Here is a 105004-nt window from a genome sequence, read left to right as displayed (position 1 = left end):
AAAATCAGCATACTACAGTGATGCAGCCACATCAATGTTTATAGCAGTTCAATTCACAATAGCCAAACTGTGGAATCAACCTATGTGCCCTTCAAGAGATTAATGAATAATGAAAATGTGGTATATATACAAAATGGAATATTAAATCATAAAGAAAAATGAAATTATAGCATTTGCTGGTAAATGGATGAAACTGGAGAATATCATGCTAAGTGAAATAAGCAAATCCCAAAAAAACAAAGTCCAAATGTTCTCTCTGATATGTGGATGCTAACCCATAACAATGAAAGGTAAGAAGGAGAAGTATAGAAGTTCATTAGATTAGACAAAGGGGAATAAAGGGAAAGGAGGGAAGATGGGAATAGGAAAGACAGTGAATAAATTGGACAAAACTTTCCTCTGCTCATATATGAATACATGACCAGTGTAACTCCACATCGTGTACAAACATAAGAATAAGATCAACATTGGTATGGGTTGCACTCCATGTAGGTATAATATGTCAAAATACATCCTATGTATACGTAAAACAACAAATAAAAAAAGAAAGAAGGGTTTCTAGAATTACTACTTAATCAGCAAATCAATAGCATGTACCATACTTGAGTTTAATATTGATATAATTTCTATTTTAGTCATCTTCATCACTGCTGTGACCAAAAGACCTAAAAAGAATGATTTTAGAGGAGGAAAAGTTTACTTGGGGCTCATAGTTTCAGAGGTCTCAATGCATAGATGGCTGACTCCTTTGCTCTGGGTCAGAGATGAGGCAGAACATCATGGCAGAAGGGTGTGGAGGAGGACAGCAGCTCAGTACATGGCAACAAAAAAAACAAAAATTAAGGTCTACTCATTAAACAAAGTACAAATCCTAAGGGCATGACCCAAAGACAGGCCTCCTCCAGCCACACCCTACCTGCCTACAGTTACCACCCAATTAATTTATCCAAATGGATTAACGCACTGATTAAATTAAGGCTGTCATAATCCAATCATTTTACCACTAAACTTTCTTGCATTGACTCACACAAGAGCTTTCAGAGGACACCTCATATCAAACTGTAACAAATTCCTTACAGTAACAAACTCAAATACCCAGTTTACTTTAGGTATTTAATTTTGAATTACAAATCTTATCATTCTGCTTATAAATCTTATCAAATAACACCAATCACCTTTAATTTTTATTTTAAGTGTTTAACTAAAGTTGAACAAACTGAACTCCCTGTTACAATCAGTCACATTCAACACTGTTAGTTAAATAACTGAACTACTTCGAAAAGCATCTTACATATATTGACTCATTTTATTTTAAATGCTTGCTTTGAAACTCCAGAAAATCTAACAAAACATAGTTAAATATAGTATATGTCAAGTTCTCTTAAATATTCCAGTGCTGCTTATAAATGTAGTCAAATTCTCTTATATGTCTGTCATAAGTTCAAATTCAATTACCTGTTTTTAATTGAAATTAGTAGGTTAATCTGATAAATTTCCGTATTTTATTGGTGCATAATACTGGGATTCATTGTTGCATATTCACATGTGCACATGATATAACAATATAATTTGATCAATATTATTCCCCTTTCCATTCCCTCCTCTCTTCCCCTGCTCCCTCTCCTCAATTCTACTGGTCTCCCTTCACTTTTCATGAGATCCCCACCACTGCCTCTCTATTCCTTTATCCACATGAAAGAAAACATGCAACCCACCACCTTCTAAGTGTGGCTGATTTCACTTGACATAATACTCTCTAGTATTTTGTTATGTCCATCCATTTTTGTGCAGATAACAAAATTTTATTCTTCATTATGTCTGAATAAAACTGCATTGTGTGTATGTGCGTGTATATATATATATATATATATATATATATATATATATATATATCATATTTTCTTTTTTTAATTTTTTATTTGCTTTAATTAGTTATACATGACAGTAGAATGCATTTATGCACTTGGATATATCACACATAGATGGGATATAATTTCTCATTTTTCTGAGTGTACATGTTGCAGAATCGTACTGGTCATGCAGTCACATATATACATGCAGTATACATATATTCATACAGTCTGTTTCATTCTACTATCTTTCCTATCCCCACATCTCCTCCCCTCTCCTCCCATCACTTCCCTCTACCTAATCTAAGGTAATGCTATTCTTCTCTAGTGCCTGCTGCCTTATTGTGAATTAACATTCACATATTAGAGAAAACATTTATTCATTTATTGCCAACTATCCTAGCTGGTGCCTTGCAGTTGCTGAACCTGGCTTTGAATTCAAGATCCTCCTGCCTCAGCCTCTGAGCTGCTGGGATTACAGGAATGCACCACCCAACTAATTCTTTAGGATAAATACCAAGGAGTGATAAATACTAGATAAATACCATACCTAGTCTTTTGAGGAACCTCCAAACCAATTTCCATGAGTTCACAAAATCTAACTATTCCAATAACTTAAGAAAACGACAAAGAAAGCACGCAAACTCACAGAATTACCTTTTCAAAATCCGTGACAGCTCTCTGACCTTAAGGGTCCTTGGAAAGGGAGAGAGCCGCTGGAATTCTCTATAGAGGGGACACACAAGAGAAGTTTCCATGTAACAGTCTATCCCAAAAAAGAGCAAAGGGGTAGGATTCCAAAGGAAAAGGTGAGTGTAACTCAACCCCAGCATGTGACTCCTGCTCCTGGCACCATATGTTATTAATGCCCACGTTACTGCGACCTGGCACTACCATGCCAGACTGAAGGCAATAATTATTCAGAACCTGGTGCATCAGGACAGCTGCATCCTGGCAGCTGCCAACATTTATTCAACCATCGATGGACATCTAGGCTGGTGCCATAGTTTGGCTATTGTGAATTGTGCTGCTATAAGCATGAGTATGCATGAATCTCTGTCGTATGATGACTCTAATTCTTATTTTGGTGGGGGGGCGGGGAGAGATCACCAGGGCTTGAACTCAGGAGCATTCACCCACTGAGCCACATCTTCAGCCATGTTTTGTATTTCATTTAGAGACAGGGTCTTACTGAGTTGCTTAGCGCCTTGCAGTTGCTGAAGCTGGCTTTGAATTCAAGATCCTCCTGCCTCAGCCTCCTGAGCTGCTGGGATTACAGGCATGTGCCACCAAGCCCAGCTAATTCTTTAGGATAAATACCAAGGAGTGCTATAGGTGGGTCACATGTACCTAGTCTTTTGATGAACTTCCAAACCAATTTCCATACTGGTTGCACTAATTTATAATTCCCCCAACAATGTAAAAGTGTTCTTTTAACCCATATCCTCTCCAAATTTTATTATTGTTTGTATTCCTGATGGATACCTTTCTAACTGGAATGAGATAAAATTACAATGTACTTTTGATTTGTATTTCCCAAGTTCCTAAAGATGTTGAACATTTTTTATATATATACTTGTTGGTCAATTGTTTTTCTTCTCTTGGGAAGTGTCTGTTTGGTTCATTGGTCCCTTTATTAAGTTGGGTTATTGGTTTTTTGGTGTTAAGTTTTTTGAGTTCTTTATGTATTTTGTGTATTTATCCTCTGTCAGTAGCTATCAAAGATTTTCTCCCATTCTGTAGGTACTATATTCATATTGTTTCCTTTGCTGTGCAAAAGCTTTTTAATTTGATGCCACCCCTGTTATTAATGCTAGGTATTATTTCCTGAGCTTTAGGATTCCTATTGAGAAAGTCATTTCCTGTGCCTGTATGCTAGAATGTTGATCTATGTTTTCTTATAGAAGATGCAAAGTTTCTCGTCTTATTCCTACGTCTTTTGTCCAGAGAGACAGGAATCTAGTCTCATTTTTCTGCATATGGGTGACCAGTTGTCCCAGCACCATTTGTTTAAAATGCTGTCTTTTCTCCAATGTATATTTTTGACACCTTTATCAAGTATCAGATGACTGTATCTGAATGTATTGAATGTATTTGTCTCTGTGTCTTCTATTCTTTGGTCTACATGTCTGTTTTTATGCTGTATCATGCAGTTTTTGTTCCAATAGCTCTGTAGTATAACTTGAAATTAGTACTGTTATGCCTCCAGCATTGCTTTTTTGGCTGCAAATTGACTTGGCTATTCTGGGTGTTTTGTTCTTCCAAATGAATTTTAGAACTGTTTTTTTTTTTCTAGTTATGTGAGAAAATGTTCTTGGATTTTAATAAGGAACTGTATTAAAGTTGTATATCAATTAGTAACATGGTCATTATAACAATATTAATTCTGTTCATAAACTTTGGAGGTCTTTGCATCTTTTTCTTCTTTTTTTGTTTTTGTTTTTGTTTTTGTTTTGTCCTGTTTTGTTTTGTTCCTTCAGTATCCTGAAGTTTTCATTGTAGAGATCTTTCACCTTCTTGGTTAGATTCTTTTCCTAACTTTGTTTTTATTTGTTGAGGTTATTGTGAATGGTATTGCTTTGCTAATTTCTTTCTCAGTAGTTTCATTATTGGCATTATAGGTGAATAGAAAGCCTATTGATTTGTTTATATATTGATTTTCTAACCTGCTACTTTGCTGAATTTATTAGCTCTAGCTCTCTTCTGGCAAGTTTTTTGGATCTTCTAGTTATAGGATCATATCATCTGCACATAGTGATAATTTGACTTCTTCTTTTCCTGTTTTTATCCCTATATTTCCTTTCTCTTGCTTAATTGCTCTGACCAGAATTTCTAGGACTGTATTGAATGGGAGTGGTGAAAGTATCATCTCATCTTATTCTGGATCTTAAAGGAAATGCTTTCAGTTTTTCCCTATTAACTATTTATTATGTTGACGTCGGTTTTGTCATATATGGCCTTAATTATGTTGAGATAGGTTCCTTGTATCCCTAGTTTCTTTAGTGCTTTCATTATGAATGGGTGTTGAAATTTGCCAAAGGATTTCTCTGTATCCATTAAATGTAGTTAATTACATAATTTGTTAATTACATAATTTATTATTTGCTTATTATAATAAACTATCCTTGCATCCCTGGAAATTAAACTAACTTGGTTATGTTGAACAACCTTCTTAGTATGTTGTTTAATACAATTTGATGATGTTTTATTAAAGATCATTGCATCTAATTTCACCAGGGATATTGTTCTTTAGTTTTTTCCAGTTATGTCCTTATCTGGTTCGGTATGAGAGTGACACTGGCTTCACAGAATGGATTTGGAAGTGTCCCATCCCTTTTTGTTTCATAAAGTAATTTGAGGAGCACTGACATTAGTTCTTCTTTAAAGGTCTGGTAGAATCCAGCTGAGAATTTATCTAGTCCTGGGCTTTTTCTTTGTTGAAAGTGTTTTTATTGCTGCTTCTATTTTATTGCTTGATATTAGGTTGTTTGGGTTTTCTAGATCTTTTTTTTTTAATTCTATTAGTTCTTCTCAGTTATACCTGAAAGTATAATTCATTTTAATAAAATTTGGCAGGTCATATGTATCTTGAAATGTAACTATTTCTCCTAGGTTTTCCAATTTATTGGAGTACAAGTTTTCACAACATCCCCTAATGATCCCCTAGATTTCTGTGATGTCTGTGGAGATTTCTCCTTTTTCTCTTTTTTTCTTTTGATTGGTTTGGCTAAGGGTTTAACCTGCCTTGTTTATCTTTTCAAAAATCCAACCCTTTTAGTTTCATTGATCCTTTGCATTGTTTTTTAATTATTATTTTCTATTTTATTAATTTTGACTCTTCTAATGTTTTTTGTAATTGTTATTTTTATTCTTCTTCAGTGGTCTTGAATTGCATCATTAGTTTGTTTATTGGGATTGTTCTGATTTTTTTATGTAAACACTCAAAGCCACAATTTTTCCTGTTAGTGCCACATTCATAGTGTCCCAAAGGTTCTGGGGTGTTATATCACAATTGTTATTTGATTCTAAGAATTTTTTTTAATTTCTTCTTGGAGATCCAGCAATTGTGTTGTATATAAAAGGGTATACAAGGTATACCCTTTATCACTTAACAACCTAACAACTTAACACTTAACAACTTAACAACTCGGTATATTCTAAAGGGGTATAGGAGCAGTCTAGATTGAGACCCTCTCACAGGAGTGGTATCCATAGTTTTTGGCTAATTTTCTCTGGTTTTTGGTGTAGGACTGGATGTCCATAAATGGGAACTGATGTTCCTCCCTAGCTGTTTCTACTTGGGGCCTGGTTGTTGGTTTTGGGGTTTTCTCCCCTTTTCTTTAAAGTATCATTGTAGTTTGAGCATGGTTAATTTGTGCATGAAGCATGCTGTGCCAACTCTAAGCTGGGTTTTGGATATAGCTGAGAAGCAGAATGAACTCATAGTATCCCAGTAGATTCCCGGAGTCTCACTGAGAAGCAGTACTCCTGCTGCTTGAACCCAGAGCCACAGAGCAACTGGAGATGCAGCCTTCCTCTAATCTGCCATCTTGAATCTCTAATCTGATGTTTTAAATTGCCTAGTTTTATTAAATGTTAAAAGTACTCTAAATTCTCAATAAGCAGATTATTCCTACATTAAGATACAGTGCCAATGTTACAGATTTGATTAATTTTATCATCTCTATATCTAATTCTAAAATTTGTCATAGTTGCAAATACACATATCCATTAATGGGAGAATTTTACCACCAGATCAGCAGGGATTTCATCTCAAACAAGCCAGGGTTATTTTTAGCCAACAACTCTATTATCAGAACATAGTTTCTCAAGTTTCTTAGACCTGCAATGATTCTTCCCTAAGCTTCAACAATAAGGAAGTGCATACTCTTTGATGTCAATAGGTCTTAAAGCCCACATCCCCTGTATTCAAGTTAGAACTTTGTTGCTGTCAGGTTCGATGCGCCTGCAAATTAAATAAAAGGCTGATAAAACAACAGGAAAAAGAATCATATTCAGAAGCTAAGAAAAAAAGTTGCTAGCTCACTAAAGGATTAATGTTAGAGGCTAATACAGCTAACTTAATAGGGGAAATGGAACAGGGAAAGTTCCTATGGGAAAAAAGAAAAAAGTAGATTTCTTTAGAAAAGGCAAAGAGGATTTTAGGAGAATGCATAGAAGATAATAAAGTTTGTGATGTTTGTGTATGAAGGTATGGGTGCTCTATCCTTCCTTTGAGACTATGAATCTTCCTAAGGAAGGGATTTATGGTACGTTTACTCTTGGTCTCTCTCCTAGGAGTAAACTCCCCCAAAAGAGGGAGTATGTCAGATTTATTTCCCAAAAGTTTCTGCTTTTAGTCAGATAAGGAAAGCTCTGAGAAGGTTTATTTCTCTATCTGTTGATTCTCAAATGTTTTCACCTTATAATCTCAATTTGGGATTCCAAGTGAGTTCCCACATCTTTTTAAGAATAATTTTAAAATAATTAGGAGAAGGCAGAGAAAGAGGAGATAAAGCCATGATTCACATGAATAATGAGGAAACCAGTAAGGTGCTACAAATAATTCAAAGGAAAAATCAAAGCACACACATAAAGCACCAACATGAAGGCTGAAAGAAGCTTGCTTTATACCCACCAAAATGAACCCACTATCCATGGGACAAAATTCAATGTATCCACAATCTGCATTTCAATCACAAAATCTGCATTTTCATGGATAGTCATTATCTACATTATTATAAGTTTGCTGCAACCAACAGAGTTGCAAAATATCTCAAAGAAGATGTGAGTTAGAGATAATCTAGTACAGGAATCTTCTCTTTTGTTCCACTTCAAACTTTCATATTTTTTCCTGTGATATCATTGACCCAGGACAAAAACAGCACCCAGAGGCAATGAGTGGCCAGGTTACACAACCACGCCATGTTTACTAGTCCCTCTGTCAACAACTCTAGGAACAACTTCATTACTTTTTTAACTCCAAGGACACAATATCACTTTTTCTATTTATTAGTGCTATTATAGGGTGGCTTATTGCTGTCTTAAAGATATGGTTCCATAGTAAAAGGAAACATTTTTTCTACTCTTTTATATTTTGCTTTTGATTTCTCCAAAATTTTCCCACTAAGATCAGTTATTGGCCCTGTGCCTTTCTACTTCTTGTCCTGAACAATTGAGTCCTAAAGCCATTTGGTGGATCAGAGGAAGGTATTCTGTGCTGGGAGTGAAAGAGGAGTTGCAGTGGCCCAGATGGGAATTTCAGAGATTCACTGGGGGAAGAGGGTGTCCATAGTGGCCCCTAGTGCCTGGTATCAAACAGGGTGAGGAGCATGTTCATGGGAGAATGCTGCCCATTGCAGGGAGTGAGGGGAAGAGAGCATCCACACAGGAAAGGGGACTTACCAAGACAATAAATATGTTAAAGAAAACAGAAAGCAGGTGCTTTACTGTCAGAAAAGGGAGAAATAGAAATGCAAGAGGAGAAACCTAGACTGGACCTTTTTCTTTTCTTTTCTTTCTGTGGTGCTGGGGATTGAACCCAGGGCCTTATGAGTGTGAGGCAAGTACTCTACCAACTGAGCTATATCTCCAGCCCTTTATAGTGTGGGATAGGAATTGGAGACTAACTCACAGTTTGCAGTATCTAAGATACATCAAGAAGTATTTACATAAATGTGTATGGTTATTAATAACTATATATATATACCTTAGTCTGTTTGTTGAGGGTCTTATTAGTGATAATGCCCCATGTTTTGGTTTAGATCTGAGGTTTCCACCAAAAACTCAAGGGACAATTTTTGCTTCTTATATATGTATCTCTAATTTTTATTTTCAACAAATAATTTTCAGCATCCCTAACCAGGACCACAAACAAATAATGGCAAGGACGTCATCTACAATGTATTTTTCTTTCTGGCAGCGGGGAGATGAAATTAAAGAAATGGAAATAATTTGAGAACCTATGTGTGATGATACTTAATGAATTGCCTTTTGGAATAGATTGGAGGTCTGGTAGGGAGAGACTCTTATAGACTGCTTTTTGTAATTTCAAAGTTCTTACAGTCCTATTTATTCTATTTATTCTATTTATAACATTCTAATACAACTATCTTATTCTGACTTTGAAGGTTTAACAGTGCCGTTTTTTTAAAGCAGACTTCTTTGGGGTAGGGGGTGCCAGGGATTGAACTCAGGGACACTCAACCACTGAGCCATATACCAGCTCTATTTTATATTTTATTTAGAGACATGATTTCACTGAGTTGCTTAGAACCTTGCTTTTTGCTGAGGCTGGCTTTGAACTCTTGATCCTCCTGCCTCAGCCTCCCAAGCCTCTGGATTACGGGTATGGGCCACTGTGCCCAGCTAAAGCAGACTTTTTTTAAGAGTCATTTTAGGTCCACAACAAAATAGAGTGCAAGGCATAGAGACTTTTCAGGTACTCTGACATGCATGGCCTCTCCACCTTCCATATCCCCCACTACAGTGACGCATTTGTTATAAACAGTGACCCTACAATGACACATTATGGTCATCTGCAGTCTGCATTAGTGCTCATCCTTGGCATTGCACCTTCTGTGGGTTTTAAATGAATGTGTACTTACAGGTATTAACAATTACTGTATTGTTGGGGCTCAGAAAATGATACCCCCAAGTGAAGATCTCAGAAGCAAAGCTTCTCTTTAACCTTCTCCTGCCCTCTTGGGGCATTCCTCTCCTGCTGGTTATAGAAACCTTTTTCCCCAAAGCCAGCCAAAAAACTCTTTATAACCACTTCAACCACCAGCACTTCCCAGCCCCATAGGTGATTTCATTTTCTTCCTTCCAAACTCAGTTTAAATGGCACGATTTCACAGAGAACCCCTGCTAAGCCCCAGTACAGAGTTTCCATTCTAGAGCCTGTTATTATTCTTTTTGCTCCTCTCACAGTGTGTAATTATTTGTTGAATTGCTCAGTGTGTCTTCCCAATAGACAGCAACCTCCACAAGGGCAGGAACCCTCTTTCACTCAGTGCTATATGCCCAAAATCTTGCATGGGGCCTCATGCTTAGGAACATCATGACCCTATGGCATGTGCTTTCCTATTGTCCTCTATGTCTTCTTCCTCTGCCATCAGAACAGCCCTTATTCTGAGCCCATAAGAATATAGTAAATTCATGCTTTTTAGAATTATTGGAGAGAGGACTTCCCAAGTGAGAAACAGCATGAACAGAGACACAAAGGAGCAAATTCTAGAATCTTCTAGAGACATGGAAAAGAGCATCATACTGAAGTTTAGGTCCTTGGGAAAATAGTGGGCACTGGAATAGAAAGGTAAAGCTGCCACGTGGAAGATTGTACAAGCCGGGATGAGAAAACCATATGTTTAGAAAATACCAGCGGGATGCATGTTTTGCAATGCCGTTGTGATAACCTCTCCAAATGTTATGTCTTCTCTTCATCACAGTCACTCATGGGAGTGGACAAGAAGTCCAGTGCTCCCTTGGCCATTTTCCCTGTGGGAACATCACAAAGTGCTTGCCTCAGTTTCTCCACTGCAATGGCGTGGACGACTGTGGGAATCAGGCCGACGAGGACGACTGTGGTGAGTGAAGCCCCCAGAGTCATAGCAAGAAAAGAGGCTCAAAGAACTGACAGTGACATTGCTGAGACTGCTCTCAACAGAAAAAGAAGTAGAAAAGGAAACATTCCATTGAAATACTAAACATAGGTTGCTGGAGGGATCTTATATTTATTTCCTTAGTTTTAAATATCCTTTCTTTTATGCATCACAGTATCGTGGTCAATATTTCAGGAAAGCATTGTTTGTGCAGAGTGTTGTAACCATGAACACGCCTGGTTCATGTCTTAGAGTCGTCACGGTGTAGAAATTAAGACTGTTCTCTGGAACCAGGCTGCCCAGAACCTGGGTACCTCAAGAATCAATCACATAAATACAGGAACAATTCTTAACCTCTCTGTGCATTAGTTTTCTTGTTTTATAAAATAGATCAATGATTGTACCACACTCTGATAATTTGGGGAGATTAAGTGTAAAGGATTAGAGAATGCCAGACACGTGGTAGATGCTTTGTAAGTGTTAGGTACTGTTCCTCTTTCTTACCGTTAGCAGTAGTGTTAGGGAGAAAAGTGACACCTCCTAATAAAGAAGAAGAAAATATGTAAATGCAAGTTGCCTATTACCAAGAATGACCTTACTTATGACTTTTTTATAAGGCCAGTAAGTAGGGCTTACAGACAATAGAATACCTGAGAAAATAGCTTTTAGTTAGGATTTTGTTCACATACCCACAATATTAGAAACACAAATTTTAAAAAGAACTTGAATTTCCTGGAGATGGCACACTAGAGGGAAAAAAATAAGCTTTTGGTCAATAATGTAAAATAATAAGATTTCTATTCATGGAGAAATATGGTACTATCTTTGGAGGACAAAAACGTGCATAACAATGTTAATATTTGAAATGCTGCACAAATAATATTCCTGAAGAATTCTTGCTATTAACACCCCCATCCCCCCAACACACACACACACACACACACACACACACACACACACAAGTGTAGCAGGCAGGCTTTTATAGGCATACCTCAGAGGAATTACATTTTGGTTAAAACAAAATAGGATGGAGACCAGGCTTGAAATTCCCCAACCACAGGTCACCTAAGCAAAATTTAACTCCTATAAATAACACTTGTAACTAAAGCAAATTTAGTTATTTCTTGTGAATGCTTCTGATAAGCACAAAGGAAACATAAATTATCTCCCTAAATTCTTTCATAAAGAATTCACTTTTAACCAATCCCCTGCCATATGGAATCCCCACTGTAGTACTCCATAATTGTAAAGGCTTGACAACTTTATCTTTGTTTGATAAGCCACTCTATATGCCTCTGAGCTTGGGTCTAAGTCCCCCCATAGTAAATTATACTTTCTCTTATTGTATGACAATAAACCTTGACTTGTTTTGCTATTGTTATTTGTAAAGCTGGGGATGCATCCAGAGCCTTGAGTGTGACAGGCAAGTGCTCAACCATCGAGCTACATTCCTGATCCCAAACTTTTACATTTTTCTAACTCAATTAATTGTATTTTCAGCATTCTCCTTTTGGTACACTGTCTCGAGGTGGTGGTGGTAACTCTATAGTAATTACCGTCTCTAAACTGGTGAGCTAAAGTTACAATTACCTTTGATTTGGAAGGTTATAAAATTACTTTTAAAATAAAACAGCATATTGCTAAAATAACTGAAGAGTACATCTTTAAAAGAAACTAGGTTCAAACAGCATTTTGTACACTGCCTTCCACTTCCCTCTCAACCTGCTGGTGATTGAGACAATGTCCTAGACAGAACCACAGTGAGTTTTGCATCAGTTTAAATGGCCACAGGTAGCTGGAAAAGGAGTTTGGTAGCTGCTCTAAGTTCACCACCCAAAGTAGGTTCTCTATTGGGAAAAAAAAAAAAGTTGGGGAACTCTGGCTTCAATGTGAAGTTTAAAGGAACCAAGTAACAAGAGTAGCAATCCCTACCTTAATAATCATTCAAGTCATAAAAGTTTCTCCGGAGTCCCCAATCAGGGATTCAGAGGGAGGGGATAGGGCATTTGGGTTCAAAGAACGGGCTCAGGGGTTGGAGATCTGGACTTAACATTCTGGCTATGAAGGAAAATAAAAATGATTCTTTTCTTTTCTCTGTTAAGAGAATATTAAGACTATCTGGGTTGCTAGGAGGACTCAATGAGATATTCTATTTAAGATGTTTACCAGGATGCAGGTGTTATGGACTGAATGCTTATATCCCCCCAAAATTAGTATGTTGAAATCCTATACCCTAATGTGTAGTGGCAGCCATCTGGAAATAGAAAGCAATTTTACTCTGCTCGAAACCTCAAAGATGGCCAGTTGGCATGTTGCTTCTATCTGTGCTGAGAAAGCTGGAACTTTTCAGGGAGGGTGGCAGACTTCATCACCATCTTTAGAGTCCAGGTGATAAAAATTATGAGGTGGAGTTATTTTTGTTTGCCTCTCATTGATTCAATTTCCTGTGCCAGCTGTGTAGTTTGTGGTTGGGTTTTTTTTAATTTTTTTATTTTATAGTATCTGGATGAATTGTGTTCCCAAGGCTGTTCATTTTAAGTCAGCCTTATTTAAATTCTGTTTAATGCTATTTATTTTTTTATTAATGAGTATTTTTTATTTGTTCTAATTAGTAACACATGACAGCAGAATGCATTTTGATTCATTGTACACAAAGGGAGTACAACTTTTCATTTTTCTGGTTGTTCACAATGTAGAGTCACATCATTTGTGCAATCATACATATACCTAGAGCAATGATATCCTTCTCATTCCACCATCTTTCCTACCCGAATACCCCCCTCCCATTTGCCCAATCCAAAGTTCCTCCATTCTTCCCATGTCCCCTCCCCCCCATTATGGATCAGCTGTTTAATGTTATTTAAATTAAGTCAGAAAACTGGTTCTTGCAGAATATGTAAACTTCATGCATATTAGAATAAGCAGTATTAGATACACTTACAAACATGTAAAATACAATATTTTAACACTTATAAAAAAACACAGTTAAAAATCACTTTCAAAATGATTTAGAACTAAACAGTATATTATCAAATAAAATGTCTATTTTTAATAGAAAGAGAAACTTTCCTTAATCAGACCTCTTGAGGTAAATCAACTCCAAAAACTTCTCCCTTACTATGTAAACCTTATCACCAACAATGATCATTAAAATGGAAAAATAGGTCAAAAAAAAAAACACCACCTGATTGCCCATATACTGACTATGGATGAACTACTTAGTTCGGAAAGAGCTGTTGCTTTTGAACTATCACAGGCATATTAAACAAGTACAATTATTTAAGTTTAAAGTCCCGGTTTCCTCAGAAAACCCATAAGTAGTTTCTCCATAACTGTAACTTTAATAAGCTTTAAAAATAAAATCTCAGTGTAAAAACCATTAAGACATTAAAACACTGAATACTTTTCCTGGACACAATGCAAGCAAAAGCAATAGATTTTAATTTTTTCAGTTGATTTCATAGAAATCCTTTCTTTCTAAAATGTTTGGCAATATAGAATTTATATACATATATAGATATACTTGTGTCAAAATTGACTGTACTCTTTTTATAACTTTGATTCTTATAGATAAATTTCAACCTACAAAAGTACAATGAGTTTTACTATTTAATACAAGTCTCATATAATTTCTGCATGTTTTTTGCTACATGTCACTGACCCATCTTTATTCAGAACTTTCACAGATGCAATCAGAGTAGAGGCCAAAACAAATTTTTAAGTCATCAGAACTATGTTCAGTATGACTATAACAAACTAAAAAAATTGAGATCTTTCATTTTTTCAGCTAGAACTCTCAGATACTTGGGAGAATATGTCTGGGAAAATACCTAGGGAACCTGATTACAAATATATGAGGGTTTTCATTTAGGAATTATCCATGTTCATTTCAAACTGAATGGTAACTCAGTAGGAAAAATGCAATATTAAATAGCATCAAATTTTGAGATGCAGGCTGGAGATGTAGTTCCGTGGTAGAGCAGTTGCCCATTCTCAGATGATATTGAATTAATTCACTACATATAGATTTTTATTTAAAAGGAGCCCTTTACATTTCCAGATTAGAACCTGCCAGACTTCCGTCCTCTGTGTTATAAATAGATGACTGAGCCAAGCTCCCCCTCGCAGTTGCAATAACCCAACTTCATCCCGGAGACAGCTTGACTTACTCCATGTGGAGACCCAAAATCGGATTCCTCTTCTCTGTAGACTTGTTCTTGGAACATCCCGCACCTCCTCTGCACTCTAGCAGCCTCATCAGTAGGAAAAGGATGAAGATATTTTTAGTCTTCATTAGCATTTCTATAAGCCATAGGGAAAATGGAAAACATATTCAAATACATTTTGGGTGGGGTAAGGTAGTGGGGCAGTATCTACCAAAAATCCATGCCCTACCTGGAATCTCAGAATGTGACCCTATTTGGAAGCAACATCTTTGCAGATTTATTGAAGGCAAGGATTGAGATCATTCCCAGCTCAGTGTGGGCCCTAAAGCCAATGAGAGTATCCTTGCAAGAGACAGAAGGGAAGGCAACCATGTGAAAGCAGAGGCAAAAGTTCGAGTTATGCTGTTACACCTGAGCAATGCCAGGAGCCACCAGAAGCTAAAAGAGGCAAGCAAAGATCCTCCTCTAGAGCTGAGAGAGAGTGTGACCCTGCCCATGCCTCAGTTTCAGACTTCAACCTCCAGAATTGTGAGGGAATAAATTTCTGTTATCTTAAACCACCAAGTTTGGGGTGATTTCCTATAATAGCCCAAGAAAACTGATATAGGTAGAACAGGAAATAGAGAAAGGTCAACACAAATCCTGGGCCAGATTAGAACAGTCTTGACAGTCTGGTTTTAGTCAGATACCACTTCTGATGAGCCATTCTTATGCATAATTGCATGTGGCATAAACTCCCTGGAGATGAGTTCTCTCTGCTGTTCACATATGGCTGTCCTAACAGTTCTCTCTGCTGTTCATATATAGCTGTCCTAAGCTTTTCAGCAGGTATTCTGTATTCTTCTATATAATAGCCAAATAAACATAGCCAAAAGGGAGATGTAGGAGGGGCTCAGAGGAACAAGTTTATCATACTCATAGATCCCAGAGATAAGAGGCAGGGTGTACCACAAAGGATACATGGGAAAGAAGACAGGAAGAGTCTCTATTGCAGTTTCCATGGGAAAGGCAAGGCAAAGTGAACAGGTTACAACTCAATAATTTTGGATGGCTCTAAACTATAGTCCTTTCTTGCCTGGTACCTGGCCCTGGGATGATAAAGGCAGAGGAATATGGCCTCCTGGGTGTACAGGTCAGATAAGGTCTGGCTCTGGACTAGTTAGTTTGCATATGAAAGGCATACTCCTAGCCAGGTTCTTTGTTCTCAGTAAGAATTGGCTGGCCCCTGGAGGGGGCCATCTCTCCCTAGCCAAAAGATGAAGATGTCAAAACATGATAATGCACAGAAAAGAATTTTAAATATATAATACACAAAGGCTTTCTCAAGTTCAACTTAATTAGCACTTACCTTATAAAGATGCCTCACTCCTCACAAATACATACAAAGTTGAAAGAACAAACATTACTAAGTACAAAGTCAACTTGGCTATCAAAGCAAAGACAACCCTTGGCTTACCAAACTTCTTTGGGAGGAATGAACATGATTATGCAAAAAGTTTTCTCTCCCAGCTCTGTGTTAGCTTTCTGTCACACCAATAAATGCCTGAGAAAATCAACTTATGAAGAGAAAAGGGTTATTTGGGTCCACCGTTTGGAAGGTTCCAGTCCTTGATTAGTGGGCCTGTGATCAAGGATTGTGGGAATGCGTGGTGGAGCAAAACCACTCACTGCATGACCAGAAAGCAAAAAAGAAGAAGAAAGAGAGAAAAGGGAACCAGTTTTCACAATCCCCTTCAAACCTTCAAAGGCATGTTCCCAAAGACTTAAAACCTTCCACTAGGCCCTATCTCAGAAAGGTTCCTCTCCCTCCCAATAGTACCACCCCAGGGGATCCAAGCCTTCAACACATGGATGTTTAAAAGACACTGGAGAGCCAAACTATATCCTTGTGTTTCTCCTTTACTAGCAAAAAATAAAGATTCTTTTTCCTTTTTCACACACACACACAAAAAAAGATCCAAACTATAGCAAGCTCCTTCCAAATTTTATCTGAAATGCTTTGCCTTTCCCCACTCCATTAGATGTCTATTATTAATACTGTATTTATTTGGCGATGCTGCTAAGCACAGGATAATTTACATTAGAAAAACCATCTTATGCTCTACCTTAGTCCAAACATGACTACTGTGACACCTCCGTGTGTGTGTGTGTGTGTGTGTGTGTGTGTGTATGTGTGTGTGTGTGTGTTGCTAAGGATTGAACCCAGGGCCTTTTACATGCAAGGCAAGCACTCTACCAACTGAGCTATATCCACAGCCCTGTGATATCTCCTTTTAACCTTCCTAGGAATATTTTTTTTGTTTAATAAGACTTCTAATAATAAAATTAATGGCATTTTTTTATTGTTTGTTGTGTTCCAGAGACAGTATTAATCCTTTAAATACATTCTTACATTTTATTCTCAATGTAAATTGGATGTTAAATTATATCCACTCTACAAATAGAAAAAAATGGAAGTACAGAGAGCTTACATAAATGTTCTGAAATCATGGCTTGGTCAGACTATATACCCAATTGTTCAGCTTATGTGTTAGTGTTCCATCACTATAAGAAATGCCTAGGATAATCAAGTATAAAAAGAAAAAGACTTTTTTTTTTGGCTCACAGTTAAGTTTCCAGTCTATGATCAGTTGATGCTGTTGCTCTTAGGCCTGGGGTGAGGAGCGTGGCAGGAGCATGAGGAGAAGCAAAACTGAGCACATCATGGTTGGAGAGCAATGAAAAAGAGAAAGAGATGGGGTCCCACAATCTCCTTCAAGGGTATGCCCCCACTGACCTAAAGACTTCCCAAGTAGTGCCATGGGCTGGGAATGAAACCTTTAATACATGGACCTTTGGGGACACTTACCCAAACCATAGCAGCTGTTTTTGTTTTGTTCTTTTGTGGTGAGGAAAGACAAGGGCCATGCTAATAATCATTATTATTTGGTACCGTCTTCAAATAAATCTCCTATTGATAAAATTTTAGTTCTATGGGGCCTCCCTCATAATTAAGCATCTATTTTCTTTTTAGAAAATAGTATTTGAGAAATTAGATGAACTTCCTAATTTAAAATAACAATTTTATTCTTATAGCACTTATTATATATAAGGTACTATTCTGGCTGCTTTGTATATTTTACATCATTCAATCCTCATGACAACCCATAAGAAAAGTATTATTTGGGGGAAAGTTGAAGCTCTGCACCACACATGACAGATATGACAGTCAGTTCACATTCTCATGTGAATAAAAATCTTTATTCATATGATCTTTATTTTTTTCTATGGCCAAAATTTACTTCTATTACAAACTTCAAGAGCCTGGGAGTGTAGCTCAGTGGAGAGCCCCTGTCTATTGCAAGTGTTCATCCTTCCAAGTGGTAAAAAATGTGAACCAAGTCAGTTAAAGGTCTTATTTATCTCCCTTCTCCTGGGATTGCTGCTGAGCACAGGACGTTGGGTGGGGCCAGCAGGGCAGAGAGTCTAGCTGACTGCCATCATGCAGTGTCACAGCATCCCCTGGGATGTGCATAAATCAATCTGGTCTGCTGCCATAAGTCATTGCTCTGTCATCTCCTGCCTACTGTAGACGTTATCACATCCCGCGCCTCTCCCGCCTACATCATTGGCATTCCAGGGCTCCTGGGAAGCATTCCGCTACTCCTGAGCCAGACTGAGCCCCTGGAGAACTTTCACAGTCACGTTCACTTCATCTGCCTCGGCCCTTATGGCCATTCGTACTCTGTTCCTCCTTTGTCAAGCCAGGCTGCGCAATGCCACACACGTGCACTACACCTCAGTTCCCAGAAACAGAAACCAGTGCAGGGAATGTGTAGTTTCCCCCAGATTCAACTCAGGTCGGGGAAGAAGGGGAAAAAGACTCTCCACTCTCCCTTTCTGGTCCAAGTATTTTGTCCAGTCTGTGAACAGCAAAGTTCAGCTCTTTCAATTTTACAAATTTATTATAGATCAAACTTTAGCATATGAAAGTCAAATATCAAAGAATTTGATTCCTTTGTTATCTGCAAATTTCTGTGTCATTGATTTCAGGCAAGGAAAATGGAAAATTCTAGCTGCTTAAGATAGGGAAAAGGGCAGAGAGTACAAGGAATGCAAGGGAAGAAAAACTTTGTTAATGCCTCAGTGTATTTCTCTGGCACCTAGCTTGGCATTTACTAATCTGTGAGAACTGGATAAGCAGTACTTATTTATGGGTGTGATGGCAATGATATCTATATTTTTTAAAATAGGATTAGAAGACTGTTTGAAGTATATTCAAGGACACTTTCAGTTTTTAATTGGTCCTGCATTTAAAATTCTGGAGCACTAAATATTCTATCATTTCCTAAATAAGCTTCTTATATAGCAATCAGAATGATAGCAGTTTGATATAGAAGTCATTTGTTCTCATTTCAAAAAAAATCCATTAAATTTGGTGGTTTGTCATTTAAAGCTAAAAAGTGACATGGGTCATAAATCTCTGCATTTTAAAAATTACTGGTTTTCTATTTACTATTCTCAAAGTAATGTAAGTAACTGAATCCTTGAATTCTTCCAAAATGGCAGGCCTGGTTTTAACTTCAAATATGTTTATCTAATAAAGCTTAGAGCTGGACATTTTGGTGGACACCTCTAGTCCCAGCTTTGAGAGGCTGAGGTGGGAGGATTGCTTAAGTCCAGGAATTTGAGGCCAGCCTGAGCAACATAGCAAGAATACAATTTTTAAAAAAGAGAGAGAGAGAGAGAGAGAGAGAAAACAACAATGCTTAATCATGTTTATGATGCTGATGTTACCTCCATGTAGATATATTTATATTACTTCCACACAGATTTTCCTATCAGAATATGTCCTACTAAATAGGACACAAAAGACAATTTTGAGCAGCCTCAATGTGCCTTAAAAGATGCCCAGGATAGTGTCACAGCCCTTAATTTCTTCAAAACATTGCCTCTAATGGTTGTAAGACCCCAGAAAGAGACAAATGTATTTTGTCCAGCAAACCACCATTGTTATTAAAATCCATGGAGAACCCCCATAACTCGTTTGGTGAATTGCTCCCCAACCCCCCACAACCAAGCTTCCTGCACCTTGCTCAAATTCATCTCTAATCTTGGGGATCATTAGTTTATGAGAAAAAGATATTCCACTGTGTTCCAGGAATGAGTGCTGAAAGTTGAGCAAATAAGGAATAAGGAATGATCCACTTTGCATAGATCCAAACTTTATATATTGGCTCACATTCATGAGCCCATAGTATGTATGCTTTGTAGTCTAGCAGATGTTTTCCCTCATTTTAATGAAAGAACAGACCGTTTAGCACACAATATCTCACACTCTCCTTTGTTCTGGCACCCCATCTAATGAAGAGGTAAGTCTCTCAATTTTCGATTATTCGAAATCCAGACCTGGGGGTGTAGCTCAGTGCTACACTGCTTGCCTAGTGTACACAACATCCTGGGTTTGATCCCCAGAACCTCTAAAGTTAAAAAAAAAAAAAAAACTGAAACATCATGAAATCTGGCATGACCCCGGAAGTATGCAGAGGACCACCTGCAGCTGTGCCACCTGGGGGACTTGGAAAAGACCGAGTCCTAAGCCCCACTCCCAGATATGCTGACCTAAGGAAAAGAAGTAAAGCCCAGAAATCTTCCCTTTTCTAAACAAATATCCAAGGTGAATATCATCAAGTTGTGAAATGATTCACTTCCTCAAAATATGTTTAAGGAAAAAGCTCCAATCATTCATTGATTGATTTTTTTAGTACCCTTTATTCAGTAAATATTAAGCTGAGGCAGCATGTAAAAACAGACTTTTCTTGATCTATTTTCCGACTTTTATTTACAGAATCATAATATCATTTTAAGTGAAAATTCTTTTTTTAATAGAAAGTGCTCTTTACATTATCCTGGCTTGCCTCAAGAAAAATCAGAGAATCAATTTTTAGCAAGACACTTACTAATGTATGAAAAAATCATTTTACTCATTGTCCCATGCATCCTTAAAATATCAAGGATATAGGATTTAAAATTTAGAAACACATATACCAAAAGCTGTTTTCTTAAAAATGCTAACTTTTCAACTTTGTGATTTTGGCAATGTTTCTCATGTTCTATATTCCTGCCTTCTGGTGGGAGGAAGTAAAGGGTAAGGAGAAGAAAATGCCTTGGGAAGGCAGAAGGAAGGTTCAAACAAATTACTAAAGTTTATTTGTTTGATTACATTGCTATTTTAAAAAAAATAAATCTCTCAATTACTTCTTTAAAAAGAAATTCTCCACAAAATATGTGCTCTGACCTGGGAAAGTATAAGCAGGTTTGTCCTGTTTCTTTCTGCTGATCAAAAATTCCCCAGTTCCATCCTGACATTTTCTCTCTCCCTCTCTCTGTCTCCCTAGGATTTCTTCCCCTATTCCCGTGTATGTGTGTGTGTGTGTGTGTGTGTGTGTGTGTGTGTAGGTACAATGAAATAGAAAAGGAAGAAAGGGAATAGGAACAAGAAAGACAAAGAAGAAAACAGAAACACTACACCATTTTGATTTGTTGGACTAAAACGTTGCAGCTAAGGCCACATACACTGTAGTCCTTTAAATAAGAAAAGAAAAATGGTGAGGAACAAAGGACCAGGAAAGGGCACCAAGCCTATGGTTTAAAGTTACTGCACTATAAGTGGTAAAAATGCAACAACTTGAAAAAGCTCATTTATAAAAACTAAGCTAAATATAGAACCTGCTAAAAAAGCAGAGTGGAAAAACTCAGCATCTTCTGGCAGCCATCAGTTTTATATGAGCAGTGACACACTGCCCACAATACAGCCCCACGATCTAGAATGCTGTCACCCCACCTGTTTCCCTCACTGTTTCTGAAGCATAGATGGGAGTGTCCGGAATATGAACATAAACATGAACACAAACAGGGTGACCTGCTCCTTTCAGAGTTACATGAACCCCTGGCAGCCTGTGAGGTCAAATCCTTCAGACCCATGCATGCCCACTTCTCAACTGATCCTCTGTAGGTACACAGGAACTTGGCTGTAGGAATCATCAATGCCTAGACACAGCCAGGGCGAAATGATTCATCTACTTACATATTTCATTTATAACATTTATAAATGTATAACAATTCATAATACTATGAAAATTTATTTCTTTGATACATTTTTTCCAGTAATACCTCAATGGTTTGCAATACTCTCACTGACTCTAGAAATAAAAATGATGATAAACTTTAATTCCAGTTAATAATTCCTTCTGGTTGTTAATTAAATGAATTTTTGTATCATTCACACAATTCTGATATAAGGGGCAGAGAGGGGGTATCCTGGCCAATACCCCTATAACTAAAGATAGGCTTCTGGGCAAGGTGGCACACAACTGTAACCCTAGCAACCTGGGAGGCTGAGGCAGAAGGATCACAAGTTCCAGGCTTGCCTCTGCATCTTAATGAAAGCCTCAGGAACTTAGCAAGATCCTTTCTCAAAATAAAAAGTGGTAAAGTACCCCTGGGATCAATCTCCAAACCCCCACTGAAAAAAAGGCTAACAAGAGAAGAGTATAACGAGTTATTTGATCAAAGTTTTATGTGGCATGGGAGACTTCAGAAATAAAAACCCAAAACCTGGGGAGACCTATCTGGTTTTATGCTTAGAGTCAATGAAGAACCGTCATATAGAATTGTGATTGGACAAAGTCTATGTCCTAATGCTACTAGACTGACAGAGATAATTCAACAAGACTGTCTGCTCAGATTCTTCTTGGTTACTCTGTGTAGCATTCCTTCCTCCCAGGAATGTGGCAGGACCCTTCTGGAATGAGAATCTTATAATCTATTATCAGATAAGGCAAGTCAAAGAATTCCTTTATGACCAGCTCCTATGCAGAACAGCAAGGAAAGGTTAGAGTGATAGTTCTAGGTCTTACGCCACTCTTTGAAGAAAGGTTTCTAGTTTCAAAGATTTTTCTTGGAGAAGAGAAACTCTGGTTTCTACTACTTTAGGAGAGGAAGAAGAATGGGAGAGCTGAGGGCAGAAGACGTTCAGAATGAAAATTTGCCTCTAAAGCAGCATCTGAGGTCATCCAATCTATTTAGTCAAAAGCACTCAGCACACCAAAGTGCTGTTGGGGTTCATCTTCCGAGCCCCAACAAGTTTCAATAACAGAAATGAAACAAAGAGCTGGGCTTGGTGGTGCACACCAATAATCCCAGCAGCTCGGGAGGCTAAGGTAGAGGGATCACGAGTTCAAAGCCAGCCTCAGCAATGGGGAGGCACTAAGCAACTCAGTGAGACCCTGTCTCTAGATAAAAATACAAAATAGGGCTGGGGATGTGGCTCAGTTGTAGGGTGCCCCTGAGTTCAATCCCCAGTACCTCCCCCTTCAAAAAAAAAAAAACAGAAAAAGAAACAAATAACAGAAAAATGTACAACAAATAGTAATAGCTAACTATTTAAAGCTGATATAACATGAAAGTTGAACTTCTATAAGTGAGCTATAAACTGATTAAATAATTTATTGGGCCTGGAAAAGAAAATACAAACTTAGTTTATTATTTTAATGCTTTAGTTCTTTTTCAATAATTCTGCTCCTAATACAAATCACTAAACTTCTCAGAATTGTTTTTCTCATCTGTAAATGCAGATTATAAATATGACCAAAGTTATTATAAGGATAAAATTAAGTACCTAGTACAGAATAGTAGATATACACTAAATACCAGTTCTCTCAGTGCTAAATATTATATTTAACTTCTCTGTTAAAATGAAAAAATTAAAATCTTTCACAGAATTCTGCTTTCTTATAATAAAGATATGAAACAAGTAGTAATCATTTGCCAAGAGGTCAACAAATTGCCATGCCAGGAAAGGGGGAAAATCCAACACCACAAGCTTCAAAACCTGACACCCAAGAAACAATCGATGATTTGGAGCCCAGCAGAGCAGGGTGTTTTATTAGGCTCCCAGCACTATCTCCAGAACCCATAGGGAAAATGCTAAAAAGCATCATCACCGTTGCTGTCTTGGGACCATGAAACTGAACCACACAGAAACTCATGGGTTCAGAAAAAAATGCACTACTTTTAGAGATCCCACCTCAGCTCCCAAAATTACTAAATGTCCATATTTAAACCAAATTTTAATGCAGGAATTCAATTAGTCCCTATTTCTGTCAGGGTTTAATGCAAGCAATAGAATCCACTTGGGGTATCTTAAACAGGAATTACATACTTATTATGTATGTAATAAGTAAAAGGGCTGTATGTAAAATAAGTAAAAAGGGTGGGGAGCAGAAGTCAACAAGACCCCTCCATCAGTGACTAAACCACAAATATGATCGGTCAAGAAGCTGAGATGCTGTTGCCACCACCCCTGCCTGTCCCAACACAAATGCCTCTGGACTCCTCTGCAGGGGTAGTACCTGCAGGGTCCTGCTGTTGCCACAGTTGCTTCTGGAAGCATCCCAGTTTGAGACACAGCAGCAGGAAAATGACCTTGTACTCCCCAAGGTCTTCTACCAAACAAAGTATATGTCAATGTTTCTCAAATCCTGGCCATGTAGAAAGTGTGAAATGCTGTGTTTACCTGCTCTGTCCTATTGTCCCAGATATGGGACACCTATAAAAAAGTAATATGATGTACAACAATTACATATGTAATTACAGTACAGTAATCATAACAATAATATACAAGCCCTAGATTATGACTTCCAACCTATTTTAATGCATCTGTGTCAGTTTCATTAAAATATTTGCAGAATTGAAAACTTGGGATTTAATGGTTAAGCCTTTCAGTCTCTGCTCCACAGACACACATTCATGGCGGGGAGTCAAACAGAGGCCAGGTGAGTTGATCTGTAGTATATTTCTCCAGACGCCCGTGGTAGGTGTACAATTCAACGGCCATGTCCTGTATAATCTACCCACTCAGTTCCTCAGTATGCACATGCATTTGCCTCTGACTTCATTTGTTCCAAGCCAACTGTGTTAGTCAGCATCCCATAATGAACTTACGAAAAGAAAATCGTTATTATTTAGGCTCACAGTTTGGGAGCTTTCGGCACATGATTAGTTGGCCCTGTTGCTTTGGGGCCTATGACAAAGCAGAACATGATAGCAGGGAGTCCATGGCAGTGTGAAATCACTCACTCCATGGTTGGGAAGTGAGCGAGAGGGGAAGGGGCCAGGGTCCCACCATCTCTTCCAATGGCACACCTCCAACTCCCCAACTTCCTCCCACTAAGTCCCACCTCTCCAACGTCCCACCACCTCCCAATATTGTCAAGCTACAGATCAAGCCTTTGTGGGATATTTAAGGCCAAACTACAGCACCAACATTGGGTTCAGATTTCAGTCCCCAATCCAGAAAATCAGTCTTGAGCCATCACACTGAATCCAGAAACTCTGTGACATGTGAATTGGTTGTGCCTGATCTAGGGTTATAGTCCTGCCACCTGGTCTAGCACGCCAGTAAACCAGTCCCTCACAAATTCCTTGGGTTTCTGCATATATATAGTAGAAAAATCAAGTACAACTTGTTGTTATCTTCTGGGGTGTGCTGGGATCTGAGTCTGCTTATAATTGATTAAGAAGCAAAGAAACATGGTAATAATGAAAGGACCTGAGGAAAGTTGGTGAGTTATTACTTCAAATAAAGGAATTAGGTTGTTTTCAAACAAACCCCATCTAAACTCATCAGACAGCAAAAGAGAGCTGCTTCTGCTGACAAGAGAGGCTATCAGGAACCAGGATTTAGAGTTCTCAAATCCAACTGAATACACAATCCACCAATAATAAGATTCACAGGGTTTCTTCTAAATCAATCCTCTAATGCTCACTTTTAAAATATGGCAAAATGTGAACTCAACTTATAGTGTAACTGAGTGACTCCTTGGATCAGATTCTATGTGATTTGTGGCTGCATGAGTCCTGACCTAAGGCCACAGGAGATAAAAGATAATCTTAGAGTTATCATGAAAGTTCCCTGGTTCTCTGAACTTTTTGAAGCTGATAATGTAAAAACCTGAGCTTATCATTTTTCTTTAATCTCTCCAGAGCTATCTCCTTAGCCATCCCATCTTACAACCCTTCCAGTTTCTTATTTTTATTCTAATGATTTGTCACAGCAACCACTTTGCCAAAATCGAAAACTCACATCTTTCCAGGAAGCTATAAGTGATCATTTAAATCACTTAAATGGCTGTTTTTGTCACTGTGTGCCATTTCCTTTTTTTTTTTTTTTTTTTTCAGGGTCAGGAATAGAAATTGTATTAAAATCTAAGAACTTTAAAATCCTGGAGGTGCATGAATGGGCAGGAGAGAGCAACACACCTCTATTGCCACCTCTAGAAGCCTAACTGGGACTGTCACTGCACAAAGGGCACACAGAATGGACAGCACTGCAGGGATCTGGGGAAGAAGCTCTGGCTCCAGAAAGGAGATGGGGCACGCGGGCTGGGGCCACCTGGCCCATGAACAAGGACAGTTTCTCTGGAAACACTTGACCTTTAGCCTGGTGCAAGGAGGTGAAGAGGATATTGCGCAGGGTCCTTTTCCCCAGAAAGTCCCATTTTCTAATGGTAACAGGATTGCCATTGTCTTCAAAACCAGTCAGGTTAGATAACCCACCCAATGTTTCCTGAAAGTCTGTTATCTGAAACCCCTTCCAAAGGGAACAAAAAAGAAAACACCCTAGATTGGAAGACAGATTAAGAAAAAAAAAAAAAGGATTTCAACCAGGGAATGACATATAAAGTCTGCAGAAGCAGAAGTCTGAGATGAGGATCACCCACTGTGGTTGCAAGTTCAACATCAAGTTGAAATCTGTACCAGAGTGTGCTTATAAATTGTGTGATTTCCCTCTTTTTGCAGATTGTATCCACCATTTTCTTGTTAAATCTGTGCACTACGGAGCTTAGGCCCTGAGACTGGGCAGGAGGCAGTAACTACCCCCACTGCCACTAGGTACTGGGGGAAGCTGGCGCTTACAAACTTCAAGTCCTCATGTGACTGCTGCCAATTGGTAGAGGTTTATCAATAACAAGAACCCTACTTGCTTGGGATCTGGAAAATACAGATCTAACTTACCAATTTCCAAAGAAGGAAGCATGGTTAACTGAAGGTAGCAGGGAGGAAGAACTAACCCAGAAAATCCACCATAGTCTCAAGAAGTTAGTCTCTATTTAACTAGCTATGCTCAGTCTTTCAAATATCCTCTTCCCTCTTCCTGATTCTCAGCCTCTGATATCATCCACTTATGTTAGGAGTCAGATAGGCACCTGGAACTGGTTCCTGGGTGCTCGATGGCTGGTATTTGCTCTTTTCTTGGTTGTTGTCCTTTATTCACCTCATTACTGGTGGCCTGCAGGAGACCCACGCTGAAGTCTATGGTTGGTGAACTTGAGGTTCATTTCCCACTGAATTGAGATATCATAGTACTTTGCTGCTTTTGTTCAACTTGAGATCTTCTGTAGTAAAGAAGTTTTGAAACCCATGAGGAATGCAAAAGAAAGGGGAATGTTATAATTGCACTATTTAAATAATCTATCTTCTAATTTTTCACTTTTAGTAGGGCTGCTAACAAGACATTTGATTTTACAAGTGTAGATAGCATTTATGTTAAGATTCCTTCACTTTCCCAAAGGAAATTTTCATGGAGGTCTGTGAATGAGCAGCTGAAAAATAGGAAAATAATCTGCAAAAAAGAGGGAAATCATGCACTTTATAAGCAAACTCTGGTAAATTTAACCTTTTTCATTTGTGCGGTTTGATAGATTGTGGGGACTATTCACAAATCCAGATAATTTATGGAGTAACAAGTTTATATGGGAAAAGATAATGAGTTCCATTCTGAAGTGTTAGGTTTGAGGTACCTGAGGTAAACTGTGTATGTGTGTTATAAAGGAGAAAAAAGTGTGGACTAGAGACATAACCTGAAAATCTGCTGATCAGAGTAGAAACCATGGGAACCAGGAAGTCAATTTTATCAAATCCATGCAACTAAATAGGTTTGTAATATCTGAATTCAAGTCTCAGGTATAAATTATACAAAAAATGATTCAAAGCAGACTCCTGTAAGCTAGTTACCAACTTGTCTGAGTCCAAGAAGATACAATATCAATACACGTTACATGGGGCAAATTCCCTATATAGAAATAGGTAGCAAGGGACAAAAGATGCCTGAGGTTCATAGTGAGCTGGGAAAGCTGCCCACAGTATGAATTGCTGACTACACCTGCCCTACATGTACCAGGGCTGAGGGACCCTGGGAGGCACCTGCTCTAGTTATGTATCTCAGGGGCAGCCTGACTCCCTGGGAAAAGCTTTGAAGGACATCCCATTTCTAGGGAAGGGAGGAACAAAGCCGTGACTGTCCAGGAAGTTACTGCCTAACTCAAGGTGTCAACACTCCCTACAAGGAACAGGAAAAAGGACTGGGCTGTTTCAGGCAATTCATTCCTACCTCAGGATACTGCATTTCCAGAATGTTCTATACTTTTCCTTGAAAACTGCAGCAAAAAAAAAAAAAAAGAGGAGAAAACTGGATGGGTACAAGGCCAATAACTCTACTGTACTGTATATAAGAGAAATAATTTCTAAAAGCAGTGCCAGATTTAATAATTACAGAAATAGGACAAATTTGTAGAATCAATACCTCTATCTGTCAATCTCTGTCTATCTGTCTGTCTGTCTGTCTTTACATGTTTGGGCATTCTTAAAGAGTCATAGCAAGCCACACACTGTGTTACACACCTGTAATCACAGCAGCTCAGCATCTTGGAAGGCCAAGGCAGGAGGATGGCAAGTTCAAAGCCAGTTTTAGCAACTTAGGGAGGCTTAGTGAGAGCCTGTTTCAAAATCTGTTTAAAAAAGGAAGGGGGATGGTGCTGGGGATGTGGTTTTATATTTAAGTTTCAATCCCCAATACCAAAAAAAAAAAAAAAAAAAAAAAAGTCATGGCATTTGGAAAAAAAATTTAAAGCTCTACAGAGGATCACATTCAAATCCCCACCAGGAAGATAAAGGTTTGTTCCATACAGAAAGAGCTCCATAGCAGCTGCTCCTACATCTCCATCTCATCACATGATTAGTTTCATTGTCCCTTATGTTTAAAAACAATTAAAAGATCATAAAATTCTTTAAAAAATTATCTTCTTTCCCTCGCCTTGTAGCTTCCTGTTAGTTAGCTTTCAGTTATTATAACAAATACCTGAGATAAATCAACTTAAAAAGAGAAAACATACATTTTAGCTCATAGCTTCAGAGGTTTCAGTCCATGACTAGTTGGCCCCATTCCTTTGGGCAGTTGCTTTCTTTGATTTTTAAATGTGATCATCATGGCCACCCATCCATGTTTATTTATCTCCAATGTCAGTTTCAATGATTGAAGAAGATTTAGAGAAACAATTAAAATGCTAAGAGCAGTGTGCCATATTCTGGTATGCCTAAAATTCTGCTTGTTCAAGTATGGCCCAAGTATTACTGGTGGCAGAATCACTACAGAGCTTGTTAGAAACAGACACCAGGAGCCCATCCCAGCACCCCATAGGGGATCCAGAAATCCACTTTGGTAGGTTTCTAGATGATGCTTATCTCATTAAGTTTGAGACTCGCTAGCTTATTTTAAAGGACCTATCTTTCCCCAGCACACCAGAATACATCTGTCTTGTTCTATTCTTAATTTCCTGCTCTTTCCTCCCCACCTGCCCCCAGGAGACAACAATGGATGGTCTCTGCAATTCGACAAATATTTTGGCAACCACAATGAAATGACCTCCTCATATTCCTTTGAGACAAAAACATCTGAATGCTGTAAGTAATCAGAGTAATTGAGCCTCCTTTTCCATAAATTCTTTATAAGACACGAAACTTTTAAAAGTTGGATTCTATGTATAATTTTATGAAAAGGTTATTTGTAATTTTCCAGTTTCAAACTTTATTAGGGATGTATCCTAAATTTGGAAATTCTGTTTTAAAATAAACTCATGGAATCTTAAGGATGAAAGTCATCAATCATGTCAGGTATTGTGAGTAAAATTAATGTCAGTCAGGGTTACTATTTTATGTAATTTCCCTTTCATAATCACTATAAAACCTGATGCAAAGGAAACAGAAAATAGAAAAGCAAAGAAGCTGTTTGATTTTAATGGCTGCAAATGAAAAATCTTCTGGCGTCTAAGCTGTATTTCAGAGCTATGAAAACCTATTAATTATAACCTCTGTCTAGTCAATATTTCAAAAACTCACAAAAATACCAGAGAGAATGCAGAAGGCTATAAACTTGAGGATTGATTCTATAATGCTTTATATCATGAAAATAATTCCTTTTAAATAAATTTTTTCTATTTTAATAAATTATGCAAATGAAGGTCTGTGCCTTAAGTCTGCAATTTTTTTTTTAAAGAGAGAGAGAGAGAGAATTTTTTGATATTTATTTTTTAGTTATCAGCGGACACAACATCTTTGTTTGTATGTGGTGCTGAGAATCGAACCCGGGCCGCACACATGCCAGGCAAGCGCGCCACCACTTGAGCCACATCCCCAGCCCAAGTCTGCAATTTTGACCTCAGCTTTTCAAACTCTTGATGAAGAAGGAGGGTTGAACCAGGTGGCAGATTTCCTTAATCCTAGCTACTCGGGAGGCTGAAGCAGGAGAAGTTCGAAACCAGCTTCAGCAACTTGGCCAGACTCAAAATGAAATAAAAATAAAAAGGGCTAGGGTGTTGCTTGATAATAGAGCATCCCCGGGTTCAATCCCCAGCATTGGGAGAAGACAACCAGCATTAGGAGAGGAATCCCTTATGGTCTACCACAAATTATAAAGCCTATATTTTCAAATTTTCAATATTTTTTTGTCTTCACTACCCAAATGAGATAAACTACTAACAGTCCCCAATTAAAGGAGATAACCTTCCCCTGGGAATCTCCTGTGTTACTCATCAATCTACCTTAACATCCCTGAACCTGCCTCCAAGAGGATGGAGACCAAATAATTTCATCATTAAAAAGCTAAAAGTGCAGGGCAGGGTGGTGCACACCTGTAATCCCAGCAGCTTGGGAGGCTGAGACAGGAGGATCTGGAGTTTAAAACCAGCCTCAGCAAAATCGAGGGGCTAAGCAACTCAGTGAGACTCTGTCTCTAAATAAAATACAAAATAGGGCTGAGGATGAATGTAAGCAAAAATAACCAACACGGTTTCAGCACCATTATAAAGGCACAAATAACCGGGACAGAAGCAGACTTCAACTGGATCAAGAAGCTTTCCTTTATTGGCAGCGGAATCAATCAATCAGATGTTCTCATTTTCTGGGTAGAAAAATAGCCCCCGGGTTACAGAAGGAGTCTGAGTTTTATAGTCTACAATGAGGGTGAATTAGTCATTGGAAACTGTGAACGTACACGTGCAGATGGGACAGTCAGGGAACTCGTTGCGCAGGTTAAAACTTTAACTCAGAAGGCAGTTGTCAAAAGTTTGAAACTCACTGTCAGTGGAAGGAGACAGGAGCTCAGATCCCACCCACTGCTTTTCTTCTTCCTCTGGGATTCATTGTTTCCCAGAGTTTACTGTGCCTTCCTTCAAGACTTATTGGCAATCGGGAAAGGTCAAAGTTTAGGGCCCAGCCTTACAGTATCCTCCTCCTCCCTGCAGAACCCACTGTAGTTTGGAAGAGGTGAATGTTTGCTTTTTCCTATTGTTATTGGGAAAGGATTTACTGGGAGAGGTGTAATGTTTGGCTAATTTCCCTCCATCCTCCTAAGACACACTGTCTTTCTGTTTTTTCCCTGGGGGCTATCTTGGAGGAATATTATTTTCCATAACCCTTCAATGTGGCTCAGTTGTCCAGTGCACCTGGGTTCAATCCCCAGTACCCACCACCTCCCCCACAAAAAAAAGCTATAAGCTTTTGTGTGTGTGTGTTTTGTTCTGGAGATTGAACCCAGGGATGATTTTACCACTAAGCAACACCACAAGCCCTTTGAGAGAAGATCTTGCTAAATTATTTAGAGCCTCACAAAATTGCTGCAGTAGCCTTCAAACTTGCCATCTTGCAGCTTCAGCCCCCCAATTGCTGGGAATGTGCCACTAACCCAGCTAAGAGAAGAGATTTTAGCAAAGAAAAGAGTTAACAGGTATAATTTAACAACTAATATTATGCCAAAAAGTAATAATGACAAATTAAGCTGTGTTATCTTAAAAAGCATTTTTCCCTTTATTATTTTGTTTTCATTTCTTAAATTTTAATTGAATCTTTTTATATCTCATGTTATTCCCAAGAAAATTTTCAGCAACTTACAATTAAAGTATGGCTAAATCCTCACTGAGAAAGCTCAGCAACCACACACAAAGCTTAGATCTGAATATTGTAGTCATTAAGTCAAAGAGGAAAAATAACGGGTTATATAATTCGCATAGTCTCTTTTGTAAAGGAAAAACAAATGGGGAAAAAACAGACCAAGTCAGCAAGAGAAATAAGTTTTTACCTGATCTTGCACTCTGGAAGAAAATTTGTCACAAGTACAATTACAGAAGAATCCTAAACTCCTGTACACAATAAATATAATATAAACACATAATTTTTCATTAGAGTCCTCTTGAGACAATTTGGGGAATTGCCATTAATAATTAAATATCTTTTTCAGATTCAAACATGGTAAATAAAATGAAATGAAAAGTGAGAATAATATCTGGGGGTGAAACTTAAATTAAGGTTCCTAATTGTGCCACTTTCTTTAAATCAGATTATTATAGGGACTTACTGGAAATTAAACTGAAGATGGCTTATAATCGTTTTGGCTAGATGAAAGAATGTGAGGAATCCACATTTTAAAAATCACTCCTCAAGATCAATATCATGGAAAATAATAATATCTATGATTAACCAGTACACTGTATAATGTTTAAATTTGAAAGATTTGGAAAACATTTTTTACCAATCATCATTTTTATCACTGAGAGGCTATTATCGTCATTTGCTGGTACATCACTTGTCTTTTCTTTTTTTTTTTCACTTTGTTGAAATAAAATTTCAAATAATTTCCTGTACCAATCAGTTTTATCATATTTTCAATTAGCATTTTAGCATAATTAGCTATTCATGTTATTATAAGCTCTTGGGAAATAATATATGTAATGTTATCTTTTAAGTGACAATTTACTTATTCTTTTGTCATTGAATATTTGTATGTTTTTTTTTCATTTTTCCCTATTACAGATAACCTTGTACTTAAGATATGTATTGTCTTAATTCAATCTATATATATAGAAAAAAACACTGCAATGAATGCTAGTTTCATTGCCTACTTTTCCTGATCTTCTGTTCACTTCTTCTCAGGGCTTACATCTTCCTCCCCAACCTTCACCATCCCACCCTCACAACATAAACATGCACTCACATGGTAGATAGGATTTAACAGACAGCCATCCATGGCCAAAATGGGTAATCCAACTATAAAGCTGTTTAATAAGAGTTTTCAGCAGATACATAATCAGTGAAACCAGGTTATGATCCTAAACGCCTGTAACTCTGGAAAGGAGTCTCTGCAGTTACTCGGGAGGAGATGAAAAACACCTGTCATCACACGTACCTGAGCAAACAGGCACTTTCTAAGTTCAAAGCCTGTAGCCAGCCATGCTTGCTAATCCTTCACAGGAGCCTCTGCTTCATATTTGAAACATTTGCCTATTCTCTGGAAGCTTTACTGCAAAGATCAGAAACTGGAAATTTGCAAGCAGAAAATTTCTCATAGAAAGTTTTGTTTTTCCTAGGATGTTTTAAATTAACTATTATCATTTTTAAATGGGTAATTATATATAAAACATTGTATTTCTGGCTTCTTTGCAAATGTTGGTAGATTTGGCTGCACTCATTCCTATTGTAAGTTGGCAACAGGAGAAATCAACCCATTTGGACATCCAGACACTACTTTGCCTGATCATGATAGATATTTGAGTCTATAGCATCTGCTAAAAAGCTTAAGGCTCTAGAAGTAAATGTATTTGGGAAGTAGTCCTCATTGCTCTCAGTCATTGTCCATTCCCATCACGGCAGGAATCAGACTATATTTATTACACTGAACAATAATCCTATCATGCTATATAAAAACATCGTTATGAGGCTCTAATAGACTTCAGATTCATTGAATCACAACCTTAAGCCTCAAGCCCCACAGATGGCCAAAGGGGTGTATCCCATTCTTTCTTATTCCAACACCCAAAAGAGTAGAAATTGGATGACTGTGCAGAAAAAAAAAAATGTCCACTCACATAAATGAAGATTTAGAGATCCATCATCTCTACATAGGCCAAAGAAGCATTCTTTTATAAAAATCTATTGAAAAGGGAGGGGCTGGGGTTGTGGCTCAGCGGTAGAGTGCTCGCCAGCACATGCAAGGTGCTGGGTTCAGTCCTCAGCACCATATAAAATAAATACATAAAAATAAAGGTATTGTGTCCAACTACAACTAAAAAATATATTTTAAAAATTTCATTGTTTAAAACAAAAATCTATTGAAGAACTCCTGAATTTTCCAGAAAAAGAAAATCTAACCACACTAATCATTTAGTGTTTAATTCTCCTCTTCCTTGTTGGTTAAAAGTGACTTAGTCCTATAAAAGTTTTGATGATGCTATAAATAAGTACTTCCTTCTTAAATAGAATCTTACACGAACATCAAACCCCATCACAATTTATCACATTTTCCTTGGGTGACATAGGAACATGATTTCATTCATTTTGCAATAAATGGAAAAGAACATTATTCTACTTTTTAAAAATGGATGGGTTGGTAAGTGTGTATGTTTCCAAATGCTAATGTTCTAGCATCCTTTTAAAGATAAATTAAAAGTCAACTTTGGAACCTTAATTTAAAGCATTGCTCAGGTAAGGCAATGACATACTCTTATACTAAGTAATTCTTTTCATTGCCCTCCTCCTCCTGGTCCCCCACCTTCATCACCCCTTACCACTTCCTCTTTGTTCAGTGCTTGGTTCTGTGCCTGGGCATTGTTTTTGCGGAGGTCTACAGCTTGACTGTGATGAAGCCAATTTACGAGCTGTTCCATCAGTTTCTTCAAATGTGACTATAATGTAAGTAGAAAAGAATGGCTCATCCTTACAGCCAGAACAGTAGCTGTAAAACTGTATCATAATTAAGACGTGTCATTATTAAAATTATTCAAAGATGATGTCATTGTTTCCTAGGTCAGTTATGATTGCTCATATTTATTTCACATTTATTAAATGCTAGATCCCACCTTAATTTATCCCAACTTGGTCTGGGGTTGTGGCTCAGTGATAGAGCACTTGCCTAGCACGTGTGAGGCACTTGGTTCAATTCTTAGCACCACATAAATAAATAAGTAAAGGTATTGTGTCCATCTACAACTAAAAATATTTTTTAAATTATCCCAACTTATTTAATCCCATGAAATATTTAAACTCACCATATTTTATCTAAATGAAAGATGTCATCTACTGCATGTGCTATTAAAGGGGAAAAAAAGCACTTATTTATTATACCATTATATGGGGCTTTCTTTTACTTTGTTTGTTTGTTTATTTGTTTTGAGACAGGATCTCAATAAGTTGCTTAGAGCCTTACTAAATTGCTGAGGCTGGCCTGGAACTTGCAATCCTCCTGCCTCAGCCTCCCAAGCTGCTGGGATTACAGACATGTGCCACCACATCTGGCTTTTACATAGAATTTTTACTTGAAACTTATTCAAATAGCTCTTTTAGAATTTCTTAGACATAAGTTTTAATATACTCTCAGATACAAATAAAAACAAGCAAAATAAGTTTGATACATATTTCCAGAATTTTATATCTAAATTAACACTTCCAAATCACATTTTGAATCAGAGATATTGACATTGATTTTTCCTAACTATTCAAACTTATATGTGTATAAAAGATCACTCTCATAATAAATGGTTTGTTGATTTCTAGTACTTGTGGCTCTAAGTTTCTAGTGGTACTAATTTGAATTCAACCAGACCTTAGCAACAAAAACACATGCATTTGGCTGAGATTTTTAAAAAGAAATCAATGGAAGATGGATATTTTAAATCACTATTTTTACTGAATTTTTTCATACAGATGTTTTGATGCCTTCTGTCTCTGACTTTTGGGTGAAAGGGGACAAAATGTGAGTTTACAAAGTTGGCAAGTCTTGCCTTTCTCAAACCAAACTGTTTATTCAACTCAAATGATTGACATATAAGGAATGGAAGAGCCACAGTGCAGAGGTCTTATAAATGGTGTTATCAATCATAAAAACTGGGGATTTGGCCAGAAAGTGGGGAGATAGCAACCTGAGAACATGAACTGAAAACACCAGGAGGTTAAACCACAAAAACTTGTTTTCCAAAGAAACCAACATTCTCACTGAACTAAGGAAAGAGAAAAGCTCTCCAACATTCTGTTCTCTCCTTGCCTCTGCACCACTCCTTTTCATAGGAATTAGTCCTACTTTACAAAAAAAAAAAAAAAAATGACTTCCCCAAAGAAACTGAGGTCCCTTGGAGAGTTTCTGTGATTCAAATCTTAATTGGAAATGCAGGGTATAAGAATTTACAATTTCATCCTATTTTCAGAGAAAAAAAAATCATTGTCACCCTCACTGCTTAATATCAAATTATTAGAAAATCCAAATCAAAGAATATTCCAATGCTGCCAATATTGGTTTTTATTTTCCTCCAAGAAAGATTTGAATCCATTCTTCAACAATTCAACTAATGTTTGTAAAAGAAACAGAAGAAGAAAACTGAGAAATGGAGTGGGGTGAGGAAACTTCCTAGAAAGAGCATGCCCACCCAAAGGGTGCATAATTCAGTTGAATTCATTCTGGTTCAATTTTTTTAAAAACTGTTCTGGCCCAATACATAACACACATACATAAAGAGATGTGTGTCAGTCTTTGACCTGCCAGTTTTCAACCCCAGTATTAAATACATTAGAACCAGATCTTTGTGAATGCTTATCTACCAGAAGGCAAGGAAGAAGGCAGGATCAACACTTATTTCAAGTTTCCCTGCCAAATAATTGAGAATGGGAAGGCATAGTTGCCATAAATGGGAATAATTAGGACTCTAATGTCATATTTATTTTTTAATTTGAGATGAACATTGGAAATTCTGGGAAGATACAGGAATAATGCTCAGGAGCATGTATCTACAGCATTCTTATGCTGTGGTATAACTTGGCGGTACAGCACTTGCCTACCTGCACAGTGCTCTGAGTGCAATCCACAGCGCTGGGAGTGGGGGGAAATATAGTACTTTGTACTTTGGGTTGAACCACTTGAATCCAGTTGTCCATTTATACTTTTCTCTGCAGAACACTGGCTCAGCTTCATACCTTGCCCAGTCTACTAGTTCAATTCCATAAGGAAAAAGAACTCTAGGCTTTACAGCAAATACATTTAAAAACTAAATATTAAATTTCATTACTGAGTTAGTTCCAGATTTTAAGTTGGAACTCTTGGAGGAAAATGTCAAAAGGAACTAAATCATATATAAGTAAAGTATCAAAAAAGCCTATAATCCAAGGAGCATTTACTGAAGTTGGGACTTATTGAAAGTGTTTCACATAAATGCTAAAGAATGAAACAAACAGATAGAAATGAATATTTATACATTGTTCTAGCTTTCTAAACATTAACTTTTTGTTTGAGAATTGACTTTAAGATCCTAGAATTTGGGCTGAGGCTGTAGCTCAGTGGCAGTGTGCTTTCCTAGCATGTGTAAGGGACAGGGATGGATCCTTAGCACCACATAAAAATAAACAAAGGCATTCTGTCCACCTATAATTACAAAAAAATTTAAAAGATCCTAAAATTTAATCACTAAACTACATCTACAATCCTAAGAGCTGTCTTTATAAAAACCAAAGCTAGCTTTGATAATGACAAAACTAGTCAGTTTCTCTGTCATACACAATATATATACATATATGCACGTGTGTATATATATACATATATGAATACGTGTGCATGAATATGTACATATACATACTCATATATATGCCTTTGTGAAAAGTCAAATTTATAATATCAATTTTTTAGTATAATGATCTATTATATTTTAAAAGTACTTTATTTTATTGTATTTTATTTTATCTTATTTTTGGTGCTGGGGATTGAACCTAGGGACTCACACATGCCAGTCAAGCACTTTACCACTGAACCACAACCCCAACACTTAAAAGTATTTTGGTTTTTGTTCTCATCAAAGAAAATAGAATCTACTTGTTTCCATTTCAATAGGATATTATGAAAATATAAATAATACTATCTGTTAGAATATTTGGTATTTAGAAAGGCATAACCTATAAATTGTAGGTATTCTTGATTAATATGGTGACACACTTTCTAAGAAATATTACTTAGGAGTTCTCAAATGAATTTCCCTTTCCTCTTCAGAAGCCCTCCCTAGCTCTCTGTGTAGGTACAATTAGCCTCTTCCTCTTGAATCCTCTCATAAAAGTTCATTTGCATCTCTTTTTTATTTTTTTAATTGCTTTAATTAGTTACACATGACAGTAGAATGCATTTATGCACTTTGATATATCATACATAGATGGGATAGAATTTCTCATTTTTCTGAGTGTACATATTGCAGAATCATATTGGTCATGTAGTAACATAAATACATACAGTAATAATGTCTGTTTCATTCTACTATCTTTCCTATTCCCACATCCCCTTCCCTCCCCTCCCATCACTTCCCTCTACCTAATCTAAGTAATGCTATTCTTCCCTAGTGCCCCCTGCCTTATTGTGAATTAGTATCCACATATTAGAGAAAATATTTGGCCTTTGCTTTTGTGGGATTGGCTTATTTCACTATAATGATATTCTCCAACTCCAACTATTTACTGGCAAATGCCATAATTTTACTCTTCTTTAAAGCTGAGTAGTATTCCATTAAGTATATGTACCACATTTTCTTCATCCATTCATCTGTTGAAGGACACCTATTGTGAATTGAGGCTGCTATAAACATTGATGTGGCTGTGTCAGTATAGTATGCTGCCGGGGTCCAGCCCCAGCGGGGTCCAGGGAGTCCTGAAGGAGGAGTGGCGTCGGCGAAGTGATGAGACAGGAGTCGTTCCGTTTGAGCAATCTCCAGAGAGAGAGCTAAAGCAGCTTTCTCTGGGTCCCCTTTTTATTATAATTTTTCTCATCATTATAGATTCACAATACGTCATTGATTATATAATTTAAAACTTTGCCAAGACATGACATTTCCTTAACCATGATTGAGAGCACACCGATCTACATTCTTCCAGGATATGACCCCCAGCCATACAATCATCAAAGTACAGAATCATCAATAAAACATGTCACCAATTTACATCCTTCAGATTTTCCCAAGATTTACTATTTTTCCCAAGATATGTTATTTCCTTATTAACTAATGCCAAACTACGTAACCAGACTCTAAGTCTCCTAGCCAATCATTAACCTAAAGTACACTTGTACTTTATTTCTAATTCAAAATTCCCATCTAAAAAAGTCCCTTTAAATCTTATATTTAAAATATCCTAAAGTTTATGAATCATCCTTAAAACATATCAGAAACCTATACAACTAAAGACTTAAGAATTTCTAAACTTAAGAATCTAAATAAAATAATATTTCTAACATTATTTTAAAACTGTGTCTTATAAACCTATTTTAATTGATTCCTAAATTTATTCTCATAAAACTGGTTGAGATGCTTTCTCGAAGAGTTTCTTTGTTTCTCAGTCAAGGTACACTAGTTCTCAAAGAATTTGTTTCTCAGTCAAGGTGCACTAGTTCTCAAAGAATTTGTTTTTCAGAGGATGATTGTTGTCCATTATTAGGTTTGTCCACAATGTACTAAGATAGAAGAATAGCCTTTTACTTTGTCCTTAATATGCTGAGGGGTGGGTAGAACGGCCTCCAAGGCATGAACTACCTGTTCTGTTCTAGCCATCTGAAATTTAATTTGTTTGGCATTTAACATACTCATGCCTCCTGTGAGAAACATAAGCATGAAAATGCAAAGTCCCAATTACATAAAAAAGGGTCTCATGGTTTCGGTTACCCACCAACCAGCGTGGCTTTGCCAGCATTCATCCTCACTGTGACCCTGTCAAGACAGTGGGAGAGCGGCTTTGCCAACACTTTTTCTCACTGTGACCCTGTCAAGACAGTGAGTGGGGGATCGCCTCCACCAGTATGCTGATTTTAAGTCCTTTGAGTATAAACCAAGGAGTAGGATAGCTGGGTCAAATGGTAGTTTCATTTCTAGTTTTCTGAGGAGTCTCCATACTGCTTTCCATAGTGGTTGCACCAATTTGCAGTCCCACCAGCAATGTATGATTGTACCTTTTTCACCACATCCTCATCATTCTAACAGGAGTGAGATGAAATCTTAGAGTAGTTTAGATTTGCATTTCTTTAATTGCTAGATGTTGAACACTTTTTCATATATCTATTGATCAATTGTATTTTTTCTTCTATGAAGTGTCTGTTCAGTTCCTTAGCCCATTTATTGATTGGGTTATTTGGTTTTTTGGGGTTAAGTTTTTTGAGGTCTTTATATGTCCTAGAGATTAATGCTTTATCAGAAGTGCATGTGACTGAGGTCTCTTGCACCAGATACGGGGGCATGGCTACCAGAAGGTAAGCAAATTTGCTGGGGGTTCTCAGCCCCAAGCTCTACAAACTTAGGGCCTGAGGGAGGCAAACAAGGAGAGTGTGCCCAGGCACTAATGAAACAGCTGCTCCACGCGTGTGCAAGGTAGGCGGAACCGTGACCACCGACAAAACAGGCCCAGTGGCCCGCCAGATACATCGCCCCGGTCGGGGGAGGGGCAGAGCCGCCACCAGCGCCTTTTAGGTAGACAGATCTGCAACCGACAGACAGAACAGGCCTAGTGGCCAGCGGAGGGGCAAAGCCGCTGCTCACGCCTGCAAGGTAGGCGGACCTGTGACCACCGAAAGAACAGGCCCATCGAAAGTACAGGTACAGCGGCCTCCTGGCGTGGAAGGCACATTGCCTCAATTGGAGGAGGGGCAGAGCCACCGCCAAAGCCTGCGAGGGAGACTTTGCAGCTATACAAGAGCAATATAAATATATAGGGGGAAAAATCAATAACACAACAGTTTCACCAAGCAGAAAGAAACGCGATCAGTATGAAAAGACAAGGAAAGAAAGGACCACAAGCAATGCAGGTCAACTCAACTTTAGAAGAGGTAATATCTGCAGCAGATGGAATGTCAGATAAAGAATTCAGGATATACATGCTTCAGATGATCTGGAGTCTCAAGGAAGACATTAGACAGCAAAATCAGACAATGAAAGACCACTTCGACCACTTCGACAATAAATTACATAAACAAATCCAAGTAGCAAAAGATCAATTATACAGGGAGATAGAGGTTATAAAAAACAAACAAACAGAAATCCTGGAAATGCAGGAAACAATAAACCAACTTAAAAACTCAATTGAGAATACTACCAGCAGAGTAGAACACTTAGAAGATAGAACATCAGACAATGAAGACAAAGTATTTCAACTGGAGAAGAACATAGACAGCTCAGCAAAGCTGTTAAGAAACCATGAGCAGAACATTCAAGAAATATGGGATAACATAAAGAGACCCAACTTAAGGGTCATGGGGATACAGGAAGGTATTGAGGTCCAAACCAAAGGAATGAGCAATCTATTCAACGAAATAATACGAGAAAACTTCCCAGACTTGAAGAATGAGACAGAATCCCAAATCCTAGAAGCCTACAGGACGCCGAATGTGCAAAATCATAAGAGATCCACACCTAGACACATTATAATGAAGATGCCCAACATACAGAATAAGGAGAGAATTTTAAAAGCTACAAGAGAAAGGAAGCAGATTACATTTAGGGGTAAACCAATCAGGATAACAGCTGATCTTTCAACACAGACTCTGAAAGCTAGAAGATCCTGGAATAACATATTTCAAACACTGAAAGAAAAGGGGTTCCAACCAAGAATTGTGTATCCCGCGAAATTAAGCTTCAGGATGGAAGATGAAATTAAAACCTTCCATGATAAACAAAAGTTAAAAGAATTTGCAGCTAGAAAACCAGCTCTTCAAAACATCCTCGGCAAAATATTACAGGAAGAGGAAATGGAAAATATCAATGAAAACCAACAGCGGGAGGTAGTACAGTAAAGGTGGGGGGGAATAATCAAAGAGGAAAACAAACCATGTTTAGTAACATAAATAAACAAATATGGCTGGAAGAACAACCCATATCTCAATAATAACTCTAAATGTTAATGGCTTAAACTCACCAATTAAGAGACACAGGCTAGCAGAATGGATCACTAAACAAGACCCAACAATATGCTGCCTTCAGGAGACGCATTTGATAGGAAAAGACATACATAGACTGAAGGTGAAAGGTTGGGAAAAATCATATCACTCATATGGACTTCGGAAACAAGCAGGAGTGTCCATACTCATTTCAAATAAAATAGATTTCAAGCCAAAGCTAATCAAAAGGGATGAAGAGGGACACTACATACTTCTCAAGGGAACCATACACCAACAAGACATAACAATCATAAATATATATGCCCCAAACAATGGTGCAGCTATGTTCATCAAACAAACTCTTCTCAAGTTCAAGAGTCTAATAGACCACCATACAATAATCATGGGAGACTTCAACACACCTCTCTCACCACTGGACAGATCTTCCAAACAAAAGTTGAATAAGGAAACTATAGAGCTCAATAACACAATTAATAACCTAGACTTAATTGACATATATAGAATATACCACCCAACATCAAGCAGTTACACTTTTTTCTCAGCAGCACATGGATCCTTCTCAAAAATAGATCATATATTATGTCACAGGGCAACTCTTAGACAATATAAAGGAGTGGAGATAATACCATGCATCTTATCTGATCATAATGGAATGAAACTGAAAATCAACGATAAAAGAAGGAAGGAAAAAACATGCATCACTTGGAGAATGAACAATTGGTTACTAAATGATCAATGGGTTATAGAAGACATCAAGGAGGAAATTAAAAAATTCTTAGAGATAAATGAAAGCACAGACACAACATATCGGAATCTATGGGACACATTAAAAGCAGTTCTAAGAGGAAAATTCATTGCTTGGAGTTCATTCCTTAAAAAAAGAAAAAACCAACAAATAAATGATCTCATACTCCATCTCAAAATCCTAGAAAAAGAAGAGCAAAACAACAGCAAAAGAAGTAGAAGGCAAGAAATTATTAAAATCAGAGCTGAAATTAATGAAATCGAAACAAAAGAAACAATTGAAAAGATTGACAAAACTAAAAGTTGGTTCTTTGAAAAAATAAATAAAATCGACAGACCCTTAGCCATGCTAACGAAGAGAAGAAGAGAGAGAAATCAAATTACTAGCATACGGGATGAAAAAGGCAATATCACAACAGACACTTCAGAAATACAGAAGATAATCAGAAACTATTTTGAATCCTTATACTCCAATAAAATAGAAGATAGTGAAGGCATCGATAAATTTCTTAAGTCATATGATCTGCCCAGATTAAGGCAGGAGGATATAGACAACCTAAACAGACCAATATCAATTGAGGAAATAGAAGAAACCATCAAAAGACTACCAACTAAGAAAAGCCCAGGACCGGATGGGTATACAGCAGAGTTTTACAAAACCTTTAAAGAGGAACTAACACCAATACTTTTCAAGCTATTTCAGGAAATAGAAAAAGAGGGAGAACTTCCAAATTCTTTCTACGAGGCCAACATCACCCTGATTCCTAAACCAGACAAAGACACTTCAAAGAAAGAAAACTACAGACCAATATCTCTAATGAACCTAGATGCAAAAATCCTCAATAAAATTTTGGCAAATCGGATTCAAAAACATATCAAAAAAATTGTGCACCATGATCAAGTAGGATTCATCCCTGGGATGCAAGGCTGGTTCAATATACGGAAATCAATTAATGTTATTCACCACATCAATAGACTTAAAAATAAGAACCATATGATCATCTCGATAGATGCAGAAAAAGCATTCGACAAAGTACAGCATCCCTTTATGTTCAAAACGCTAGAAAAACTAGGGATAACAGGAACTTACCTCAACATTGTAAAAGCAATCTATGCTAAACCTCAGGCTAGCATCATTCTGAATGGAGAAAAATTGAAGGCATTCCCTCTAAAATCTGGAACAAGACAGGGATGCCCTCTCTCACCACTTCTGTTCAACATAGTTATCGAATCACTGGCCAGAGCAATTAGACAGACGAAAGAAATTAAAGGCATAAAAATAGGAAAAGAAGAACTTAAATTATCACTATTTGCAGATGACATGATTCTATACCTAGCAGACCCAAAAGGGTCTACAAAGAAACTATTAGAGCTAATAAATGAATTCAGTAAAGTGGCAGGATATAAAATCAACACACATAAATCAAAGGCATTCCTGTATATCAGCGACAAATCCTCTGAAATGGAAATGAGGACAACCACTCCATTCACAATATCCCCCCAAAAAATAAAATACTTAGGAATCAACCTAACAAAAGAGGTGAAAGACTTATACAATGAAAACTACAGAACCCTAAAGAGAGAAATAGAAGAGGATCTTAGAAGATGGAAAAATATACCCTGTTCATGGATAGGCAGAACTAACATCATCAAAATGACAATATTACCAAAAGTTCTCTATAGGTTTAATGCAATACCAATCAAAATCCCAATGGCATTTCTTATAGAAATAGAGAAAGTAATCATGAAATTCATATGGAAAAATAAAAGACCCAGAATAGCAAAAACAATGCTAAGCAGGAAGGGTGAATCAGGCGGTATAGCGATACCAGACTTCAAACTATACTACAGAGCAATAGTAACAAAAACAGCATGGTACTGGTACCAAAACAGGCGGGTGGACCAATGGTACAGAATAGAGGACACAGAAACCAACCCACAAAACTACAACTATCTTATATTTGATAAAGGGACTAAAAGCATGCAATGGAGGAAGGATAGCATCTTCAACAAATGGTGCTGGGAAAACTGGAAATCCATATGCAACAAAATGAAACTGAATCCCTTTCTCTCGCCATGCACTAAAGTTAACTCAAAATGGATCAAGGAGCTTGATATCAAATCAGAGACACGGCGTCTGATAGAAGAAAAAGTCGGCTAGGATCTACATACTGTGGGGTCGGGCTCCAAATTCCTCAATAGGACACCCATAGCACAACAGTTAATAACTAGAATCAACAAATGGGACTTACTCAAACTAAAAAGTTTTTTCTCAGCAAAAGAAACAACAAGAGAGGTAAATAGGGAGCCTACATCCTGGGAACAAATCTTTACTCCTCACACTTCAGATAGAGCCCTAATATCCAGAGTATACAAAGAACTCAAAAAATTAGACAACAAGATAACAAATAACCCAATCAACAAATGGGCCAAAGACATGAACAGACACTTCTCAGAGGAGGACATACAATCAATCAACAAGTACATGAAAAAATGCTCACCATCCCTAGCAGTCAGAGAAATGCAAATCAAAACCACCCTAAGATACCATCTCACTCCAGTAAGATTGGCAGCCATTAGGAAGTCAAACAACAACAAGTGCTGGCGAGGATGTGGGGAAAAGGGTACACTTGTTCATTGTTGGTGGGACTGCAAATTGGTGCAGCCAATCTGGAAAGCAGTATGGAGATTTCTTGGAAAGTTGGGAATGGAACCACCATTTGACCCAGCTATTCCCCTTCTTGGTCTATTCCCTAAAGACCTAAATAGAGCATGCTACAGGGACACTGCTACATCGATGTTCATAGCAGCACAATTCACAATAGCAAGACTGTGGAACCAACCTAGATGCCCTTCAATAGACGAATGGATAAAAAAAATGTGGCATTTATACACAATGGAATATTACTCTGCATTAAGAAATGACAAAATCATAGAATTTGGAGGGAAATGGATGGCATTAGAGCAGATTATGCTGAGTGAAGCCAGCCAATCCCTAAAAAACAAATGCCAAATGTCTTCTTTGATATAAGGAGAGTAACTAAGAACAGAGTAGGGACGAAGAGCATGAGAAGAAGATTAACATTAAACAGGGACGAGAGGTGGGAGGGAAAGGGAGGGAGAAGGGAAATTGCATGGAAATGGAAGGAGACCCTCAGGGTTATACAAAATTACATACAAGAGGTAACGAGGGGAAAGGGAAAAATAATACAAGGGGGAGATATGAACTGCAGTAGAGTGGGTAGAGAGAGAAGAGGGGAGGGGAGGGGAGGGGAGGGGGGTAGTAACGGATAGGAAAGGCAGCAGAATACAACAGACCCTAGTATGGCAATATATAAATCAATGGAAGTGTAACTGATGTGATTCTGCAATTTGTAAACGGAGTAAAAATGGGAGTTCATAACCCACTTGAATCAAAGTGTGAAATATGATATATCAAGAACTATGTAATGTTTTGAACAACCAACAATAAAAAAATATATAAAAAAAAAAAAAAAAAGTTTAGGCAAACTTAACCTTGTTGGCAATATTCTGTGTGTATTGCCACACATTGTTGCCAAGAAGAATGAACACCACTTAATAATTCCATTTCGAGAAGAAAATTGGAAGCTTCACACTTGGAACTCTCCTGAACTTTGCCCTGTGTATCTCCTCCCTTAGCTGATTTTAGTCTGTATTCTTTCATTGTAATAAACTATAACTATGAGGAAAATAAAATTTTTTTTGTAAATCATAAAAAAAAAAGAAACAATTGAAAAAATTGACAAAACTAAAAGTTGGTTCTTTGAAAAAATAAATAAAATCGACAGACCCTTAGCCACGCTAACAAAGAGAAGAAGACAGAGAACTCAAATTACCAGCATACGGGATGAAAAAGGCAATATCACAACAGACACTTCAGAAATACAGAAGATTATCAGAAATTATTTTGAATCCTTATACTCCAATAAAATAGAAGATAGTGAAGGCATCGATAAATTTCTTAAGTCATATGATTTGCCCAGATTGAGTCAGGAGGTTATTGACAACCTAAACAGACCAATATCAATTGAGGAAATAGAAGATACCATCAAAAGACTACCAACTAAGAAAAGCCCAGGACCGGATGGGTATACAGCAGAGTTTTTCAAAACCTTTAAAGAGGAATTAACACCAATAATTTTCAAGCTATTTCAGGAAATAGAAAAAGAGGGAGAACTTCCAAATTCATTCTATGAGGCCAACATCACCCTGATTCCTAAACCAGACAAAGACACTTCAAAGAAAGAAAACTACAGACCAATATCTCTAATGAACCTAGATGCAAAAATCCTCAATAAACTTCTGGCGAACCGGATACAAAAACATATCAAAAAAATTGTGCACCATGATCAGGTAGGATTTATCCCTGGGATGCAAGGTTGGTTCAATATACGGAAATCAATAAATGTTATTCACCACATCAACAAGCTTAAAAATAAGAACCATATGGTCATCTCGATAGATGCGGAAAAAGCATTCGACAAAGTACAGCATCCCTTTATGTTCAAAACCCTAGAAAAACTAGGGATAACAGGAACATACCTCAACATTGTAAAAGCAATCTATGCTAAGCCTCAGGCTAGCATCATTCTGAATGGAGAAAAACTGAAGGCATTCCCTCTAAAATCTGGAACAAGACAGGGATGCCCTCTCTCACCACTTCTGTTCAACATAGTTATCGAATCACTGGCCAGAGCAATTAGACAGACGAAAGAAATTAAAGGCATAAAAATAGGAAAAGAAGAACTCAAATTATCACTATTTGCAGATGACATGATTCTATACCTAGCAGACCCAAAAGGGTCTACAAAGAAACTATTAGAGCTAATAAATGAATTCAGCAAAGTGGCAGGCTATAAAATCAACACGCATAAATCAAAGGCATTCCTGTATATCAGCAACAAATCCTCTGAAATGGAAATGAGGACAACCACCCCATTCACAATATCCTCAAAGAAAATAAAATACTTGGGAATCAACCTAACAAAAGAGGTGAAAGACTTATACAATGAAAACTACAGAACCCTAAAGAGAGAAATAGAAGAAGATCTTAGAAGATGGAAAAATATACCCTGTTCATGGATAGGTAGAAGTAACATCATCAAAATGGCGATATTACCAAAAGTTCTCTATAGGTTTACTGCAATGCCAATCAAAATCCCAACGGCATTTCTTGTAGAAATAGAGAAAGCAATCATGAAATTCATATGGAAAAATAAAAGACCCAGAATAGCAAAAACAATTCTAAGCAGGAAATGTGAATCAGGCGGTATAGCTATACCAGACTTCAAACTATACTACAGGGCAATAGTAACAAAAACAGCATGGTACTGGTACCAAAACAGGCAGGTGGACCAATGGTACAGAATAGAGGACACAGAAACCAATCCACAAAACTACAACTATCTTATATTTGATAAAGGGGCTAAAAGCATGAAATGGAAGAAGGATAGCATCTTCAACAAATGGTGTTGGGAAAACTGGAAATCTATATGCAACAAAATGAAACTGAATCCCTTTCTCTCGCCATGCACAAAAGTTAACTCAAAGTGGATCAAGGAACTTGATATCAAATCAGAGACATGGCGTCTGATAGAAGAAAAAGTTGGCTATGATCTACATACTGTGGGGTCGGGCTCCAAATTCCTCAATAGGACACCCATAGCACAACAGTTAATAACTAGAATCAACAAATGGGACTTACTCAAACTAAAAAGTTTTTTCTCAGCAAAAGAAACAATAAGAGAGGTAAATAGGGAGCCTACGTCCTGGGAACAAATCTTTACTCCTCACACTTCAGACAGAGCCCTAATATCCAGAATATACAAAGAACTAAAAAAATTAGACAATGAGATAACGAATAACCCAATCAACAAATGGGCCAAGAACCTGAACAGAAATTTCTCAGAGGAGGACATACAATCAATCAACAAGTATATGAAAAAATGCTCACCATCTCTAGCAGTCAGAGAAATGCAAATCAAAACCACCCTAAGATACCATCTCACTCCAGTAAGATTGGCAGCCATTCGGAAGTCAAACAGCAACAAGTGCTGGCGAGGATGTGGGGAAAAGGGTACTCTTGTACATTGCTGGTGGGACTGCAAATTGGTGCGGCCAATTTGGAAAGCAGTATGGAGATTTCTTGGAAAGCTCGGAATGGAACCACCATTTGATCCAGCTATTCCACTACTCGGTCTATTCCCTAAAGACCTAAAAAGAGCACGCTATAGGGACACTGCTACATCCATGTTCATAGCAGCACAATTCACAATAGCAAGACTGTGGAACCAACCTAGATGCCCTTCAATAGACGAATGGATAAAAAAAAATGTGGCATTTATACACAATGGAGTATTACTCTGCATTAAGAAATGACAAAATCATAGAATTTGGAGGGAAATGGATGGCATTAGAGCAGATTGTGCTGAGTGAAGCTAGCCAATCCCTTAAAAACAAATGCCAAATGTCTTCTTTGATATAAGGAGAGTAACTAAGAACAGAGTAGGGAAGAAGAGCATGAGAAGAAGATTAACATTAAACAGGGATGAGAGGTGGGAGGGAAAGGGAGAGAGAAGGGAAATTGCATGTAAATGGAAGGAGACCCTCAGGGGTATACAAAATTACATACAAGAGGAAGTGAGGGGAAAGGAGGGAAAATATAAGGGGGAGAAATGAATTACAGTAGAGGGGGTAGAGAGAGAAGAGGGGAGGGGAGGGGGGAGGGGGGATAGTAGAGGATAGGAAAGGCAGCAGAATACAACAGACTCCAGAATGGCAATATGTAAATCAATGGTTGTGCAACTGAAGTGATTCTGCAATCTGTATATGGGGTAAAAATGGGAGTTCATATCCCACTTGAATCAAAGTGTGAAATATGATATATCAAGAACTATGTAATGTTTTGAACAACCTACAATAAAAATTAATTTAAAAAAAAAAAAAAGAAGTGCATGTGATAAAGATTTTCTCCCAATCTGTAGGCTCTCTCCTCACATTATTAACTGTTTCCTTTGCTGAGAAGAAGTTTTTTAATTTGAATCCATCCCATTTATTGATTCTTGATTTTTACTTCATGTGCTTTAGGAGTCTTAAGGAAGTCAGATCCTAGGCCAACATGGTGAAGATTTGGGCCTATTTTTATTTCTATTAGGCACAGGGTCTTGCAGCTCTTTTAGTTATGTTAAACATGCTTCCTTAGTCTTGGGATTCTCTTTTTTCTTTTCTTTTCTTTAATTCTAATTTGTTATATGACAGAAAAATGCATTGAAAATCTTATTACACATAGAGCACAATTTTTCATATCTCTGATTGTATACAAAGTATATTCACATCATTTGTGTCTTCATACATGTACTTAGGGTAATGATGTCCATCTCATTCCACCATCTTTTTTACCACCATGCTCCCTCCCTTTCCTTCCCACCTCTTTGCCCTATTTAGAGTTCGTCTATTCCTCCCATGATCCCTCTCCCAACCACACTATGAATCAGTCTCCTATATTAGAGAAAAAAATCCAGCATTTGGTTTGTTAGGATTATCTAACTTCACTTAGCACCATATTCTCCAACTCCATTCATTTCATTTACCTACAAATGCCATGATTCTGTTATCTTTTATTGCAGAGGAATATTCCATTGTGTATATATATACCACATTTTCTTTACCCATTCATCTACTGAAGGGCATCTAGGTTGATTCCACAATTTAACTATTGTGAATTGTGGTACTATAAACATTGATGTGGCTGTGTCCTTGTAGTATACTGTTTTTTAAGTCCATTGGGTATAGGCCAAGTAGTGGGAGAGCTGGGTTCAATGGTAGTTCCATTTCCAGCTTTCCAAGGAATCTCCATACTACTTTCCAAATTGGATGCACCAATTTGCAGTCCCACCAGCAATACATGAGTGTACCATTTTCCCCTCATCCTCACCAACACTTATTGTTGTTTGTGTTCTTAATAGCTGCCATTCTAACTGGAATGAGATAAAATCTTAGAGCATCTCTAATCTCTAGAGATGTTGAACATTTTTTCATATATTTGTTGATTGATTGTATATCATCTTCTCAGAAGTGTCTGTTCAGTTCCTTGTCCCACTTATTGATTAGGCTATTTGTTTTTTTAGTGTTTAGCTTTTTGAGTTCATTATATACCCTACAGTTTAGTGCTCTATCTGATGTGTAAGTGGTAAAAATTTGCTCCCAAGATGTAGGCTCTCTCTTCACCTCATTGATTATTTCCTTTGCTGAGAAGAAGCTTTTTAGTTTGAATCCATCCTATTTATTGATTCTTGATTTTAATTCTTGTGCTATAAGAGTCTTGTTAAGGAAGTTGGGGCCTAATCTGACATGATGGAGATTTGGGCCTACTTTTTCTTCTATTAAGCGCAGAGTCTCTGGTTTAATTCCTAGGTCCTTGATCCACTTTGAGTTGAGTTTTATGCATGGAGAGAGATAGGGGTTTAATTTCATTTTGTTGCATATGGATTTCCAGTTTTCCCAGCACCATTTGTTGAAGAGGCTATTTTTTCTCTAATGTATACTTTGGGTGCCTTTGTCTACATAAGATAACTGTAATTATGTGGATTAGTCTCTGTGTCCTCTATTCTGGTAGACCATTGGGGGCCAATACCATGTTATTTTTGTTACTATTGCTTCATAGTATAGTTTAAGTTCTAGTATAGTGATGCCACTTGTTTCACTCTTCTTGCTAAGGATTGCTTTAGCTATTCTGGGTTTCTTATTTTTCCAGATTAATTTCATGACTGCTTTTTCTATTTCTGTGAGGAATGTCATTGGGATTTTGAGTGGAATTGCATTAAATCTGTGTAGTGCTTTTGGTAGTATGATCATTTTGACAATATTAATTCTGCCTGTCCAAGAACAAGGGAGATCTTTCCATCTTATAAGGTCTTCTTGAATTTCTTTTTTTTTTAGCATTCTGTAGTTTTCATCATAGAGGTCTTTCACCTCTTTGAATTAGGTTGGTTCCTAAGTATTTTATGCTTTTGGAGACTATTGTAAATGAGGGAGTTTCTCTCATTTCCCTTTCAGAGGATTTGTCACTGATGTACAGAAATGCCTTTGATTTATGGGTATTGATTTTATATCCTGGTACTTTGCTGAATTCACTTACTAGTTCTAGAAGTTTTCTGGTGGAATTTTTTGGATCTTCTAGGTATAGAATCATATCATCAACAAATAGTGCTAATTTGAGTTCTTCTTTTCCTATCCATATCCCTTTAATTTATTTCATCTAATTGCTCTGGCCAGTGTTTTAAGAACTATATTAAAAAGACGTGGTGAAAAGGGCATTCCTGTCTTGTTCCAGTTTTTAGAGGGAATGCTTTCAATTTTTCTCCACTTAGAATGATGTTGGCCTGGGGCTTAGCATAGATAGCTTTTATGATATTGAGATATGTTCCTGTTATCCCTAGTTTTTCTAGTGTTTTGAACATGAAGGTGCTGTATTTTGTTGAATGTTTTTTCTGCATCTATTGAGGTAATCATATGATTCTTATCTTTAAGTCTATTGATATGATGAATTACATTTATTGATTTCTGCATGTTAAACCAACATGGCATCCCTAGGATAAATCCCACTTGATCATGGTGCACTATCTTTTTTATATGTTTTTGGATTTGATTTGCCAGAATTTTATTGAGAATTTTTTCATCTATGTTCATTAGAGATATTGGTCTGAAGTTTTCTTTCTTTGATGTGTCTTTGCCTGGTTTTGAAATCAGGGTGATATTGGCCTCATAGAATGAGTTTGGAAGTGCTGCCTCTTTTTCTATTTCTTGATATTAATTAGAGAGTATTGGTATTAGTTCTTCTTTATAGGTCTGTAGAACTCAGCTGTGTAACCAACCGGTCCTGAGCTTTTCTTGGTTGGTAGACTTCTGATGGCATCTTCTATTTCATTGCTTGAAATTGACCTGTTTATCTTGTATATATCATCCTGATTCAATTTGAGCAAATCATATGACTCTAGAAATTTGTCGATGCCTTCAATATTTTCGATTTTATTGGAGTACAAGTTTTCAAAATAATTTCTAATTATCTTCCGTATTTCTGTAGTGTCTGTTGTGATATTTCCTTTTTCATCACAAATGTTAGTAATTTGAGTTTTCTCTCTCCTTCTCTTTGTTAGCATGGCTAAGGGTTTATAAATTTTATTTATTTTTTCAAAGAACTTACTCTTTGCTTTGTCAATTTGTTCAATTGTTTCTTTGTTTCAATTTCATTGATTTCAGCTCTGATTTTAATTATTTCCTGTCTTCTGCTGCTTTTGGTGTTGATTTGTTCTTCTTTTTCTAGGGCTTTTAGATGTAATGTTAAATCATTTATTTGTTGACTTTTTCTTCTTTTAAGGAATGAACTCCATAAAATGAACTTTCCTCTTAGAACTGCCTTCATAGTGTCCCAGAAATTTTGATATGTTGTATCTATGTTCTCATTCACCTCTAAAAACTTTTTAATCACCTCCTTGATGTCTTCTGCAACCCATTGTTCATTCAATAGCATATTATTTAATCTCCAGGTGTTGGAGTGGATTTTATTTCTTATTTTATCATTGATTTCTTCTTTCATTCCATTGTAATCTGAGAGAATGCAGGGTAATATCTCTATTTTTCTGTATTTGTTAAGAGTTGCTTTGTGACATAATATATGGTCTATTTTAGAGAAAGATCTATGTGCTGCTGAAAAGAACGTGTATTTACTCATTGATGGATGATATATTCTACATATGTCAGTTAAGTCTAAGTTATTGATTATATTATTGAGTTCTATAATTTCTTTGTTCAGTTTTTGTTTGGAAGATCTATCAGTGGTGAAAGAGGTGTGTTAAAGTCACTCAAAATCATTGTGTTGTGTTGTGGTCAATTTGACTCTTGAATTTGAAAGGAGTTTGTTTGATGAACATAGATGCTCCATTGTTTGGGGCATATATATTTATATTTGTTATATCTTGTGGGTGTGTGGTTCCCTTGAGCGGTATAAAATGTCCTTTATCCCTTTTGATTCACTGTAACTTACAGTCTACTTTATTTGATATGAGAATGGAAACCCCTGCTTGCTTCCACAGTCCATGTGAGTGGTATGATTTTTCCCAACCTTTCACCTTCAGTCTGTAGATGTCTTTTCCTATGAGATGAGTCTTTTGGAGGCAGCATATTGTTGGACCTTTTTTTTAAAATCTAATCAGCTAGCCTATGTCTTTTGATTGATAAGTTTAGGCCATTAACATTCAGGGTTATTATTGAGACATGATTTGTATTCCCAGCCATTTTTGTTTATTTTTGTTATTTAACTTGACTTTGTTTCTCCTTTGATTAGTTTTTCCTTTAGTGTAATACCTCCCTCTGCTGATTTTCATTGTTTTCATTTCCTCTTCATAGAATATTTTGCCAAGGATGTTCTGTAATGCAGGTTTTCTAGCTGTAAATTCTTTTAACTTTTGTTCATCATGGAAGGTTTTTATTTCATCATCCAATCTAAAGCTTAATTTTGCTGGATCCAAGATTCTTGGTTGGCATCCATTTTCTTTCAAAACTTGATATGTGTTGTTCCAGGATCTTCTTTTCAGGGTCTGGTTGAAAAATCTGTACATAACCTAATTGGTTCCCCCTATATGTAATCTGATTCATTTCTCTCATGGCTTTTAATATTCTCTCCTTATTCTGTATGTTAGGAACTTTTATTATAATATACCTTGATGTTGATTTGTTGTGATTTTGTATGTTTGGCACACTGTAAGCCTCTTGTATTTGGTTTTCCAATTCATTCTTCATGTTTGGAAATTTTTCTGATATTATTTCATTGAATAGATTGTTCATTCCTTTGACTTGGAATTCTATGCCTTCCTCTACCCCCAATAACTCTTAAATTTGGTACTTTCATGTTATCCCATAATTCTTAAATGTTCTGCTCATGGTTTCTTAAATGTTCTACTCATGGTTTCTTACTACTTTCACTGTGTGGTCCACATTCTTTTCAAGATTATACATTTTGTCTTCATTGTCTGAGGTCCTGTCTTCCAAGTGCTCTAATCTGCTGGTGATGCTTTTAATTGAACTTTTAATTTGGTTTATTGTTTCTTTCATTTCAAGGATTTCTGTTTGGTTTTTCCTTAGAACCTCTATCTCCTTATTGAAGTAATCTTTTCCTGTATTTGCCTGTGTAGCTCTTTGTCAAATGATTTTTTGCTGCCTGTATTTGCTCTCTTATATTATCCTTTAATCCACAGAACATTTTAATTATGTACATCACCAATTATTTCTCTGTCATTCCTTCTGCTGTGCTGGCCATGGATTCTAATACTGTGGTATGTTGATTTGTTTGAGCCACTTTCATCCCTTGTCTTTTCATGTTACTCATGTGTCTTCCCTTCTGGCACTGTGGATCTGAGGCATTACCGTTTTTACCCTATAGGCTTATAGTTCCTCTGTCGGGTTCCAATACCTCTCCTTTGAGGGGTAGGACAATGTTAGCAAGTCCCAATATAAACAATATACCACCTAAAAACAAAGAGTTGCTAATAGGCATTTAGGGTTTTGTCACAATATTCAGAAATGGTAAATTCAATTATTATCTATAATATAATCAGTAGGTTTGTAAAAGGGTTTACAGTTTCTGATGGTGAACAAAGATCCAGATGTAAGGTGTAGGAAGATATGCTGAGGAGGTAGGAGGTGAGGATATAGAGTTATTATATTATAGGAAGTGTGAAAGAGAAATCTAAAGAAGAAGATTAGTAGCAGGTGAGTAGAGAGAAAATTGGGGGTAGACAAGTAAGTGGAAATACAGCAGAGTACATAAAACAAACATATATATTAAGAAAAATAAAAATTTTAAAATAGTAAAAATTGGAGGAAAATAACAAAAGAATATACAACACAACTGTAATATACTATTCAGTCATCTCAGTCCTCAATATCCTATTTCATGCAAAGTACTTGGTTTCACATATGTTGGGGATGTGAGGGTGGAAGAAGAAAGAAAAAAAATATCTCAAAGGAAGAAACAAGGATTGTTTTGGTTGGAGATCAGTATCTTTCCTGCTTCCTTTCTCATCCAATAAATGGGGTCATCTCTTATTAGCTGGTATTTCCACCCTCAGGATGGTGAAGGTAACCAGGGAGAGTGGGTTATTCCTGGGTGGAGGGCACCTGGAAGTGGGGAGTGGCACTCGCTGGTCCCCCAAAAGGAGACTGCACCTCAAGGATCTCTTTTTGGAACTGCTCCTATGAAGCGAGCGTCTGGTCTTATCTCCTTATTTCACCTGAAGACTCCCAGTTCCTAGTCTCTGTTAGTCTCTAAACTGTATCACACTCACCCCCTCCATTACTGCTTCCTAATTAGGAAACTTTCTCTCTCCCGAGCTCCTGATTGTGCTGCTTTGGCACATGCTGTGCACCTGCCCCTCTGAGAGCTGGTTTTTTATTGGGCAGACACTGCACAGCAGTTGCTGGGAAGAGAAGGGAGTTAGAAACTGGGTACCCGGCCAGTAGAGTTCCAAACTGGGAGTTGCCCCCACTAAAGATGGTAATGAAGGTGACCCAAGATGGAGGCATTTGCTTTCAATGATGGGGTGTCAGGTCCGGTCAGAGGAGCCGGGCAATGGTGTTGGATTATGAGTTCAGAGACTGGGTCTGTGGCATGCAGCATGTGGCTGTGGCTGTCTTCAGAGCCTCTGTGAAGTTCCCTGGTACAGGTGGGCTACTGTAGGTAAGAGACTATCTCCATTGCTGCAGAGTCCCAAGATGGAGGCAACAGGGGGAACTCCATGTTGGTTGATGGGGGTCCACACAGGAGTGGTGGCTGGAGATCCTGCACGTGGGTAGCTGCCAGGTGTCCTTCATGGGAGCTGCATCTGGGGTTTCTGCTTTGGTGGGTGGCAGAAAGTCTTACGCAGGTGCTGATGACAATGATCCCGCTTGGACACCCGTAGTCCTGCTTGGGAGAGTAGTTAGGAGACCTACTCTGACCCTGAGGCCTGGAGCCTTGCATGGGCACCGCAGCCATGATTCCTGTGTGGAAGCAGGAATATCACTCACAGAGAAGCAGTATTCTCACTTCTTGAGTCCCAGGTCACAGAATGACACAGAATGCTGCCTCCCTCAGGCCCGCCATCTTGCAGCCTTGGGATTCTCAATGTCTCTCTCTGAAAAATGGAAATGCCATAATTTCTACACCAGGATTTTTCTTAGATGTCCTTCAAAATTTCTAACAGTTTAATGATCTCTAAATAAATGTTTTTGAAATGCATCTATAAGTAAATAAATATAATAAAAATATAATACGCTGATTACTTTTTAAGTCCTGACTGAAAAAAAAAAAAAGGCTCTTTTTGTAGATAAAGTATGTCCTTTGTCTTCCAAATAGAGTATAAGGTTCCTAAGGACAGAGTGCAAGTGGTGAGGATTGAACCCAGTGCCTCAAAAACACATGCTTTTTGAGAAAAGAATGGATGAAAGAATGAATGCATTTTTAAGAACACACTAAACTTTCACCTAGATCCTTAAATCAAACCCAAATATTTAACAATTTACCTTTACATAATACAAACATTTAAACAGGACATGAAGTATAATCTGGAATCTAAACCAAGTTAGAATCATTATTAGAGAGGATTCTCAGCTAGGGTGACAGCCAGCAGCTGAGGGTTGACTTCAGATAGTTAAGCAATCATTGATGCTCTATCACATGACCACTCTTCTGATCCAAATCTCTCCTTTCCCAGTTAGGGAAACTGACTTGGAAAAGTTATCAGTGGTTCATGCAAGAGACCCCAGCTTCTTTTGTCTTGGCTTTTTTGTTTTTGTTTTGTTGTTATTATTGTTGTTGTTGTTGTTTTTAACTTGGCTTGTTTTGTTTTTTGTACAGTACATTGCTTTTGTTTTTTTAAAAAAAAATTAAAATTTAGAATTTTTCCAGTAGAGCCACAATTATGGGGCACTGGTATACAACAAACAACTTCTTAAATTGTCATACAAGGGGAAATCTTTCCAAACAACTTATTGGGAGTGGAAATGACCACTTCTTAGATACTAATTAGCAGTTCCCTTAATAATTAATTTTAAGATGGTGAATGTAGGTAATGATATATTTAAAATCACAAAACTGAGCTTTTGAGTGTATTTTAAACAGAAAATACTGTTTTCTTTTTTTTTTTTTTCAGATGTTGATGGACTTTTATTTTGTTCATTTATTTGTATGTGGTGCTCAGAATTTAACCCAGTGCCTCACACATGCTAGACAAGCGCTCTACCACTAAGCCACAACCCTAGCCCCGAAAACATTGTTTTCATTGTCATTAAAATCAAATGCCTTCTGATATTTATTAAATAAAAATAAACAATATAGCACTGAGGTTGTAGCTCAGTGGTAGAGCGCTTGCCTGGCACAAGTGAGGCACTGGGTTCAATCCTCAGCACCACATAAAAATAAGTAAATAAAGATATTTTGGCCATTTACAACTAAAAAATATTAAAAAATAAAGAATATAAATTAAAATCAATTTTCTCCAAATTTTATTATTTTTTAAACTTTTGTCAGAATTATAATGTAATCTAAATTTAAGAAAATCTGAATATATTTAACAATACAAAATTGACAAACTTAATTCAAATGATATGAGAGTGACATAGTGAAGTAAAATGTTTCCTGAAATCTAGTACTAAAGTAAATACAGTTTATAGTTATTTATGTTGTAATTTAAAAGTAAGAAAGTGAGGGAAATCAAATTTAAAAAAAAAAAACTTTATGTACATTTACATTTATTTCAGGTCACTCCAGTGGAACATCTTAAGAAAGCTTCCTCCTGATGGCTTCAGGAAGTACCACTATCTTCAAAAGCTGTAAGAAAAATTAAATTCATGATATTAAAATTAATATTTTTGGGTGGTAGAACCCAACATTTATACCATCGCTTAAATCTAATTTCCCTTCAGGGAATTATTTAGCTGTTACCTGGAGATTTTTCTGAATAGTTCTAGAAGGCATTCCAGAAAAAACCTGAGATACCTATTCCCAAAGAGACGGGAGCATGTGTGCTGTGAATTCTCTATCACACTTCCCCAAAGTGGAAATATGTACACAGGTGCTTTTACTCTGTATGAGCCTAGTGTGGATCCCCTCAATGTCCAGCTTAGAGAACAATGCAATGCTCTTTTGCCAAATTTGCCATCAAGACTAAAGAGTGAAGAATTTTCTTCCATATGTTCACAAATCTGGTCTCTACATGACACAGCAAGTCATGGTTTGAAACCTCTGGGCATGTTCTGGGGGACTTGATTCCATTTCACATTGGCCTTGTACGTCATTTTATGTTGGCCTTAGGTGGTATCTGACATGATTTTTCCCCTTCACTTTAGAATTATGTATGTACTCTCAACATCCACAGTGACCCAGGTGATGTTTAACTGTGATTCAGGTTAACTTTGTGATTAAATCTTATTGTCATATACTTGAATTATTGTGTTAACTCTGTCACTAAATCACAGGTGCTAGAAAACATCTCAGAGTTCCTCAGATCATTTTTATAGATGTATTGGTTTTAGTTTTCTTTTTATACTAGAGAAACCTGGTGTAGTAATACATATCTGCACTTTTTAAAATTTTTTTTTAGTTGTTGGCAAACCTTTATTTTATTTATTTATTTATATGTGATGCTGAGAATTGAACCCACAGCCTCACACATCCTAGGCAAGCTCTCTACCACTGAGCCACAACCCTAGCCCCATATCTGCACTTTTTTAAAGAGAACAGGTAAAAATAGAATAGAATCAAAAATTTAAAAAAATCTACACATTCAGTTAAATGTTCTAAAACCTTATATAATCTGCAGGGAAAAAATTATTTTATACTTGAAAATTAAAATTTGAATGCAAATGACTTTTTAGAACTTCTTGCTGAACATTAATCAATATACAGAGAAGAGCTTTTCAAACTTAACCCTCTACTAGAGGCCCTGGCTTTGATCTGCAACACCAACAAAAATAATAACAACAATAAAAAATTAAATAAATTAAATTTTAAAATTAGACCTAATACAAAAACTTCAAGAAGTTACTTTCTTATTTTAGTTTCTAATTTCTGAAGTCTAAAGAATTTTTCTGATCTGTAGCACCACCTTATGTTCATATGTTTAAAAGGAGTTAGACTACAAGTTTTTCAAATGCAGGTTTACATAACACAGAAGTTGAGCATTTTTGCACAAAAATCATTGAATTAATTCTTAAACAGCCAATTTGTTTCAAGTAACAAAATGATCAAAATAATTTTATAACAAAAAGAAGAAAAAAGCTTCTACTTGATTATTGAAAGTATAGTTTGACTAAGTCATTACAATAGTTACAATAAACATATAAATATGTTATAGCTTTTCTTTGAATTAGTGAGAAAGATTGATTACCTGTTACATGATTAGGCCCACAGCATGTCATATGAAATTTTTAGATGCATAATAAATTTCATAAAACATTTTACAATCAAAGTTACATTTTTTTGCATGTTGGAGAATAGCAAATCTATTCTGGTCATTGATTTCCCCTCTATTGTTCCTAAAATTTATAATGAATTATATATAAATTTAGAACACCCTAAAGAACAAAGGCGACCCACATTCCAAACAAGAATGCAGGCTTGCTACCCTTATTTTGTCATTTCCCACAACCTAGGACAAATACACATAGAAATGCAAAGGTTTATGTGGGCTGATGCAATACAATAGACTATACTCTGATACCTCTTTCTTTTGACCTCCAGTTAACTAAAGGTCAAACTGCCAGCATTACTTGAGTTGCCTATATAAGCCTGCATTCTTGTTTTGACACTCACTCCAGTCTAATTTATATTCTTTCAGACTTGACTTTTTTAGTTATATTTTTTACTTTTGCCATTTATATTCCTTTTAAGTTGCCTCAAACACTTTTGGAACAAGGCTTAGGGTGTCAAACTAATAAAATTAAAGTTGATTGGCTTGGATGATTTGTGATTAACATGGAATATTCTGTGTGGTATTAAAGCTGTCATACACTTATAGTTTTGCCAGCACGGTGTTAATTTTAGTTATTATCTACCTCTTTTTTTTTACTTAATTTTATTATTTTTATTTTTTTATTATTAGTTGTTCAAAGCATTACATAGTTCTTGACATATCATATTTCATACATTTGATTCAAGTGGGTTATGAACTCCCATTTTTACCCCGCTCCCATTTTTACCCCGTATACAGGTTGCAGAATCATATCGGTTACACATCCACGTTTTTACATATTGCCATACTAATGTCTACATCTTTATAACCAGAATTTCTAAATAAATACTAGCCAAATTATATGTGAATTTAATAGCAAAACAAAAAGACATGGAGCTGGGGTTGTGGCTCAGAGATACTGTACTTGCCTAGCACATATGAGGTCCTGGGTTTGATCCTTAGCACCACATAAAAATAATAAAATAATAAAGGTATTGTGTCCATTTATAACTAAAAATTTTTTTTAAAAAAAAGACATGATATCCACTTTCTCTATGTTATTTTATTATGTTTAACTTTTTTCCAATTTTTAAATTTTGGTTCAATACAGATAACATAAAATTTACAATATTAACCATTTTGAAATGTATTTTCAGAGGCCTTAAGAACATGTGAATTATTATGCTACCATCAGCCCCATCCATCCTCAGAATGCCTTTCATCTTGCAAAACTGAAACTGTTTCATTGTTTTCCTTATTAATAATCATTTTTCAGGTATCTGCAACACAATAAGATTAGGTCTGTATCCATCTCTGCTTTCAGAGGACTGCACAGCCTTACTAAACTGTAAGTACCACTGCTAATTCATTTGCCCACATCACAGAGCTCTATCAGTCTGACCTATTCCAATCCAGCCCAGCCCACTGCTCAGGACAATGCCAAAAGACACATGGCATTGTGGCTGAGCATGAGATTCAGAGTCAGACAGATTTCATCACTCACTACAAGTGATCTTGAGCAAGTTATTTATTTGTTTGATTGTTTGTTTATTAAGCATCAGTTCCCTCTCCTGTAAAGTACAAATTATAATAGTACCTTCCTCGGGATCATGGTTGGAAACAAATGAGAAAATTCCTAGGCAGCATTAAGTACTCTGAGCCTAACACATAGTAAGCACTCTGTGTAAATTAGCCAAGGAGACATGATGGTTGAATGAACTTAGTCAAATTTAAAAAGCCTGATGGTATATTCATAAAGAATAAAAAATGCAAGGACTTCCCCAGTTACTCAGTTTTGTTTGTTTTATTTTTGCTTTTTGGTGCTAAAGATTGAACAAGGACTTTGTGCCTGCTAGCATGCCACTGAGTAATATACCCCGAGCACTTCAGTTATTCTTTTTTCACTAATCCTGCTTTTATAAATACATAAAGCACTATAAGTTTAAAAAAAAAAAAAAACAAAGATTTTGCCAGATGTGGTAGTGCACACCTGTAAGCAACTTAGTGAGATCCTGTCTCAAAATTAAAAATAAATAAATAAATAAAGGTTGGAGATATAACTCAGTGGTAAAGTGCCCCTAGGTTCAATCCCCAGTAAATAATAATAATAATAATAAAATATTTTTATTGTGGTAAAATATACATAATATAAAATTTATCATTTTCGTCATTTTAAATGTACAATTTAGTTATTAGAGACAACCACCTTGTTGTGCACCCATCACCACCATCTTCTTCCAGAACTTTTTCATCTTCTCCAGTAGAAACTCCATATCTGTTAAACTGTCCATTTCCCCTGCCTTTAGCCCCTGGCATCCACCTTTCTACTTTCTGTTTCTCTGAAGTGACTATTAAAGAACTTCATATAATTGGAATCATAAAATATGTGTGTTTTGTATCTGATTTATTTCACTTAATGTAATGTTTTTGATGTCCATCCCTGCTATAGCATGTGTCAGGATTTCCTCCTTTTTTAAGACAAAGAATATTCCACTATATGTATAGACACCTTGTCCTTATCCATTCACCTGTCTATGAACATTTGGGTTGTTCCACATTTCAGCTATTGTGAATAATGCTGCTATGAACATGGGAGTACAAATCTGTTTGGGTCCCTGCTTCCAATTCTTTTAGCTGTAAGCCCAGAAATGTGATTGATGGATCACAAGGTAGTTCTACATTTGATTTTTTTTAAGGAGTTTCCATACTGTTTTCCACAGCTGCTTGCACCATTTTCCTTTCTCACCAGCAATGCATAAGAGTTCCAAATTCTCCACATCTTCACCAACACTGGTTATTTTCTGGTTTTGTTTGCTTGGACAACAACTATCCTATTAGGTGTGAAATGGTACATCATTGTGCTTAAGAGCAAAGCTTTTGTAAATAGAATTTCTCAAAATTCGTGTATTTCATGTATTCATCCATTTCGTATCAAGCAGCCTCTTAGAAGAAGTAAATACAACCTGAATCACATAAATAACTCCCTGGAGTCCCATTTCTGTCCCTTTGGTTTTTATCCTACCCCATTCTCTATCCTAACCCAAGAAATTTGTTCCCATCATATTTCTAGTTCATAATGGCAGAGAGTGAAATTTGGCCAAGAATATCTAGCAAGGCCTAACAAAGCAGAGGGAAGCCACAGGAGATTCAAAGACTCACGGAGCCACTGTGGCTGAGTCATCTTGCCTTCTCCCTCACCCCTGCCCTTCTTATGAAAGTGCCCAAAGTCAGTATAGGACACAGTCTCATCAGGCTCCTAACTATCTTTCTCTCCATGAATCTGTGCAAAACTTTCTAAACAGAATCTCTTTGGTTGATATTCAGTGGATAAGGAGGAAGGTAACAAAAAAACTGGAGAACACATGTCAAAGTGTCCTCCACTTATTTCCATCTTTTTTTCCCTTGGCACTGGAATATTGCTTGAGGGTTAAAGTGCCACGTAACTATAGTTTTTCATAAATAATCATAAAATACCAACTCTTCCTTTATCTAAAAGTACTCATTAACCTCTACAGGGCGCAAGTTCTTCAGGTTGACACCGTGGGGGCCATAGGATTATGAATCAGACACACTGCCTCAAGGAGCTTCTACCTGAGTAGTTCAGGCAGAGTGCTGAGCTAAATTGGGGAGGTTCAGTCCTCTTGTTCTCTAGAAGCTTATGATCTAAGATGAGGAAACAACACTAACATGTGCACCATAACTAGAGGCTGATGAAGAAAACATTATTCCTAAACCTGTATTGTTCAGACCCAAACTGCTATTAGGGTTCACTGTAAAAAATGATGGTTTGGGGCTCAAAGCAAAGAAGGATGACTCTGAAAAATGAACAGGACTGGGCTACACAGATGAGCATGAAGTAAAACAGCAGATCAATTGCCTTTTACCTGAAGGGATGGTTGTTGGTTCCCAAACAACCCTCAGAAGTGTTCCGGGGAGGTACTAAAGCTATTTTTTTTTTTTTTTGGACTGGGGATTGAACTCAGGGGCACTCAGCCACTGAGCCCCATCCCCAGCCCTATTTTGTATTTTATTGAGAGACAGGATCTCACTGAGTTGCTTAGCATCTCACCATTGCTGAGGCTGCCTTTGAACTCGTGATCCTCCTGCCTCAGCCTCCCAAGCCACTGGGATTACAGGCATGTGCCACGGCACCTGGCTCCTAAAGCTATTTCTTACCCATGCCTAGGCCACTGGGCTCCAGTTCTACAAAGGAGGGAAGGAAGTGGCTTTAACCTGGGGTGTCAGCCAAGAAAAAGTCAAATCTGGCAACAAAGAACAGATTCCTGGCAAGATTTTATAGGATGTCAACTCTAATATGTAAGAGTACAGAAAAGTAATCTATAGGTTCCATAAATCCACAGGAGTGAAATTTGAACTAATAACTTGTATATTAACCACAAGCAAAGAGGAAAAAGAAAAAGAAAGAAATTGGAGTGGAAGACACAGAGACATTGTTGTAATACATAATACCTACAGAGTGCTATGGCACGCATTGCCCCAAGTGTCACAACAGCCCTATGAAGTAATGGTGATACTGTGCCCATTCTAGAGTTGAGGAAGCTGAAGCTTACAGGAATTGATTGCTTGGTCAAGGTCATGTTTAATAAACAGAAGAGAAAGGAATCAAACTGTCTCATAGCAGATAACTATGGATAATCACACTAGAGAGAATGAGATAGAAATGAACACAGCTAAAGGAAGAGATGAACACAATATACCAGAGAGTTCGTCCACTTGCCGAGGAGAAATCAAGTTGGATGGGTGAGGCGTCAAGCTCTTTCAGAAAACATGCAATGACCTTTCCCCACAACAGGCCCCCAGCTCTTCCAGGCCCATCTCCTGTCTATCTTCCTTCATGGTGAGGCCTCACTAAATTACCTGGTGATGCCTTAACTTGTTACTCTTTGTACTTCTTGTCTTTGCATAAGCTATTTCCTCTGTCTAAAATAACTCCTGCTTTGTGAATGCCAAGCCTTCGTTCAAGACCTTTCTCAGCTGTGCTTCCCTTAGTGAGACTTTCCTGTCTCCTCTCTGTGCTCTTTAGTTCTAATCACTAGTGCTTTCTGCTCTGCAATGTCAGAACAACCCTACGGATACATTTCCCTCTGTTTTCTGTATGTTGCATAATAGCCCATCCACATCCTGTCTCCTCTTCAGATTCAAAGCCTCACAAAGGATAGGATGACATACCTAGCACAGTATCATTGTGTTACTCAACTCTGTGTCACCATAATGAAATACCTGAGGCAATTAACTTACAAAGAGGAAAAGTTTATTTTGGCTCACAGTTTTAGAGATTGCAATCTATGATAGATTGGCCCCATTGCTTTAGGCCTACCTAAAGCCATCATGGTAGGTGCATGTGGCTAGGGAAAAAAAGAAGAGGAAAAAAAAAAAAAAGGAAGGAGCCATGGTCCCCCAATCCCCTTCAAAGTCACACCCCCAATGACCTAAGGACTTCTCTCTAGGCCCCATCTTCCATCCACAGCACCTTCCAAAAGCACAAAACCCTTAACATATGGACCATTGGGGAAAACTTATCCAAGCCATAGTAGCCATAGAGTAGGTACTAAAACAAGTTGATGAATAAATGAGATCAATGAAAAGAAATTGATTAATTAGTATGGGGGAAATTTAAAGCTGGAGATGATACAGTAATTAACAGGCACTCTTAAAGATTCAAAGGCAGGGAGATGGCAGGGTAAGAATGTTATATAAGAACATTTAAAATGAATGATAGCTATTTTACTTTCCTAATTATGAAGTGTCAAAAAGGTACAGATTTATTACAGTCATTTCTCCTTTTCTAGGTACCTCAGTCATAACAGAATAACCTTCCTGAAGCCAGGTGTTTTTGAAGACCTTCACAGACTAGAATGGCTGTATGTTTAATTTATGTAGCATTACGTAGTATTAGTTTTTATGTTCTAAAAATAGATAAGTGAATCAATTTTTTTCTTCTGCCTGGCAGGATAATTGAAGATAATCACCTCAGTCGAATTTCACCACTAACATTTTATGGACTAAATTCTCTTATTCTCTTGTAAGTACTAAATTAAAGAAAACATTTTAATTTAAGGGAAAGATATAAATAAAAATTAATGCTTTACAGTATGGAGATTGCTTGGAAAATTGGGAATGGAACCACCATTTGACCCAGCCATCCCTCTCCTTTGTCTATACCCAAATGACTTAAAAAAAAAAAAAAAAAAAAAAAAAACAGCATACTACAGGGACACAGCCACATTGATGTTAATAGCAGCACAATTCATAATAGCTAAACTGTGGAACCAATCTAGATGCCCTTCAATAGATGAATGGATAAAAAAAAAAATGTGGCATACATACACAATGGAATATTACTCAGCAATAAAAGGGAATAAAATCATAGCATTTGCAGGTAAATGGAAGGAGTTAGAGAAAATAATGCTAAGTGAAGTTAGCCAATCCAAAAAAAAAAAATGCCAAGTGTTTTCTCTGATCTAAGGAGGCTGATTCATAGTGGGGTAGGAAGTGGGAGCATGGGAGGAATAGATGAACTCTAGATAGGGGAGAGGAGTTGGAAGGGAAGGGAGGGGCATAGGGTTATAAATAATGGTGGAATGTGATGGACATTATTATCCAAAGTACATGTATAAATGAATTGGTGTGAATATACTTCCTATACAACCAGAGATATGAAAAAAAAGAATTTAATAATAAAGTAATCCAGACTGGGGGGGAAAAAAGCACTGTCATATATAAATTTAAAAATTAATAAAAAAATAATGCTTTAAACATAATACATTAAACTTGGAATTATTAAAACCCCAAAAAGGCTTTTCCAAGTAAAAGCTATCTCTTATTCTTATTCTCTAAGGCTATTTATAATTGTAACAATTTTTGTCTTCTAAGCTGGGCACAGTAATGCATGCCTGTAATCCTGGAAGCTCAGGAGGCTGAGACAGGAGGATCACGAGTTCAAAGTCAGTCTCAGCAAAAGCGAGGCACTAAGCAATTCAGTGAGACCCTATCTCTAAATAAAATACAAAATAGGGCTGGGGATATGGCTCAATAGCCAAGTGCCCTTGAGTTCAATCCCCGGTACCCCCAGAAAAAATAAAAAGAAACTTTTTTATTCTAGAATGTCAGTCTGTCAAAACTGACTATAGTCTATCACATTTTGTTGAACTATTCTTAAGCATACCATTACCACCACACATTGATCTCAGTAAAGAAAAGCAAATTCACTTAAAATCACCTTTTTTCAGTTACTAACTTTGTTGCTTCCTCCATATGATAACTGCTATTTGTAGAAATTTTATTAGTATCAAGCATTTAAATATAACAAGACTCACAGAGTAAATAGAGAAGACAACTAACTTCGTAGATTTGCATGGTTTTATAAAATAATGATAATACCATGTGTACCTTAAGAAAAGAACCAGAAAAAAAAATATGACATCTTTGGTTTCTTTTCTTTTTCAGGGTGCTGATGAATAATGTCCTGACACATTTGCCAGATAAACTTTGTCAGCACATGCCAAAGCTACATTGGCTGTAAGTGATGGTATCTCATTTGAAAGAAGTCGACTAAAATCTCTACATTGCCTAATTCATCTTGTATATTCATCTTGTATTGCTAGTATCACATCAAATTTTTTCAAATTACTTTGGCCTATTTTTGTATTTTAGATCCCCATTATCTAACTTCTCTAAACTCTCACCAAAATGAAATATCTCAAAACAACAACAACAACTTGAGAACCAGGAAAAAGAAAGGCAAAAGGGAAGTTATGGGATCTATATAATATTTCTCCCTTCCCCCACCAATCTTACCTATTAAGTTGTTACAAAAAGACCAGATCATTTTAGTTCCATTCATTTAAGAATTTAATCTGAATATTGAGAATATGATATGTAGTACTTATCTTTCAAGGCTAATAGAATAGGTTCCATGGAACTTTTTTTTTGGTGCTTGATTTTTTTTATTTTAATTTGTTATATATGACAGCAGAGTGTATTATAATCTATATTACACACATAGAGCACAATTTTCATGTCTCTGGTTGTATACAAAGATAGTCACACCATTCTTGTCTTCATACATGTACTTAGGGTAATAATGTCCATCGCATTCCATGGGACTTTTATACAATAGCTTTGCTTTTAATAATGAGTGTCACTCTGCTATCCAGAATTTAATTTTATTATCCAGTAAATTGGTCTACTTAAAAATATAGGTTTAAAAAAATAAAGAAATAACCCCCTCTTCTCTCTCTCTCTCTCTCTCTCTCTCTCTCTTTCTCTCTCTCTCTCTCCCTTCTCCCCTCCCTCACTCTCTCTTTCTTTCTCTTCTCTCCCTCTGTCTCATCTCTCTCTCTCTAAAACCATAAAATTTTAAAAATAACCAAAATAACTATTTAAAAGGCTAATCAACAAACTAATTTACATATATAAAAACTCCTTCTGCCTCTTGTTTTATAAGAAATTCCCAGAAGTGGTTGTTTGATCTCTATCTTCATAGCAGTTTAGAAGTACCCAATAAAAGGAAGGGTAAAAGTTAGAGTTAGAAACATTGATTGTAGTGAGAAGTATCAACTCTCAAGTTGATAATAGAGCACAAGTGAGACATGCATGAAAAGCAAAGATTTTTTTTTTCAAAATATACTAACTTGGCACCACTTTAGGAAAAAGAAACTTCACAAAAATAATTACTGGCCAATCATCATGGGCCTATCTACAGTGGGTTGTGAGAGGTGATTTTAACACAAATGATTTTTCCCTTTACTGAGAGTAATATATGGCAGTAATGGTGTACTTAAAAACATTTCCATAAAATGCAATAGTGAGACTATATCCAGTTTTGATGGGCTGACAGTACAGATAACAAAATGTTTTATAAAATTGTTAGAATTAGGAACTAGGATTGTGGCTCATTGGTAGAACACTCTTCTCGCATATGTGAGGCCCTGGGTTCGATCCTCAGCACCACATAAATAAAGGTATTGTGTCCACTACAATTTTAAAAAATTGTTAGAACTATGAATAGCCTTAGAAATTTGATTAAGAGATAATTTTAGTAAAAAAGTCTTTTTGGAGTTTTAAGTCCAGGAGTTACCTTAGTATGACAGTTAACATTGATGACAAGCTAGTCATAAAAGGACAGGCAAATTTATTCAGTATTCTTCACTGTAATTGAATTTTGTTTCAGAGAAGTACATTAACAGCTATTTACATGCCTAGCAATCCCAACCTAACAATGAAGCACAATTGATCAGCACTCACATAAGTAAATTAGCAATTAAAAATTTGTGCATTGTGGGAATGGGGGTGTGGATCAGTGTAAAGCACTTGCCTAGCATGGGCAAGGCCCTGGGTTCTGTCCCCATCATTAAGAAAAAAACTTGTGCATTAGGATCAGAAACAAATATGAGAGTTATTATATGCATATCACAATAAATATTTATTTTGCCTTTAAAAAGGCAGCAAAATATATATATTATGTATCAGATCATAAAAATGATTAAGATTTATTACTAAAAGGATGGACTTTACAATTTTTTGTTATTATCTATAAATTTTAGCTATCAAAAGTAACTGATAGTAAATATTAGCCCAATTTTAATGTTATTAATAGTTTTTTGCTTCGTAAGCATTCATCTACTTTAAAACCAATTACAATATCATTATTTTGCATATGAGTTTCCATTTTGCAAAGCAATTAAAAAACCGATTTGTTGGCCAAAAATAAATTTTTAACTCGGATTTCAGGGAAAGAAAATACATTAAAATAAAAAGACACAGAACAGCTCAGGAAATTAGCTTCGCAATACTTGACAGATAATAGATTAAAATCTTTAATATAGTTCTTTCAAAGGAATAGAATGTAAAAACCACAATAAAGTTTGGAAAATTCAAAAAGTAAAACATAAAATTAATTAAAAACAGATGAACATAGGGCAATAGCCAATGTACTCTCCCAAAGGTCAAGAAAGTGAAGTAAACTTTTATCCTGAGATGAAACTAAGTCATTTATCCATTGGCAGACTAAGCCAATATGAAGAATTTGAAAATGCAAGCGAGGAAGGCAGTAGAAAACAGATAAGCATGGAAAAATAAAACATGATACACACACATACACAGCATGATAATTAATAAAATAGCACTACATCAGTCAACATGGCTCAATTTCAAGAACATAATATGGTTCATAGAGAGAAATTCACAGACTAGTACATATACTATATTGCAATTCCATTACAGCAATATTGTGCTTAGGATTTAGAAAGCTACAAGACAATATTGCTCTCTCTCTCTCTCTCTCCCAATAAGAAAGAGCTTTATAATCTACAAAATCCTAATTTTCAAGAGCCCTTCTGAGAGCTATAAGACAACCAAGTAACTAGAATTCTAAGGAGTTACAAAGAGAGCTGGGATATATATTGTATTTCACCTTTGGCAGAGTGTAGGGATAAGAGTTGGCTATCAGAAGAGCAGGTACAAAGAAAACTGCTAAAATTTTAATAAACGTATACAGTTAAGCATGGGTTAGTATAACACTTTAGAATAACTGAGAACCCTGCATTCAGGGGAGTCCACTATCCATAACAGGATGCTTTTGACTGGCCTCACCAGCTCACACGAAAAACTAGACAGCTCTCCTTGACAACACACAGATATAAAACCTGCCCACCCACCCCCCCAGGAGATATAACCTTATCCTCCCCTCACCCCTCCCGATTCTCTTGACTAAAAACCATTTCTTAAGAAGCAATAGTTTTGGAAGAGGAACAGGAAACCCTCCTGCACCCAGGGATTAGGGAAAGATCCACTGTTACAAAAGGAGAGGGAGAGACTAGAACACTCTGTCCTGGGGTACTGGCAGAAAACCTCTGTATCCTAGGATCTCGCACTGATACAAAGCTTCTAGGTCTGTTAGTCAACCTCCTGTCATTGTGACAAAATACCTGAGAGAATCAACTTACAAAGAGGAAAGGTTTATTTGATTCATGGTTTCAGAAGTTTCAGTCTATGGTCAGTTGGTTCCATTGCTTTTCAGCCTGCACCAAGGCAGTATCTTATGTCATGGGGGGAATACTTGATGGAACAAAGCTATTCAATTTATAGTAGCCAGGAAGCAAAAGGGAAAAAAGAAAGAGCTGGAGTCAGAATATTTCCTCCAAGGTTATGCCCCCAAAGACCTAACTTCCTCCCCCTAGGCCACACCTCCTAAAGGTTTCACTGCCTCCCAATAGCACCATCAGTTGGGGACCAAGCCTTTAACACATGGGTTTTTGGGGGGTCCTTATCCAAGCCATAGCACTGACTCATAATAATGGTTTCTGGGGATGGAAGGAAGCAATGCTGAGGAAGTTCTACTTCCTTAAAAAGGAAAAACATAAGTCCAATATAAAATTATAAAGTAATAAACTGAAAACCCAACCTGGCAATAGCTCAGATATTACAGTTTCCAAGTTGGGAAATTAAAATACTTATGATTAATAAGATAAGTGGAAAAGTGAACAAAATATATGAACATATGGAAAAACGTCATCAAAGAGATGGAAATTAGAAAATCACATTGGAAGATGATATCAACAGGCTTAGCAGTAGAACATAGCTGAGAAAAGAATCAATGACCTTGAAAACAGGCCAATTGAAAACTTTCAAATCAAAACAAAAATGTGGTTAAAGTCCAAACAGAGAATCCAAAGCTGCAGGAAAATATAGAATGTCTAACAAAAGTATAGGTAAAACCACAGAAAAAGAAGAAAGGAAGAACTGGACAGAAGAAATGGCTAAAGAAATAATGAACTAGGGGCTGGGGCTGGGGTCAGCTGTAGAGCACTTGCCTCACAAATGTAAGACAGTGGGTTCGATCCTCAGCACCACATATAAATAAATAAACAAAATAAAGGTATTGTGTCCATTTACAACTAAGCAAAATATTTTAAAAAATGAAAGAAAGAAAGGCTCAGTATTTTCCAAACTTAAAGTAATACAATAATCCAGGAATGTAGGAACCTCAAGCAGAGTAGGAAAAACACTAAAAAAGCCATCACCAAACTGCTAAAAACCTAAACTAAAGAAAAAATTCATATGGCAACCAGAAAATAAAATAGAAATATCACATACTGCAAAATAGAGATGGAAATGTAACAGTTATTTTTAAAAAAAAGTTAGAGGGTCTATGCTAATATGGGAAACGTAGATTTCAAAATATTAAGGATAAATAAGAATACTTTATAAGGATAAAAGAGTTGTTTAAGAAGACATACTAATCCTAGATGAGTAAAAAATTTTATAAAGCAAAACACAAAATGAAAACCATAGAACTATAAAGAAAATTAGCTAGGAATCAGGAGCTGTCCTTGAAAATAAGATGATGGATAGATGGATGGATGTTAGAAAGAATATTTGATATTCTGAAGGTGAACTCCAAAAAAGAAAAGCATATAAATGACCAAAATCATATGACAAGAGAGAGGTAGAGGACCAAAAACATAGACAATATATACTAATCTCATCATATCTGATAATAGGAGATTAAATAGTATTGTCGAAAGAAAATGAAGATTCAGTGCATTGGGTAAAGTTATGATGAAGGCAACCAAGGATTTTCAAAATTGGCTAAATATCAGAAGAAATACATTTAAAAAAATCTAATGAAAGTTTTTAACCTATGAAAGCATATAATAATGTATTTTAAAATAACAAACTCAGGCCAACTATATTAGTCATATTAAAAAGAAAGAAAACTGGGCAAAGACTCATATAGATATTTCTCAAGACCCAAAAAGGTACCAGGAATGGTTATGCACACCTGTAATCTCAGCCACTCAGGAGTCAAAGGCAGAAAGGACTCTATCAAACCTTTAACAAGTTCAAGGCCAGCCTCAGCAATCTAGCAAGGCCCTCAGCAACTTAGTGAGACCCTGTCTCAAAATAAAACACTAAAAAATTGCTGAGGATGTGGTCAGTGGTTAAGTATCCCTGGGTTCAATCACCAGTACCAAAAAAAAATTTTAAATTTAAATTTTAAATTTTCCAGATATCAGAAAATGCAAATTAAAACCACTATGAGATATTACCTGACACCTCTTAGGAAGCCTGATCAAAAGACAATAAGTGTTAGCAAGGATGTGGAGAAAAGGGAACAAAGCCATTGTGGAAAACAGGATAGACGTTGCTCAAAAAAATAAAAATAGAAACTCCCTATATTTAGTTAGCTTTCTGTCCTGGTAGCAAAATACATGATATTATTAACTTATAAAATGAGAGAAGGATTGTTTGGGCTCACAGTTTTAGAGTTTCCAGTCCATGATCAATTGTCCCATTTTTGACTCTGTAGTGGTACATCATGGTGAGAGTACATGCAGAGCAAAAGTCCTTACATCACATGCCAGGGAGAGACAGAGAGAAAGAAGGAACTGGTAAAGGGGGTAGGCAGTTGTAGCTCAGTGGTAGAGAGCTTGCCTAACATGTGTGAGGCACTGGGTTCAATTCTCAGCACCACATAAAAAAATGAATTTTAAAAAATGGTATTGTGGGGGCTGAGGATGTGGCTCAAGCGGTAGCTCGCTCGCCTGGCATGCCTGCGGCCTGGGTTCGATCCTCAGCACCACATACAAACAAAGATGTTGTGTCCACCGAGAACTAAAATAAATAAATATTTAAAAATTCTCTCTCTCTCTCTCTCTCTCTCTCTCTCTCTCTCTCTCTGTCTCTCATCTCTCTCTTAAAAAAAAATGGTATTGTGTCCATCAACAACTAAAAAAAAAAAATTTAAACAAAAAGAAATAGTGAATTTTTCATTTTGATACAGCTCTACAATGTAAAAAGGGAAAAAATAAAATTGTCACGTTCAGAGACTTGTTAATTAGGAAAGGTGGTCTAGACATTCTGTGGGAAAATTACCTCTTGTCCCTTAGACCTTGAAGCAAGGAGCAAGAAACAGATTTTTGTTTTGTTTTGTTCTTTGGTTGTTGCTATTATTGCCTTGGTTAATATATATTCACAAACCAGATTCCCTTATTTTAGGAACAAAGCCAAAGCAAATTTATAATTCAAGGTTAAAATAAACTCAAAATTAAATTAAACAAAAATGTAATCAAATCTGCCTATTTGGGGGCTGGGGTGGTGGCTCAGTGGTAGAGCACCTGCCTAGCAGATGTAAGGCACTGGGTTTGATTCGAAGCGTTGCATATAAATAAAAGGTCCATTGACAACAGAAAAATATTTTTTAAAAAACTTCCTAATTAGTGCTTCGGTGTGTGCCTCTTATTGAATTTTACAAAGTAGTAAATTAGTACTAATAAATATTTTTGCTTAAAGCTTAAAAAAGTTACATAGGCTAGGGTTGTAATTCAGTGAGTTGGATCCTCAGCACTACATAAAAATAAATAAATAAAATGAAGGTATTGTGTCCATATACAACTAAGAATATACATTAAAAATATTTAACTAATTAGAACAAAATTTTTAAAGTAATTTAAAAATATATCTATCCCCCCCTTGCAAAAAAAGCAGTTACCTATGTAGCTCAACTCTATACTTTGTGAAGTTTGAAAGAACATCGCCACCTGGTGGGAGTTTCATGGTAACAATAAAATAAAAGGAAACAATAGCCTTTGTCATTGACCATAGACATTGAGAAGCCAAAAGCCTGGGCCAAACTCAAGACCAAGAAAGTAATACCATAAGCACTTACCTCCCACTTTAATGGAATAACAAAACTTTTTCTTTATAGGTGTTATCTAGAATAAAGATTTCTGATTCTAATACAATATTCCTTGCAGTACAGAAATCTTATCTACAAAATTATCAAGATATGATATATTGCCTTCGCTAGATGCCAGTGAGAGGGAGCTTATTTATTCTCTGAATGCCATAACTTGCTACAGAGGTTGAGTTTCTGTTTGAAATGACTTGTATCTTCAGCCAGCAAATTTAATTTTGTGCTCTAATGCAACAGAGAAAAACTATAATCTCTTTCATAGCCTGACTTCAAATATATCTCTTACCTTATTCTTTGCCGTGATACATACTCCCTTTTCTTCAGTTGGTATGGTTTCAAGATCACTTAATCCCAGTCTTACAAATCTTCCTGAAATATTTTGCTTTGTCAGTGTCTATTTTTAATGCAGTGCCCAAAATAAAACTGAGCAGCCCACCACAGACTCACTGACAGAATACAGGCATATCTATTAATGCTCCCCATGTTTTCCTTAGAGGTTTTAGTGATTATATCACACCTCCACCCCTATATTTCAGTCACAATAATTTGTGAATAGCTTAGCAACCAGTAAATTAAGTGTTGGGACACACTAAGTAGACTTAAGGGCCAGGATTTAACTTGGAAATGCAGTGTATCCCTAAACTTCAGCTGTCATCCTCTGCTCTACAAACTTCTAACATATATCTGCTTATAAATGAAAGGGTAGGGAATATAGTTCAATGGTAGAGCATTTGCCTGGCATGCAAGAGGTCCTAAGTTTGATCATTAGCGCCATAACAAATAAATAATTTTTTGATAAGATTTTGTTGTTCAGATAGGATTCCTTGTAGTGGTAAGGTGTACTCTTTGTGACAATATTTTTAAAAAAGACAAAGAAAAGAAAAAGAGTATAATCTCAGGGGCAAAAAAGCTACTGAAGATTTTTTTCTGGGGAGTATTTAGACTAACAAGGCAGGTGCTTAATATTATCTTGGCAATAGCAATAATAGAATCTCACACAGCCTATAGCAAAATGAAATCATATCACTTAGGGAAATGCCACTTGGTAATTCTGAATAAATGTTTAATGTGTTCACTATTAAATATCTGTTAATAAATTAGGTATTTATCATAACAAAGGTTTTCACTTTGATTTTTCACTCTCTTTAATTTCTCAGAATAACATGTCTCCATGAACATAAGATACAGGAGTGACTCAAAACATTTTTGCTATTAATAAAGTAAAAACAGTAACAGTACTAATATATGCCTACATGCATACATATGATAATTTATGGTATTATGTAAGTGGCTACAAGTAAAGGTCTATATGAAGTAAACAGAATGTAAAAGAACAATATATTTTATTAGAACACAAATAATTCTTAATCAATTTATTTCTATCTGCAATTAAAATTTAGCTTGATCATGTTTTATGTTTTATACTCCAGGGACTTTGAAGGCAACCATATCCATAATTTAAGAAATTTGACGTTTAGTTCCTGCAGTAATTTAACTGTTTTGTAAGTAATATTTTTGTGCTTTTGAAGTGGTATTATATCTCCTTACAAACCAAATGAAGCCCTTAAATGGACAAAAGCCAGCCTCAACACGTTTAGGGTAAGAAATGTATGATTTCTGTTCACCACAACAGCCTCTAACAATGCTCCTATAATAAAATACAAGTTAACAGGAGAAAAGTAGAACAGACCTTATTTAATCAAAGTTTAGCATGGCCCAGGACCCTTAGGAAGACAAAAAGATCTGTGGGGAAACTGAACTTTTTAATGCTTAGGTTCAGTGAAAACCAGACAGCAATATAGAAATGTGTGACCTACTAGTAAGAGACAGAGAGAGGAAACCCAGACAGGCCTGTCCAGATTCTTCATACACAAAAATAAAATCCAATTCCTTCATTCACAGTTTACTTTGCCTAAATATTTTTCAAACTCTTGGTTGCAACTCATGAGTAGGTAATGAAATCAGTATAGCTCAATCAATTTAGACTGTCCTGATCAGCATTTATAAATAAAATAGAATTTAATTGATTATATCGTAGTACAATGCAGATAATGTAGCATGAAATGAGACTTAGGTTATGGATGTGTGTACATATGTTATGTCCCAATATAAAATGCATTTTTACTAGGAGTAAACATATTTCACTAGGGGTTACCATGGGAAAACTCTTAAAACCATCATCCTAGAGGACCCAGTATATAAGCTATACCATAGCTACCACTAATGTAACAATGTGTTTTATCCAATTATACACCCTTCCATCCATATGGGTTCAAAGTCACTGAAATTTTTGAATTCTTCCACTGAGTGAATCTTCAAATTCAGGATGCTTCCTATCCAGCTATGCAAGACATTTATACTAATTACCCAAAAGGAAACCAATGAGCACCTAAAGAACACAGAACAAATAGATATCCGAAATGCTAAGAACATCTTTTCTGTTCTGTTTGCATTTCTTTTTAGAGAAACTTCTGTATGAAGAAATAATCTGTGTTTCTTCTTGGCAGATGTTTGTGCTTTTTTGGTCCAGGATCATTAGGAGACTGTGGTAATGGTTTGGAGTACCAGGAGGAGTTAAATATTTACAGATGAGACAAGGTCAAATTTAAGGCATGTCACATAGTGTTTAAAGAATTGAAACCCCTTTAAAGATTTCCCATGAGTAGTCCTTTATGCTGGTAACACATGAGATCCGTGCAAAATGAATTATCAGGAGGCTAGGGGTGTGGCTCAGTGGTAAAGAGTGTGCTTGGCATGCACAATACCCTGGCTTCCATCCTCAGCACCAAAAAAAAAAAAAAGAAAGAAGGAAGGAAGGAAGGAAGGAAAAGAAGCTGTCAAGAGTTACAGTCTTATTAATCATTCAGCATGCCAAACTTGAGACTCTTCTGATATTATCTGACTTAGATCACTTTCCCTTCCTTACTCAGCTCCACCCTAAATCCCATCAATTTTCAAATGAGTAAGCATGCTTACAGTATTATGTTAGACACACTTTTTCAGATTATAATTATACTTCTAATTAAAAATTACAAGTATAGGGCTGGGGTTGTAGCTCAGTGGTAGAGCGCTCGCCTTGCATGTGGAAGGCTCTGGGTTCCATCTTTAGCACCACACAAAAAAAAATAAAAGATATTGTGTCCATCTACAAGTAAGAAAAATATTTTTTTAAAAAAATTAGAAGTATATTTTATTATCCTCATTAAAAGATTTGGGATGGTAGGCCTGGGAATGTAGCCCAGTGGTAGAGCACATGCCCAACATGCAACAGGCCCTCTGTTCAATCCCCAGCACAGAAAGGAAGAATGACAAGGGAAGTACAGAGAGATGGAGGGATAATTTGGTAACTTTGATATCAAAATTGAATTAGATCGTTAATCATACTACTTCAAAATATCTCGATGTGAAACATACACTGTATTTTCATTACCTTTTTTTTTAAGGTCTTTAGTAATTTAAGCAATAAGTACCTCAGGATGTAAAAATGTATTTTTCTTTTTTATTTCAGGGTAATGAGGAAAAACAAAATTAATCACTTAAGTGAAAATAGTTTTGCACATCTCCAGAAACTAGATGAATTGTAAGTTTGACTAAAAGAATTGTTAAGAATTTTTTACCATTATTTTATTCCACATTTGTTATACATGAAAATATTTTAAACATATTAACATCCTCTCTGAACATAATAACATACTGCCATGAATAACATCCATATCTATAATAATAGAAGAAAGAGATAATTTTAAAAGTATTTTTATAATGTTTCTGCTTGAATATCAATGACTAAAGGTGAAGCAAAGCCTTATGGCCCAACCACAAAGTAGTTGGTTATCAAGATAAAATAGATATGGAACAATGAGTGAAGTGCACACCCTTCAGAAAAATGTTTATTTTTTTAATATCAATTTTCTGGGGAAAAATCCAAAGTATGGACAGATCTATGTGTTTTGACAATTATCTGGGCAAAATACTGGTTTATTAAAGTTTTTGCTGAAACATAATGAACATAACTAGAATGTTATGAAATGACACCTGGATACCTAAACTAAGCACTGAAACAGATAGAGAGAATACCTATTCCTGAGCAGGAGCATTCATCAGAAAACAATCTTGCATTCTGCTTCAAAACACTTTCAAACAAGCCATTGAAAACCGAACATTTTTAGTAGGACATGATGGTACATACTGTCAACCCAGTGACTCTGGAGGCAGGAAGATCACAAGTTCGAAGCCAGCCTCAGCAACTTAGCAAGACACTGTCTCAAAATAAAAACATAAAAAGAAATGGGGATATGGCTCAGTAGTAAAGCATTCCTGGGTTTAACACCCAGTATGAATGAAAGAAAGGAAGGAAGGAGGGAGAAGGACGAAAGAAAAAATCCAACATTTTTCTGTAATTATTAGCTTGAAACACTTTTTAGTAGGCAATACCCAATCATTCACAAACATGCAAGAAAATCTCAATAATTAGAACCAAGACCTGTTGTGAGGACTTCTGGCATATGGCAACTGAACCTTATCATCAGCACATAGGAAATTATTTTCGGTAACAGGGAAAAATCCATCTAGATGATCCAAAGATATTATTTAACTGTTAAAATACAAGCTAGTCAAGGGATCCATATTTCTCCTGTTTTATCCAACTTGAAAGCACTAGAAGACAATTACTACACAACCTAGTCTTCATGGTGGCAACCAGGTGCAGATTTTATATATCCCTAAAGACCAAGAATATGGAACACAAATAGCTTAGTCCATAACCAGTGCTAATCTAGGTTCAGAGGTAAAAGAAAGAATAACAAAAGCTGCAAAGAGGGTAACAGGCCAATGATTAGTCCTACCTATGGCCTGCCCGATCCCATAGTAGACACTTGCTTGAAAATTCAGATTTATAAGGAGAAAAATGGCAAGGTTTCTAAGAAGTGAGAGCTTTTAATGGATGAGTCTAGATCTCAACTTCCCCTTCACAGGAGGGTTGGGCTCCTCCAGGCTCTTATCACATCAATAGAACTAATGAAGGTAAATATATTGACAATACAGGATTCACTTGTCACAGAGGACTTTAACTTATTCCTGTGGCAGGAAATCTTTGCCATGTGCTTACTTTTATTTATGGTTTACAGTTAACTGCTAATGGGCTGGGAGCATAGCTCAGTAATAGAGCACTAGCCTAGCATGGGTGAGACCTGAGTTCAATCTCCAGCACCCAAAATACTAATAATAAATAAATAAAGTCAACAACTACAGTAGATGTTTCCTGAACCCATTCAGAAATGAACCTTGAGTCCAATTAAGTTTATCCCAGCTGTCCTAAACTAAAGCTAAGAAAATTAAACTTTTACATGTCACTTAGGATTGAGGCCAATACTATTCATTACATAATTCCTGCTATAAAAACTATATATTAGAATTTGCTCTGATAGCCAAAACCCACACTTCCACCAGAAATTGTTAAACGTATTTTTTGAGTTTTAATACCTTAGAAGACTACTTTAAATTTTGCACATCGCCTTTCTAAGATGATCAATATTTTACTTGGCTTCCTGTTCGAGGAACTTAATCATATCAACTCTTACCTAAATATGAAGCAGACTCAGCCTATTAAGAGTCTTCTCACCAGGATGGAAAAAAACAGCTAGTCCAAAACTGAGTGAGGCACGGAATAGCCCACACTGAATGAATATAGTTCATATCCTCAAAGGGCTCACATCTTTCAAAAAGGAAGCAGACATGTATATGGAAGCAATGTTCACCTGATGTTCCATGTACCATATGTGTCATGTGTGCTGGGATAGAATATGTAGGAGAATGTATAGGGACAGAAGACCTAACCTCCTGGGCACTGGAAGTTAAAAGGGAATGTCATTTAAATGGAATCTTGAAGGATGATTTGAGGTCACCAAAAGGGCAAGGAGGAGAGGCCAGGATAGGCAAAAGAAAAGCACCCAGGCAAAAGCGCAGAGGTCAGAACACTGAAGTGCTTTCAGACCATGGTGTAAGTTACAGTGAATGGCAAGTGATAGGAAAGGAGATTGGAAAGACTGACGTCAGAATGACAGATATTGATATACATCTCATGTCACACCAAGCAGTTTTGAATTTATCATCTAGGCAACAAGAAGCCACTGTGAGATTTTATGAGAGGAAAGAAATTTTACAAGGATTCATTTGATCGTCAAAGCAGAACAACTCATCTGCATAGACAATTTTCCCATAAATATGTAAACGACAAAAATAGTCTCCAGGTTTAGTTTGCAGTATGAAAATAGGCATTCACGGCAAAGGCATTGATAGCATTTGTCAGATTATATTGTCCACTCACTTTTAGTGTTTAGAACTCTACCTAAAATTATCCTGCCCCCCAAAGTTGAGTAACCTGAATTTTGATTTATAAACCAACCAGGATATGTAACAAGTAAATCTGTTCTCCTATCAATCACCATGGTAACTAATTTGGAGGCAGAGAGGGGAAATGGCGAGGCTTCCTTTTCCATCTCCCCATCACCTGAGGAGAGCTCAAGTTTGCTGAAACTGTCTCTTGTTTAGAAGAATCTGAGTCCTTTCTCATGGAATCTGCCACTGTCAAAGCTTCCACGAGAGGTTCTGCAGTTAAAACCTTACAACTAAGCTTCAGGGTCATACCATATTAGGGAGACCTCCTAGACATACATGAGATCACAAAGAATCCTACCCAGGAGAATGTGGGATCCCATGCATTTCACCTGGGAAAGAAACTTGCTTTTGAAATAATAGACTTCCATTTGATAATCACAATAAACTCAAGCAGAAGGAAAAAAAAAATAAGACTCCAAACCATGTTCTTACTCTAACACAAAAAAAGGGAAGGGGAGGAATAAAGGATGTAATACATACATACCCTTGTGACTGCATGGCCGACTGGGTGCTGCAGCTCACTGCTGTACCATACCACATATTGCTGACCCAGGAGGAGACCAAATTCAAAACTCAAAGGTAAATTGCTTTTACACTATTGTACAGTGAAAAATCAGAACATTGAAACTATTAAAACCAGATTAAATAATCATACGTATTTGTTTCTGATGAAGTGCTGAAATGGGATAAAATGTTTGTTAAATATTTTCTCATTTTATCCATTTTTTAAAATCACTTTGGCTTCCACGGTTGAGGGTTTAGCTCAGTGGTAAGTCATAGGCTCAGCATGCAAAAGGCCCCTAGGTTCAATCCCCAGCACCAAAAATACACTCTTTAACTTTTGTTAATTAACACAACTCACCAACAACATTGTTGAGAAGTTATATGTTGGTTTCATAACATACATCAGAACAACAAATAAAATCTTCAGAAAATAACGTTTGCAATTGTTTCCCTAGGGATTTAGGTTGTAATAAGATTGAAAATCTTCCACCACGTATATTTAAGGATCTGAAGGAGCTGTCACAATTGTAAGACTTCTATTAATTTCCCCCACCTCATTGCTTTATTTTATTATGTTTTTAATTGTGATAAAATAAGCATAAGGTAAAATTAGCCATTGGTAGGTGTACAGTTGAATGGCGTCAACTACATTCACATTGGTCTGTAATAATCACCACCAACCTCCTCCAGAATTTTTTTTTTCATCTTGCAAAACTGAAACTCTGTAACCATGAAATACTAAATCCCCATCCACCCTTCCCCGACAGCCCTGGGAAACTACCATTCTACTTTCCATCTCCTCGAATTTGACTAGCCTAAGTACCCCATCCAGTTGAAATCACTCAGTAATTGTCATTTTGTAGCTGGCTTGTTTCAATTATCATGATGTCTCCAAATTGCATTCATCTTGTAGCATGTGTCAGAATCTCCTTCCTTTTTAAGGCTGAATAATATTCCATTGTACCTATATACCACACATTGTGTTTATTCATTCATCAATTAATGGAAAAGGATTGCATCTACCTTTTGGCTATGTGCATAATGATGTTATGAATATGGGTGTACAAATACCTGTTTGAGTTTCTACTTTTAATTCTTTGATCTTCAGTTATAATAAGGTTATATCCCATCCCAATAAACCCATCATAAATTGAAAATATCATAAGTAAAAAAATGCATTTAATACACATAAACTGCTACACAGCATCATTTACCAACATTATACACTGTAGACTATCCTTTTCTTACCCTATGAATGCATGGGTTTTGCAGCTCACTACAATTATCATACCACATACTGCTGACCCAAGAAGAGACCAAAATCAAAATTTAAAGGTGAATTGCTTTTATGCTATATACAGTGAAAAATCACAAGTCAAACCATGTTAAGTAAGAGACCACCTGTATACCCCCAGAAGTAGAATTGCTAGATCATATGACAATTCCATTTTTATTCTACCTTTGATTCTGTTTTCCAGAGGGTTTGAGCCATATGACATTTCCGTAATCAGTGCACAAGGCTTCCAATTTCTCTATGTCCTCCAAACACTTAATAATTTTGGTTTTTTGATAATAGACATCCTAATGGATATGAAATTGAACCTCCTTGTGGTTTTCATCTGAATTTCTCTAATGATTAGTGATGCTGAGTTTCTTTTCATGTGTTTATTGATCAGTTGTATGGTTTTTTGGAGAAAGATGTTTTCAAGTCCTTTGCCCATCTTTTAATTGAATTATTTTGTTGTCATTGATTTTTGGAGCTCTTTGCATACATTTTGGATATTAACCCCATTTCGGATATAAAATTTGCAAGCCCTTTGTATTTTAATTCTGTTATATTGTCCTTTGATGCATAAGATTTTCATTTTGATATAATCCAGTTCTTACAATTTTTTTGTTCCTATGCTTTTGCTGCCATATTAAAGAAATGATTGCCAAATCCAAAATCATGAAACTTTTCCCCCTATTTCCTTCTAGGAGATTTATAGTTTGATGTTGAGGCTTTTGACTAATCTTGAGTTAATTATGTATATGGTATAAGATGAAAGTCTAACTACTTTCTTTTGGTTGTGAATATTCAGTTTTCCCAACACAATGTGTTGAAAAGACTCTCCTTTCCCTATTGAATAGCCAGGGCACTCTTGTCAAAAATCATTTGACTATTTATGTGTGGGTTTATTCGTGGGCTCTGCATCCTATTCCATTGCTCCGCATGTCTGTCTTTATGCCAGTACCTAGTGTTTGATTACCATCACTTTGTATTGTTTTGATATCAGTTAGCCTGAGATATCTAGCCTTATTATTCTTTTTTTTTTTTTTTTGCAAGATTTTTGGTCATTTGGGATCCCTTGAATTTCCATATGAACATGGGATGTTTTTCCTTTCATTGATGTTGACTTAATCTATTTTTTTGCTGCTTATAACAAAATACCACAGACTGGGTAATTTATAAACCATAGAAGCTTCTTTGGCTCACAGTTCTGGAGACTGGGAAATACAAAACTGAAGGGCCACATCTAGTGAAGGCCTTCTTGCTGCAACATAACATAGCAGAATGTACCACATGGGAAAAGAGTGGATGGGGGAGCAGCTGAAGGTAAATTTATCCTGCAATCAGAAGCCTGCTTCTGCAATAATGGGATTAATCCATGCTTGAGGCAGAGCCCTCCTGACCTTACCACCTCTTAAAGGCCCCATCTCTCAACACGGTTGCAAAGTGTTTGATTGAACTTCCACCTAAGTTTTGGAGGGAACAGTCATAAAAAATGTCATTAATTTCTTTCAGCAATGTTTTGTGGTTTTCAGTATACAACATATCTTTCACCTTCTTAAGTTTCTTTAAGTACTTTACTCATTTGATATTAATGTAAATGAGGTTATTTTCCTAATTTCCTTTTGGGGATTGTTTGCTGGATAGAGAAACACAACTGATTCTTATGTGTTGATTTTGTGTCCTACAACTTTGCTGGATTTAGTAGTGTTAACATTTTTGTTGTTTTTGTTGAGTATTTAGAGTTTTCTACATTTAAGAACACATCATCTGGGCTGAGGCTGTGGCTCAGCGGTAGAGCGATCGCCTAGTACCCATGAGGCCCTGGGTTCTATCCTCAGCACCACATAAAAATAAATAAATAAATAAAAGATGGCATCATCTGTGAACAGAAATAATCTATCTTCTTTTCCAATTTGGATCCTTTTTTTTTCTTTTTCTGCCTAATTGCTCTGGCTAGGACTTTGAATAAGATGTGAGTTAGAAGTGATGAAAAGAAATAAGCTGTTCTTAAAGGAAAAGCTTCTGGTATTTTCCCAACAAAATAAAGCTACTGCATCCATCTATAACTAAAAAATTAAAAAATATATAATATATAAATATTATATATTAAAATATATTTTTATTTTTATTTATATATGACAGTAGGATGCATTACAATTCTTATTACACATATAGAGCACAATCTTTCATATCTCTGGTTGTATACCCAGTATATTCACACTAATTTGTGTCTTCATACCTGTAGTTTGGATAATAATGATCATCACATTCCACCATCATTAATAACCCCATGCCCCCTCCCTTCCCCTCCAACCTCTCTGCCCTATCTAGAGTTCATCTATTCCTCCCATGCTTCCCTCCCCAACCAACTATGAATCAGACTCCTTATATCAAAGAAAAGTATTTGGCATTTGTTTTTTTGAGGATTGGCTAACTTTATTTAGCATTATCTTCTCTAACTCCATCCACTTACCTGCAAATGCCACAATTTTATTCTCTTTTATTGCTGAGTAATATTCCATTGTGTATATATGCCACATTTTTTTAATCCATTCGTCTATTGAAGGGCATCTAGGTTGACTCCACAGTTTAGCTATTGTGAATTGTGCTGCTATAAAAATTGATGTGGCTCTGTCCCTGTAGTATGCTGTTTTTAAGTCCTTTGGGTATAAATATAAAGTATTTTTTAGTTATAGATGTATGCAGTATCTTTATTTTGTTTATTTTTATGTGGTGCTGAGGATCGAATCCAGTGCCTCACATGTGCAAGCAAGCACTCTGCCATAAGCCACAACCCCAGCCCATATTTTTTTAAAATATTTATTTTTTAGTTGTAGTTGGACACGATACCTTCATTTTTATTTATTTATTTTCATGTGATTGAACCCAGGGCCTTGTACATACTAGGCAAGTGCCCTACTGCTGAGCCACAACCCCAGCCCACCATCAAGTATATTATTTATGGAGTTTACCTATGGCCTTTATTATGTGAGGTAGTTTCCATTTATTCCCAGTTTGCTGAGTCCACTTCCTTTTGTTACATGACATTTGAGTAAATTTCTTAAAATTAGAACTTCTCTGAGAAACTCCCTTAATCAATGCTTTCTGTTTCAAAGTATTTTACAAAGAATCTTGATGGTGAGTGGGAGTGCAGCAGGAGGGGAGAACAGATTCTGATATGTCCTCCCTATGGACTCAGCTGTTCTTTCACTCTTATCTCTCTTTTGTCCCTAGATACAGCCTAGTAGTAGCTACATGAAATGAAAAGCCTAGTTTTCATTTTATGCTTCACAAACTGCAAATACTGCAAATACTGCAAATTTTATGTCACTCTTTGACATAAAATTTATTGTAAAAGGTACACAATGTGATTCTTTTAATTCAAATTTTGATTAAATGAAATTCTTTTTATTTTATGTAAACCACATCAAATCCTAGGCAAAATATAGAGTAGGTATGGCTTTCTCTGGGTGGCCCCTCACTTCTCTGGCCAAGCCCTCTTGACAGCTCCACCTCTTCCCAAGTTGTATTAGCTCTTGCCATGGAGTACTTATTATAAGCCAGGCATTGTTCTAAGTGTTTATCTCCATCAATTCACTTAAATGTACAATCAACTATATGAGGCAAGTGTACTTCCTACACATTTTTAACTGATATATAAAAATTGTGCATATTTATCATGTACTACATGATGTTTTAAAATATGTGTACATTGTGGAACAGCTAAATTGAGTTCATTAACATATGTATTACCTTGTGTACTTATCACTTTGTGAGTGTGTGTGGTGATAACATTCAAAATCTTTAGCATTTTTAATGATAACATTCAAAAACATTCAGCAATTCTTAGAACACAATACATCATTACTATCATCACCATGTTGTGCAACAGATCTTTTGCACTTGTTCTTTCTGTCTAACTGAAACTCTGTACCCTTTGGCAAATGCCTTCCCAATACCTCCCTCCCCCTGCCTGCTCCTGCTTTCAGCCCCTGGGAAAACCAATATTCTACTTTCTACTTCTGTGAGTTCAACTTTTTTGGATAAGTGAGATCATGTACCTGACTTTTTTCACTCAGAGTCATGTTCTCCGGGTTCATCCACATTGTTCCAAATGCTAGGATTTCCTTCTTTCTTAAGGAATTTAATTGTGTATGTACACCATACTATTTTCCTTTTTTTAAAATTTATTCTAATTAGGTATATATGACAGCAGAATGCATTTCAATTCATTGTACACAAATGGAGCACAACTTTTCATTTCTCTGGTTGTACACGATGTAGAGTCACACCATATGTGCAGTCATACGTGTACCTAGAGTAAAGGTGTTCGTCTCATTTTCACCATCTTTCCTGCCCCCATGCCCTGTCCTTCCCATTTGCCCAATCAAATTTCCTCCATTCTTTCCATACCCCCACCATTATGAATCAGCATCCACTTATGCGAGAGAACATTCAGCCTTTGGTTTATGGAATTGGCTAGAGCATACCAAACATCCATCATCTGCTGATGGACATGTAGGTTGATTCTGTATCTTGGCTATTGTCAATAATGCTGTAATGAACGTGGGAGTGCCTCTTCAACATACGTATTTCGTTTCCTTAGGATATATAGCTAGGATCATATGATAGTTCTATTTTTAATTTTTTGAGGCATCTCCATACTAATTACCATATGATCATACTAATTTACATTCCCACCAACAGTGTAAAAAGATTCCCTTTTCTTCACATCCTCATCAGCCTTAATTTTACCATTTTTTAAAGACACAATGAGCTATAATGTGAGGTTATAGATCTCATTGTGGTTTTAATTTGCATTTCTCAGATGATTAGTAATGTTAAGTGTTTTTATGTATCTGTTGGCCAATTATGTGTCTGTTCAGGCCCTTTGTCTATTTTTAATTCAATTATTTGTTTTCTTGCTGTTGAGTTGTTTGAGTACCTTATACATTTTGAATAATAACCTCTCCCCAGGTACAGTGCTTTGCAAATATTTTCTCCTGTTCTAGTGATTGTCTCTTGACTCTGTTGAGTTTTTACCTTGATTGTGCAGAAGCTTTTTAGTTTAAAGTGGTCTCATTTGTCTATGTTTGTTTTTATTGCCTATGTTTTGGGGATCATATCCAAAAAGTCATTGCCCAGACCAACGTCATTGAGCTTCCCACTCTGTTTTCTTCTAGTAGTTTTACAGTTTCAGGTGTTACATTTAAGCCTTTTATTCATTTTGAGTGGTGCTATACTTTTTATTTTCTTGGTGAATATTTAGTAATTTTGAGGACAATAGACACACTTTCTTTACTCAGCCATTTTTAGAATGCTTCCTTTTTTAAAAAAACAGGAATATTTCCTACAACCCGATCCAGGAAATTCAAGCAGATCAATTTGATTATCTAGTCAAACTCAAGTCTCTGTAAGTACACACATTGGGGATAGTTTTATGATAAAATTGTTATTTCAGTACTAACAATATATATGTTTTAGAAACTTTCTTATGAGCTTTATTTCGGGGATTTTAGTAAATCTCTATAAAAATATAAAGATGAGTGTTTGATGGGAACAAGCAGACAGGTATTACTTTTGTTTTACATGTTAATTAAAGTAAAAACTAAATAATAAGGGACTGGGGATGTAGCTCAATGGTAGAGCACTTGCCTAGTATATGCTAGGCCCTGGGTTCAATCCCTAGTGCTGAAAAAAAAATTAAGTAATGATAACTCATTTTATATTTTTCTGTAAGTCACTAAGAACTTAAATTGTTTGCTTTGGCTTTATGAAGGTATCTGTGCATATTGCTCTTTTAGTTCTGTGTGTTTAAGAATTTATTAAAGGCATCCTTACCCTAGGAGGGAATATTCTATATCATGTAAATCATAACTTGCACCAAATACACACACAAAAAAAGACAAAATTCTGTTAACATCTAAGAATTGCCTTAAAAATATCTACTTTAGTTCATTTAATTTGTGTTCTCTCAGTGAAATATTTTTTTAGAAAAAAATTGTTACCAAAAATTATTAGAAAATTTTCAGGTGCTAAACTCTATAGCAATGTTTTCCAGAAAGTAGTGCTTGTTCACTTATTCTACAATTATTTATTGAGTATTTAGAATGCAAAAAGCAGGCTGGGGATGTGGCTCAAGCAGTAGCGCGCTCGCCTGGCATGCGTGTGGCCCGGGTTCGATCCTCAGCACCACATACAAACAAAGATGTTGTGTCCATCAATAAATTAAAAAAAAAAAATAGAATGCAAAAAGCATTGTGCCATGACTTATGAGGATCCAAAACACTCAAAAAGAGGAAATATATGTTTATGCATAGTACAATCAAAAGGAGGATCGAGGGAGGTGACTAGGGTAAACTGATTATGAATATTTCATTTATATTGTGTTTACTAAAACATTTTATTAAGTTGTCCTTCACAAAAAAATTATTTTATTATATCATGTTTAACATATATTTTTTGATTGACTATTAATTTGGTATTTTTAGCAGCCTAGAAGGAATTGAAATTTCAAATATCCAACAAAGGATGTTTAGACCTCTTAATCTTTCTCACATGTAAGTTGATGTTCTTGCTCTTCACCTTTAAGTCTTTAAGTTCGCACATGTATTGTGACAATATATCTGTACCCAATGCATTAAATCTATTAATATGTTAGTTAATTTGCCAGCTATATACTGAACATTTGCATCCCCTCCACTCCAACAAAATTCATGTGTTGCTATCCTAACCCCAATGTGACAGTATTAAGAGATAAGCCTTTGGGAGGTGATTAGGTTATTAAGGCAGAGGTTGGGGATATAGCTCAGTTGGTAGAGTGCTTGCCTTGCGTTCAATCCCCAGCACTGCCCAATATATATATGAATATATATATCTATCCGTAGATTATTACAGCAAAGCCTTCATGAATAAGATTTGTGCTCCTAAAAAGGGCACTCCAGAGACCTCCCTTGCCCCTTCCATGATGTGACAACATAGCAAGAAGACAGCCATCTATGAACCAGGGAGCAGAACCTCACTAGACACAGAAACTCTGGCACCTTGATCTTGAACTTCCCGGCCTCCAGAACTATGAGAAATTATTGTTTAAGCCACTCAGTATATAGCATTTTTGTTACAGCAGCCTAAACAGACTCACATATATATATAAACAATAATTAACTCTAAAAACTTTGACATTGGGTGGATGATTTTTAGTTTTCCACAGTCATTAAGAATTTCATAGGAGACTTTGTGAGCATCAGAGAACATGAGTATAGGAGGAACCTACTCATTCTTGGAAGCTCTCAGCTCTGTTAATATAGTCACAGATATTGACATTTGCCTAATGAGCTAAGAATTTGTACACAAGGTATGAGTGCTATCAGAAGAAGTAGAAATATATATGTGTGTGTGTGTATATATATATATATACATATATAAACAATATAAAATGATCATAAATAAATAATTGCTGTAGAAGAAAGAAGGAAAGGAGGACTTCTCATTGAAAAGGGTCCCCAATGTCCAAGCATGATCAGAGCAAGCATACCTGAAATGGAAACCTTGAAAATTTTTATTCAAATGGTGTGTCTGGTTGTGCCTTTGATTATATGCTTTAAAAATATTTTTAATTGATTTCTACCTTATCTAAAGCATTAAAATAATCTCCATACCATGGTAATTAATTTTCAGTAAGAAGTGTCTTCTCAGTCACCACCAACTCTGTAATCTTGGTTATACTTTAAGTCTACACAGGGTACTGTTTTTGTTTTCCATGATTTTTCAGCGAGTGCTCTGTATTGGTTGCACACAAAACAGTCTGCTAAGTGAACCAAAACAGTTTATTAGGGAAAAAATAATATAGCTCATGAAAGCTAAGAAGTAACTAAAAAAGCAAGCTTGAATTGGGTAGGAACCAAAGGCAGAAGAGTTAAACAGCAGTCTCTCCAGGCACTGCTGATCTGTCTAAATATTGTCAGTACGACTCAGATTTCCAGGAGAAAGAGTCTAATTGATCTTGCTTGGGGATAAAGGAATGCCTCATTGAAGTTTCCATATGACTTCTCACAGGGAGAAGAAGTAATTCCCTCAAAGGAAATCAGTATACTATTACTAGATGGGTGACTTCAGGCTAAGCTCCCAAACTAGAAAACAAAGATCTACAATAACGATATTGATTAAAAAAAAAAAAAAAAAAAAAAAACACTTAGGCCTAAAATACATAAAGCAAAGGGAAAAGGGCAGTCAACACTCCTTCTTCCCTCACATTCTGCTCTCATCGCCATCAAAGTTCACAGGATGGAACTTTCAGCAATCAAACTTGAGTGATTGATTGATAAATTGTAATCATCAAGTTTTTGTCTTTCATTACTATGGCTCTTGAAAGTGTATTTAGAATGCAAACAGCATTGGGGTTAGGAGAGCAACACATCAATTTTGTTGGAGTGAGGGGGATGCAAATGTTCAGTATATAGCTGGCAAATTAGTTGAACATATTAATAGATATAAAGTGTAAAGATACTTTCTATGTTTTGCCAGCACACATGGCTTTAGAGCAAAATAGATCTAATTTGAATTCCAATTTCTAAGATTACTAGAAAATTTCTTAGGAAATAATTTGCCTCTGTTGAAGATACATCTCCTCTCGTGGGAATACCGACACCTATATGTGGAGTTTGTTTGAGAATGCATTCCTGATGCCTAAAAAATGCTCAATAAATGGTGTTGGTGTTGTTAGCAACACAGTAGTACTTATTAATTATCCAGGTGATGTCCTTTTTTTCAATTTCTTTTTTTTAGTTGTCAGTGGACCTTTATTTTATTTATTTATATGTGGTGCTCAGGGTTGAACCCAGTGCCTCACACATGCTAGGCAAGCTCTCTACCAGTGAGACACAACCCCAGGCCCAGGTGATATCTTTATCCAGAAGCGAGTTCACTACTGATGAAAGCATTTACTCAACAAATAGTCATTGAACCCCTAATTTTGTTCCCATGTGAAAGATAAGCATGTCACCAGGTAATTACAGATACCATGATAACTTCTACAACAGAAAAGTCATGGAAGCCTGGAGCAAACCTGTATCCAGTGACTTGGGAGGCTGAAGCAGGAGGATTCCAAGTTCAAGGCCAGCCTCAGCAACTTAGACCCTAAGCAACTTAGTGAGACCCTGTCTTGAAATAAAAAATAAGTAGAGCTGGAGATATAGCTCAGTGGAGAAGTACACCTGAGTTCAGTGCACAGTACAGAAAGAAGAAAGGAAGGAAGGGCACAGATGCACAGAAGAGAAAGCACTCAATTTTCTCGCCTGTGGGCTAAAAAGCAAGATCAATGCAATGGAGTAAGCTATAGAGCTGTCAAACAGTGCATTTATAGAATGAATGCTGATAGTTTCTTTGGCTAAATTAATTTGCTCACAAGCTAACACTTCATTTATATTCTAAGACATGTTTAACACTTGTATATTCATCATGCTTCTTTGCTACTCTCACTCACATATTTTTTGACAGTGAAATCAAGTTAAAGAGAATTAAATTTAAAACTTCAGGATCTCTAGTGCTTTGCGTTCCTCTGAATCTCATATTAAGATATCTCCCATCAACTGAGAAAATGCTGAAAATAAATATTAGTGTATGGCGACACTGAATTAAATCTAAAATCTTATTTTGTCTTGCCTTTGTATACCAGATATTTTAAGAAATTCCAATATTGTGGATATGCACCACATGTTCGCAGCTGTAAACCAAACACTGATGGAATCTCTTCCCTTGAGAATCTTTTGGCAAGCATCATTCAGAGAGTGTTTGTCTGGGTTGTATCTGTGGTTACTTGCTTTGGAAATATTTTTGTCATTTGTATGCGACCTTATATCAGATCTGAGAACAAGCTGCATGCCATATCAATAATTTCTCTATGCTGTGAGTATATCCTGGTTAAAGAGAAACTATAGTTTTGAAATAAACAAAAGCATTTCTATTAGGAAAAAAGTTCTATGGGTGATATAATTGTGGAATTTTAAATTTTTTCTTCTTATTGTTTATGTGTCATTTTCACATTTTCTACAATAAAAATAGAATTACTTTAGTGATAAGAAAGTTTTAGGTTTTAAAGTAAAAATATTCAGTCACCTTATATAGATGAATGAAGCTTTCATTCACTAGTTTTCTCTCATATAGTGATTCTGAAAGGATATTTTGTTAAAGCATTTAAAATCTTTTATGACAAGTGAAATTGTAGCCTTCTATGGTCACATTTTTACACCCACAGTGATGCTTACATTTTTGTTTGCATGTCTAGTTCGTAGACAGTGACTTAGCAGCTAGTTATTTTTCTGGTCTCTGAGCTACTAGAAGCTTTTCCATTTATAACTTGAAATATGTAAATAAAAATGCTTTCAGATAAGTACTAACTTTTAAAATGTTTTTGAAATATGATTACAAGATATTTTGTTAATGAGGATTACAAAGAAAAACAAGCAAGAAACCTGCCCTCAGGATGTTTACAGTTTGGGTCACATAGTATAGAATCTATTTAGGATCCCTTAAGCAAGTAAAATGTCAAGATGTTCATTGTTTTATGTGTTCTGTCACATGAACTACCCCCAAGCTTATTCAAAGTCTAATGGCTAATTGCTTTTTTCCTTACAAACTATGTAAGAAGCAGAAGTCCAAATGTTTACAACCTTGTACTCTTTTACAAAAGTTTGAGTTAAGTTCAATTTTCCTAATGAAGGCTACAGTCTAACTTCAGTGTTAAAGAATTAGGGCCAGCCTTGTGATTTATATAATGATGTGATTTTAGGGACTTAGTGCAAAATGTTTGCACAGTCAAAATATTTCAAGCACTTTCTATTTGCTTAAAAAGCAAAAATGCCAAGTAGTATACTCACTGAGAGCTGATTTAGGGAATGAGAGAACCTAAAAGTAGACAAATAAGGTGGTAAAAATGGGAAGAGAGTACAGTTTTGCTTAGGACAGCTCTAGTAAGTAATTTAAGCCTCCTAAATTGGACCGACTGTGAAACCCTTTATAATTATTTGTATCTTCTAAATTGATAGACTTCAAAATTCATAGTCATTACTCCATCACAGAAATTCCTGAATTACTTTCTCTGGGTTTTTGGATACTATCCTCAGCTTCTTGAGCAAGGAGAATTTCAATGGAAAAGCTGAAACAAAGAATGTCGTCCCTACCCCAGTCCCTGACTGAACATTCAACGAAATTGGACTTTATTCATTTATTCTACACTTTCAGGTGGTGGGTCTATAATGCAGAACATAATAGACAAGTTCTTGCTGTTATTGACTTGTGTTTTAAAGGAAAATGGAGAAATGCTTTCACAATTAACAGTAGATGGTTCTGAGAGTGGTTACCAAAGACAGTTGATGAATTGGTCCTCATCAGTAAATGAATTTTGGTTTTGGTGAGGCTGGAAATGAACCCAAGGCCTCCCTCATGCTAAGCATGCACTCTGCCACTGAGCTACACCCCCAGCTGGTGAAATATTAGGAGAGGAAAATTGCCTCCTCCTAAGACAGAAAAAAAAATGGTTTATTTTTTCCAATATTAAAAATATTATTACTGGGATGGGTTTGTGACTCAGTGCTAGAGGGCGTGCCTAGCATGCCTGAGGCCCTGGGTTCCACTCCAATGTTACACACAAAAAATTCTTGCTTCTTGATGAATTCATCATGCTTATTATTTCTCTAAATTTATGAAACTTTCTGATCCCTCTAGGTGCTGACTGCCTAATGGGAATCTATTTATTTGTGATCGGAGCCTTTGATCTCAAGTTTCGAGGAGAATACAATAAGCATGCTCAGCTGTGGAGAGAAAGTATTCACTGTCAGCTTACCGGATCTCTGGCCATTCTGTCCACAGAAGTATCCGTTTTACTCTTAACATTTCTAACATTGGAAAAGTACATCTGCATTGTGTATCCTTTTAGATGTTTAGGACCTCGAAAATGCAGAACAGTTACAGTTCTGATTCTCATTTGGGTGATTGGGTTCATAGTGGCTCTCATTCCACTAAGCAATAAGGATTTTTTCAAAAACTACTATGGCACCAATGGAGTATGTTTCCCACTTCATTCAGAAGACACAGAAAATATTGGAGCCCAGATTTATTCAGTGACAATTTTTCTTGGTAAGAAACTTTATTTTATATGCCCCTTTATTAAATTTTGAGATAATTCACAATAAGAAATTCATTGTGCCTTCTAATGTTTCCAAATTTTTATTTCAAATCCTCTCATTCGTTTTTCTTAGTGAGGATTTAAATTCTATCAGAATCCCCAATAGGTATTCTTTTTCCCTCCAAATCGCTTTTTTATCATATAACTGTCAATCTGATACACTCAGTAAAAGGAACTAAACACTAGAGTTTCATGTATTCACCCTAATATCACTAAGCAAAATATTTTAGTTCTTTGACACATATATTTACAATATGAACATAATGGTATTTATTATCTTTTCAAATTCAGGATTGTAGCCACACAATCTTGGCCTAAGATTATACATACAACTGTTCTAAACTAGCAATATAAAAATATTCTTGAGTGTAGTACAATGTAATTGAATTATGAAAAAATGACTAATACAGAAAGTTAAAGGCCCAAGATATTTATTGAATAACCAGAATTTTACCTTAATATGCCATTTTAAAATTAAACATCTTATCGTTCTTTATCATTTCAATAATACTTCAACTTAAAAAAAATTCATGATGGGCTGGAGATGTAGCTCATCAACAGAGTACTTGATCCTGGGTTTCATACACAGAGTTGCAAGAAAGGAAACTCAAGGTTTTTGTGCACCTTAATAATTCTGTATGGAAATAAAAAAGCATGGCCTTTGTATATTCAGTAATAACACCTAAGGGCATGTTTTATTTGCTTGTTTTGAAAGAATGTTCATATATATTATTACTATTCTTTGTTTTCTAAACAGGTATTAACTTGGTGGCATTTATAATTATAGTTTTTTCCTATGGAAGAATGTTTTACAGTGTTCATCAAAGCACTGTAACAGCAACTGAATTACGGAATCAAGTTAAAAAAGAGATGATTCTTGCCAAGCGTTTTTTCTTTATTGTATTTACTGATGCATTATGCTGGATACCCATTTTTATACTGAAATTTCTTTCACTTCTTCAGATAGAAATACCAGGTACAAAGGTTTTTTTTTCTTTCTGTAAAGAAATAATAAATCTGTGCAGTGTTCTTCTGAGAAAGGCAATTAAAATTCCTAACACTAACTAGTTTCAAGAATTATGAGAGAAGGTTTTATGTACTTACACTCCGCTCATCACTAAAATGTTTCCTGAGAGGAAGCTGTTCCATTCTTTCCATAAAAGTCTAATGATACAATTACTAGGGGAAAAAGCCTGGAATAGCAGCTCAGGAGGCTAAGGCAGGAGTATCACAAGTTTAAAGCCAGCCTCAGCAATTTAGCAAGGCCCTAAGCAATTTAGTAAGACTCTGTCTCAAAATAAAAAATAAAAATGGGCTGGGGGTGTGGTCCAGTGGTTAAACACCCCTGAGTTCAATCCCCAGTTTCAATAAAATTACTGTGGGGGCAACAAAGGGACAATAACCAATATCCATGACATGCAGGGTTGAGATCAATCACATGCCCAACAAGGAAAACAGAAATAGCAAAACAGTTATCAAATAATTACCTCATTTTTTTCAGAATGTAAGAAATTTTTCATCCTGTAATATATGTAATTTAGAGAACATTACCCTAGAGTGTGAAGAATAATAGAAGAAAACACTGTTATCATTTTAAAACAATGTATATCACATCCATTAGGGTGGTTATTATTTTCAAACACATAGAAAATTACAAGTGTTAGCAAGGATGTGGAGAAATTGGAACACTTGTGCATTGTTGACAGGAACGTAATGGTGCGACAGAAATGGAAAACAGTATGCAGTGATTCTACCAAAAATTAAACATAGATATATCATATAGTCCAGAGATTCCACTTCTGGAAAAATATCTGAAATAATTTAAAGCAGGGACCCAAATAGATATTTGTATGTCTACATTCATAGCAGCATTATTGACAAAAGTCAAAAAAAGAAGCAATACCAGTGTCCATACATAGATAAATGGAAAAACAAGATGTAATGTATATACACAACAGATTATTCTGCAGCATTACAAAGGAAGGACATTCTGACGCAGGCTACAATATGGATGAACCTTGAAGACCTTATGGAAAATGAAATAAGCCAAACATAAAAGGACAAATACTTTATCATCCCTCTTACATGAATAAATGCATAGAACCTAGAATGGTTGTTGCCAGGGTTTGGGGATGTAGAATGGAAAGTCATTGCTGAACAGGGATAGTTTCCATAGGGGAAGTTGAAAAAGTTCTGGAAATGGATTGTGGTGATTATTGTACAACAACATGAACGTCTTTCATGCTACTGAACTGTATATTTAAAAGGGTTTAAATGGTAAATTTCATTATGCATATTTAACCATAATATAAAAAGCCTTATTAATGGTAATATATGCCATATATATTCATGTTTTTTAAATGTGTTTTATATACTAAATTATAAAATTGAAATTTTATATATATGCATAGAGATATGCACATAAAATTTTAATTTTGTTTATCCTATAGTATTTATGAACCAAAAAAAGACAACATCAATTAAATTATAATAAACATCTGAGGGCTAGGCATGTACGTCAGTGGCAGAGCACTTGCCTAGTATAAGCAAGGCCCTAGGTTCAATCCCCAGTACCACAAAATAGTTTTAAGAAAATTAGTATTTGGTAGTTGCATTTATGCTAAGGTGATTTATTTTTTCTAGCACTAGGGATCAAACCCAGAGCCTATGCATGCTGTGCAAGCAATTTACCTCTGAGTTACATTCCCAGCTGCTAAGATGACTTTTACAATGAGTTTATCCAGAGATGTTTTTACTGGAATGAATATTTGGTCAAAAGCCTAAACATTCATATCTATTTTTTAAATCAAAAAATCAAAAGGAATCTATTAAAGAGAAGTCTACATATTCTGAGGAATACTGTATGTGCCACCTAGTAATTAAAATATTTGAAAAGGTATAATTTAAATACTGAAGGCTAGTGCTTCCTAAAATGGAATCATACTACTATGTCATGACTTTGTGGCAAATTTTCCTACCTATTGGAGTACTTCTGTTGATCTACCTGGGAAAAGCTACTTAGCAAGTAAAACTGTTTCTTTGAGTCATCAGCACCCCCATCAAATATTGGCGTTCCAGAAATATACCTGAAAACAATATACACTTGATTATGTGTCACAATAAGACTCAAAAGGGGTTGAGGGTAGAAGATACTGGAAAGGGGGTTTCTACACCTTGTAAACATATATACATACTCAATCTATTTAACTTCTCTCTTCCAGATACCATAAATTCTTGGGTTGTGATTTTTATTCTGCCTATCAACAGTGCTTTGAACCCAATTCTTTATACTCTGACCACAAGACCATTCAAAGAAATGATCCATCAGTTTTGGTATAACTACAGACAAAGAAGGTCTCTCAAGAGGAAAGGAAGTCAGAAAACATACACTTCCTCATTCTGGGTGGAAATGTGGCCACTGCGGGAGATACCACCTGAGTCAAAGAAGCCTGCTGCTTTCACAGATCCCTGTGAAATGTCACTAATTTCTCAGTCAACTCGACTCAATTCCTTTTCATAACCAACCCTGAAACCCATTTCTTCACAGAGAATACTGTAGAATGCTTCAGGAGGCATTTCCTAGTATGAAACAAATACCAAAAAGTTAATAATTTATAATAATGTCTAAGACAAATCAGTATACAAGGACACAAGGAAAAATAAAGAAGTTAATGCTCATACAAAGGGAAGTAATTATATTGGTAATGCACATATATTAGATATACATTTTGCACAGAAAATTAAGAGATATATACTCAGAGATTAATTCTTCTAAAATGCATTTATTCAGTACCCACAGTGCACATTGCATTGCAGTAAATTGCCAGAAGTAGACAGTACAGAATCTCTTCAATCTGCAAATTGTGTTTAACTACAAAGGCCACACAAAGCCCGTCAGCCATTCCTAGTTTAGAGCTTCATCTGTCATGCATAAGCAAACTTAAGAATCATAGACATTTTTAAGTAAAGATTTAAGGTTTTGGAATACTCAATATAACAGCATCAAAGAAAATGTTTGTTTCCAAAATATTAGGTTTTTTTTTTTTTTTTTTTTTTTTTAAGGATCCTTCTTGATCAGGGGGTATAACTTGCTGGTAGTGCATTTGCCCAGCATGCACAAGGCCTTGGGTTTGATCACCAGCACTAGGGGGGAAAAAAAGAATACTTATTATTTCTCAAGTCTTCATACACTCCAATAAAACACCTTTATTATTACAAACAAAGGATGCTTTGCTATAAATCCAAAAACAGCACCTCTCTGTCACTTCATGCACACTTTGTGCTTTGGTTTAAATGAAAGTCATTGAGTGGGATTGGAAGAGGAATGAGAATGTTGCAAAGGAGTAAAGGAGGAAAGCTAGCATTGGTAAACAGATCAATGGAACAGAATTGGGAGTTCACAAATAAACCCTCACCTATTCAGTCAATTGATTTTCAAGAAGAGTGGCAAGATCATCACATGAAAAACAGTCTTTTCAACAAAAGATGGTGTACTGGCTGGATATTCACATGCCAAAGAATAAAGTTGGACCCAAACTTCACAAAATATATATAAAGCAATTCAAAATGAATCAGAAACCTAAATGTAAGAGATAACGCCATAAAATTCTTCCAAGAAAACATAGGGGTAAATCTTCAAGACTTCGGATTCAGCAAAGGATCCTTAAATATATGACAACAAAAGCATGGACAACAAAAAAAGAAAATAATTTGAATTTCATCCACTTTAAAATTTGCTGTGCATCAAAGATTATCAAAAGTGAAAAGACAACCTTCCAGGATAAAAGAAAATATTGAGCATTATATATCTGAAAAGAGCTTAATATCTAGAATACATGAAAAATTCTTACAATTTATGCAACAATGAAAATTTTTAAATGGACAGAGGATTATAATAAATATTTCTCCAAAGAAACACAAAACCGGTCAATAAGCACATGAAAAGATGTTCAACATCACTAATTATCAGGGAAATGCAAATTAAAACCACAATGAGAAAACACTTCACACCTACTAGAATGGATAGTTATCAACCAATAAAAAAATAAGTAAGTGTTGGAGAGGCATGTAGAAAATGTAAATGGTGCAGCCCCCATGGAAAAGTTTGGCAACTCCTCAAAAACATTTGGCAACTCCTCAGGGGCTAGGGTTGTGGCTCAGTGGTAGAGTGCTCACCTAGCATGCATGAGGCACTGGGTTCGATCCTCAGAACCACATGAATGTAAAATAAAGATATTGTGTCCACCTAAAACTAAAAAATAAATATTTTTTTTAAAATTACCATAATCCAGAAATTTCATTCCTAGATACAAACCTCCCCAAGAAATGAATAGAGGACTCAAATATATACTTTCATGCAAATATTAATTGCAGCATTACTAATACTAGTCATGTGATGGAAACAACTCAAGTGCCTATCAATCCATGAACGGATAAACAAAATGTGGTATATATACATACAATGGAATATCATTCAGCCATTAAAAGAAATGAAGTTCTGATACATGCTACAACATGAAGAATATAAGCTGGATAGAAAAGGACAAGTACAGTATGATTCCACTTACTTGAAATATCTAGAGTAAGCAAATTCATAAGAGACAAAGTAGATTAAAGATTGCTAAGGGATGGGTGGGGATTGAGAATGTGCTAAGAATTGCAGGATATCTTCCTGGGCTTAAAAAAAAAAATGTTCTAAGATTGTGAGGATGGATAAACGATTTTGCAATTATGCTAAAAGCCATTGGATTGTATCCTTTGGATGGGTAAATTTTATGGGTATGTGAATTATGTCTCAGTAGAGCAGTTAAAAGAAAAAAAGAGCTAGAATGCACTGATTCAGGAACCTAACTTCAGGAAAGGTTTGCACTTAGATATTTCATACCAAGGAGAAAATAGTTGTCATCAAAAGATAGCTTTACCTTCTATTTGCACAACCAATTCATAAGATATAACTTTTTAGCTACTTGTTCTTCTGTGGTCTCTAATTGGTCTATTAGAATTTCTTGCTTTCATAATTTGAAACCTTTAAACAAGTTGGAGTGTTCATGTAGTTTTAAATACAGCAAAAATGATTGAAACATAAAAATGTGGGAAATAAAAATATTTGCATTTATTGAATACATAATTGTATAGGCTCATTTTGAAAATAAACTACCTAAAAACGTGGATTACTTTGGAGTTCCTACTGTTTGTACTTAGAATTGTCACAGGAGAAGAGATATTTCTGAGGGAAAGTCGGAGGAATTCCTGGAGAGAAGGGGAAACTCCATTCAAGATAGTGGGGTCCTTGGCATTCGTTCTAGAAAGAATTTCAAGCACGTAGCCAAGCAGCACACGCCTATAATCCCAGCAACTCCGGAGACTGAGGCAGGAGGATTAAAAGTTTGAGGACAATTTAATGAGGCCCTAAGCAATTCAGCAAGATGCTGATTAAAAATTTAAAAAATTTTAAAATTTAAAAAATAAAAAGGGCTGGGATGTAACTCACTGGTAAAGTGTCCCTAGGTTCAATCCCCAGTACCAAAAAACAAACAAACACACACAAAAAAAATGTGAATTTCAGCATGTGCCAGTCAGAGACAGAGATTTATTTAGGAAAGCAGAGGCACTTTCAAGGCATAATGTGGGCTATCGTAAGAGTAAGAATTTTTGGAGGCAAATCAAGGAATACACATTCAAAGCAGAATGTGGACCATCTCAAGAAGGAGAAACAGCAACCTGTCAGTACATCATGTTAATATTTATAGAGGGACAGTTGCTAGGGGTTGACTAGGACAGTTGACTAAAGGAGGAGTCATGGCCAAGTTACACAATATCTCACTTGTTTTCCCTGCACCTGGCATTGTCCCAGTTACTTTTTGCAGGCCATCTCTTGGGTCAAGGGCAAGAGTTGGGTTGCTCAGGAATTGCAACTGTTCAAGGATGTTTTCTGCATTTCAATGGTTTGTGGGCCCTTGTTTTGAGATTCAGTATTTCTCTCTTTTTTTGTATCCCCAAATTCCTATCTCAAAACGATCACAGTAAATTTTCTATATGAAAAATGTGGGACACTTTCAACAAAAATCAGAACATATTAGAAAGCTATAGTTCTGCTTGTAACATTAAATAATATAACTACTAGTATTTTAATTATAATAAATATTAAAATAGCCTACAAAAAAATAATAAAATCTCCACAAATTAACACATTAACATTCTTTTATAAGATTATTTTAGGATTATTCATTATTCATTATTTAGAAGTTCTAACTTTTAAATAGAACTTCTAAATAATAGAAAAGTTCTAAATCATAGAAAAGAATTTTTTTTTTTTAAATATCTAGGACTGGAGATGTAGCTCAGTGGTAGTTTGCCTAGCATGCCTGAGAGCCTGAGCATGTATGAACCCTAGAATGTGTGTGTGCGCGCACGCACACGCGCACGCGCATGCTTGAACACACACACACATACACACACACAAAATTCTAAAATGGAAGAAGAGCAATAATCATGGAAAAAAGGTAAAAAAAATTTAATCCTACAAAAATCATGATCCTAACCTGTTTAAATGTCTTAGAAACGCAAAGGATTTACAAAAATATTCATCTGAAACTTTTTATATTTAAAATGTTTTAGAAGATTTTCTAGATGTCACCCTTCCCCCTCCCCAAAGTAACATATTTAATTTAACTTGATAAGTAATTACTAAGGTTCCACATAATTAGCTTCTACTAGCTTCCATAGGAAGTGCAATAGAAGCACCAAGTTAATTCAAATACAGGTCAAGGTTTTCTCTCTTAAAAAGATAATTTTGGACCAGGCATGGTAGTACATGCCTGTAATCCCAGTGGTTCAGAAGGCTGAGACAGGAAGATCACAGATTTGAAGGCTGCCTGGGCAACCTTGCAAAACACCTAAATCTTTCCACTTGTCTATCCCAATTTCCAGTACCTACTTTGGCCCATCATGTCTCATGGGGATATTTGCAAATATCTTTAACAAGTCTTTGTATCTTAAGCTTTAATTTCATCAGGTGATTCTTATAGGTTTTTAGAGTTCTCTAAAACAAAAAGTCATCTCAGGGAAAAATTGAATGTTATACAAATACAACCATTTTATTTTTGAATAGTATATTACTAAGTTCTCTGTAGGAAAAAATATATATGTATATGCATCTAAATTGTGTGTATTTGAAAGAATTACAAGGAATTGACTCCTGTAATTTTGGTGGCTGATGACCCAGTTCAAGTCTGAAGGATGGCAGATTGTTATAGAACCAGGAAGAGCCAATTCCCAGTTCAATGGGTGTCAGGCAAAATTCCCTTTTGCTAGAAAGACAGTCAACCCTTTGTTCTAGTCAGACATTCAGTGATTGGTTGAGGCCACCTATATTACAGAACGTTCTCTACTTTGCTTATTCTATAAATTTAAAAATTAACTTCATCAAAAAAAAAAAAAAAGAAAAAGAAAATCCCAGAACACTGTTTTGAACCATATATCTGGACACCTGTGACCAGTTAAATTTACATTATAAAATTAACCATCATCACAGGCTAGACATGGTGGTGCATGCTTATAGTCTGAGCACTTGAGAGGCTGAAGCAGAATTGCTTGATCCCTGGTGGAAGACCCCATACCAAACAAAAATGAACTTCTCTGTGCACCACACATGGTAATACCAATGTAAGCAAAGCTAAGCTGTGGGCTACCGGATTCCAAACACAAGCAGCTTTAAGTTTACAGCTAAGGAATTAACAAAAAATGCCCACAGAATGCTTGCTATAAAATCCTTAGGAGAAATTAACCTAAAATGACTGCAACTCAAAACAATTAGAAATCAGTAATATTTTTTTCTTTTTTAACTTAAAAAAAAAACTGTGATTCGGGGAAATACATACAAATCACATTTATGGTACAGCTAAAACAAGGGAAATTTACATACAGACTTGGCTGGGGAGTGTAAGCAAATAGATCAAAAGAAAAGAATAGGGAGCTCAGAACTGGCACTTTTACATGGTAAGTGAACAACAGATGTTGCACTGAAACTAGAGTACTTGGAGGAACAGCTATACACATGCAAAAATAAAAAAGATTCTAAAATCATACAATAAGAAAAAAATTTCAGTTGGATTAAACACCTAAATATATATTTTTTAATTATTAGAAGGACTAATAGGATAATATCTTAATGACATTTCCTATTAAAAAAAAACAGTACTACTATGAAAGATTAGTAAGAGTACATTAAAAATAAAAACCATTATTCAAGGAGACTCCATAATCAAAATAAAGACAAACCAGTCTAGATAAGGTGGTTGAAATATACCTAACAGATCAAAGACAAAAATTTAAAAAGGACAAAAATAGGGTCTCAGAAATCATTCACTGCATTTTCTTGATATTCTGGTGGTTACACACATCAGCACTACTGAGTGGTGCCAAGGGACATGGATACCAGCAGGCAAGAGACCACTAGGGCCATCTGCAGGCCAGCTACCAAGTACAAATACATAAAACAATAGTTTGTAGTGCTTCAAAAAATACCTGTGTACTAAAAATATGAACACACAAACTAGAATATACACCATCTCTAAGACAGTAGTTACTTTTAGGGAAGAAAGGAGGGAACAAGATCGAAGAGGTAACAAAGTAGGCTTTCAATATATCTGAAATTAACATTTACACACACACACACACACACACATACACACACATAAATCTGAATAAAATAGGAAAATGCTATTTATAAAATCTTCATTGTAGGAATATACTGATTATCTTTTTTTTAAGTTGAAGATGGATTCTCTTTTAAGTTGTAGAT

At 36.2% G+C, this 105004-nt stretch overlaps 1 protein-coding gene across 3 annotated transcripts; it reads left to right on the top strand.

Moving 5' to 3' along the window:
- The first annotated feature begins 10308 nt into the window (after positions 1 to 10308).
- Positions 10309 to 98722, top strand: Rxfp1 (relaxin family peptide receptor 1). 3 transcript variants are annotated; one of them, XM_077110186.1, is made up of 18 exons: positions 10309 to 10438; positions 29302 to 29400; positions 31492 to 31500; positions 34500 to 34677; positions 58442 to 58513; positions 61409 to 61480; positions 65943 to 66014; positions 66104 to 66175; positions 67600 to 67671; positions 76282 to 76353; positions 78360 to 78431; positions 82204 to 82275; positions 88363 to 88434; positions 89513 to 89581; positions 92695 to 92924; positions 94743 to 95153; positions 95960 to 96178; positions 98424 to 98722. In XM_077110186.1, exons 2-18 carry the CDS (start codon positions 29358 to 29360, stop codon positions 98720 to 98722), a joined length of 2106 nt encoding a protein of 701 aa, XP_076966301.1. In that variant the 5' UTR covers positions 10309 to 10438; positions 29302 to 29357. The 3 variants fall into 3 exon arrangements, with proteins under 3 accessions (XP_076966301.1, XP_076720775.1, XP_076720776.1); XM_076864660.2 differs by lacking the exon at positions 31492 to 31500 and having other exon boundaries at positions 34572 to 34677; XM_076864661.2 differs by lacking the exons at positions 31492 to 31500; positions 82204 to 82275; positions 88363 to 88434 and having other exon boundaries at positions 34572 to 34677.
- The last annotated feature ends 6282 nt before the right edge of the window (positions 98723 to 105004 follow it).

Source organism: Callospermophilus lateralis, chromosome 8, assembly GCF_048772815.1.
Source record: "Callospermophilus lateralis isolate mCalLat2 chromosome 8, mCalLat2.hap1, whole genome shotgun sequence".
Lineage (NCBI taxonomy): Eukaryota > Metazoa > Chordata > Mammalia > Rodentia > Sciuridae > Callospermophilus > Callospermophilus lateralis.
This window is presented reverse-complemented; position numbering and strand designations above follow the sequence as displayed.

What these genes read in the sequence shown, in the direction of transcription:
- Rxfp1 (XM_077110186.1), top strand. Translation starts at nt 29,358, where the DNA reads ATGACCTCCTCATATTCCTTTGAGACAAAAACATCTGAATGCT. An exon ending in CTTCACAGACTAGAATGGCT is followed by an intron (nt 66,015 to 66,103) that starts GTATGTTTAATT and finishes TCTGCCTGGCAG; the next exon opens with GATAATTGAAGATAATCACC. An exon ending in CTAAATTCTCTTATTCTCTT is followed by an intron (nt 66,176 to 67,599) that starts GTAAGTACTAAA and finishes TTTCTTTTTCAG; the next exon opens with GGTGCTGATGAATAATGTCC.